Genomic DNA, 144,179 nt, shown 5'->3' on the forward strand with positions numbered 1-144,179 from the left:
TAATTAACGAAAAATACAAATAAAAAAATAAGCTTCTGAACAGTCAGTGAATGGCTTGCCAGGTCATATTTCTAAAATATTCTTATCCAGATGGGCTTGGAGTTCAGAATTCTTTAATCCACAGAGACTTCGTATTTAAAATTCTCTAACCTAAAAGGACTTTTGAGCTTTGTATTTCTTTACAGATGCTCTCTGTTCCTAGCTGGTGGCAGGCGAGTGAAGGAGTGAGTGAATGTGTGTTGCTGCTACTATATATGAAGAGTTAAAACTATTGAGTTTTGCACTTGAAGCAGTGATTCAATCTTTAACAAATATGAAAAACATATAGTAGTAGGGAACGCCCTGAAGACAGAGATGAGGAAGATTGAAAAGTGTTTGGAAATTAGATAGGGTGGGAGCACCTGGAAAAACACAGGTCAAGACTTTTTTTGTATTGCCTGAGTTGTTTCCTAAATTTCTTTTTATATTAGTGGTGGATAATACAGTGCATATTTTATGTACAGTCCTTCTTAGATACCTGGTGTATTCTGTATGCAGTTATCCTGGATACACTGAAACACTGTGGTACAACAGAGCTGCATAACTTTTTGTGAATACTTTAGCTCCTGTTGGGCTCTCATAAACACTTGCACATATCAAGCACCTTGTGACTTTATCCTTTCTAGCGCTGGCAGGGCACACATGGTTTGACCCGGCCACAGCTTGATCTAATGGAATTAAGTTTCAGTTCAGGTAGCAGAAGCTAATTGTTTAAATCAAGGGATCCCACGATCAACTCCTGCTGCTGCTGACCCTTTTCAACATTACATTTTAGTAGGAATGACAGGAAATAAAAACTCTGAATACCCAAGGCACAAATATCTTGTTACCATAATGGTCCTAACCTAAGCTGCAGGGGAATCTACTTAATCTAGTTCTTCACATAGGGGCAAGAATTCTTAAAAAAGAATTGCCTTTTTAAAAATCTGAAATACTTTTAGGAAGGTTCTTTCCAGCCAGTACAAATTACTGTCTTTCTCAACTATAGTGCTATATCCAGTAACTCTGAAATATTAAGAAAATTATCTACTAATTTTACCAAATGCCTTATGTGATATAAACCCCACGTGAAAGAGCAAGAGTAAATGAACTGCATTGTGTACAATCAACCCTGTCTACTCCAACTATAGTGGGTCCCAGGTCTCTGGGCCTAAACTACAAAGGAAAGGACTTGCTTGTCTAAGCATTATATTTATTCAGTTATTTCTACGATTTTTTTGTGCTGCTCTCTCCAAAAAGGCTCAGAATGGCTTACAATGAAACAGTATAACAAGGACAGTATTTCCGAAAGATAGACAGGCTTGGGTTCTGGTGGGGCTCAGGGTGGAGGGAGTTCCAGAGCTGATGGTAGTGAAGGAGCGTAAGCCAATCTTTCCTTGGGAAGAGAAGCTTGACTGGAACCTAGAACCATGACAGGATGAGACCTTGCTAGTATGAAGGCTTGCTCACTCATATATTCATAAATGTACTTCTCAGCCTTCAGATGCAGGAAGAACATTTCAAAATGTTCATCTGTAGTACTGGAGATATATCTGGATTTAGTCTGGCAATGGAGGGAATCAGTTCCTTGTGCCTGATATGTTTCATTGGTTGTTTTCTGTTGACTTCAAGAGAAGTTAAAATGACCCCATTTGGGTTCATCTAGGACCTGTTGGTGACTGTTAAAACCAACAGAGTGGTGTTCTACTTGAGCTTTTGCAGCCTGGCTTATTAAATCCCTGTTATGCATTTTTCTTGCTTGTGTATTGGGTTTTTGTTGCTGTTGTTTTTTTTTTGCAAAAAGATAGAATTAAGTCTGGACTCCAGGCCACTCCTGACTTCCATAATGTGATCATAAGTACTCTTTGCACTGCTGTTGGGATAAATTTTTAAATTTCCTGTCCAAAAAGCTGTGTGTAATATTGCCATTTGCTCTAATATACATCTCTTGTTTCACTACAGAGGTAGTTGCATTGTTGCTGGATACACTGAGATGTTGTCTAACTGGTAAAGCACTTTGGAATCAGATATCACTGCTGTTCTCTCCAGGGATATGTCTCGGTGCCTTCTCAAATAACATAAGGTAATATTCAGAACACACAGAGAAATTAGTGATTCTGAATAACCACTTTGGGCATGTCCTTACAAGTGGGAACATGTGTTTCCCGAGGGACAAACAGGTAAGGGACCTGATCAAACCTTCCCAAAACCTTGCTCTGGGTAGGGGAGGGGAGGCTGGGGTCAGCACCTGGACTGGCCCCAGCAGCCTTACCTGGGGTCCTGGGGACCTCTGGGAGCTGAAGCTGCAGTGATCCAGCAGCAGGGAGCCTGGCCAGCAGTTGAAGTGTGGCTCCAGCCAGCCAGGCTCTGGTTTCAGGCAGTGTGCCACCCTGCTACGTGTGCCACCCTGCTTTTTTTAGGTGTTTTTTTTTTTACACCAGGATCTCCTGGTGTCAACCTTCCTCTCCCCCTGCCCTGTCCCCTCCCCCCCCTGTGCTGCTAATTTGCAGTGTGGGGAATGCTTACATGTGTGGCGCATGTGATGTGCAACACTGCAGATGGCTCTGCGGCACTGCATCCTGCATGTTCCCACTCATTTGGACGCATCCTTTGAGGTAGTAGATGCTTTTTTTAGTACCTTCTCAGGTTATGTCAATTCCTCCCTCCCCTTCCAAGTGACGGGGCAGCTCTTCTCCAAGAGGGCTCTCCATCATTGGCCCGATACCTAAGCACTGACAGCTTGCTTTTTGAGAGCAAACACTAGCTAGAGATACCACACAGGACTATTTTCAAAGTCACAAACTGTTTTCCTACAATCCAGAGTCCTCAAGGGGTATCTACATAATAAAAACGCTGTCATAGAGTCATAGAGTAGTAGGTCTGGAAGAGACCTTCAGAGTTCTTCTAATCCAATCTGCTATCTGAGACAGGATTTTCCGTATCCAAACAGTTCCATAAAACCAAAATCTAAACTCTACATAAGACTACCATCAACCCTGACACAACATAAACCTAATACCCTAACCTGCCACAAGTAAAGCAGGGGAACCATGCAGCCAATGCCCTGCTTCTATACAGTATTATCAATCTATGCTTAAGAGGTCCTGGGTAGAGGGTCATACCTCCTGCTACAGAGAAAGGCAAAACCCTCCACAGTCCATCCCAGTCTGACCACGAGGTAAAATTCCTTCCTGACTCCAAATATGGTGATTGATCTGACCCAAAGCAGAGAGGCAGGACCTTCTAGCCAGAAACCTCTGGATTTACTCCTAGCAGGAATACTGGCACACCCAATATAGCAGAAAAGAGGAAAGGGGGGGGGGGGGGGCAACCAGCAAAGCCCAGAAGCATGGGAAAAACCCATGGTAGAAAACAGGAATAGCTACACTTAAACCATCCCAGACCAGTGGCTGTGCAACTTCTTTTTGAACACTTCCAGTGATGGAGAGTCCACAACTTCCCTAGGCAGTCTATTTCACTGCCTCACTGTTCTACAAGTGAAGAAGTTTTGTCAGATATCCAGTCTCAATTAATTTTGCTGAAACTTCAAGCCATTGGTCTACATCCTCCTCTCTGCAGTAAGAGAGAAAGGGTGCTTTCCCTCTTCTTTGTGGCAGCCTTTCAAATATTTGAAGACTGCTATTACGTTCCCTTTTAAGTGACCTTTCTGCAATCTGAACATACCTAGCTCCTTCAGCCTCTCCTTGTATGACTTGCTTTCTCATCTTGATTGCCCACCTCTAGGCCCTCTTTAACTTTTCCATGTCCTTTTTAAAATGAGGGGCCCAGAACTACACACACTACTCAGTATGAGGTCTAACCAATGCTGAGTAGAGAGGCTCTATCGCCTTCCATGTCTTGTACCTAATGCTTCTATTGATGCATCCCAAAGCTGCATTCACTTTTTGTGCAGCTACATCACACTGCAGATTCATATTGAATCTGTGATCTACCAAGGCTCCCAAGTCCTTTTCCATAGAGCTGCCATCCAGTCAGATGTTCCCTATTTTGTATTTGTGTTTTTGATTATTCCTGCTGAGGACTAGCACCTTGCATTTGTCCACATTGAACTTCATTCTCTTAGCTCTAGCCAAACCTTCCGATCTGTCAAGATCCTTCTGAATTATGCTTGCATCCTCCAACATGTTTACAATCCTTCCCAATGTTGCGTCATCCATAAATTTACTCAAGAAGCTCTCTCTGCCAGCATCCAAATAGTTAATAAGCATATTGAACAGCAGTGGGCCCAGGACAGACCTCTGTGGGACTCCACTTGAAACTCTTGCCATTCTGACATGGACCCATTAATACTTGCCCTTAGCTTGTGGCCATTGAACCAGTTATCTATTCACTTTTTAGTAGTTTTATCTAGCCCACATTTTGCCAATTTGTTTATGAGAAGGTTGTGCAAGACTTTGTCAAAAGCCTTGCTGAATTCCAGATACACAATATCCACAGCATTTGCTTCATCCACTCAAGTAGTTACTTTGTTGAAGCAGATCTGGTTTGTTTGACATGATTTCTTTTTCATAAATCCATGATGCCTGCTTGCAATCAGTCTTTCCTCCTCGTATTGCTCCAGATGTGAGATTCTGCATTCCCATATTACTTGGAAGAAAAAATTCTTAGAAGTGTGTCAGTTCTGTAATGCTATACAGTATCCTTGGACTGCTATATCAAAATGTAATTTGGATAGTTGGAAAGAGAGAACTTTAGGGTGTGGACAGTTGAATCATCCGCTTTAAAGGATAGCACTAAAACAGGGGTAGGAAACTCATCTGGCTTCATGGGCTGGATGAAGGATGTTGGGCTGGTACATGGGTTGGACTGGCCACACATGCTGTGTATGTGCTGGCTCCAGCCCCATGTACCAAATGCAGCCTGCCCCGGCCCCGGCCCCATGCAGTAGATCTGTTTAACTGGTCTGTGGGCCCAATCTGGGTCAGCCCTGGATCTAGCACACAAGACCAGTCTGGTGCAGGCACTGCATGCAGCATGCACCTCAGACTAGCTCTGTGCCCTGCATGCAGGGTGTACACTGGGTCCAGCCCCATGCATCACATGCAGTGTGTGCTAGACAGGTTTTGTGTGTCACGTGCAGCACGTAGGGCAGGGGCCAGGCTCTGCAGTTTGGATAGCTGGTTTGAGACTCCCAGGTAGCACTGTGTGCCAAATGACAGAGCTCTGCTAGCCAGATTCAGCTGTGTCTTTGACACACCTGCTTTAAAGGGTATCAGTTGCACTGCTGCAAGTAAAGCTAAATTGTTGTAATTTAACCCCTTCTTGTTCAGGAATAAGGTGCTCAGGTTTAATTGCGTGTGTGAAGAGACAAAACAGTTCTAGAAGATTCAGCTAAACCTGTGGTAAGGTCCTCCTCTTGCACCTTAAAGCAGCACAATTGTTTTGTCTGACCATTCCTTGCATAATTAAATCATCATTTCCAATTAGAACCTGTAACTTCTAATATAAAATGTTTCACTTAAGTATTGATAGAGTAAATTATCTGTTGGTAGCATTTTAATGCCATATCTGAAAGAAACTGTTCTTGAATCTGTGGGCAAAATTTTGCTTGATAAGTTTACTTGTATGAATAATCATTTATGCTTAGTTCTGGGAGGTTGTTTTGTACATTACAAAGAAAAGCTTTCTACAAATTAGGCCTCATTACTACTTTGGATATAAATACAGATGGAGAAACTGAGGCAGGCTAAGAGTAAATGATCACAGATTCTAAGGTTAGTGAGTTAAGGACAGAACTAAGAACAGGGCTAACAAATTCTGATTCTCAGCATCCTACTGTAAATACTAGATACCCCTTCAGACCACCTGCTTCCCCTTTGATATGTGCTCTACATTCTCACTAGTGCATCCTATTTCTGCTCTAAGAGTTTCATAGACATTAGGGGCTTGAAGGGATAGAGTCCAGCCCCCCTGCCATAGGCAGGAAGTCTGCTGGGCTCAAATGATCCCAACAAGATAAGCATCCAAACATTTTTGGAATGAGTCCAGAGTAGGGCCTTGCACCACCTCTGAGGGGAGTCTGTTCCAGACGCTGGACACTTGGACTGTAAAGAAGTTTTTCCTTATGTCCAGTCTAAATTGGTCTACCAAAAGTTTGTGGCCATTAGATTTTGTTATCCCTTGGGGGGCCCTGGTGAACAACTGTTTTCCCAGATCCTGGTGCACATCTCTTATATACTTATAGGCTACCACCAAGTCCCCCCTGAGCCTTCTCTTCTCCAGGCTGAAGAGTCCCATGTTCCTCAGCCTCTCCTCATAAGGCTTGCTTTCTTGGTCTTTGATCATGTGGGTGGCTCTCCTTTGGACTTTCTCAAGCTTATCCACGTTCCTCCTGAAGTGGGGGCCCAAAACTGGACACAGTACTCCAGCTGTGGCCTTACTAAGGCCAAGTAAAAGGGAGGATGACATCCCTGGTTTTGCTTGAGATGAATTGGTGGATGCATGCCAGAGTTTGGTTTGCTTTGCCAGCTACAGCTTTGCATTGGTGGTTCATGTTCATCCTGTGGTCAGTCAAGACCCCCAAGTCTCTTTAGGTCATGGTGCTAGTGAGCGTAGCTAAGCCTATAAGTATGATGCTGGTTTTTCCTCCCAAGGTGGAGCACCCTGCATGTCTCTGCATTGAATGCCATCAGGTTTAGGTCTGCTAGCTTTGTAAGCCTGTCCATGTAAGTCTGTATCCCCAGCCTGTCCTCTAGTGTGATCGCCTTTCCCCATAGTTTAGTGTCATCTGTGAACTTCACCAGTCTGCATCTGATGCCCGAGGCCAGATCATTAATGAAGATACTAAAGAGTACGGGTACAAGTACTGAGCCCTGAGGGACACCACTGGTCGCCTTGCACCTTGCTGATATGCTCCTGTCAACTAACACTCTTTGGGTCTAACCCTGGAGCCAGTTCCCAAGCCATCTGACCATGAAATGGTCAAGGCTGCAGTTCTCCAGCTTAACCATGAGGACATCATGGGAGACCAAGTCAAAAGCTTTCTTGAAATCCAGATATATGACATCAACCATGTTTCCCTTGTCCAGGCAATGCGTCACCTGGTCATAGAAGGAGACGAGGTTGGTCAGGCAATGGAGTCTGCTGCATGTTCCTGAGGCTGGAGGCATGTAGATTCTGAGTTCACAAGATAAGGTTGGTCAGTTTAGATAACTTTATATTTAATAGTTCTCACATTACGTGCGTGTGTGTGTGTGTGTGTGTGTATAAATGTATAAATAAATAAAAAAAAATTAAGAACTATTATATGTATAATTATGCTACTGAGAACATAAGCAGTTTTGTTCTCATTTTCTTTGTGTAAAACCTCGATTCAAACCTCTGTCTGTTTCATTGGCCCAAATAGAAACTCACTGAGTTCTGTTAAGCATTTCTTGCAATTCAGACGAGGCTCAGGTCCAGTCTCTGAACCATGAATTTCCTTGAAGTTTTTGCATTGGTTGTAGGTCTTTCTTCTGAATAAATGGAGGCTTGATTTAATTGATAACTTCATCTTTCTGAACAAATAGCATTCTCCTCTGTTGTCTTTTATAGTACTCCCACTTAATTTCTTTCTGTCCTGAGCAGCTGTGAAAGCCAGACACATCACTTCTGTGTCAGAAGTCTAGTTTACAGTGTACTCACCTGTTTTCCCCTGGTTGTCTTTTAAAAATAATTTTCCTTTGGTCCATTGTCATTTTGGGCGTTCTTTGTTGAAATCTCTCTTTTCTTGCCCCCAAGTACAATAGCTTGTACTTGTTATCTTTCACAGAACATTGTCTTGAATCCGAAATAGTTCAGGCACTCAGTGTCTGAGGTAAGCTCACCGTCTTTACAGTTGAGTGCCTGGGAGACAGGTTCAGTGCAAACTTTGTAGGTGGCACTGCCTTGTGCTATTATGCTCTTTGTTCTTAAGCTTTGATTTTCTTAGTGAATCCTCCAAGAATCTGATTCTTTTTTGACCTATTTCACACTTACTCCAAAGTAGTTTCTCCTCATCCGCCATGGTGTGAAAGCAAAAATAATCCCATCTTGGAAATCATGAAGGTTGTTCCTTTACCACCATCTTCAACAAATATGGAAATGAGCAATCTGATCCCTTTCCCCGTGTTTGAAGATACAAATAACAATCATAGAGAAAAGACTTTTACTGGCAGGTTTTTGCAAGAGCTGCAAAAGTTTCTGAACAACACTTGAGGTTTTCTCTTGCTATGTATTTACCCTCTGATGTGCTGTGTTTCCTTAAACACGTGTAGCATGAACTCAGAGGCTACATGCTTCCAGCCTCAGGAACATGCAGCAGACTATTGTGTCCATGGGCAAACCTAGATTCTGGGGTGGCCTCCCTTCCAACCATCACTTAGCCTTGGGTAGAGTAATGCAGAAAAGAACCATCCAGAGATTCCTGTGTGGAAAAGTAGTCAAAGCAGGAGCTGCTGGACACCCAGACAACTTTCTACAGGTTTGAGTGGACTTGCTCTGGGCTGTGCTGCTTGGCTGTTTGCTCCCACCTTCTTCCTCCTTGACGGTCTCTTTGCTTTCACCTTACCTGGTACCTCCCTCTTCTCTCCTTTTTAATTGCACCCTTATCATCGAATCATAGGGTTGGGAGAGATCTCACAAGTTACCTTGTTGAACCCCTGCCCAAATGTAGGATGTGCCATTCATAAAACATGCAAAACAAATGCTTATTTATGTTTTTCTTGAAAACCTCCAATGTCCCTCCCCCCTTCTCCTTTTCTTTCCATTTAGCTTACCTGTACATGACTAAACCCACAGAAAAAAAGGGGACAAACATGACTTTTACTTCTATAGCATTGTTCGCCCTGCTTGTATCTTCCACCTCCTTCTCCCACCCATTGTCTATTTAGACTTTACAGGACAAGGACTGAAATTTACTGCTTGTACAGGGTTAGGTATTCTTGGATGTGGTTTAGATGTTACCATGATAAATATGATTATTATGATACTGTAACAGGTAACAAGAGCTCCTGTTACTGCAGGAAGGAAGTTGAGAACAGAGGAGAACGTGCAGCCTACTGGCAGAATCATAAGTGGCCAGGGAAAGCTGGCAAGGTAGCTACATGGGAGACAACTGCAAGAGAATAGTGCAGTAGCACAGAGCTCCAGACAAACAGAAAAGGAAACTGCAGCAGATGAGGGAAGGCTGTTCATTACATAAGGGGATACACCTGTAACTAGTCAGGGGAACATCTGACCCAGAGAGGCAGTGCTATGGGAATATAAAACTGGGTTCCTGAGGCTGAGGGGACAGTCTGGAAGGAAGGAGCTTAGGAAGGAAGGGAGCTCCTAGGAGAAGCTGCAGGCCAAATAAGGTATCTTAAAGGCTGGGAGAGCACCAGTCGAGTAGAGACATGGACTTAGCAGAGGTATGGAGACCCAAGGATGGGTTTCAGTTTAAGTTAGAGACCAGTGGGTCTAGGTTTGTGTGTAAAAACCTCATTTTACTTGAGGTTTGGGTTGTAGCTGTAGGGGTGGATAAGATGCCATGCAGCAGGGTGCCTGGGATGTCCCTGTGTTTCAATCCCTGCACTGAGCAAAGGCATAATTGGGCTAAGGTGGAGAGCACTGAAGCCAAGGCAGAGGAGTTGAATCCCAGGAGGGGCTGAAGCCATGACAGGGCCAGGAGCGCAGGGCAGGAGGCTGAGGCTGAGAGCGCCAGGGCTGGCACTGAGAGGCTGGAGCCAGGCCAGAACAAGTGGACCAGAGCCAAAAGTGAGTCAAAGGAAAGGGGCCAGTCATAACTGTTGAAGCCCAAACAAAAGAGATGACGGCCTGAGGGTCCAGATTTAATAACTAACACTGGTTGTGGCTATGAGGGAGGCTGGAGACTATGCTTAATACCCCTAAGGCAAAATGGTGTGCTAGGGCATGGATAGGGCCTGTAGGCATGGATAGGGCCTGCTCTGGATAAACAGTAGGGAGCAAGTTAGGAAGACTTAGCAGACTAGGAGTCTGGCTAAGTAAATTAAGTGAGGCAAAGGTTGGTATCATCAGGATCACTCCAAGACTCAGGGGCAGCATCCCAACACAGTCTATACATCAAGACATGGCAGGAAAAATAGTGAGGGAGTTCACTGAGGAACTGGAGTGGGGCAGGATAAGTGTGGCCACTATGGGGCTCCACAGCCACCTTCAGGATCTGTCCTGTTGCAGATACATACAAGATTCCCAATTTCATGCTATTGTTATGGATTAGGCCATAGCATTTAGTTTCCTCTTTAAGGAACACAATAATGATCATTGCTAATTCTCATTTTCATACCTGAGCTAGGAGCTCCAGAACATTAATATAATAAAGCTTAATATTACAACTTACATCTATAAGGAGACCAAGCTGCTACACAGATGATATGTAGGAATTGTTTAATTTGGTGCAGAGTTGTGGTCATCTCTAGACTGAATTAACAGCAGTGCTCTAACAACATGCAACAATACATATTGGAGAGAGAATTCAGGGGAGTGCTATGTCCAATTAACTGCATGTAGAATTTTGGTCTGCTGAATTTAGTTGCAATCTAACAAGGACTAATATTTCTTACTTTTGAAAATCAGTGGAATTAGATTATTAATGTTCAGGGTCCCATTGAGTGTCTTAGTTAAAACATAGCAGTTCCAGCATGCATGTTCTCTATCTGATGTGCTTGTTTAGCTCTGACTCAAAGGACAGTAGGGTTGGAGAAAACAAACATCTCCCTAACTATACAGTTGGTCCAAAACAAGGTTATCACAAAAAAAATCCTTACCTCTCAGAGGAGAGTGCCATTTACAGAGGCTGGTGCCTCTTTCCATCCTAGGTTTCATTATGAGTTTTATAGGGCTATATTCTTAACTGGACTTAAGTGCCAAAGTGCAATTCCAACACAGTCAAGACCTTAAAAAACTATGAATGTAAATGGTGGTTGGACTTCCTTTTCCACATGGTATGTTACAATAATAGGCATACTAACAGTTTTGCAGGAGCTTGAGGAGAATGAACTGTAATCACCCTTAAACGTGTAAGTCGGCTTATATGCTACCATGGTTTGCCTTCTGCTGGCTAAGTACCTCTCTCTATATAAGTGAAATGAGATCTGACCCATAGGACACCTATACATGTGCAGGGCAGGCATTTCCAAAGGTACTATAATTTTTGCACTTTTACTTAAAGCATTTTAGGTACAGTGCCTTAAAACTTAACAGATGTTCCACAGCTTGGTGTGAGTTTTGTGTCTTGCTGTAGTTCTGTAGAGTAGGATGCAGGGGCTGCCAGATGCTGCACAATGCAGACTGAGGCTGTAGGGAAGTCTTTGAAAAGCCCCAGTTAAATACACATGCAATAAAGGCAAACTAGGTAGGCTGAGATGCACTATCACAGTTTGCCTTACATTTAGAACACATACAATGAGATTTAATTAAGACAACTTCCACCATTTAAAAAATGTTCTGAAGTCTCCCATATGTATTAAGAGCTGGCTTTAGAATGCTTTAAATAGCGAAAATTGTCATGTGTATTGGCACCCATACTGACTAGACTTGATCCCATTTAGCATGTGAGATGGTTATAATGTGAGGCGCTATGGTGGAGATGGGCACAAATCCCTATGGTTTGAGAGACTTACTTTCAAAGACAGACACCATTCAGAGCTCCATTCAGTTTCCTCTCCACCTGGGACCACACCTTCTTTTCCCATTACAGAAATGCAAACCTCCTTCTTTCTCTGACCCTGTATCATTTTCCATTGTGCTTTGTAGGTTGGAAGAAAACAAAATGCAATTTCTGTAATGAGAAGCGGCTCAGAGAAAGTCAGCCCACCCGTCAGAGAGGATGTGGTGAGTTAGGACTGAAAACAAAAAATAAACTTAGAAAATAAATATCCTTGGTGGCAGGAAAGTTGGGGGCAAGGGGGAGGGGGCGGGGTGGGGAATGGGCTTAGGACTAAAGTATCAGTGGGGCTCTGGCTTGTCCTGTCTGAACTCTTTGCTTTAAATCACATGATCTGGAGCTTGCTCAGTAGCTTATTGTAGGCTGTGGTGTACTATCACTTTGGCATCCCTATGCTTCACTGGCTCCTGGTGTGATGGCTTATATACCAGCAGCCTTTCTCCTTGCAGCTGTTAATTCCAGATGCCACTGCTGTGTGCAAATGCTGCTGGTGTGTACGAAGTGGCCAGCTGGCTTGAAAACCAAGAAGCAGATTTGAACCAAAACTTATCAAGCAGAGAGAAGGACACTAATTCAAGTGGGAGTTTAATCATAGATGCAGACTGCTGCCACCAGTGTTGGATGCCTAGACAGGTAATTGAAGACCATGCTTTGGGAATCAGGAGATCAGTGCTCTGGATAAACAGTGGTTCAAGGACTGCATATAGTGATAGATCCCTGGAAATGTGATGTCCTATTTACATAGGTTGCATAAGCCTAAGGCCACCATTGATTGCAGGTGTAATTCATTTGTATTTAAGCTTTGCAGGGTTCTTTTACTTTGAAACTCTATTCATTTGGCCTAAATCCTCTCCCACTGTCAATGAACATTAGATTCAGTGGATAATTACACTAATTTATTTTCAATAATTTTTAAATTAAAATGCCCAACTGTGGAGAAATCTGATTGAAAATCTTGCTGTTTTGTTCCTTAGTTGAAAACTTGTCTTGCAATTAGTTGAGCTGTCAGATACCAGAGAAAATATCCTTTTTTATGTTTGCAGTAAAAAAAAAAAAAAAAAAAGAAAAAAAAGGCTATTTCTGAAATTGTGTGGGAAAGCCCATGGTAATCATTTTAATGAAGAAGAGGTTTCTAAATACAGAGATCATATGCCAGCAGGATGTACCTATTGTTTTTGGCCTGATCTGTTGCCCTGTCTCATTCCAGCAGTGCTTATGCCAATCATACTCTATTTACTAGGGACCAGATCCAAAAAAGGACTTAGGTTCCTAACACTGAGTCACTGCAGTACCTAACCTTTATGCATTTTACCCCACCCCCAGTTTCGAATCCAGAACTCTGTGTTAGGTGCCTTGGCTTTTCATACAGAGATGAGCACCTCAGACTAGGCTTGAAAACAACCAGCATGCTAAGCACGGAGCTGCTGAGTCAGAACGGTCAGCATACCACTGCCTCGAGTTAACCGGTAAGAATTGCTGAGAACAGGACTGTCTCTTAAATCCAGCCTTTCATTCAGGGCTACAGAGAAGTAAGTGCCTCCATAGCCTTAGATTCACAGCTAAGAACACTGTGCTGAAGTTAGGTGCCTGCAACTTTTCCATCAGGGACCAAAGAGAGATCATCCTTTGCTCTCAAAATTGAGGCAGAAGAGTTGGTATGGGTGGTGTGAGGGAGGGTTGGTCCGCGGTGTCTACAGTGATTTTGTGGTGAGAGTGCTTTCCCTGGAAGAGCTAAATTTTCACTTTATTGTCTACTCCAGCTGAGGAGATTCAACTCCCCCTCCACAGGAGAGTAGCCTAGCTACCAAGCTATAGATGTTTCCAGGGGGGGGCATTCTGCAGCCTTCCTTTTAAAGCTGTACCACAATGCAGAAAGAAGTGCTTTGTCTTCCACAGTGAGTCCTTCATGAGAGGGAACATGCACCTACAGCCTATTGGTTAGGCACACTTTCAAGCTTCTTCCTAACAATGTCTGATACATTTTTTTCTAATAGCTGATTAATACTGATGCAGTCATGCTCCCTATAGTTTCCTTTCTCTTGGGTCCGTGAATCTTGCAGGGTTGGCTACCCTGTGACCTAACTTCAGTGAATGGTGGACAGAACCCCTCTCCCAGTAAGAGCCAATCTTTTTGGAAAGCATGCCACAGTGATTAGCCCCACACCCTCCCCAAGAGCCCAGTCTGCTGCTCTGCTTTCTACTACCTGCTCTGTGCTGTTCGCAAAAGACCAAGGAGTTAAGCTTATACAGGACAATAAAGATTGTTTATTCAGAGAGCAGTACCTTGCCTCCAGTTCTGCTGTTTCCTCCTGCAATCCCCTGGTGAATGTAACATCTTACACGTAACACTCTTAAAGGTATCCACACACCTTCCCCCTTTACATGTAACATATTCCCATATAATACTAACACTGACAGTTTAGTTCAACCCATAAAGCACAGTTGTCTATGGCTAGGGACAGAAGTTGCACATAAAGCAGTTTAAGTGATCAGAAACTGGTTTAAGCCTGTAACAGAACAAAAGCTCGGTGCACATAAACCAGTTTCAAAATGTCCAAAACTAGTTTGAGATAAACCTGGTTGAATGTAGTATCAGACTTAACTGATTGAGCTCAAACTGGTTTATGAAACTTCTGTCCTAGATCCCTTCCTGGTTTAAGTTAAACCAGAGCCCCCCCAGGATCCTAGCATGCTCTGCAGTCCTGGGTGGGGCTGTGCTTTCTGCTTCAGTGGAGCAGGGGCAGGCAGGGCTGGGGGTGTGGCCAGATGCTAGCCCCCCTAAGGTGAAGGGGGCAGGGAAGAGGTTTATTCCCTCTCCCTCCAATGTCCACCATCATGGATCCAACTGGGGTCTGACAGGTAGGGGCACAGCAGCCCCTGCCAGGCATTTTTCTGCTTGCTGCTCTAGCAGCGGGGGTTTGGCCAGCCCCAGCAGTATCCTCAAGTGAGCTGGTCAGGGAGAAGGTTTAATTCCTCCTTCCATATTCCACTCGCATGGACTTGAGCCAGGGTCTGCCTGGTGCTCCTTTCTCAATGCTGCAGGGGTGAGGGTGTGGCCAGAAGCTAGCTGGCATGGCCCCGTGAGGCAAAGGGAGCATGGAGGAGCTTTTTCCCCCTCTGCTTCATCTGCCCCTGGGGAACTGCAGCCAGGATCTGCCAGCCCTGACCACTGCCTCTGCCGATCGCTCCCTGTGCGTGACGAGCAGCGGAATAAGCTTCATCCCTACTACCTCCACCAGATGCCAGAGGGAGGGGGGAAATAATCCCTCTCCCCGCCCTCTCACATAAGGGGGTCCTGCCAGCCAGCCTCTGGCCATGCCCATGCCTCTGCTGCTGGAGCAGCGAGGAAGAAGTGATTCTTGTAGGGCAGCAGCCCCTGTCATGGAGTGCAAGCCTCCTCCTGGTAGGGGGATGTGCTGTGGGTGGGAGCAGGGTGGGTAGAGCTGCCATAGACTGTGCGGGATGAGCAGTGGCACTGGGGCTTGGAGGGATGACCGTAGGCCTCCAAACACCTCCTAGTGCTGCCACTGCCGCTTGCCCTGCACAATTTGTGGCAGATCTGCCTGGCCCGCTCCCACCGGTAGTGCAGCCCCCCCTGTTGGGAAGAGGCTTGTGTTCCTGGGAAATCATGACGGGGCTGCTGTCCCCTCACCCCTCGCCATACCAGCAGCAAGGATGGTCAGAGGCCAGGTGGCAGGGCCCCCTTAGGTGAGAGGCAGGGAGGGTGGTTATTTCTCCCCTCCCTCCGGTGTCTGGTGGATGGGGCAGGGAAGGAGCTTGTTCCGCTGCTTGCCCTGTGTAGAGAGCAACTGCTGGAGGTGGTGGTTGGGGCTGGCAGATGGTCCCCCCAGGAGCAGAAGTGGAAAAAGCCCCCCTTCCTGACCTCTTTGCTTCAGGGGGCCGTGCCAGCTGGCAGCTGGCCACACCCTTGCCCCTGCAGTAGCAAGAGGGCAACACCAGGCATACCCTGGCTTGGGTTCATGCCAGTGGGACAGGGAGGGGTGAAATTAAATCCCCTCTTTGGCCAGTTCACTTGAGGCTACTGCTGGGGCTGCAGCTTCCCTGCAGCTGAGGGCTCACTCTAGTACCCCATGACTGCTGGCCTGAGCCACTGCAGGTATGTGCCTGCATTTCCTGAGTCAAAAGTGAATATCTATTCACTTGCAAATTGGTTCAATCTAGGCAGGTTAGACTAGCCTTCAAGGACTGAATTAATTCAGGCTCTGGCTTTTTGAATGTCCATCCCTACCCTCTTAATTTTCCTGCTGGCCTTTTATCTTTAAGTGATTTTCTCAGTTTCTCTGCATGTTCAATCCTTATTGGTTCAGTTGTTTGGTTTCTTTGTTCAGATGTCTCTATTTCTGTGTCATTTTCAATCTCCTCTGTCATTTCTTGTTGCTTTGATGTTAGTTCGGTTTCTTTCGGTGAATCCTATGATGCTGCTTCTTTTCTCCTCTTTTACGAGTTGCAAGTGTTGTCTGTTCCTTCTTAACACCTGTCCTTCTGGTCTGACTACTTTATGTGATCTTGGAGTTACTTAGTGGGAAACTAGTGCTTCTTGTTTCCACATTCAGCCATCTGAAATAAACCCCATATGTTTTTTTGTGCAGCTGTGATAACTTCCTTGAACCCCTGTCCACAGTACCATTTTTGTTTGAGTTTGTTGATTTTTAAAAAAATGTTTTCGCCTCTTGCTTTTCATTTTGTTAAGCTTCATCCACAAGATTTGGCAGCCTGGTTTTGAGTTTTCTGCTAAACAGCATTTCTGCAGAGGACAAGCCATATTTCATGGGTGTTGCCTTGTAATTTAAGAGTGACAGTTAAACACTGGTGTGTGAATCTAGCTTTTTTCAACAATTTCTTCACAATTTCTACTCTATTTTCCACCAGACCACTGGATTGTGGGTGTTTAGAACTTGAAGTGCTGTGATGGAATCCATATTTGTTTGCAAACTCTTTAAAATCATAACAGTTGAATTGAGGTCTGTTGCCTATTTCCACAATTTGTGGAATCATATGTCTAGCAAAAATCAATTTGATGTGAGTTATGACATGGTTTGCTCTTGTACTTTCAAGCAATGCAATTTCAGGATAGTGAGAATAATAATCCAGCACTAATACTTAATTTCTTGCTGCATACATGAATAAGTCAAAGCCCACTTGATGCCCCAGAGCTACAGACTCCTCCATGGCCATCATGGGCTCTTTTCTTTGTGCCAATCTTTACGCACATTGTACAAGCTTTTATAGCATCTTCTATGTCATTATTTATATTGGGACAATATAGAGTACCCCTTGCTCCCCTTTTGCAGTTTTCAATGCCTAGGTGCCTCTCATGTATTCTCTTTAACGTGCCTTTCTTTAGCACTGCTAGAACAACAGGTGAGTCTTTGAACAAAAGGCCATCCAGTACTGACAGCTTTTGCTTGACCTGAGAGTAGGGGCTAGGTATATGTTTTCTAAGCCAACCAGCACAAATAACTGTTACCACTTTTTGCAATGTGGTATCCTGAGCAATAACTTCTGCAATTGGTGCCCACATTTATCTGCAACAGGAATCACTCTTTTAATGAGATTAACATGTACAATGTCTGAACCTGGAATTTTGTCATTTTCCATTGTGTCATATGCTCTGGACAATGTATTTGCAGTAAGTAGATGTTTTTCTGGCACATACTATATGTCTAGATCATACATTTGTAGTTGAAAGAAAAGTCTCTGTAATCTGGATGGCATGTCTGATAAACCTTTCTTTGCTATAGTTACCAAAGGTTTATGATCGGTTTCAACTATCACAGGCTTCCCATGGATGAATGTATGAAATTTCTTATAGTCATACAGGCAGTCCTTGGACTTATGACACAATTGGTTTCTGAAAACTGCATCTTAAGTCAAAATGTAACTTGGAACCAATTTTCCCATAGGTAACAATGTTATAAATGGGGGATGGGTTCCTGAATCAAGGCCTGATACCCTATTTTCACCAAAAATAACCCAGAATTTTGTACTCAATCAATTAGAGATAAGTAACATAGCTATAATAATGTATTTATATTGTAAATAGCAATCATATTGTTTTGGAAAAACTTCTTTGAGGTGACTTTGCTGGACTTTTTGAAGGTCTCTTGGCTGGAGTTTTCTCAGGAGTTTTGGCTGCAGGTTTTTCTGGAGTCTTGTCTGCTTTCTTAAAGAAAGTGTCCAAGGAAGTTCTCAAGGGAGATGGGCAACGCAGTGAACTTGTTCGCTGGCATGGCATGGCGTCGGATTAAGTGTTGTAAAGTTGAAACTGACATCAGAAAGTTGAAACAGGTGTCAATTTCTAAACGTTGTAACTTGAAATGTTGTAAATCAAGGATTGCCTGTATACCTGAGTTGAACTTTCTTTCTAATTTGTGCATATAGACACTCTGACTTAGAGAGATACCTATGCTACTAATCTCCAGCTATCTCTATGTTTTTGAAGCAAAGCTGCTCCAATACCTTCCTTAGAAGCATCTGTTGACTATTTAATGAGTCTTTTAGGGTCATAGTATTTTAGAACTGGAGCTTTCATTATTTTTTCCTTCAAGTTTTTAAATTCAGCTTGATGTTCATGTTTCCATATCCATTGACTATTCTTTTATAGGAGTGATCTAAGGTGTTTGGTCTGCTCTGCTAAATAAGGTAGATATTTTCCTACAAAATTCATCATTCTCAGTAATCTTTCCACTCCTTCCTTATCTGTAGGGGGTGGCATGTTTATAATGGCTTTTACTCTTGCAGGATTGATTTGCACCGCTTTCTCAGAGAACTTTTCTCCCAGATATGTTTTTTTTTTTACCCTGAATTTGCATTTTTGTTTGCTGAGTTTCAAACCTGCTCTGTGAGCTCTTTCTTTGGCCTTTCTTAGCCTCAAGTTATGTTATATTTTCCCAAACTAATACATCATCAATATACACCATAGGTCCATCAAGACTTTCAAAAAAATTGCTGCACCTTTCTGTGAAATACTTCAGATGTAGAACACAGTCCAAAAGGAAGCCTACAAAAGTAATACCTTCTGAAGGACATATTGAAGCTACATAATCTAATGCTATTCTTTTCTAGGGGAACTTGCCAAAACTCAAAAGTGGAGAAATATTTAGCTTCTGCCATGCTGCCAAAAACCTCTTCCCTGGTGGCGTCCCAGCCACCTGCGGAGGGTTCGGGATTGAGAGTATGGTCAGGGGTAGAAAGGTTAGAAAGATTTATTGACTTAACAAAAACACAATTACGCATAGTAACAAGACAAACAATGACAGACAAAAGCAATTCATGTCGGCAATTTATCAGCAGTCCCCTCTGATGCCTGATACACAGCAAGCTTCTCTTTCCACAAGGTTCAGCGAAGTCAGGCGTCCCTAAACAGCACTGTCCAAAGGGGTACCGGGAAGGACCCTGGAATGCAGTCCTTGGGCTCCTCAAGGTCCATGGGCCCACTGATCCAGGCAATAGCTAACTAATCCTTTTCACAGAGCTGTATCTTCCTTCTGAATAGTTTCCAGATATTCCAGCCAATTTAAAGCTTCTGAATGGTTCTGATAACGTACAACCACTCAGATTCCTTTTACTTCAACTGTCCTTAGACTGACCAATTAGCAGTACAAGCCTTGCATTCCTTTGATAAGGTAATTTTAACAACACCACAGGGCCTTACTACTTCAAGGCTTTGCTAAATTTACTAGGCCTTACTTTATACAAGGCCTCACTACATCTTAAACTTTAGTTAGGCTTTTAGCAACAACATATAGCTTAATATCTAAACAAATACAGAAAAACACTTGATATAATCTTCATATAGCCTTCAGCAAGCACCTTTATCACACAGACATAATTTCAGCTGTCACACTCCACCCCTTGCTTGCTGAAGCACTATGATGGCTACAATTGAGATGCTAAAGTTACATGCGCTACATTGGGAAATGGGGAGGGATCTATACATTTAACATGTATAGCATGACAGATTTACAACAACAATGATTAAAACACTATTTAGCTGTTGCCACTAGGGCAATGCAGAATACTATGATGCTCAAGACGGTTAGCCATGTAGTTGAGGTGGCACTTGGTGACACACGAATAGTACAGATTACATCATACCATTTACAAGGCTCGGGCACGTTGGCAACTAGACTGATGGTTTGCCTTCCCTCTCGAGCAAGGAGAGCCAACTGAGCGCCTTGCCGAGCCTTTGCCTCAAGGCTTATTTTTTACTTTATTCCAGTTTTTTAACCATGGCATGTCTACATCTGATACCCATGAAGTGGGTATCATAAAGTTGAGAGGTATGGTTTCAGAGGAAATTTCTGGCCATTTTAGGGCAATAGTATGGTTACTGAATTGCAGTAGAGCAATGGCTCCACTTTTAGCTCCTAAGCAACACGAATTGCATAAAGTCCAGGTGGTACTATTTTTATGCAGAAAACGACCTGGTCTTTCCCAACAATCACGTTGCCCTATTGTTACATATGACACATTAGGTAACTCGTATATGTAGGTCATGTTAGGTGGGCTGGGATTTTAACTTGTGACCTCCACCAGGGTGTGGAGTTATACATGGGTGGTGTTGGGGCCGCCCATGGGGGAACGGCCAGAGATAGTAGTGAACACCCCATTTTCTCACAGATCACATTTATCCTTTTTTCTTTGGGAGCCTGTAACCATGCTTCACTTTCCAGAGAGCGAAAGAGCTCCCACTGTTGCTCATGGGGATGATGCTGTATCTGGTTAATGTAATGGCACCGCTTTGGCAGAATCATAGCACTGATTTGCTTTAGGAACTTCACTGGTATAAAAGGATGAGGATAAGTGGTGGAGACTTGTGGATACAGCCTCCTTCTGGTTGTATTAAAGTAGGTACCATTCCATCACACCTCTGTATAGGGATGATTTACAAACCATGTAATAACTTTGTTCCAACCTATAATGTGCTCTCCCACCTGGTGGGCTTTACACCATGCTGGAGAGTGTTGTCAGCCATAGGGATGGGAGGGGGAAGATTCTCCCATAAACACAATAGCTTGAGAGGCAGAACAGATGCAGAATGCACTATTGGGGACACAAACTCAGGGGCGTTGAGCTTAACAGGGTTCCCCTCAGGAAGTATGTAACAACAAATTCTCAAACGAGCAAAACTACAACAATCACCTTCCCTCCCACAGTTAGCCATTCCAGCCTTCAGGTAGGGAATGAACTCAAGATAATAACTGGTGCCACAGGTACACTGACAGTTACCACCTTGCCAGTCAACTATCCAGTTTCTTCTACTCAGAGACCAGGACTTCACTTGCGTCAGGGTGGCGGGTTTCTTCCAGTATGGATACTGCAGCTGGACCACGTGAAGGCTATCTGAACGCATTTCTGGGGGATGCTCTTCAGGGTCAGGCCACTCCTTGAGGTCTTCAGGAGCAAGTTCATTAATATCTGGGTAATAAGAAGGATATTAGACACACCCTATCCAGGAAACACAACAAGGCGTTAATAAAAAGAGTACATTCATAACAGTCCACCACTTCATGGTGCCAGTCAATTTAGACCAGTGACAGAGCAGGACTCATCTTCAGTGGCAGGCTCAATTAGAAATGGTTATGGCTGCACTTGTGGACAGATCCAATCTGTAGAAACAAGACAACAAGTCAACAAGCTTGACTCCCGTTAGATATATCTGACTTAAATACCCACCATGTATTATGCATCCCTTTTGCTAATCGTGTCCCCTCCCATTTATTTCCTTGAGAATGCTTCACTATTACCTGATCTCCTGCCTGGAGCTTTCCCGGGTCACCACCCCTAGGTCGCTCTACTGCCGGCTTCCGGGGACCACCCAATCCAAAGGCCTGTTGCATGGGGCTACCTCCTGGATGGGGTTGCTTATTGGCCCAATTGATAGCTTGATCCAGGTGCAAGTCTCAATCTTTAAGAGCTGGGCCACTGGATACCTGCAAATTGCATTTGAGGATGCCACGGGCTCATTTTACCAATCTGTTAGACTGCGGATGGTATGGGCTGTGATATGTCCATAACATGCTATGTTTCACAGTTCAGTTATACACGAGATGGTTGCGAAAGTGAGGGCCATTATCAGTCTGTAGTTCTATGGGTGGTGGATACACATCTAGCAGAGTTTCCAGTGCTGCACGAGTGTCCTGGGCTGTAGCTTTCACTGAGGCACGGGCGAACATTATTTCTGTGACAACTTCTACAGCTACAAACACATAGCATTGCAACATGTCTTTGATAATAATGGATTTTTATCCATGCAGGCTTATAAGTCTGGATGCTTTCTGTTAAGGCTGGTAGTGATGGGATGGCAGCTGTCAAGGGGTCAGTATTAGCATTCAAAGCTTGAAAGTCAATAGTCAACTGCCACCCTCCATTTGGCTTGTGCACTGGCCACACTGGATTGTTATATGGAGAGTGGGTTTGAATAGTAGTTTCATTTTTTAACTGCTGGCTTATAATACACTGGATAGGTTGTGTGGCCTTGGGGGGAGTTGGATGCTGGGGTCTGTGTACTCCTTTCATGGGAGGCAGGGTTAGTGGGATCATGCATCATCGAGTTACAGCTGTTATAGCTGTTTCTTCTGGTTCTCAGTGAGGCACTGCACGCTCAAACTGCCAATTCTTTTGTTCAAGGGCAAACTGCTGTCCTCTTAGTACATTAAGTCCCAGTAAACTTGGTCCCCCTTTAAGTATTACTGCAGCAGCTGTTACCTTAGAGCCATTAGGTAACGCGAAGGTTGCTTGGACTAGATGTCCTGGTTGTCTGGTGCCTCCGACTCTAATTACTTGATAAGGGGTTCCTTTCTCCCCTTTCCAATCTGCGGAATCTAAAATGCAAATCTGGGCACCTGTGTTTAATAGTGTATCAATTGACTTTTCACTTTTACTTAATTGAAACTGTACAGGTGTCCGAATTAAGGGGCCAATATTAACTTTAGATACTGGTCCCTGGCCCGCTACTGCCCCCATTGTGGCTCTTTTCTTTGGGGGTTGGGCTGTCCGGACTTCCTAGGCCATATGATCAGGTGGGGTAAAAGCTGATGGCCCCACACGTGCCTGGGAAAATGTTGACAGTTTTGCTCTCAGAGCAGAGAATCTCTCCGGTGACACTGTTGGTGGCACAAAAGGCTTTGCTTTTGGTCTTGCCCGTTTGGTACTGTGTTTAGCTCTTTGCCCTTGCAAGACATTGATGGGCAGTCTATTGATTTGCACTTCATTGAAACAGGCAGCTAACAAGTGTTTCCACATTTTTGCTTGCGGAGTCTTGGGCCGGCCTCTCCTGGCTTTTCTTAACAGTTTGGAAGGGTCAGGGGGTTTACCTTTCACTGAGGCCACTGCCATGGCTTTGGCAGTTTTCATCGGCTTGGTAAGCCTTGACTTCTGCAAAATGGGTAGAAGCTGCAGTAATTGCTGGATCGCATCTCTTACCAGGTGATTCACCGCATTTGACTCCAAGGCCAACAAGGCTGAGGTGCACTCTGTTGATGGTTGCCGGCAAAACCTCCTTCACACCAGTGCTGTCACGACTTCTGTATCTGGCGTGTGAGTCCAAACCGCTGTACGAATGATTTCAGTTAGTGATAATAGATACAAGCAGCAGACAGCCTCTTTTAAATTGGCCCATGCGCAAGAGGCAGGGTTAAGCTCTTCTTCTATATTACCATAATTGGCTGCAGTGGCTTGAAGCGCAGCAGAAAACAAAGTAACATTGTCATCACTTCTTGCAAACTGATTTAACTGGAGCTCAGGGCACAGAACCATTTGGGCTGCTTCGGCTGTATTCACTGAAATTGCAAATGTCCCTTCACTATACATTTGAAATAGCCAGTCTATTACTGGTTCTCCTGGCTTGAATTCATGCTGCTTTTGAATATTTTTAATCTTTGCACAGGTAAAGGAATGCAGCTCTGTTCAGGGATTCTCTCCTTGCAGCCTTGAATGAGTTATCACCATGGGAAAAACTTGGCTGAGTTTCTCCCTCAGGGCAGGGAAGGCCTGGCTAGGTTCCTTCCTCTGGGCAGGAACATAGGGGGGTGTTTCAGCACCAGGCTCGTCTTAAATCTCCTCCTCTCCATCAATCTCTTCCCTTTGATCTTCCTAGAGCTTAACTTTTGGTTTATCTCTATACAGACACTTGTGGGAGGATCACTTCATAGCCTGCGCTAACTGCACTTCTTCTGGAGGGGAGCGGCCACGTGCGGGACCATAATTTTTCCTTTCTTCTGTTTTAATGTTTCCAAGCAGCTCTGCGTAGCTTACACAGCCTTGCATGCCACGCTGTTGGAATTTCTCACATCTTTTAACTCCTTACTCAGCCGGGTGACCTCCTCCCGGAGCTGGGCATTCTCTTCAGCCCCTAACCTCAGGCATGTTGCCAGCAGCCATGACAGGCACCCCTTCTCGGGCTTACCCCGGGCAGCAGTAGCAAACCTAGCCCAATGATCGGGTACAGTTCCCGGGTCACTCCAGGCAGGTCTCAACCTATCCTTATCCCACCCGGGATTCTCCATCCCTGTCACCTCCTTAAGCAAAGCTACTAACGGGGCCCATGCAACTCCCTCCATTCCAACCTTTCTCTCCAAACCAGAGCCTCTCAATCCTGTTCATGATGCCAATTTATGTCCCAGCCGCCTGCGGAGGGTTCGGGATTGAGAGTATGGTTGGGTGTAGAAAGGTTAGAAAGATTTGTTGACTTAACAAAAACACAGCTACGCATAGTAACAAGACAAACAATGACAGACAAAAGCAATTTGTGTTGGCAACTTATCAGCAGTCCCCTCTGATGCCTGATACACAGCAAGCTTCTCTTTCCACACGTTTCAGCGAAGTCAGGTGTCCCTAAACAGCACTGTCCAAAGGGGTACCGGGAAGGACCCTGGAATGCAGTCCTTGGGCTCCTCGAGGTCCATGGGCCCACTGATCCAGGCAATAGCTAACTAATTCTTTTCATAGAGCTGTATCTTCCTTCTGAATGGTTTCCAGATATTCCAGCCAATTTAAAGCTTCTGAATGGTTCTGATAACGTACAACCACACAGATTCCTTTTACTTCAACTCTCCTTAGACTGACCAATTAGCAGTACAAGCCTTGCATTTCTTTGATAAGGTAATTTTAACAACACCACAGGGCCTTACTACTTTAAGGCTTTGCTAAATTTACTAGGCCTTACTTTATAAAAGGCCTTACTACATCTTAAACTTTAGTTAGGCTTTTAGCAACAACATATAGCTTAATATCTAAACAAATACAGAAAAACACTTGATATAATCTTCATATAGCCTTCAGCAAGCACCTTTATCACACAAACATAATTTCAGCTGTCACAGGCGGGAATGGGAAAATGCTCCCTTTTGATGTACCTGTTCATTTGCTTAGGCTCCAGACATGATCTCAAGAATCCATCTTTTTTTTTCTATTATGACCAGTGAATGAAACTAAGCAGTTGATTGCTCTACTTTTTCTATTATGTCTATGTTAACTAATCTATCTAATTCCTTTTGCAGTTTCTCCCTTAGTATGGCGGGAGTATTTGGTTCTCTTAATTGCATCTTGTACTCAGTTGACAGTTTCCCTATGCCTTGAAACACATCATAAAGCTCTTCTTTTATGTACTTGATTTATAGTCCCAATGGCATCCATTCTCTTAATCAAACCTAGAGTTTTACATGTTTGCAACCCAGTAATTGACACTATCTTATCTGGGACTGTTACAAACTGAATTTTCACTGTATTATCCTTGTGTCTAATATACATTGCATAAACACCCTTGGTTGCAATCCTTGTCCTATTATATACTCTGAACCTCACTTTCTTATTCTTATAGTACACAGGTTTAGTTTTCATTTTTGAATAATGTTTTCTGGTACTATATTGACCTGTGCCCCTGTATCTAATTTAAAAGTTACCATTAGTTCATTGGTGTCCACAGTCCAAGGTGATTGTTCAATCCTCAGAAGAATTCATAGATTAATACATTTATAGATTCATAGATTTTAAGGCTGGAAGGGATCTCAGAATATCATCAGGTCCAGCCCCCTGCACCAAGCAGGAAAGGTGACTGGGGGTCCGATGACCCCAGCAAGGTGACTGTCTAGTCTCCTCTTGAAGATTTCCAGGGTAGGTGATTGCACCACCTCTGGAGGGAGCTTATTCCACAGCCTGGACACCCTGACTGTGAAGAAGTTTTTCCTAATGTTAAGCCTGAATCAGTCTTCCAGGAGTTTGTGGCCATTACTCCTGATTTTCCCCTTGGGTGCCCTGGTGAAGAGTTGCTCACCGATCTCTTCATGTACTCCTCTAGTGTAGCGGTAAGCTGCTACCAGGTCCCCTCTCAGCCTTCTTTTTCTCAGGCTGAAGAGTCCCAGATCCCTCAGCTTTTCCTCATATGGCTTGCCTTTTAAGACTCTGGTCATACGGATGGCTCTTCTTTGGACTCTTTCAAGCTTGTCCACATCCTTGTTAAAGTGTCATGCCTAGAACTGGACACAATACTCCAGCTACGGTCTCACCAGTGCTGAGTAGAGTAGAAGAATCACCTCCTTGCTTTTGCTGCAGATGCATTGATTGCATCGATTGCATTCCAGAGTATTATTTGCCCTACTGGCTAGAGCATTGCACTGCTGACTCATATTCATACCGTTGTCTATTATTACCTCCAGGTCCCTTTCATTTGTGGTGCTAGTGAGTTTGGTGCTGCCAAGCTTGTAGGTGTGTAGGGGGTCGCTCGTCCCGAGGTGGAGCGCTTTACATTTCTCGACATTGAACTTCATCAGATTCTGATCCACCAAATTTGCTAGCTTGCCTAAGTCCACCTGTGTCTGTAGCCTATCTTCAAGCATGCCCCCCCCTCCCCCCCCATAACTTGGTGTTGTCCACGAACTTGGTCAGTGAGCTCTTCACCCCCACATTGAAATTGTTAATAAAGATATTAAAAAGTACTGGACTGAACACTTACCCCTGCAGGACACCGCTGCCCACTTCTCACCAGGACACAGATCCACTCACTACAACTCTCTGGTTTCCGTCCTGCAGCCAGTTTCTCACCCACCTGACTGTCTTGGAGTTAAGCCCACAATCCTTCAATTTTCTCACAAGGATATTATGGGATACTAGATCAAAGGTCTTTTTGGAGGTCCAGGTATATTTGGACATTTATATTTGGTACATTTAGTATATTACAAGGTATATTCGGACATTTTGGAAGTCAATGTCAACCTGCTGTCTTGTGTCCAGGTGGCGAGTTACCTGGTCATAGAAAGAGATGAGGCTGGTAAGGCAAGACCTGTCTGCAACAAAGCCACGCTGGCTGTCATTCAGAATCTTACCTTATGCAAGCTTATCACAGAAAGACTCCTTGATTAACTTTTCTAAGATTTTCCCTAGGATGGAAGTTAGGCTGATTGGCCTATAGTTAGTTGGGTCCTCCCTCCTGCCCTTCTTGTGGATGGGCACAACATTGGCCCTCTTCCAGTCTTCAGGGACTTCTCCAGAGTGCCATGAGTTGTGGAAGAGTTTTGCCAGTGGTTCTGCAATGACTTTGGCTAGCTCCTCCAGCACTCTCGGATGAAAATCATCTGGTCCCACTGACTTGTATACATTTATTTTTTTTTAATTGGTCATACACCAACTCTACAGCAACAGTAGGAAGGCGATTATTCTTACCATGCTCATCCTCTACTTTACCTGGCATAGTTTTCTCCCTGGTCCGGGGAAAGACCAAGGCAAAGTAGTGATTCAGGAGTTCAGCTTTCTCTTGGGTACTGGTAACCAGCTCTCCTGAGTTGTTGAGCAGTGGCCCCACGCTCCCATTTGTTTTCCTTCTGTTCCCTACGTACCTAAAGAAGAACTTGTTGTCCTTGATTCCCGTTGCTAATCTAATTTTGGTTGTTGCTTTAGCCTGTCTTAGTTGTTCCCTGCAAATACTGGCTGTCATGGAATAGTCCTCCTTGGGGCCTGCTTCAAAACTATTGTCAAACTATTGTCTCACATTCTTTCTACTGTCTCATGGAAATTATACTGTTCAAAGGCTTCATTTTGTTTGGGTATACAATATTTCTTAAACTTTTTTATTACTGTGCCATAGTGTTTTTGTTGTACTTCTGACAGTTGTAGGCTGTTATAAAGAGACAGCTCCTGGGCCTACTATATTTACGAAAAATAGCCATCTTGAGTGAGTCTTCCTTCTCTATAGCTTCACTGGCCACCATATATACGGTGAAGCTCTGCTTAAATTTCTTCCAGTTTTCTGCTGTGTTGCTGGACAGCTTTAACTCCTCTGGAATTCTGAGATGCTCCATTTTTTTCTCTACCTTCACAAACCACTCCTGGTACTGAGTTTTGTTCTTAAAATACCAAGGAGTTAAGCTTATAGAACGATAAAGCTTGTTTATTGAGAAAGCAGTACCTTGCCTGCAGTTCTGCTGTGCCCTCCTGCAATCCCTAGGACAATGTAACAAATTATATGTAACACTCTTAAAGGTATCCACACACCTGCTCTATTCCCTCTGCTGCTTGTCACCTCTTCGATTTTTCATGTCCCATATGCAAAGACTGCCCATGGCAATGGTGGTACACATTGGCCACTCTTGCCTTTGCTTATCCTATTTTGACCTACAGCTTGGTGGTCAGAGCGCTCCCCTGGGAAGTAGGAGATGAGGATTTGAAACATTTCAACCTGAGGGGGGTTTAGAACCCAAGTCCTCCACTGTGTGTGTGAGGAATGTCTACTTTAGATATAATAAAAAATATAGAAAAATATCATGAGCTGTTGCTGCATTTTGTAGAGGACACACTCCTGTCACTGGGAACTGCATCCAGATTGAGCTTGGGCTTTGGGATGAGCTTGGGAATTAAACTGCAGAGCCAAGACCAAGATCTTCCTGAGCATGTGGAGAAGCAGAATTTTAAGTCTCTAGCACCTAGATGCTGAAAACTGAGGCAGCTAAGCAGGCATTTTCAGGATTTCACTTCTATATAATTTAAGCAAGTTTTTTTTTAATTCTGGTGCTAGGCTTAGGTTACCTTATATAGCTGGTCTGTGAAGAATCCTGAATAAAGCATAAGGTGAACATTTTAACAGGCACAAATAGCAGGGGGGGACAGGGAGGGGGGCACTTACTGACATTCAGTGGAAATTAGTTGCTTAGTGCCAACTAGTTCTTTAAAAAAATCTCTCCTTAAATAATGATCATTATTTATACTTGGGGAGCACCAAGAGATCTCAGTCAGGTCATAGTTTCCTTACAAGGCACAAATTACAAATCTCCATTCCAAATTACTTCTAATTTAGACAAGATGAAATGGGTAGGTGAGAGAAGTACACAGGTGAGGAGGAGGGAGGATGATAATAGGAGGATGTACTGGCATAGAATAGCTGGGGCAAGATCTCTACAAGCTGAGCCATAGCAGCTGGCAGTATAATCACAGCTTGACACCAATGTACCTGTTAAATAGACAATGTCAGTATAGCAGACTCCTGCATTGTAAATGTACGTGTGACAATGTGGCCACTCAAGAATATTTTAGAAGTAGGATGAATATGAAATGTTAGTGTTAATGCTATAAATTATTTTCCTTGAGCATACCAAACAAAGGGGGAAATGGATGTCTTCCCTGGCAAAACAATCCTCTCCGTGGGAGGACATACCTTTCCAAACCACAGAATGAATTCATTAAGGTAAATGAACACAACCATTAAGAGACAATGGTCCAATCAACCAGACAATAGCCCCAGCTGGCGCCAGGGCCATTAACTTTGATGTCTTATTTTAGAGTCTCTCAGACCTAGACAGAATTGCTTTGACATGGTGTAAGATGAGCTAGCAGGCTCTCTCTTGAGACAAAGAAAGTGTGCTGTAAAATAGAGACTTACCTGAGGGAGTAGACAGTTTGTTTTATTTATGGGTATGTACCATCATAAATGGAGACGTGGAAGCTGTCCAACCATGATACCAGGGACCCTAGTCAGGTACTAGGAAAGTGAGTGGCCTGGGATAGCCAGAGGGGAATGAGAGATGCATGCCCATTGCCCAAGCTTTCCCTTCTAGCTACAAACTAGCTAGTTTAGAGATAGATTGGGTAAATCCACATCAATCCTGTTTGCAGTTTAGACATGGACACACTAACAAATTCTGTGGAACAGGATGTAAAACTGAGAGCTGACAGGAGAAAAAATATTTTTTTGCACTTTTCTCTCTAATTTCAAATCATGTCTCTCTGCTAAGAGATCATCATAGATTTCGTTGGATATGAACTGGACCCTAGGGCCCTGTTCTCCCAGGGGGATGTCCCTTGCTGGACTGCAGAGAGACTGTTCCTCTTGCTTTCTATCATTCTCACCCACTGATTTTTATATTCCTTTCTGCCTAGTAGCCCAGTTTCAAGAGAGAGTTGGAGAATAGCCTTCCCTCCGCCTCATCTCTAGCCTGGTTTAAGAGACTCTTCTGAGAAAAGTGGGTTTGAACCCCTTGGGGTCTAAAACCCACATCTCCCAATTTTTGGGCAAGTGTTGTAAACATAAGGCTATTCTGAAAAAGTAGATCCCTTCATCATCTCCTCCTTCTGTATTTTTGGATGAAAGTGGAAGGGATTGCTGAACTCAGTTAGTGACGGTCAGCTCGGAGCACGGCAACAGATCAGGCTTTTGAGGGGATGGAGGCAAGGCAGTGCCAAATTGTGAATCCCAAATAGGCTTAGGAAGGAGCTAGGTGCCTAGACAGCAGCATTTGTGCGCATATGTAGTAGCTGGCCTTTAGAAACATATGTCAATTGTCAGTAGAAAACAGAGGTGCCTATGCATTTTATCTAATGATTGTCTCATGCAAAATGCATGCGCAAGGATTAGAAACCAGGACCTCCTCTACAAACTCAGAGAGGGCTCTCCTTAGTGAGCTACAACTTTTGCTTGTTTTCCTTTTGGGCCAGACTTTTGCATTTGTTTGAAGCTTAGTCATGGGCAGAAAGGAGTGCTAGTTATGGGGTCACAGAGAGAGAATAAGCAAGAGGCAGCATTTTTTATAAGAGTTCTGCTTCCATTATACTCCCACTTACCTTTTACTTTTATTACCTGCCATTGGTTCTCCTTTTCTACCAGAGGGTGGGTGGAATTATTGCATGCCTTCCCCACCTAGTTGGAAGCATTGACAGGGAGCTGGAAGAACTGAGCTGGATCAGCAGAATAAGGTTTTTTAAAGGCATGTATCAGTTAGTAGTAGGAATGAACAGAAGCAGAATGAAGAAAGATCAGTAAAACTGATAGTGGTAGCTAGTTTAATGAAATGAGTGACTTTGTAGGAGGGGTAGACTTTGAGGGGCTGAGCAGCAATACAGGTGAGTTCTTGGGGTTGAGAAAAGTAGCTTATGGAGTTGCATCTTGAGAAAATGTTTGCTGTCCATTATGGCTCATTTCCTTTCAGACAGTGAGTAGATTACCAGTTAAACAGTTCCACATGACTCTCTACCTGAGGATTTTTTTTTAGGTGTACAGTGACTGCCTGCAGGTTATAGCCATCCAAGCAGACACAAGCATTATATGGTGCCAAACCATTATGAGCAGAATTTTGATAAGTAGTTGCAATCAAATTGCTTTTAGAGAGTTATACACAATTAGCAGCACTTTGTGTGTTTTCAGTTTCAGATGTCTTCCACAGGGTTTTGTATTTGGCTGTAAGTACAAGCCACACTCAGATTTGGTTAAATAATTTAGGTGCATGTGCACAACTTTTTAGTGTGATTTCTTTCTGTTCCTTGATTAAAACCCACAAAAATCACTTTGCTAGTCATTAATTAAGCTTCTGTGGTTAAAGCCAGAGGTTTGCCTCTTGGCATATTTCTCCGTGAATCATACAGTTTTTCTGACTCTAACCCTACTGAAAGTGAAATATGATCTACCATTTTACAGTTTGTCATTTTCTCACTTGTTTGAAGTCTGATTCTTACTCACTCACTTAATTCCACAAATAGTCCCACATTTTTTAATGATGGAAGTACTATATAGGTGTAAGTAACAGAATTGGGCCCTTTATTTTAAAAGTAAAGTTCTGTCAGTTCAAGATCCCACTGTTACTTGCAATTGTAATTCAATATTTGAAAATTAGATAAGAGTTTCGGTTATTGCCCCATAAGAAAATAAATAGTTAATTATTATAATTAAGCAACAGCCAAATGTCTTAAGATTTAGGAATTTTATCTTGGTTCAAAAATGATGAGAGAAATCAAGATAGCTGATTGGCTCTCAGCCAAGTGGTTATCATATTATGACCACATTGGTCATAATTGTTTGCCTTTATAGATATTAAATTACTTTATAAATATTAAATTCAAAGTTTTTGATTTATTTTATGGACAATTCAATATATTAAAGGTGGAATATTCTATATTTATCGCTTCTTAAATGTGTGTTCCAAATGTATTTCGGTGTTAATTTCTTTATGTAAATTGCTAGCAAATTGCCTGTCATGAATGACTGGGGAGGGGGAGGGGGGCAGGCGGGGACAGAGTGCTGCCAACCAGTGCCCCGCGGTGCCACTGCTCCACCTCTGTCCCTGTGCACCCCTCCAACCCCTGTGCCACCCCCACCATCCCCACCTGGCCCCATGTGCCCCCCCCATTCACCCCTACTCCCTGCGTCTGGTTTTCAAGTATGGAGGGGGAGGAACCCCATGCAGGAAATTCTCATGGCATGCATATCAGGACACATCTGCAAGGAGGTTCCTCCATTTGCAGACTCATGCCCTGAATCGGGGTGTGGCACTCATGACTGTTGTCAGGATCAGAACCCTAAAACCCTGGGAGTGTCAGGGGCCTGACCTTATGGGACAATGGCCCTGGTGAGGTCTGTAGATGCTAATGAAGTGGATCAGCTGTACCAGGACACATTCTAGCATAGCTGATCCCCCTCCAAACACAATGGGCTTCTATACGTGCTCAGGGAGGCTGCTCCAATGCGCTATAATTATCACACTCTAGCAGACTCCAGCATCTTGTGTTATCAGCCTCCCCACGCTGAAAAATGGTGGCGGGGCACTTTAAACTAAAGCTTGTTTGACAAGCTTTAGTTCAAAGCACCCCGCTGCCATTTTTCAGTGCGGGGATGCTGATTCACGTGATGCTCTGGGTGCTTTTAATTTTAGCATGGCTCTCAGAGCTGCACTAATTAAAGTACCCCTGCCTCCCAGAGCATGTCTGTAAACACCTCATGTCTCTTAATAGTCAAAAAGCAGGAAGGAGGAGGAGCACCTGTTGCCTTTCTCCTAACTGTTTTTCAGGGACTTGAATAAGGTGCCACAGGATCACATTTAGGCACCATCTACTTAGATGCCTAATAGGTGAAATAGGATCCGTCCTTTAGAATATAAATCCCTTACTTTTATACAGTATCAAGTACCAATATCATGAAAAAGGTAAAATTTTAGTACATTAAAAATGAGGTATGTTGAATTAGGAGGCTGTGGTCAGAAAAATGTGGCTCCATAAACCTTTATTGCTCATTTGATGGTAAACATAAATGTAATTAATACCTATGGGAGAAAAGGGGTGTCTTTACTTGCTCTTTTTGGATCTGGGGAAAATTATTGATTCCAGGCTAGGAACTGGAGTATAAAGTTATTAAACTAATTCCCCAAAATATTTCAGTACCATGAAGATCCAAATCTTCAGACTGATTTTTTTTTTAACCTGTGCTTAAACAAATCAACAATAAAGTAAAGTGGTATTATAAGGGTAAATGGTGCATTGAACTTGCTACAATAAGCCTTCTTAATCTCATACTTACTAATTAGCCAATGCTATGTACTTAGCATGCATAAGAAATAAATATATTGTGTGGGTTTGGGCAAAAATTGAAGAAAATATAACTTACTACTAAAAAATTACTTACTGGCTTTTATCACTTCTAGTATTTTGTGGAACTAAATTAACAGTATGTTTGGGTGAGACAGATAAAACATTTTGGAGGCATCTTTATTTTTTATATTTAGGAGAGAAAATTACTGAACCAAGTAACAGAAAATGGCCAACAGAAGAGGCTTATCATAGTACTAATTTAAATCTAGCCAGGTATTTTACTAATATCTAAGAGACAAAGTTGCTTCTGCATTCAACATCTAATAGAGGGAAAGAGGGGAGAATTATCAGTCCTTACAAAATATGTGTTTTCAATAAAAAAAAAAAAAAAAGAAGCCACAAAGGAAAGGTAAGACTAGCGTGATAGTTTTCATGCTAGGTTTTCCTCCATCATGACTGTTTGGAGCACTGCAAGGAGCTTCATGGTGTGGATCCAGACCAGGGCACAAGGTGAGTTTGACACCTCAGCTCAACAGCATTTAGAAAAAAAAACATGGTAAAGGAAGTTTAGACTTTGTCGTATCAGTTTGTTAAAATGGTAAAATAAAACCTTGTCTGGTCTCAGATGAAATGTAAATTGTGATTGCTGCAGCTACCAAGGGTTCGCAGTACTATTCAGAATTTTGTTTAAAGGAATTGGGATGCATGTTAAGGTGTTACAGAAGAATATATTATAAAGGGCACATAAAGATTATTTTAAGATTTATGAAAGAAAAACAAGAGAGGGATTGCTGGAAATGTTTTAGGTTAGCCTGAAATGAATAGTGACATTGAGGAAACAATTCTGGCTTTTTACATAGGGCAAAACTATAGGCCAAATCAAACAAAAGAGCTCATGATAATGCTGGAGGAAAAACTGGCTCATTGAAACAAAGCATCCATAGATTTTTTTATGGTAATCATAAAATACTTATTCTTGACCTAGAATAGTATTCTTGGTCTTCTGAGAAAAACATTTTAGAAAACATAGGAGTTAAACAGATGACTGTGCGCCAAATCTATTTAACTAGACATGTTATATCTGATGTCATAATATTTGAAAAGGGCTATGGTTTAGTGGCTGTGAATCAGTGATATAACTAGAGGAAATTTGGGTGGGTTCCAGCGTAGGGTAGACTGTCAATGATCAAAGGTCTGAAGTTGCAATAAATCATATCTTGCAAAGTGCATTTTTATTACATATGCCTAACAATGATCACAGATCTTTGCTTTCATATAGTTTGTTTTATGAGAGGCAGGTTCCACCAAAACATTATGTATACAATAATTCTGTCTTTGGCTGAAGTCTTCAACAGATTTTTAAAAATAAGTTACTTGTCTATGAATCATGACTAAACTCCTCCCTTCTCAGTACATGATTCAAGAACAAGAACTCGTTAAAATATTTATTTAACTTTAGCATTTACAGACTTAGATAGGCCTGAGTGCTTATGGGATGGACTATAGCCCACCCAGACCCACTATGGTATGAGTTTTTAAAAAGTTTGCTATTAAGTGCAGCTCTAGACTTATTAGCTCAAGTTCCTATTATTCCTTATTGGATGCAAAATTATGTTAAATTAAGAATCATCTCAAAAAAGGCTGTAAAATCAGACTAAACTCAGTCCTAACCCAAAACCCCAAACTGTCCAGAGCAGTGAGGCAACTTAGGCAAGAAAATCCATATAGGATTTCTTTTTCTATATCTGTGTCTTGCTCTCCTCGATTAAGAACTGTGGGTTTCTTTTACTTGTTATTTTTTTAGATGTTTGTGTATTATCTATGTGTCTTCTTATAATATCATATTGTCGGCTTGTGAAGAAACGGTTATGCCCACTTAACTGGACTTCTGGGAGAGGGTGTATTTAAGCTGTGGGGGTGCCTAGGGATTGTCTACACAACAGCGAAAGCATGTCCAACAACCATGATCCAAAACCCAAAATTTGCAGGCAAGAGCATTCAGCAAAATACCTCTGAGGCTTCTTTCTCAAACCCTTGGACTTCGGCATACCTGAAAGCAGCCACTAGGGAGGAGGATTCATCAATCTTACTAGTGAACTTTTGACTTTAGAGCATGTCTGCAAGTATGGTTGGGTAGCATATGAGGCACCTGGAGTGTTACTGGCCAGGGCCTGCCACTACTGTAGTGCAGACAAGCTGTGTAAGGCCAAACATCTGGACTGTCGTGTCAGCTCTAAGAGGGAGAACTAGAAAGAGGATTCGCACTGTAAAACTGGGTATGGAGACCCAAGTTCGGCTCAGTGCCTGAACTGAAGCAGCACACGGGGTCCAGGGAATGGGTCCCTACACAGCACTTGCTAGTGTCCAAGTAGGGAGAATGTGACCATCTATGACACCAGAAAAAATGACCAACCAAAGAATTCTTATCTAGCCCACTAGATCACTTGCTCAGCTGACAACCTGTATATTTGAGAAGGGGGTTGGACTAAATGACCTCCTGAGGTCCCTTCCAACCCTAATTTTCTATGATTCTAATTCATATTTTCAATACTTCTTTGTTGCCTGCTAAAATGTAACAAGTATCTTTTTAATTTCTGTTCAAGTTTTATAATTTTTCATTTGAAATGTTTAAAATATTAAAAAAAACCCAAAACTTTATATGAAAGCATATAAAGTTGCTAAGTGACAATGTGCTTACCTACAGCATCATTTACAAGAGCTAAGCACTGAAAAGCAAGGAAATGAGTACCTAAGGATATAATAAATCTTACACTTCACAGATGATAAGAATAATGTGTTTGTTTATTAAGTGCAAAGATGTGCATATTACATTGAAAAACAGCAACCATGACCATGAATTGTGGGGTTTTTATGTATTTCTATTATCTTGATTTTGGCATCTGAATATTTTAAGTGACATTCATAAGATGCAAATTTTAGATTATATATTAATCAATTGGCAATACAAATTTTCAGTTAAGCAGTGACATTCTATGAGAATAAAATTGTGTGTGTAGCTTTTTAGGGGAAAGATCATGTTGATTTATGAAAAAAATATGTATATAGATTATTTACTGTTGAGTCTGATCATTAAGTCACAAAGGTGCACCTCTCGTATTTTGTTAACTTCATTATTTATATTCTGGGATGACTGGTATTTACCTGGGGCAGAGTTAAGGTGTCTGATTAAATGTGTTTTTTATACAACTAGAAAATCAGACCTTCAGCACATGTAGTTAGAGGTTTAGTTTTTAAAACCTGCGTGCCTAGGTTTTTTAAGGACCAGATTCTGCCAGTTTCACTCACCTTTCTGCACCAGCAGTTCCACTGAAATGGAAGAGAATAATAAAGAAAGAAGCAACTCAGTATGGTTCTGAAGGCTATCAGAAATGGATCCTTCCCAAAACTTCCCACCTTAAAATTTTTTATTTAAAACTGATTAAAAACTGAACATGATGTCAAGGTTTGGCATATAACTTTAACTTCAAGCAGACTATTGGGATAAATTCTGTTTCATCTACTAGACATCTAGGGCTAATGCTATTCCACTTACTGATTTAGGCATTCAAATGGATGAAAATCCATCAATGCATCTATTTTTGTATCAATTGCCATCTTACTTTTAACATTGAGTAACAAAACAAATGAGGAGGTGGGAGACCAAACAACTTGTACTTACAGCTTTTCAGGGACATGAGCTGTTTTCAGAATGGGAGGGGGGAAAGGGAGCAGAGGGAGTTTGGTCTGGGGTTTTTTCAGTCCCTGCTAGAGGGTGGAGCAGGTGTACTGGAGACCCCTGAGGTGGGGGGGGGGGGGCTCCAATTCACCCACTCCACCCCCCAGTGCCAGCTGAGGAACCCCTAGAATGAGCTGCCTTTCCCTCCTCCCATTGTGAAACAGAGAGAGGTTGGGAAAGAGGAGGGGCAGTTGCTAGGGGAAACCAGCTTCAGGCTCACCGTCAACAGCTAGATTCCCGTCCCCCTGGAACCAACAGTGAACTTCTGTTTGGTCTGGGGGATCATTGTAACTCAGAATGCTTCCTGCAAAGCATTCTTAGTTACAGCAGGGAACTGCACTTCTGTCTGCACCTGTATTTACCTAAGTCCACTTTTATGCCTAACAGATTGAGTAGTATAGTCATCTGCCCCTAAATGTGTAGTTGCTAGAAAAGTTCTGGCTTAAAGGCTAGGATCAGAGAAGCATTCTACTTCACCTGTGGGGATGTATAATTCTCCTATACTTTCACTAGTATATAGGTGGGACTAGTTTACCTAGTGGTCAGCTGTGTAGGAGTGTTTCTTTACCCCCTCTAGGCACATAAGTGCCCACATTATAGGAACAGAATTGCTGTCCAGAGCCCCACAGACATCTCCCTATTCTTATAATCAGGTCACATCTGTTTCCTAGTCTGTTTATGCAATTTTATTCAATAACATTTGATATTAAATGTATCAAATACTGCCATTGTAAGTCTAGGAGCTTTTCTGAATTGCAGTTTAGTATCAGGAGAAGTTGTGGCCCAATGAAATTGAATCAGTGCAAGTCAGACCATTGCACAAAGTAATCTGAAAACAAATGGATCGCTATTTCATAGTATGACCAGTCCACTCTCCTGTGTTAGCAGCACGTGTGGCAATACGTCATACTTGAAGTGTGATTTCGGGAGATTTGTGGGGAGATAGCCAATCTTGTAGTGTGGGTTGGACAAGTGACAAATTGCTGGAATACACCTGTGAGCTTTCTTGTTCTCAGCAGAAAAAGGTCTGTTGCTACTAATCCACCAGGATTTCATTTTCTCTCTTCAAACACAAATACATCAGGTGCAGCTGGTGAACTCAGACTGCTGGGGTGGGTGGAGCATCACATGGGAGCTGGGAGGGTGGGGGTTTGCAGCTGGCTGGGCACTCTGGCCAGAAGTGGGAGGCTGCAAACTGCACTGTTCCAGGCTGGCTGCAACCCCCCACCCCTGCTCCCATGTGCCGCTCCACCCACCCCACCAGTCTGAGTTCACCAGCTGTGCCTGAAATACATACTCTTTCTTGTTAGGGATCCTGGGTCATCATTCCTGTATGAAGACTAGTACATTCTGAGCATCTATTTCAGCTCCACAGTAAGGGGTTTCAAAGAAATGGAACACTATGTGAAGAAGCTTGTTCTTTAAGTTTAGTGCAATTTATATGCAGTTTTTCCAATGCCTTTAATGCAAACTTGTACACACAACATTAAAAGGAAGGGCTCACTTCCCTGCCTGCCAATACAGCATCCACTTTCTTAAAATACGTATTCAGGCTCCTCTTGTTTATTTTCTTTCTGTGACATTTTCTCCTCTTGGATTCCCCAAGGCTTGCCTTCCACAGGAGGGTGCTTTCAGTTTGGCTTGGCCTGGTAATTTAGGGCACTGTTCTGTGATGCAACCTGGACAGACCTAATCACATAGCGTGTGAATGCAGCTATGTAAGGAATTTAGGCATGTAAACATGAGTCACACCATTGTATGAAGACAAGTTGAGTGTTATTAGATGACTTGGATACCTAAAAACTGTGGAAGTATCACTCTTGTTAGCAGAAAGTAGGTCATGATGACATTATACTGGTTCAGAGTTATCATGAGCTTTTGTATGGAACAATCTACTTTGTCAGGTGCTATGAATGGACTGGCAGAAAGAAAAGATTTTGTATATAAGAGAAAGGGACACTGGTAAGAGGGGTAAGATGAGGTTTGATTTGTATCAGCTGAGATGAAGAAGGCAGTTAGCACCTGGATGAAACCTCGAGGGTACTGACAAGTGTGCAGCTCCCCAATCTAAAATATGGTGCTTTATGAAAGTGCCATGAGTTAGACTGACTTGACCGCAGACATAGTGGGGCTCACTAAAATGTGGTGGAATCCAACACAGGATTGGGCGGTGAACATTCAGGGCTACAGGCTGTACAGAAGGGATAGAACAGAGAGGAAATATGGGGGTGTGGCCCTCTATGTCAAAGAATAATTCACATCCTCAATGAGCAGAACTGGGACAGAGGGGGGCAGACTGACGTGCTCTGGGTCAGAATACAAGGGGATCGGGGTGGGGGGGAAAAGGACTTAATGGTATGGGTCTACTACAGACCACCCAACCAGGGAGAAGAGCTAGACTGTGAATTCTCAGGTCAGTTCATGAAGGCAGTTAAGTCAAAAGATGAAATCATCATGGGTGACCTAAACTATCTGGACATCTGCTGGGAAGAGCAGTCAGCCAGGCCTGACCACTCACATAGTTTCCTAGCTGTGTTACAGGATCTCCATCTAACCCAGGAGGTGCACAGTCCCACCAGGGGAAATGCCTTGTTAGACCTGGTCCTGGCCACAAGCGACAACCTGGTGAGGGGACTGCAGGTGCTCGATCACCTGGACGATAGCGATCATTGCCTACTGGAATTCACCATCCAGCGCAGGGTGGCAAAGGCCTGCAGCAAGACAGCATCCCTGGACTTCAGGAGGGCAGATTTCATTGAGCTAAGGAGACTAGTCAGGGAGGCACTGAGGTCCCAGAGGGGTGGGGAGTTGGGAATCCGAGAAGAGTGGTCGTTCCTGAAAGAGATGATCCTTCAAGCCCAAAGGGTGGCAATCCCAACACGGATCAAAGGGGGCAAGATTGCTCAAAAGCCCCCATGGCTCACCAAATGCATCCAGAAACATCTCAAAGCTAAGAAGGAAGCATACACCCAATGGAAGGGAGAGGCCATCACCAGGGAAGACTGTACCTCCGTTGCTCAGGATTGTAGGGGGGTCTGTTAGGGAGGTCAAGGTGGAGACGGATCTGAGACTAGCAACCTGGATCAAGGATAACAAGAAATCATTTTAAATACATAGGTGGTAAAAAGAAGGTTCTGGGTAACATGGGGCCTCTTCATGACATGCTTGGAAATCTGGTGGTCTCACCAGATGACAAAGCTAACCTATTTAACAATTTCTTTGCCTCCATTTTTCTGAGCAAGTTCCAGGTCATCCCCCCCACTGGGATTCCCAATGGTCCCAGGGGAGGCACAGCCAGGCCCAGGGTCAGAGAGGACCTAGTCAGGGAACTTCTGGTGGGACTGAACGTGTTCAAATCAGCAGGTCCTGATGACCTCCTCCCTAGAGTGCTGATGGAATTAGCAGAGGTCATTGCGGGACCCCTGGCACAGCTTTATGAGCACTTGTGGTGCTCTGGTGAGGTGCTAGAGGACTGGAAAAGTGCCAATGTGGTCCCCATTTCCAAAAAAGGGAGGAAGGAGGACCCAGGAAATTATAGGCCAGTTAGTCTTACCTGGGTCCTGGGGAAGCTCTTTGAGAACATTATCCAGGAGCACATCTGCGAGGGGCCAGCAGGGGAGTGTATGCTTTGGGGCAACCAACATGGGTTCATTAGAGGCAGGTCCTGTCAGACCAACCTGGTGGCCTTCTACGACCAGGTCACAAAATCCTTGGACGCAGATGTCGCAGTGGACGTAGTCTTACTGGACTTTAGGAAGGCCTTCAACACTGTCTCTCACCCCATTCTTGTTAAAAAAAAAAGAGGAGATTGTGGTGTCGATGCCTACACAGTCACCAATTGGCTGGAGGGCTGCACCCAGAGAGTGGTGGTGGATGGGTCATTTGCAACCTGGAGGGATGTGGGCAGTGGGGTCCCCCAGGGCTCGGTCCTCAGGCCTGCACTGTTCAACATCTTTATCAGTGACTTGGACGAGGGGGTGAAAAGTACCTTGTTCAAATTCGCAGTTGACACTAAGATGTGGGGAGAAGTGGGCATGCTAGAAGGGAGGGACAGGCTACAACTGGATCTGGAAGGTTACAGGGGTCAGCGGATGAGAATAAGATGGGAGCACCTAGGGAGAAAGAACCAGCAGCATACCTACAGGCTGGGGAACTCCCTTCTTGTCAGCACAGAGGCAGAAAAGGATAGACTCCAAGATGAATATGGGCTGCCAATGTGGGGATGCAGTCAGGAAGGCTAACCACACCTTGTCATGCATCCACCGATGCATCACAAGCATGTCTGAGGAGGTGATCCTCCCCCTCTATATGACATTGATCAGGCCGCAGTTGGAGTACCGTGTCCAGTTCTGGGTGCTGTACTTCAGGAGGGATGTGGCCAGCATCGAGAGGGTCCAGAGGAGGGCCACTCACATGATCAGGGGGCAGCAGGGCAGGCCCTACGAGGAGAGGCTATGAGACCTAAACCTGTTCAGCCTCCACAAGAGAAGGCTGAGAGTGGATCTGGTGGCCATCTATAAATTGGCCAAGGGAGACCAGCAGGCAATGGGAGAGTCCCTCTTCCCCCGAGCACTACCGGGAGTAACAAGGAATAATGGCCATAAGTTGACGGAGAGTAGATTCAGGCTAGATATCAGAAGGCACTACTTCACAGTCAGGGCAGCTAGGATCTGGAACCAACTTCCAAGGGAAGTGGTGCTCGCTTCTACCCTGGGGGTCTTCAAAAGGAGGCTAGATAGACACCATGCCGGGGTTGTTTGACCCCAGCATTGTTTCCTGCCATGGCAGGGGGTTGGACTTGCTGAACCTATTCAGCCTCAGCAAGAGGAGGCTGAGGGGGGACCTGGTGGCTGCCTACAAGCTCATCAGGGGAGATCAACAGCAAATAGGCAGAGCCCTTTTCTCCCCAGCACCACCTGGGGCGACAAGGAACAATGGTAATAAGCTGATGGAGAATAGGTGTAGGTTAGAGATCAGAAGGCAATATTTTACAGTTAGGATGGCCAAAATCTGGAACCAACTTCCCAGGGAAGTGGTCCTCGCCCCTACCTTGCGCAAATTCAAGAGGAGGTTGGACGATCACTTGTCTGGGGTCTTGTGAACCCAGCATTCATTCCTGCCTGTGGCAGGGGTCAGGCTAGATGATCTGTTCAGGTCCCTCCTGACCCCAGCTACTATGAAATTATGAAACTATCTCCTCAGGTCCCTTCCAACCCTACTAACTATGAAACTATGATCCAATAGACATTCACTGTTGGGTTGGGAGGAAGGGAGATTGAGCTCTGCCTTGGAGCTGATCCAGGTGAGGAGTTGTGTTTCTGCAGCTTTTCTCCCCTAGTCCTGCCACCACCCCCCAGCTCCTGTGCTGTCTGCATAACGGGAAGGTGGGAGAAGGAAGTTGTGGGGGAGCTTGGGCTGGGGTTTGCGCAGCCCGCACTGAAGTGGGAGTCGGTGGATTGGAAAGCCCCTCTGCCTTGGGATGGCTCTAATCCACCCACCCCCACTCTAGCACAGTCTGAGCAAACCCCAGCCTGAACTTCCTCCCCTCCCATCCCCTCTCCACCCACCCTCCCTTTTGTGCAGGCAGCACTGGGGACAGTGTTAATCTGAACCCTCATAAATGAGGGCTAACTTGTCATGCAACTGGGGACCTTTAAAGCTCTCTGAAGCTGTGCACTTTTGTGAAGGCACAGCTATAGAGTGCTTTCAAGCAGCTGATTATGTGACAAATCAGAATCATAGAAAATTAGGGTTGAAAGGGACCTCAAGAGGTCATCTAGTTCAACCACCTTCTAGGCCATTTCCAACTAGATCATTCCAGCCAAGGCTTTGTCTAGCTGAGTCTTAAAAACCTCCAAGGCTGGAGAATCCACAACCTCTCTGGGTAACCTGTTCCAGTGTTTTACTTCCCTCCAAGTGAGAAAATTCTTCCTGATGTCTAATCTAAACTTCCCTTGCTGCACTTGAGACAAATATATCTTTCATCTGCACCCTGAGTTAACATTTTGTCCCCACAACTGGCTTCTGACTAATATGGCTAAGCACCTTTGTGTTCATGTTAACAATGAAGTAGAATTTTATCTCTGAAACGTCATGAATATTTTTGCCTTGTTTCTGTTCCCTCTTCCTTCTGTACACAAAAACACAAGGACTTTATCAAGTTATGCAGAATCTTAGATATTATATGTTTCAAATATATGAATTGCCTCCATTAATAGGAATGGGATACTAACTTGTAAAGGAAATTAATTGGGTGTTATCAGTTACAGAAAACAAGGGGATAGTGGGCTAAATTGGTAGTTTTAAGCCTTCTGCCTAATAGAATTTTTTTTACATAGCAATTTATTAAGCTGTGGAACACAATGCTACTTGGTCATCATTTAGGCAAGAGCTTAGTTGGATTAAAAAGTGGAATAGATTTTTATATAAATAAGGAGAAAATCCACAGCTATATCACAGCCAGGACCAGAGCAGCTTGCAGCGAACCGGTACCAGCTTCTCCAGTCCGACTGGTGAACAGGTACGAGGCCCTGGCGACCCTGCAGGAGATGGAAGGGGAGGAGGAAACCCTTGGGCAAGAAGAAACACCGCGTTCTTCACACTCCAAACAGATCAAGAGATCCACGAGGACCCAGAGGAGGAGGCGGTGAGTGCTCGTCATAGGCGACTCCATCCTGAGAGGTACGGAAGGACCCATCTGTCGCCAGGACCCCTTGGCATGAGAGGTATGCTGCCTCCCTGGAGCAAAGATTCGGGATGTGACGGAGGTAATCCAGGCCAGGATCAAGCCCACCGATTACTACCCCATGGTCCTAGTCCACGTGGGTACTAATGATGCGGCCAGGAGAACCCCCGATCACCTGATGGCGGACTACAGTGCTCTGGGTGGCGAGCTGAAGGAGTTCGGTGCACAGGTGGTTTTCTCTTCCATCCTACCAGTGACCGGATGAGGAAGACGGCAGGAGAACTGCATCAGAGAGACCAACTGGCGGCTTCGGCAGTGGTGTCTCAAGGCAGGCTTCGGATTCCTGGACAATGACCTGCACATCACGACGAGGGACATGCTCAGCTGGGATGGGCTTCACCTGTCCCCCAAAGGTAAGCGTGTGTTTTCTTCTAGGTTGGCAGATCTCCTCCGGCGGGCTTTAAACTAGGCTCGTCGGGGGGAGGGGAGTACGAGGGCAGGGGAAGCTGCGGACCACCAAACCATGTGGCACCCACAAGGACAGCCCAGCCTGAAGAAGGAGAACATTGGAAACCTGAAAGCCATGGGGAGACCAGCACTACAGAACAGGTAAGGAACAAGAAGGTAAGAAACAATGGGCCCCTTGGGACTTGGAGCGGGGGGGCAGCAAAGGCACCAGTCGCAGGGCTCAAGTGCCTATATACTAATGCTAGGAGCATGGGGAACAAGCAGGATGAATTAGCGCTCCTGCTTGCACTAAACACCTATGACTTAGTGGGGCTAACAGAGACCTGGTGGGATTCATCCCATGACTGGGCGGTACATATTGAGGGCTATAGATTGTATAGAAAGGACAGGTTGGGGAAGAAGGGGGGGGGTTGCACTTTATTCAGTGAGTAATATACATCAACCCTCATCAAGACAGAATCCAAGGTTGAGGAAGTAGAAGGATTGTGGGTTAGGCTACATGGGGGGCAAGGAGAAAGGGTGGTAGGGGTCTGCTACAGACCCCCACACCAAGGGGAAGAAATAGATGTGGGGCTCCTGAGGCAACTCTCGGAGACCATAAAAGCTAAAGAGGCGGTAGTCATGGGGGACCTAAACTACCCGGACATCTGCTGGGAGATGCAGACAGCAAGGTCCCACCGCTCACGCAGGTTTCTAACCTGTATACAGGACCTCCACCTGACACAGGAGGTGCATGGTCCCACTAGGGGGAATGCCATACTGGATCTGGTATTGGCAACAGGAGATGACATGATAGGGGACCTCCAGATCGGTAGCCATTTGGGAGACAGTGATCACCTAATAATAGAATTCAACATAAGACGGCGAGTGGGTAAGGTAACTAGTAGGGTGAAAGTGCTAGACTTTAGGAAAGCTGATCTCAATGCACTCAGGCGATTAGTCAAGGAAGCACTGCAGAGTAGGAGTTTTGAAGGGATGGGAGCCCAAGAAGGGTGGCTGTGCCTAAAGGAAACGATCCTTCGGGCACAAAGCAAGACGATCCCCGAGCGAGGCAAAAAAGGGAAAGGGGCCAGGAGGCTTCCATGGCTGACCAGAGAAATCCAGGGCAGCCTAAGGGCCAAAAGGGGAGCACATAAAAAGTGGAAACAGGGTGAGATCACTAAAGATGAATATACCTCCTCTGCTCGTGCTTGTAGGGAGGCAGTTAGACAGGCCAAAGCTACCATGGAGCTGAGGATGGCAACCCAAGTAAAAAACAACAAGAAATTGTTTTTTAGATATATTGGGAGTAAAAGGAAGGCCCAGGGAGGAATAGGACCCCTGCTAAATGGGCAGAAACAATTGATGACAGATAGGGGGGACAAGGCTGAACTCCTCAACGAGTTCTTTGCCTCAGTGTTCCTAAGTGAGGGGCACGACAAGTCTCTCACTGGGGTTGTAGAGAGGCAGCAGCAAGGCGCCAGACTTCCATAAGTAATCCTGAGGTGGTGCAGAGTCATTTGGAAGAACTGGATGCCTTTAAATCAGCAGGCCCGGATGGGCTCCATCCGAGGGTGCTGAAGGCACTGGCCGACATCATTGCAGAGCCACTGGCAGGAATATTCGAACACTCGTGGAGCATGGGCCAAGTCCCGGAGGACTGGAAAAGGGCTAATGTGGTCCCCATTTTCAAAAAGGGGAGGAAGGAGGACCCAGGCAACTATAGGCCAGTCAGTCTCACCTCCATCCTTGGCAAAGTCTTTGAAAAAATTATCAAGGCTCACATTTGTGAGAGCCCGGCAGGGCAAATTATGCTGAGGGGAAACCAGCACGGGTTTGTGGTGGGCAGATCGTGCCTGACCAATCTAGTCTCTTTCTATGACCAGGTTACGAAACGCCTGGACACAGGAGGAGGGGTAGATGTCGTATACTTAGACTTCAGGAAGGCCTTCGATACGGTATCCCACCCCATACTGGTGAACAAGCAAAGAGGCTGTGACTTGGATGACTGCACAGTCCGGTGGGTGGCGAATTGGCTACAGGGTTGCACCCAAAGAGTCGTGGTGGATGGGTCGGTCTTGACCAAGAAGGGTGTGGGCAGTGGGGTCCTGCAGGGCTCGGTCCTTGGACCGATACTCTTTAATGTCTTCATCAGCGACTTGGACGAGGGAGTCAAATGTACTCTGTCCAAGTTTGCAGATGACACAAAGCTATGGGGAGAAGTGGACACGCCGGAGGGCAGGGAACAGCTGCAGGCAGACCTGGATAGGTTGGACAAGTGGGCAGAAAACAACAGGATGCAGTTCAACAAGGAGAAATGCAAAGTGCTGCACCTAGGGAGGAAAAATGTCCAGCACACCTACAGCCTAGGGAATGACCTGCTGGGTGGCACAGAGGTGGAAAGGGATCTTGGAGTCCTAGTGGACTCCAAGATGAACATGAGCCGGCAGTGTGACGAAGCCATCATAAAAGCTAATGGCACTTTATCGTGCATCAGCAGATGCATGACGAATAGGTCCAGGGAGGTGATACTTCCCTCTCTATAGGGCGCTGGCCAGACCGCAGTTGGAGTACTGCGTGCAATTCTGGGCCCACACTTCAAGAAGGATGCAGATAACCTGGAGAAGGTCCAGAGAAGGGCAACTCGTATGGTCAAGGGCCTGCATACCAAGCCCTATGAGGAGAGACTAGAGAAACTGGACCTTTTCAGCCTCTGCAAGAGAAGGTTGAGAGGCGACCTTGTGGCTGCCTATAAGTTCATCACGGGGGCACAGAAGGGAATTGGTGAGTATTTATTCACCAAGGCGCCCCCGGGGGTTACAAGAAACAATGGCCACGAGCTAGCAGAGAGCAGATTTAGATTGGACATTAGGAAGAACTTCTTCACAGTTCAAGTGGCCAAGGTCTGGAACGGGCTCCCAAGGGAGGTGGTGCTCTCCCCTACCCTGGGAGTCTTCAAGAGGAGGTTAGATGAGTATCTAGCTGGGGTCATCTAGACCCAGCACTCTTTCCTGCTTATGCAGGGGGTCGGACTCAATGATCTATTGAGGTCCCTTCCGACCCTAACATCTATGAATCTATGAATTAGATGCTGTGAAATGATAAATATTTTATTCTCTATGTATCCAATATAATTTTTCTTACAAATTCCTCTTAAGATATCGATAAATGTCAGAATCTAGAAAAGCTGGCAATAGATAGAGGCCCATACAGGAAAACTGAATGTCAACTAAGATTTTAAGAAGTAAAAGACTAAGAATAAAAGTACTAATGTACAGCTTTTCATCCAGATTGTATATGACAAAAAAGCCATTTAAAATTGTACTGTTTGCAGCCATTGAGCATAAAAACTATTTAAAGAAAATATAAACAGCTCTCTGAGGTTGAAGTTACCCATTACACTTAGCTAATATTAAACTTAAATAATAGCAAATAATATGAAGGGCACTTAAAACATGAGTGTCCATACATTAAAGCTTGTTAACTTATGCTAAGTGCCCTGTGAGCATCTCAAAATTATGCCACTTCAGGCGATGGTTAACTGGGTTGTGCTACCTAGCTTGTGTTAGAGTAACTTCAGTCTCCTTCACGGATATAAAATGAGCAATTTGCAGTCCGTCAGCATCCCAGGATGCATGGCTCCTGCCTCCCCCCCCCTCCAGAGCAGGGATAGAGCTCAGGTGTCCTGACTCCAAACCAGGCCACTGCTCGCTAACCCTCTAGTGGCAAGTCAGAGCGGTGCAGGCATGTGACTTCCCACAGCCTGTTCTAACATTATTAACACAGCTTAGTGTTCTACAGATTTGGTATCTGGGAAATGTACAAGCTGGAAAGGAAAGACTTTTTTTGGTTTAAAAAAAAAAAAAAAAAGCTTAATCAAGCCCAACAGGTAATAAAACTGACTCCAGAGGGCAACATCCTGATTTTGGAATTGAGAACCGATGATTATGTTTAGGAATTTTCTGCTTGTTGACTCATCACATGATGATTATGTAAAGGCTGATTACTTGATGAAACAGAATCATTTACTCTTTTTTAGCCCCTTTACAGTAACTAAATGAGTAATGATGCCAGAGAAAAATAAGTTTCTTTATGTCAGGCTACAGAAAACTGTGCAATATTGAATAATAGATTTTTACTATAATGATGGACTGTTCTAATAATCAGCTTTTGTTCTGTCCTTAAGAGTAACCATAACAGCAGATTAGCAGCTGCCACAGGGAAACCACCAAAGAGTGTTCGCATTTACTTGTTCTGTCACCTTGTTCTTGCAAGGTTTCGAGTGTTAAGGAGGGCTGCTGTTAAGTGACCTTAGTCTATATGTGTTCGCCTTTGTCCTCAGTCTTGACCCCTTTCACTGACATTTCAGTAATGCAACAGGAGTGGAATTATAGCATATTTTATGTTACGACCATATTTTGCATATTTTAAAAGGCAGGGCAACATGTCTCTCAGTTGGGCTCCGCACCAGAGGTAGCTGCGGTTAGAATAGCCCTGTATGTGTAGCATGTAAGCTACAAAGCATATTAGGATCCTTCAGACATAAAAGTAACTATATAAAGGTAAAATATTGAATAAAAGAGAAAAACAATTATGAATATTGAGGATCTCTTGGAGAGGACATGGTCTTTGACTCCACAGATCCATGTGCAATATATAGTACCCCATGTTTTATGTTGCTCATTTAGCCAGACAGTTTAACAACCTGCAGCTAAAATTCACAGAATTGGATTGAGATTTAGTATTCCCCTTTGGTTCCTTGAAATAATAGATTCATAGATTGTTAGGGGCTGGAAGGGACCTTGTAGATCATCAGTCTCCAGTCTCCCTGCATGAGGCAGGAAAAGACAACTGGGGTCAAGTGACCCCAGTGAGGTGAATGTCCAGTCTCTTTTTGAAGATTTCCAGGGTAGGTGACTGCACTACCACTGGAGGGAGTTTATTCAACAGTCTAGACACCCTGATTGTGAAGGAGTTTTTACTAGAATTGAGCCTGAAGTGGCCTTTCAGGAGTTTGCATTCATTGCTCCTGGTCTTCCCTGGGGATGCCCTAGTTCACCGAGTTCTTGATGTACTCTCCTGATGTAGCAGTAAGCTGCTACCAAGTCCCCTCTCAGCTTTCTCTTCTGTAGGCTGAAGAGACCCAAGTCCCTCAGCCTCTCCTCATATGGCTTATCTTGCAAGTCCCTGATCATACGGGTGGCTCTTCTCTGGATACTCTCAAGTTTTTCCATGTCCTTGTTGAAGTGCGGCGACCAGAACTGGATGCAGTACTCCAGCTGCGGTCTCACCAGTGTGGAGTACAGTGGCAGTATCACTTCCTTAGTTTTGCATGAGATGCAATGGTCAATGCATGCCAGCATGTTGTTTGCTCTGCTGGCCACACCATTGCACTGCCAGCTCACATTCATGCAAGGGTTGATTGCTACCCCTAGGTCCCTTTTGGCCATGGTGCAAGTCAAATTGTCGTCACGGAGCCCGTCGGTATGTTGGGGATTGTTTGCCCCCAGATGGGGCACCTTACACTTCTGAGTGTTGAACTTCATCTGGTTCCCGTTTGCCCAGCACTTCTGCTTGTTCAGGTCTGCCTGTATCTGCAGCCTATCTTCTGGCATGGCCACAGTCCCCCATAACTTGGTGTCGTTTGCAAACTTGGCCAGCAAGCTTTTCACCCCCACATCCAAATCCTTGATAAAGATGTTGAAAAGCACTGGTCCAAGCACAGACCCCTGAGGGACACCACTGGCCACTTCTCACCAGGATGATACAGATTCGTTCATAAAATTCTCTGGGTCCTATCGTGCATCCAATTTTTCACCCACTGAACTGCTGAGCAGTTAAGCCCATAATCTTCCAATTTTTCCACAAGGATATTGTGGGATACTGTATCAAAAGTCTTTTGGAAGTCTAGGTATATAATGTTGATCTTCTCTCCCATGTCCAGGTGGCAAGAGACCTGTTCATAGAAGGAGATGAGATTGGTAAGACAAGACCTACCCATGATGAAGCCATGCTGGCTGTCATTCAGAATCTTACCCTCAAAGACCGTATTGTACATAGATTCTTTAATGAGTTTTTCCAGGATTTTCCCTGGGATGGAGGTTAGGCTGATTGGCCTATAGTTGCCCGGGTCCTCCCTCATCCCCTTCTTGAAGATGGGCACAATGTTGGCCCTCTTCCAATCCTCTGGGATCTCCCCTGTGTGCCACAATTTCTGAAAGACTTTTGCCAGGGGTTCTGCAATGACCCCAGCCAGCTCCATCAGCACTGTTGGGTGAAGTCCATCTGGTCCTGCTGACTTATAAATGTCTAGCTTTTCTAGTTGGTTTTGCACCAGCTCAGCATCCACAGTGGGAAGGCTATCATTCCCACCATGCCCCCTGTGATCCTTATCTCGCTTGTTTTTCCCCCTGGTCCAGTGAAATGCTGAAGCAATGTGGGAATTCAGGGTTCATTTTTTTCCTGAGTGTCCATTACCAACTGTCCTGAGGTGTTAATCAGGGGCCCCATGCTTCCATTTGTTTTCCTTCTGCTCCCTACATCTAAGGAAGGACCTTTTTCAAATATATAGGGAGGATGAAGAAGGCACCGGGAAATGTGGGGCCCCTGCAAGATGCGCTGGGCAATCTGGTGGTTGTGCCAGAGGAGAAGGCAGACCTCTTTAACAAATTCTTCACCTCTGTTTTCTTGTGCAGGGACTGGGACTCCCCCACTGTGTTTCAAGATGGACTCGAGGAGAACACCTCAAGACCAGAGGTTGAGGAGGACCGGGTTAGAGTGCTTCTGGAGGGGCTGGATGTGTTCAAGTCAGCAGGTCCAGATGCTCTCCACCCCAGGGTGTTGAGGGAGCTAGCAGGGATTATTGCTGGGCCCTTGGCATGGCTTTATGAGCGCTTGTGGTGCTCGGGCCAGGTGCCAGATGATTGGAAGATAGCCAATGTGGTCCCCATCTTTAAAAAAGGGAGGAGGGAGGACCCGGGCAACTATATAGTTCCGACAGTCTTACCTCAATCCTGGGGAAACTCTTTGAGAAGATCATCAAGGAGCACGTCTGTGATGGGCCGGCATCGGGGATGATGCTCAAGGGCAACCAGCACGGTTTCATTAGAGGCAGGTCATGTCAGACCAACCTGATTGCCTTTTACGATCAGGTCACAAAAGCATTGGATGCAGGTGTTACCATGGATGTAGTCTTTCTGGACTTCAGCAAGGCCTTTGACACCGTCTCCCACCCCATCCTCATTAAAAAACTAGGCGACTGTGGCATCGATGCCTACACAGTCAGATGGATCGCTAATTGGCTGAAGGGTCATACTCAGAGGGTGGTGGTGGACGGGTCATATTTGACCTGGGGGGAAGTGGGCAGAGGAGTCCCCCAGGTCTCGGTTCTTGGGCCAGCACTGTTCAATTTCTTTATGAGTGATTTGGACGATGGGGTGAAAAGCAACTTGTTCAAATTTGCTGATGATACCAAAATTTGGGGTGAGGTGGGCACACTAGTAGGGAGGGAAGGACTGCAGAAAGACCTGGATAGGTTGCAGGGGTGGGCTAACAAAAACGATGCGTTTCAATACGGACAAGTGCAGGGTGCTGTACTTGGGCAGTAGTAACCGGCAGCACACTTATAAGATGGGAAACTCCCTTCTTGAGAGCACGGTGGCAGAAAGGGATCTTGGAGTCATCATTGACTCCAAGATGAACATGGGCTGACAATGCGAGGTCACGGTCGGCAGGGCTAACCCTACGTGCATCCACAGGTGCATCTCAAGTAGGGCCAAGGAGGTGATTCTCCCCCTCTACGCGACAGTGGTCAGGCCACAGCTGGAGTACTGTGTCCAGTTCTGGGCGTCCCACTTCAAGAGGGATATGGAGAACATTGAGAGGGTCCAGAGAAGGGCCACCCGCATGATCCGGGGACAGCAGGGCAGACCCTACAATGAGAGGCTATGGGACCTGAACCGGTTCAGCCTTCACAAGAGAAGGCTGAGGGGGGACCTTGTGGCCATCTATAAACTCACTAAGGGGGACCAGAAGGGTTTGGGGGAGACCTTGTTTCTCCTAGCGCCCCCTGGGATAACAAGGAATAATGGCCACAAGTTGTCCGTAAGAACTACTTCAGTTAGGGTGGCTAGGATCTGGAACCAACTTTCAAGGCAAGTGGTGCTGGCTCCTACCCTGGGAGTCTTTAAGATGCAGCTCGATGCCTACCTGGCTGGGGTCATTTGAGCCCAATTTTCCTCCTGCCCAGGCAGGGGTTGGACTTGAGGCTCTACAAGGTCCCTTCTGACCCTGCTTCTATGATTCTATGATTCTTATTGTCCTTGACTCCCTTGGCTAACATAAACTCAGTCACTGCCTTAGCTTTCCTAATTTTTTCCCTACAAGTGCAGACCACTGTTGTATAGTCCTCCTTGAGGACTTTCCCTCGCTTCCACTGTGTGTATACCTCTTTTTTTCTTTTTCAAGAGGACCATGATGTCCCTATTGAGCCAAAAGGGTTTGCCAGCCCTTCTGCTACCTTTCCTCTTCATGGGAATGGTTTTCTTTTATGCTTTGAGGATCGTATCCTTGAGGAATGGCCATTCTTCATGCACCCCATTCATCTTCCGTCCCTTGTCCCTCATTGCCTCCCTCATTGCCTCCCCTGAGCTTGTTGAAGTCAGCATTTTTGAAGTCCAGGACTTCAATCCTACTAGTTGATTTGTTAACCTTGCAGCAGACAGTGAACCTGATGATCTTATGGTCGCTGTTGCCCAGGCTACCCTCAATGTTCAAGCCACACACCAGATCATCTCCTTAGGCCAAGACCAAGTCTAGGAGAGCAGTACCTCTGGTTGGCCCTTGCACTTCCTGGGTCTGAAAGAGCTCCTCAATTACAGTTAAGAAGCTACATGACTAATCCAACCTAGCCAAGTGTTCCTCCCAATCTATGTCTGGGTAATTGAAGTCTCCAATGACAACCAAGTCCCTTGCATGTGCAGCCTCTGTCAGTTCTTGAAAGAACTCCAAATCAAGCTCCTCCCCTTGGTTCGGTGGCTTGTAGTAAACACCCACAGTTAGGTCTCTCTCACCTTGCCCCCCCCCTAAAGCTTGACCCAGAGGGTTTCAAGCTGCTTATCTTTGGACCATTACCTGTTCTTATTTTCTTAAATAAAGTTCTATTTTTTCAGTAGTACTTGGGACAGACTGAAATGCAACACTAACATTGCCAATTCAGTGCCAGAGGATTCCCCTTTAAATGTGTAGACAAGCCAATATAATTGAAAATCCCTTCCTTAATACAAAGCATACACACTCTGCAGAGGTGTAGAATATCAAATCTCTAAGAGTAATAAAATAATACAGTGTGGGGTAATAAAAATATAACTGCAAAAAAATGAATATTTATGTGACTTAAAGTTCAAGAACTCTTGGTTTCAAAACATTTTGGCCACTACAGATGTTGCCAATAGTTATGATGCATGTGTGTCACTGCTTCTAATTTTTCTAATGTAAATTAATCGGGGTCTAACCCTTGGGACTCTTAAAAGAAGAGAATGTGTTCGCCATGCAGCGAAGAGAGTTAAAAAAACAAACTTATAACTTGTCTGTTGCAAACTATAGACCTTACCCTCCTACCCTCAAAATAGTCTTTACACCTTCATGCTTTCAGGAGAGTTATAAACTTCTGAGGACTAGTAATCCTGCAATGTGCTTCTTACATTCAATAGGTGCTGTATGTTCTCTGACAACGTTTTTAAAGCATTCCTAATACCTACCTAGAGTCACAGTGGGCACATCTACCTGAGACACTATGGCGATGTAGCTTGTTACTATGGCAATGTAGTGTCAGTGGGCATGAGCCATGATGCTGATGCTACTGCACAGTAGGGTCAGAAACAACCAGAGCACTGCCGGGACTGCACAATAACAACTGTGCAGTTGTGTGCATGTGTAGACGTGGCTAGAGAGTACATACAAGGATTACAAAGATTAGGTGTATCTAAATGCGCAATTATACAGGTGTGCAGAAGGTTTAAATAGCCCCCAAAATGGCCTGCCTGAATGAAGTTCACTTGAGTAGGTGAACTAAATTAGGTCAAGACTAGGTGAACCCACTCTCACAAATGCTTGTACATGTTTTCAGTACAGCCCCAGGGTTGGGAATGCCCAGCCACTCACCCCGGTGCCAGGGTTGTGCTGTTTTTAGCCCTGCTTGACTGGGCTATTTTTAGCTCTCCCCCACTCCTCTACTCCTCTTCCCCCCCTCAAGCCTCTCCCCAGCCAGGCAACCTTCCCCATGGGCCCACCAGTCTCCCCTCTGTGAACTTGTGAGTGCCCCCTGTGGACCCACTAGTCCTACCCCCTAATCTTTCCCACCTCTTCCCCCCACCCAAATTACCTATACCGAACTTGTCATATGACTCCCAAGAGCAGTGAACAATTGTACACACCACCCCTGGTCTATGTACATTCACATGGCTTAAAGTAAGCCACATGAACATAGCCAGGATGCGCTGAATGACTGTACTCACCCAGAATGTTAGGATAATGAGAAGAGTATGAGTAGGCATCTGGTCCCATCCAAGAGGTGGGTCTGAAGACAGCTCCTTGGCTGACTGATATTTAGTTAGCTGGGATGGAAAGTTAAAGACGTTGTGAGTGTCAGATTGGTTATGAGGCTCATGCAGGAATGAGGAATTGGGTCAAACATCTGTACTTGCCAGCAAAACTCCAATTAGGTTTGAGGGAACTGCTTTGACAGCTGGGAGGAATATGTATGTGAGGGGGAAAGATCCCACAGCCAGAGTTTTAGCAGACTGCTTTTCCCTGAAATGGTTCTTTTTCTATTAAAATTCCCAGAACTTAGACCATGTGGGACTCAGCTGGTCTTTCTTTTGGAGACAGGAGGATTTTGCTCCACTTTTATAGAATTTGAGAGACAGACACCAAGAAATGGTTGCAGCGGATGAAAAGCACATAGCCACATAGCCTGTTTTTTATGTGCTCCTGGTTTTCCAAATGCATCTTGAGCATTAATTTCTTTCAGGCCTTTTGCGGTAGACCTGTGAAAGAACTGGCCAGCAGTGTTGCTAGCAGGATTTGGAGTTTGACAATCCTATGGCTAGAAACCATGACTATGGCCTGCTGTTTTAGGTGCACTGAATTACTGAAGGAAATCTCTCCATTACTTGCAAAACACACAAGAAAGAACTCTTTCTTTATTGCACAATCTTTTACAGAGCTTGCAGGTCCTCAATCAAATTAAATAAGGCAAGCTGCTTACCAGATCAATAGTGCTAGATATATAATAATTATTTATGTTGTGTGGCTGCATGTCAAAATCCTGTACACCAGTAGTGCAGTCTGTTAGGGAAAAAAAAAGTGGTGTTGACCTTTCTTAAGAGTGTAGGAGATTAGAGTAATAAAACAGATTTGGATGGGGATTTTGGATCTAACTCTCCTCTGTTGGTAGCAGCTGTGTGATTTGACCAATATTCTCATAGCAGTTGGTGTTTCCTTTGCAAAGTTTAGTTCTCTCTTGCAATTTCATGTCACGGGCAGATGGATTAAATTGCTAATTTAGCAGTAGTGATTTCAGGGGCTGTACAATTACCCCCTCTCCAGCAGTTCACATCGAGCTATGAAACCCGTCACTGATGTAATGAGATTTTTTTTTAAAAGAAAGGGAAACCCAAGATAATAACAATAGGAGGGAGGAGGAGGAGGATCTGCTGTGGTATGAATCTATTTTTGGGTTGTTTTGCTTGTTGTAATTCTAATAGAATAATTGTGTGTGTGTGTGTGTGTGTCTGTGTGTGTGTGTGTCTGTGCGTGTGTGCGTGCGTGCACGCATGTGTTTGTAATAGCTGCAACACTGGGACTGATATGGCTTTTTTTTAAAAGAGAATTTTCTATGCTACTCTGAAATGCAGCATGCATTTTAAAGAGTCTTCCTGAATGTTTGTGCATGGCCCATAATCCCTGCAGGATAAGTGGGTGACTATCGATAGACTGGTGAAAATGCTGTGAGAGATGGCAGGAGGGAACTCTGCCCTCAAGTTTATGGCTACCTGTCACTTCTAATGACTTCTTTTTTAGATATTTGCTGTGTGTGAGCAGAATGGCCTGCAGGGGGCCTAGTAGCTAGCTGTCTTTGAAACTGCTGTGAAGCTGCTTATGTGTGTGACCTGAATAACAGCACTTCATCTGTAGACCTTCTGCTTTACATGCAGCGCGCGTAAGCAAGAGGCACATAGCAGCCCTGCTGATATGGCTGTTGTATAGCAGTTATTGCTTCAACACATTTAGACACAGCACCTCTGTAATTTGTCTCGACGTGATATCATCTTTTGTCTCAGCAAACTGACCCTTTTATCTGTCTTAGTTCTGCTTTCTTTAGCTCTTCCAGTTCCTTGCCTGGCAGTGACAGGGGGCAATGGCATAGAAGGAAAAATAAAATATTCAGAGGGTGATATCAGAAAAAAACAACTGATTCCCAAGTTATTCACTGTTTGTGGTGGGTTTTTGTACATTTTTTACTGACATGCATGGTGAAAGAGAGAGTGCGTGTGATACTATTGTTTATAGTCAATATTTTATATCTGTTGTGGACCATGCTTGTGGAATGAGATGGAAAATACAAGCATTGTTTTACATACAAGTTTGACTTGAAAGTACTGTTTTCAGTATTATGATCAAGTTTTTTTTGTTCTAATATATAGGGAAATTTTAAATGAGGTGTGTCATAAGTGCACTGATGAATTAAGTTATTTAATTTGATTAACATAATGTCTTTGTATAATAATTACAATAGTGAAAAAGAATTAGTAAAACGTTGGAACTGTTGCTGTTTTCTAAGGGAATTTTCTTTGTTACTTTATTCATACTTTTACCCAGGTATTTTTACCCTCCTCTGCTAGAAGAGTTATTTGAGAGCAAGTCAGACTGAGTCTGTGATATGAGTGACTCTTGCAGAGAAGAACTTCACTCTTACAGAATGGAGGGTTTATTGATGCCATGACATAGTGTGAAAATGATGCAAGACAAGACAACCTCAAGTCATCTCTGTTCCAGGAAAAAAAAAGTAATGGTGGAAGGAGGGGGGAGGAAAAGGGGGAATAACTGTGAATAATAACAATAATACAGTGGATTTTCACATGGTGGAGTTTTTTTCTCTGACATACATAAATTGGAAGATTGCAAGTTGAATTTTAAAAGAGGTACTAGGGGCTTACATGGCATGTTCTTCCTCTTTTTTATTGAAGGTTTATGAGACATGGCAGAACAGTTATCAGCAGGTTACAGTGGAGTCTAGGGTATTGCTTTGAATATTTTCCCCTGGAAATTTTTTTATGCAAGCTTCCAACAAAATTGAAATGGCAAATAATATGAAAATGGTTCAAAATGAAGATAATGTTTGAAAACAATTGGAAGCTTGCTACTATGGAAAAGGGGTGTGAATATTCCATCATGTATGAAATAGTCAAGGGGAGGTTCTTTATGGGTTTGTCTGTTTCCATTATATCAGAATAATTTGTGTTTCATAGTTAGGATTGTGTAGGCCCTTTTATTTAGCCTATTTTGCAATCAGGGAATTACTTTCCAGTTACAAAGCTTGTCTCTAGGTTAAAGTATGGCAGGTCCGGGTGACTGTCACAGTCTGAACATGAATTATATGAAATTTGAATAAAATCAAATGAGGTTATACAAATGTAGGTTCTTATGCCAGGAAGTCACAGATTCATAGAAAAGCCATTGCCATTTATGAGACTTTAATTTGCTTTTACTTCATGCATGATGACTTGGGTAGATCAGGGAAACTGAGGCTGGTGAAGGAAAAACAACCCAAAAGTGTTAGCGTCAGAGTATGATTGGATAGCACATGTAAATGGTCCACTGCTGATCAGAGTTGAATAGGCTAAAGCATGTATGCCCTACTGCTTGTCTTGAACGTTCCTTAGTCAGGGTGTGTTTAGTAAGGCTTAGTGGTTAGTGCAGGAGGTTGTGTTTCAGGATTCCTGACATTTATTTGAATCCAAAACCACTGATGTTGCTCAGACTCCTGGCCATCTGTGCAGTCATTCATGGGGGCTAAATTGGGAAAAAAATGGTGGCCCCAATTTAAGTTACTTCAGTTGAGAAGGTGAATTAACTTAGATCAGGAACGGATTAACCTGAACTAACAAGTACTTCTACGCATTTGGAACAAAGCCCCAGAGGTATACTCTTCCTACCCTGGCCCTCCCCCTCTCCCCCCATCAGCCTACTTTTAGCCCCCCAACATTCCCCAATCTCAGACAGATAACACCCCCCACAGACCCACCAGCGCCCCCCACCCCTTCCTGGATGAACCCCACCCACCCCTCATCCCACCCTGAGTGGTCTACATTCATGTGGCTTAAAGTAAGACGTGTGACTGTAGACCGGGTGTGGTGAATGAATGTACCCACCTTGAGTCTATGAAAACATGATCCTTGTGTGTCCACTAAAAGCGGAAAGGGCTGAAAGGATAATGGGGTTCCAAAGTCCTGACTATAAGAGAATGGGGCAAGGGGCTAAGCTCACCTCCTTCCCCAATCTGTGGTGGTGCTAGCTTCTGCGGCTGCCTTTCTGAAAGATTCTGAGCAATTCTTTCACCCACCCTGGGCAGGGGAGAAAAGGCTCTGCCAGAGCCTCAGCTCTGTTGTGAAGAGCATATGCTACACATACAGAATATATGATGTGAAGGCTTTACTAGCATTCATTCAGGAGGATCTACCAGCTTCACTTGTGACCATGCCACAGGAGCCTTTTAGCTTAACACAATGGTTTTCAACCTTTTGTCATTTGTGGGCCCATAAAAAATGTCAAATAGAGGGGTGGACCCCTTTGGAAATTTTGAATGTAGGTGCAGACTCCTTTGAATTATAAGTGTGGGTATTCACTTACTTTTGACTGAATGGTCATAATAATTTTTCATGGACCCTTCAGACAGTCTGTGGACCCCCAGGGAGTTCCCAGGGATCTGCTGATCATGGGTTGAAAATCACTGGCTTAATGTATAAAACTACACATGCTACCATGATCTGTAGTGGTCTGTGGACTGTGCTAATGTAGACTGAAGATTGCAGTGGACTGTGCCAATGTAGATGCAACAGTAAGCAGAGTATGGATGACGTAGTCAAAGGCCTATGGTAAATGTACCTTCTCCCCTAGATACGTAGTTTTTCAGCAGAGTATCACCTTTACACAAGTGTGTGTATGTGCATGTGTATGAGGGTGTTGGTTGTAGCCTCTTCCTGAAGAAGTGTGTTTGTACCTGAAAGCTTGCAAAGAACAATTTTTTCTAAATATTTAGTTGGTCTAATAAAAGATATCACATCTACCCAAAGAACCTTGTCTGCTTATGTGCATGTATATAACATATACACAATTCAAAACTGGCCTGTTTAATTTTTCTTACAGACACATAGGCTTATAAACCAGAAGGAACCATTAGAATACCTATTCTGACCTCCTGCTTTACATAAACCATAAATTTTCATTCAGTAACTCCTGCATCAAGCCAGTAACTTCTACCTGTGATACAGCATATCTTTTAAAAAGACATCCAGTCATGATTTAAAGATTTCGGATGATAAAGAATCTACCATATCCCTAGACAACTTATTCCAAAGGGTTGGTTCACAATTTGGCTTCACAATTTCCAAGTTGAATCTTATTTCCATTTTGACATTATCCAGCTTTAAATTCTAACCATTCAATCTCATTATGTCTGCCTGCTACAGTGAAGAACTTTCCATCTCCCAACTTCTCTCACTGAAGAAAGCTAAATCATTATAACTAGTTTGTACCCACAGTATATAGCATAGTATTTCAAATATGTATTATTTTTGTTTTTAAGTTTAATTTTATAAAAGTCCTGCAAACAATTATTGTATTGTATTGCATTTATTTATTTTGTTTGTCAGGGACAGTTGCCCTCTGGCTCATGGAACTACAGATGGACCCAATCTGGTTTCTGTCCTTTTTCTATTTTTCTGCCAAATAGCAATTATTAGTGATCATTGTTCGTTACTATTTTTTATTTAATTGTTTCCTAGAATCCTTCATCAGTGATCCAGGGACCTTTACTGTAATCATCACGCACTTATAAGGGAAAATCACTTGATCCTTTCTTACTTTTCAAGTACTTTCTTCCAGCTCCATTCTTTTCACCCCTGCACCGTTGCCCTCCTAATTCACTAATAGCCCCTTTCTGTTTCACATTCTTGTGTTTCCTATGCTTCTTGCTCCTTTGAATCTTAGTGTCTGATTCTTAACACCCACCTCATCTTCTGTCAGCTCTTTCCACGTCTGTAGATGTAGCCTGGAGAAGAGAATACCACGATCTAGCAAGACCAAGTGTTTTATTCCTATTTCTGTATTCTCTCAGCCAGTGTCAACCTGCCAATCTGACTACGGCAATGTGCTATGTTGGCTTTTTGCCACACAGCACTTGGCCTTCCTGATTGACAGACTAAGCTGCATGTGGTAAAAGAGAGACTGGTGTTGGAAAGAGTGGAATGGACAGAAATGGGATTTTTGTTTTATTTTTAAAATCTTTCCCTGAGGCCAGAAGAAGGAGGTATGTGGTAGGGCACACATAAGGGAGACAAAGAGGCAAAATGGCAGTGGTCTGATCTCCTGAAGATTTTAATATGCCAGAAAGTCTACAGACTTTATTTGGTTTTGTAATAACTGAATCTCTGCATGGAGCTTCTTTTCCCTCCATATATAACTATACATAAAATAAAGAAATCTAACACTGGTGAGATACTGGGAAAGGACCTATCAAATATCAAGATGCAATTTTGGTATTTCTCTTTGTTATCCTTGTTTTAAGATTATGGGAACGAATGTAGTAGATTCGACCTATGGTTGAATACAATGATAAATACAAGATACTGGGGTGGGGGAGGTATAATCAACACTTCCACAGAAATTTCCTCCTAACTTCCATCAGTAAATGTTTGGATAATATCCTGAAGCATGATAATTTGTGTCATTTATAAGTAGTCATAACTGTGAACTAAACTTTTCATTGCAATTATGATTTTGTTTCCTGAAACTTCCCCTTTGATATGTGCTCATATCCATTCTAAACTTAACAGTTCTAATCTCTGCTTGCAAACATCTCTTTGTATGTTTCTAATAATTTTTCTCACATACCTCATAACACCTTCTATTTTCTGCTAAATCCTTCTTCAGATACAATGGCCAAATATATAAATGTTATATATATACATTTAAATACTTTACATTCAATACTTTTTAATGGTGTTCATATAATTTTAAACATTTGTATCGCATTCACTCTACATCTTATTATTTTGTTTTTTAGGGTTTTATTTTTTGTTTTTGTTATGCATTATTTTCAAGTCATCTTAAGTCTTTTCCTTAAACTGCAAAAAGAAATACATTTGATTGATTCAAATTATTGCTATTCTTTCTAGTGTCCAGTACCTTACATTGATGAGCAGTGAAATTTATCTTTCATCATGCTGTCTACACACCTGGCTTTTGGGGTTCTTTATTGGCTTCTCTGGCCTTTTGACAAACGTTAATGCTGTTAGTTAATATTGGTATTACAATAGTTCTACATCTCACTGTTCATGCTCTTTTTTCCTGATTATTTGTGGATATTTCAAGGCTGCTTATCTTAGTAGAAAATCCTTGGCAAGCTAAAAATAGACTGTTAGCTTGTTGCTCAGTTCTAATACATGACACCATTTTGCCTCTTGCCCAGTTACTATTTAGCTTCCTTACTAGTTTCTTCTGAGGGAAACTGAAAGTTTAAAAAGCCTTTGATAAGTGCATTTTATAGAGTGATCCTTCTTAGACATTATTTCATTTTTCACTTTCAAAATTTTTAGTAGATCAGAGAGTCATTATGAAATAATACTGGTCATACAGAGGTTTCTTCTCCATGGAACAAGACCTTGTAGTGGTGGAGGGGCTTATGTGTTCCAATGATCCTCAGAGCTGTGTTGCCCAGAGTCTCACACTCCTAGCAGGGTCACTGGTGGCAACCAGGCCTGAGGGGAGGGTCCAGACAAACCATGGTCTAAACCCCAAGTCCTCAACAGTGGATCAGGTGGAAGAACATATCAAGATCTCAACAGCTATAAAGACAGAAGAAGGCTTCAGAAAGATGACAGGCTTCTGTCATCTAGGGTTTTCCTTTGTCAGTGGGCTCAGATCTCCACCTTATCAAGATTGTGTGTTGCTGCTTCCATGCACTAACTTCCTCATGTTAAACCAAGTCACACTCATGACTTCCTCATGTTAAACCAAGTCACACCAGAGGAAAAAACATACTTTTCTGTACCAACCTTCAAAAGCCCTGTGGCAATGGAAACACGGTGATGGAGACAGGGCTAGTGAATCTGGCAGTCTCCAGCTACAAATCTGCATGCAGGCAGCAGCAACCTGATGACCATCTTGAACCTGGGTTAAAGACAGGTGTGCAATTCAGCAGCTGCTACCATGACTAAGTAGTCCTGTCTGCTCACCCATGGGGAAAGGGCCCTAAACCCAGGCTGTCTTATCTGCTTCTGGTTGAATAACCACCTCCAGCAGGATCACTCTTTCTGCAGTCTAAACCATCAGAAGACAATGATCTTTCCAACATGGAATGCTCACATCTTCGTGGATAGTAGGGCTATGAGAAATTTCATCAGCCATTTTATTTTGGAGGTGTTTCGAGCTGTTTCAGCGCCCAAAACACTGAATCCAAATTGAAACGGAAAGCTCAGAAACAGCTCTGAAATGAAATGAGGCATCCGAAACATTTCAGAAAATTTTGGAGTTTCAGAGCTGAACTTGCAGGGAAACAGCTCTACGCTGCTGCCCTGCTGCACGACCTGGCTCTGCAGGGAGCAGAGGTCTGTGCCATGGTCTCCTTGCCACTGCTGCACTGCCCTGCCATATGACTGGGCTCCATAGGGAGCAGCAATCTGTGCTGGGGTCTTCTTGCCACTGCTGCACTGCCCTACTGCATGACCTGGCTCCACAGGGAGCAGAGATCCATGCCAGGGTCTCCTCACTACCGCTGCCTGCCTCAGATCTCTGATCCCTGCAGAACCAGGTCACGTGGCAGGGACCAGCACTGTCCTGTTGCACAACCTGTCTTTGCAGAGAGCAGAGATCTGGGCTGGGGTCTCCTTGTCATTGTTGCCCACCTCACAGAACCCCACATGACCAGTGCAGTGAGGGATGGGCAGCAGAGGCAAAACAGATTCAGCCAAAATGAAACAGGACAGTGATTCAAAACACAAAAACAAATCACTGTCCTCTTGAATGGCCGAATCCAAAACCAAATCAAAACGCAGCCATTTCTCACAGCTCTATAGCCAAGACAATAAGCAACCAGAAAGAAAAACTGCCATCATCTCCAGGGATCTAGTAAGATATAACACTGACGGTGCAACTCTGAGCAAGACAAAATGACTGGATGAGGGTCAGCTGGGGGAAGCTGGTGGATGCTACACCTTCTGGAAGGGGAAACCAGTCCAGGACAGATGTGATCACAGTATCAGAATCACCATAACCATTAAGAATAAGGTTGCCACTCAACATATGGAGATCCCTGTGGGCATTAATGAATACCTTGTGACTCTCTATCTTAAGCTCGGCAATAACCATACCATCCTCGGAGGCAACTGGCATGATTATGTTGTCTGCCAGGTCCAAGAAAAGTGTTGGGAACAACACCAGGACCTGTATATGTCCTTCGTTGACCACGCTAAGCCCTTTTATTCCATCAATTGCAAAGCCCTGTGGAAAGTACTGTCCAGATTTAGATGTCCAAAAAAGTCCATCCTGAGGCTTTTCCATGACCAGATGACTGTGACCATTCTATGTAGCGGGTTGGAGATGGATCTGTTTGTCATATGAACTGGATTTAAGCAAGGATGTGTCATCACCCCAACTCTGTTCTCTGTTTTTTGAGTCATGTTGGTTCTCATTAAGGACTGCCTTCCTTCTGGAATTGATATTGAGTGCTGAGCGGATGGAGAGCTTTCAACCTGGGATGCTTTTGCTCAAAAAACAAAGTACTCAATACAACCTTCCTTGACCTTCAATATGCCCATTACTGCACCATCCTTGAGCATACTGAGGAATACAGCCACATCACAACGGATTTATTTGGAGAAGCCTACCAAACTTTGAGCTTCTCTCTCAACATCAAGAATACTAATCTACCAGGATGCCCTAGACCATGAATTTGACCCCCCTCCTCCCTTCCCCACCTTCTGCAGTTACCATTGCAGGAAAGACCCTGGAGGTATTGAAGCACTTCCCCTACCTTGGTAGCCACCTCTTGCAGAGAATGGACATTAATGAAGAGATCCAGCACAGGATCCAGTGCTCAAGTGCCTCTTTTGGAAACTTGCTTTGGCATGTCCTTATTCATTGTGCTCTTAGAAAAACATGAAGTTCCAGGTCTACAATGTAGTTATCATCCTCACTTTCTTTTACAGATGTGAAATGTGGGTCATCTGAAGGGTTTGGATAGGTATCACCAAACATACCTACCTGGAAATTCCTCCACATCTAATGGCAAAAATCACTGTGCAAATGTCAGCATCCTTGGTGAACCAGTGTTACAAACACTGTGTTGATGTTCAAGCACCAACTTTGCTTGACTGGATATTATGTATAGGTGCCTGACTCTTGACTTTCAAAACAAGTACTCTACTCCCAGCTTAGTAATAGTCTGAGATATTGTGTTGGCGATAGGAAATGCTACAAGGACACATTGAAGGCATATCTCAAGAAAACAGATGCTGAAGTCAAGAGCTGGGATAAGCTACTGCTGATAAATTCCAAAGATGCTGCAACCTCAACCAAGCAGCACCCCTTTTCAAGGTAGAACATCTCATTCTCAAGGCAGAGAAGAGAGTGGAGGAAGGAAAAGGAGAGAAATTCTGGCCTATGGCCTACTCTCCCCTATGGAAAACCTACAACTTCTATGGATGGGTCTGTGGCTCAAGGATTGGACTCTTAAGTCACTTCAGAACCCGTCAATGAGCCATGCAGGGCTCATCCTAGAATTGATAGCCATTTATACACATACTTTTTTTCCAGTGATGCACCAGAGATCTGACACTTTGGAGCATATTAATTGAGTCTGCTCCACACTCGAGCTGAGGTGAACTGCACTGCATTGCATGCAGTTGTATATGCAATGAAATGCACGTCAGCATGCAGAAAATGGTGGCGGTGTGCTTTTGAATTAAAGCACCTCTGAGGTGTGTTAGTTCAAAAGCGTGCTGCCACCATTTTCTCAGCACTGATGCACCTTTTGCCACTTATACAACTGAATGCATTACAGCCTTGGGCACTTTTCCAAGCACCTGGTGCTGCAATGCATACATGTGTAAAAATGCCTGATGATACCTACAACAGAGGCTTATACTGAAATAAATATTCTAGAATAACTATATTAGCCATTTTGTAAGGTGGACAAGCTCTATGTTCTGTTTTTCTGAACACTAACCCATAGTTGCTTATTCCACAATAAAAGTGGAATAAGTTACCATGTATTTGTTTTAATTTACCATGGAGTAAGAGCAAGCACATACGCAGTTCCCCCGGAGCACCTGATATGTGGTAAAATACCATTCCTCTTAGCCGCATAGTACAGTTTTCATATACCTATTCCTTTACTCTGGTTTATGTTGCTTTGGAAGTGATTTATGCTAACCTGAAAAAGGCTCTTTTATTCCAAAGGAAGTGTCTATGGGGGAAATACAGCAGGTTAATTATACTGGTGTAATCATACTGCTATAACTGGAAAAGCCTCCCGTGTGGACAAGTCCCAAGTTTCCTCGTGCTGAAAGCTACATTGGTGCACATGCCCTCTGAACTGCAGTTGGCACACAACTGCAGCTGGGGATCTAGTCCTATATTTTAAATTGGCTCTTGAAGTAATCAATAGCATACAGAGGCCAAAATCCCCTGAACATTTCAAAGAAAGCGGTTAGTTATTACAAACTAGCCATCCTGTTTGAATCAGGGTTCATGCCTGATATTGAGTTCTATCCATAGTATTTCTAAAAGTTAATGAAGGCTATTGGAACGGAGACTTCATATGTCTGTCCTCTGCCTGCATGGGTTTTTTTTTAACCCTTTCCCCCCTAAGCAATCCTTCTGACTGTTAAAGTTAGGCTATGGAAAAGTCACATGGCCTTTCTGCACTTCTATTGTCAGAGAACTTCTCTTGAATGAACCTACCATGATACCACAAAAAATATGTATCCTTCATTTGTCTGTTTTAAATTGGAGCTTGTCTCCCAAAAGACATGAATTCTAGACTTGGTGAATTAGGGCTAAGGCTATGTTTATAGCATCCAAAGCTCAGTGAAGAAATTAGCAGTGACTTGCTATGGATTTGCAAGGGATATTTCAGCATCATATATGCTGCTTTCAGATGGTGGCTACCATGGTGGGGCAATTTAGAGAGTGCCATATCATGAACACTAAATGCTATAGTACAGTGGTTCCCAAACTCTGACAGACAGAGTACCACCAATTTAAAATGATACAGCCTTAAATACCACCAGCAAATTTTTCATACACATAGGTAACTGACTGTATTAAAACAACATCAAACCTTTAGTAATCATAAAGTATTGTTTTATCATTTATGGTAGCCATATAAAACAATTGTAAATTGGAAAAAAGACAGTGTAAACCAGGGGTAGGCAACATTTTTGGCCAGAGTACTGAAAAAATGCAATGTGTACTCTGTCTGGTGCTGGAGTACCCGCACACTAGAAAAACAAAATTGGGATGGGGGTACATGGCAGGATGCACTGCATGCTCATATAGTTAATAATCATAAACATTGCTTCTTTTTTTTACAGTAAATGCCAGGTTTTCTAACAATTTTAAACCTGGTGACAATAAATAAAACTTCATATACTACTTTTGTTCTTGTGTATTCTTTTGTGTTAAGTGTGTTGTGATGGGGGTTGGAAAGAAGGGAGAGGAGAGAGAGAGGGAGGGAGAGAGAAGAGAGAGAAAGAGAAGGGAGAAAGAGGAGGGAGAGAGGCAGAGGGAGGCATTGAGAGCAGGCTGGCTCTGTTGGGCCCTTGGGAAGGTGGCAGCTGGAGAAGAGCAGGGTCCGGGTGGGGAGCAGGGGCTGCCCTGGGTCTCTGCAGACTTGAGCCACACAGGGGGTGCTCAGTGGCACTGGAGGTGGGGCCTGGCCTGGGCTGTGCAGCTCTGCAGGGATGGGGTGCAGCCATTCTGCTCACAAGGGAAAACTGCCTGGCTAGGGCAAGACACTGGGCTCAGGGGGCTCCTGGCTCAGCCTCTGTGTGTGCTGAGCACAGCGCGAGTGGGGCAGAACCTCTTGGGCCACAGCAGGGACGCCCTGGGCTCTGGGAATAGCTGCCACAGGCAGCGCTCAGAGTTGAGCTTTCTGGGAACCTGTAGCACAGTGCCTGCCCCGGCCCCAGCCCCTTGAGGGGAGCTGTGGGTGGGCAAAGCCAGGGCCCGGGCAGGCTGGGGCAGCTGCTGCAGCTGTTCCTGGGAGGTCCCATGGCCAGGCCTTTTCAGCAGGGGTGGATCCTCCCTGCTTGTGCTGTGCCCAGCACACAAGGAGGCCAAACCTGGAGCTGAAAGCCACCCCCTAAACCCAGCATCCTGCCTTGGCCAGGTGGCATCCCCTTGTGGAGCCAGCACAGAAGGATGCAGCCCCTTTTGCCATGCAGGACCTTCTTGGGGTGACCTGGGACTTACCAGGGGTGCAGGGGGGGGGTACCTGCCACAGTGCACACCCCAGGGTAGGCATGGGGGCCACCATCCCTCCAGCTTTATGTGTGGGGCAGAGGCAGCTACTGCTACACAGTGGGCTCTGCCCTGCCCCTGCTGCTGTTTTCTCAGGAAACACATGATGCCATGTGCTTTCTGCCACTGGGCAGCCAGTGCACAGAAGGCACATGATGTCACACGTGGCTCCCGAGGCAACAGCAGTCTCCCTCCACCCCATGCACAAACCCCATGGGGCAGGTACCCCCTGTGCCTACCCTGGGGTGTGCACAGTGGAGGGGCCCCCTTGTGCTCCTGGACCAGCTGCCTGGGGCTTCCATGATCCCACCGCCCCTGCCCTGGGGCCCCATTCACCCCTGCTCCTGCCTCTGCCTCTCCCCCTGCCCCTTCCTCTGCCCCAATCCCTCCCTCCCTCACTGTGGGGGCCTCAATCTGCCTCCGCCTGCCCCTCCACTCCCTCCCCCATATTCCTCCTCCCCAACACACTTACCTGCTGGGCACTGCTCCACATGTGGCTGGGCTGCATTCCTAGTTGACTGTAGCCCAGCCACTGGTGGTACACATACAAGTTTGGGAACTGCTGTTATAGTACATGACTTTTTTTGTATTTGAAAATGGTAAGTCAACAATGAAGAACAAGAATCTGTTTTGCAACAGCTTTCTATGGTTGTGAAGTTGAAAATAAACTACCTATGAATGATTCCTCTGGTGAACAGATTGCATTCAAATGCAATTCCCTGCTAAAATTAATTTTAAGATCCTTATTAAACCATGCCCAGATCTGTGTAGAATTAAACCCTCTTATTAGTTTAAAAGGAAAAGATGATATGGCACAGTACTAGCCTTGAACATACTTCCTTGTGTCACAGAGCAGCTTTACAGGCCCTCTGCTTTTGAATTTCTTTTTGATCCAATAGTAACTTATTCCAAAGTCTGTAGAGCAAGATCACATTCTCTCACACAGGTTTTTTGTTAGAGTTTCGTTATTTAGTTAACTCTTTTACAAAGTATAAAATTCTTTATAGAGCCCCAAGTGAATCCCAAGTCATGCTGGTCTCATATCCTAAATTCAGGGGCTCCACTGCATTTTTAGGGCCTATGTGCTAATGCCAGACAGACTCTAGGATCAGACCTTCAACAGCAGCCCTCCTAGTCTGTCATAGCTTGGGACTGGCTTCTCTATATGGGCAAGAGGCAGGCAAAATATGTCCTGGAGGCTGGATCTGACCCACCAGGCAATTTCCTCCAGCCCACGGGCACCCACCAATTAATTGTAACCTGCCCAGTCTGCGCACCTTGCTCCCATCATCCTGTGCAGGAGGACCCTGGTCCCGGCTAGCACACACAGCTTCCAGACCGGGCCGCTGCTTTCGCTGCTGCAACCACAACACCCCCCCCCACTTTCATATACACACACTCTGCAACATATCTTACACTCCCCACACACAAGCCACATTCCCTCACAAACTGTCCCCACACACCCCACACATAATATACAAGAGTAAGACTTCATTTTTGAACAATTATGTGATCATCTCTATGTACACTATGCAAACACAAATCATGACAAAAATATTTTTTTGCAATAAAATTAAAATATGTTACAGTAGATGTTTGAATTTTAGTATATTTTTTGGGTTTTTTTTCTGGTTCCAAGAGGGCAACTCCCTGCCCTCCTACCAGAAGTGCTTCCAGGGGCAAGGGGAGGGACTTCTGGTGGCAAAGATCAGGGGGTTATCTAGTTCACAGCTGCTATCAAGTGGAATGCCCCAGAGATTGGTCCTTGGGCTGGTTTTGTTCAATGTCTTCATCAGCGACCTGGTAGATGGCATAAAGTGCACCCTCAGCAAGTCTGCAAATGACACCATGATTGGGGGGGGGGAGTAGTAGATACATTGGGGGGTAGGGCTAGGATTCAGAGTGACCTAAACAAATTAGAGGATTGGGCCAAAAGAACTCTTATGAGGTTCAACAGGGACAAGTGCAAAGTCCTGCACTTGGGACCAAACAATTCCATGCACCAGTATAGGCGGGGGGCTGACTGGCTGGGCAGAAAAGGACATGGGGGTTACAGTTGACAATAAGCTTAATATGAGCCAGTGGTGTGCCCTCATTGCAAAGAGGGCTAATGGCATACTGGGCTTCATTGGTAGGTGTGTTGCCAGCAGGTCAAAGGAAGTGATTCTTCCCCTCTATTCAGCACTGGTGAGGCCACATCTGGAGTACTGTGTTAAGATTTGGGCCCCCCACTAAAGAAAGGATATGGGCAAATTGGAGAGAGTCCAGCGGAGGGCAACAAAAATGGTGAAGGGGCTGGGATGCATGACTTAAATTCAGTTCCATAGCCTCTCCTCATATTTAGTATGCAGAAAAGAAGGCTAGGGAGGGGGAGGGGAGTGGTTGATAGCAGCCTTCAACTACCTGAAGGGGAGTTCCAAGGAGGATGGAGCCTAGACTGTTTTCAGTGGTGGCAAATGACAGAACAAGGAACAAGTCTCAAGTTGCAGCAAGTGAAGTTTAGATGAGATACTAGGAAGAATTTTCTCACTAGGAGGGTAGTAAAGCACTGGAACAGGTTACCCAAAGAGGTTGTAGAATCTACATCCTTGGAGGTTTTTAAGACTTGGCTAGACTAAGCTTTGGCTGGGATGATCTAGTTGGGGGTGGTCCTGCTTTGAGCAGGGGGTTGGACTCACTAGATAATCTCCTGAGGTCCCTTCCAACCCTAATTTTCTATGATTCTAAAATGCTGAAGATGAAAATGTAACTTGTTGGATCATCAGGCTTAACGAATAGTCATCAATGGCTCAATGTCTAGCAGAGAGGAGTGGGGTTCTTCAAGGGGGCTGTCCTGGGTCCAGTATTTTTTAACATCTTAATTAAATATTTGGATGATATGATCAAGTGCATGCTTAGGAAATTTGTGGATGGGATTAAATTGGGAGCTATATCCTGGTAAGTAGGGTTACAATCCAGAATGTATTGGATAAAAGTGGGCCACACTTAGTCAGATGAAATTCAGTGAGGACAAATACAAAGTTGTACACTTGAGACTGAATCATTGCATTAAAAAAATACAGATTTGGGACTGTCTGGCTAGGCAGTACTGCAGAAAAAGACCTGGGAGTTGCACTGTACCATAAATGGAATGAGAGCCAACAGTATTTTCTTGACACAAAAAGGCCATAAAAATACACATTGGGTTGTATTAATACAGGGATGGGGAAAATACAGGTCATGGGCCACATCTGGCCCACAACTGTCTGACCCGTGGGGCCCCTAGAAATTTTTTTAAAATTAATATTTATTTGCCTTGGCTCCTGTCAAAAGTGACAAGAGCCAGGGGCAGTAGGAACCAGGGGAAGCCATAGCAGGCCCCTGGAAGAGCAGGGCCCATCCTGCTCCCCCCACCAGCCAGAGGGACCATGGGGCTGTTCCTGCCTGTGCCAGAATGGGAAACTCAGGTAACAGGGAGGCGGGGCTGCGTGCACTGGTCCCCGCCTGACCATGGGGCTGGGGCAGGAAGCTGGAAGTGATGGGGTGCACTGCTGGGGCCCAGAGCAGGGTGGCTCCACTCTCTCCCTGCTGGGGCAGCCCAGCCTGACTCCATAAAACCCAGCCAACTGCACCACAGGCTTCTGCCACCCTGCTCTGAGCCCGACTGGCACAGGCCCCAGGGCACTGCCTGGCTGTCACTGGCTTCCAACCCCCTGACCAGCCCTGGGGGCAGCATGTGGGGTGCCTGGGGCTGCTGGGGGCAGCACAAGCTGACAGGGATATGGACTGAGGTGTGGGGAGGCCTCAGGTAGCCCCCCACATTGCCCCCTGGGCCAGCCAAGAGCTTCCCCAGGGCTCCCAGACTCCTGGAAGCTGCAGGAGCTTCTGAAGCAGAAAAGCAGCCATGGCCCTAATCTGGCTCCTGGAACAGCATCTCTACCTGTCCTGGGGCTGGGGGGCAATCTGTCGCCAGGCTGCCAGGCCCCTGTGGGGGGAGTCAGGCCTTCCCCTTGGGGTGGTGGCAACCCCCAGGGCACCCATGGGTGGGGGGGGAGGCAGCCAGGCCTTTGCTGCTCCAAGCTTCTGGTGCATGATGCAAATTCTGTTCCACCTCCCTGGGCTTCCTGCATCCTGGGCCATGTCCCCACCAGTTGTGCTGCCCCCATTGGCTCGTGCCACCCCGAGAGGCTCAGGGAGCCTCCTGCACTGCTGCCTGAGCCTGACAGGCCCTTCCCTGGTAATCCCTGGCCTCCTGGCGGCAGCAGGAGCTGCCGGAGAGCAAACATGGCCATGAGGCTTAGGGCAGCAAGGGCCTGGCTGGCTCTCCCCTTGCAACCCTTCTTACAAACCCCACAGCCACACCCTCCTCCAGACACAATTGCACACCCCACAAATACCACACACACACACACACATCCCCACAGCTCCCCACAAACCCCACATCCACCCACACCTCCCAACACCCCTGCACACCCCACACACTATACAAGAATAAGACTGTATTTTGAGCTATTATGCAATCACTTCTACATATAAAGCACAAACACACACATATCAGGACAAAAAATATATATTTTTAATTGAATTATAATATAATATTATGGGTATTTGATTTTTAGTACATAATTTGTTTTTTTCTGGTTCTAAAATAGCAAACCCTTTTCTCCGAAGGAGTACTTTCAAGGGCAAGGGGAGGGACTTCCAGTGGCAAGGGTCAGAGGTCAGGGGTGGGACTTCTGGTCCCAAGATGGTGACCAGGGGGCAGGGCACCTGCCAAAGGTGGGGTTACCCACGTGGCCATTGACAGCTTGCTAAAACTCGCTAAGCGGCCCTCTGTCCAAAATAATTGCCTGCCCTGTCATATGCAAATGAAGGGAAGTGACTCTTCCACTCTATTTGGCACTGGTGAGACCTTACTTGAAGTACTTTGTATGATTTTGTGCCCCACACTTCAATAAGAGTGTGGACAGATTGATCAGAGTCCAAGGGAGCGCGACAAAAAATATTAGAGGCCTGAAAACATGATTTGTGAGGAAAGGCTGAAAGACCTGGATTACTAATCTGGAGAAGAGAAGAATGAGAGTGGGATTTGATAGTAGACTCCAAATATCAGAAGGGTAATTATAAAGTGGATGGAGATAGGCTTCTCTCTGTGCTGAAAGGGACAGGACTAGGAATAATAGCCTCAAATTGCAGCAGAGGACATTTAGATTGGAGACTAGGAAGAACTTCCTCATTATGAGGGAGTATAAGCATTGGAACAGGTTACTTAGTGAAGTAAATCCCTGGAAATTTTCAAGAAAAGGAGGAAAAGGATCTGTACCTGGAGGACAAAGCTTGATAAATTTATGGGAGATGCAAGCCAGGAGTGTTTTTGGAGTAATAACAGGAATACATGATGCAGTGAAATATGAGTATAACAATAGTATAACAAGTGGACTGCTACTCTGCATTCAGGCAATGGCACTTGAAAACAAACAGTGTAGCCAGTTTTAAAGGTAGTACTGTCTGGTTATATTTTTTTGTGGATGTTATGGTATTGCACAGTGGTATACAGTGGGGAAGCCAATGCACCTGTGGAGGCCTCCACTTCATGGTGGCTTAGTGAGCTGCAAAGAATCTTGAAAAATTAGTTAAGCCATCATATTTATAAAGCAGACGAGATAGGTATTTTCTACCTGCCAATACTCAATAGACCTCCAGCTGCAAACAGTGATGCTATTTGGGGACAAGCAGTCAAAACAGATTGACTCTGCTGTTATAATGCAGGATAAGGGGCACAGATAAGCTGAAACCATTAGTACAGGCAAATGTAAAATCCCTAGGTGCTTTAAAAATGTAAATAGTGACTATTTGTTTTGTGATTATCAGTCCAGTACAAAGGCTTGGATCACCACACTGCTGATTAAAGAATAAACTCCCTGTTTAATGCTAGGATGAAGAAGGGACAAATAAAAATTGCTTTACTTCCTACAGCTTGGTCCCTAAGATGTTTAAAAACATGGAAGTGGAGTTGTTTTCACTCAACTGTACCTCTGTGTTATAGACACTAAATAAAAGAATCATTCATTCTACCAAGCCAAATAATGGAGCGAGAATAATCAAAAAGATTTAGTAGGCTTGAAAATGGATGAATCTGAAAGCATCAATATTTGTCATGCTATTTAAATGGCATTGGTTGCATGGAGAAACACGAACTATCCTGTCATCATCAGTTCCTGGTGAAAAACAGGCATACCATCAGTGGCACTTCAGCAATGAGATGACAAACCCTAGCCAGAGCAAGAAAGAGAAGATTCTGATATATTAGAAATGTGGACAGAGTTTTGTGAGAAAACTTACATTCCTCCTGGAGTTAACCTACAATATTACATCAACATGGACAACGATATTCTAGCAGTGTTTGATGAAACAATTGTCTATGGTTAATGAAAATATACATGCAAAGACACAGAACAGGGAAGAGAAGGAGAAAAGCGAAGAAGCAGATCATATAGCAAAATTTACCTAATTCACTTTCTGATATTCTTTTCATAAGTAACAATACCAAGAGGTACTTTTATCACTCAAAGTTTTTCCTGACAACATCTTATAGTGCATAGGTAGACTGCAGTGTTACTTAGGAAGAGACACATGTACAGGTACCATTAGAATAAGCTTTCCCCAAACACTAATGGATCTCCTAGGACTTTCTTTTCCCAATAGCTGCTTCTGCCATGCCCTGGAGGCCCTCAGTTACCCAGAACTAGCCCATTCTATAAAGCAAGGATGGAACTGGTCTCAAGTCCTGTTACTCCATAAAAGGGGAAGATCACCACATGCGAGTGGTTTTTGTTTAGTTTATCATTTCACCAGAGAGAACTTTGATTCCCTTGCTTAGACTGGCCAGAACAAAGCTGTCCAACGGGAGGTCTTTGGGGTATACCTAGCCCACAAGGGGTTAATGTACGGCTTGCAGGCTCCTGCCTAGCTGCCATTCCCTCCCCATGCCCCTGTCTCCCCTGCTCCTGCTTCTGCAGCAGCAGTCAGGTTGTCTGGGGAAGGGCAACATGGCTAGAAGTAAGCTCTCTGCTTGTTTGGTGAGGGGGGCTTGTACTGCTCATGTGGTGGCAGTGGAGTGGGACTTGCTAACCCAGTGACAGTTGTGGAGAGGAGGGAAGGATCACAGTGGGGAGTGGGAAGGATCGGGCTGCTCCAACTGGGAAAGGGGGCTTGCCCATAGTGGGGGAGAGGTCCCTGCAGTGGTGACTGGGGGTGCAGCTGGTGCTGCTTATGCAGCAGTGGGGCTGCACATAGTGGTGGGGAGGGCCCAGGAGCACACAAAACATGCAGCCTCTGTGGCATACAGCCTCCATGGTGTGTGGTCAGGGTCCATGGCCAGTGTGGTGTGTGGCCCCTGCCCGTATTGAATTTGGATGACTTTGGCCTAGAATAATGTTGTTCTAGTTATTAGTATAATATTTTAAGGAATGACTATTTACAACAAATGGAAAAAAGGTTAAATATACTGTTGCCTATGGGCGTCTATATACGCATGTTGAGGCTGCTCTGATATGCTGTAATTACAATGTGTTGGAACAGACTCAATTAATTGAGTCTGCTGGAGTGTGATAATTACTGTGCTCCAGCAGGATCCAGCATCACATGTATCAGCATCCCTCCACTAAGAAATGGCAGCAGGGGTGCTTTAACTAAAGCTCGTTCAATGAGCTTTTGTTAAAATACCCCTGCCACCATTTTTCAGCACGGGGATGCTGATACACATGATGCTCCAGACTCTCTAGTTAGAGTGGCTCTTAGAGCCACTCTAATTAAAATGCCCCTCCCACCTCCCAGAGCACATGTACAAATGCCCATTATGCCTGTTCCTTTGAATGCCAGGTCTATAGTTTAGGGCAGGGTTCTGGCATTCTTCCTCAGATCATAGTTTTTCTTTGAAGGTAAGTTAAAGTCTGTAGTTAGAACTGATCGGGCGCATTTACATGAGACTTTTACTGTGGTGCTGACTAATTAGCTACACAATAAATGTCTTAGCTTCTACATATATGCCTCTACTAGGACACAGGAAACTAATAAATTCTACAACAGGTGAATACAAGTACTACCCTGCTATGGAGTTTTTTTGTGCATAGTAGTGCACATGTAGATGCTGACCTGGCTGGCTGGGACATGAGAGTGCTTCAGTACAGGTGCTATCTGCCAGTTAGCCCCAAACTGAAGCACCCTCATGCCACAGCCAACCCATCCACAGCACACTGAGCCTGGTCAGTGAGCTCCGGGCTGGCAGGTTGAGCCCCCAGAGCTCCTGCCAGCCAGAGCTGCTCCGATGTGGTTCAATATACTACAGTCTGGGCACACCTATAAACAGGGTGCCTGGGAACTTCCCAGGAGCAATAAAATAATTGCTGTGTATTAATGGCACATGTAGATGCACCCATTGGAAATTTTCATACATGACATTTTTGTATTGAAAAGTACTGGATTAATAAAACAGAATTTTTTTGTGACTAACATATACGTTTCATCAGTTACTACAGGAAATTATTTGATTCATTTTAAAAAAAATGGTTTGAATTTTATTTTGACTTTTGTTGTAAATACTATTATAAAAGTAAAATGATAAAGTAGAAACAAAGCATTCTGATCTTGTCAAGACAAACTATTTTAGAGTATTTAGGCACTTTTTGGTCCTTTTTTGAAATCTTGTTTTCTTGCAGACCAAAATTCTGATTTTCAGCTAGCTCTGTTTGTGGCATTTCTGTCCAAATGTGTGAGACTGAGGTGGGATGTGGCAGTGCACTACACATCTGTGTGAATCGTCTGGTGCTTTCTACTAGAAAGCATTTCAGACTGGCTGAAATATGAATTCTTTACCTTACTACTACTATGACTGAATTAGTTTAAATGCCAAAGGCTGTCTTGTGACCTTTCAAATCCATCTTCCCACTTCCACTTCCATTTCTTCTATTGTGCTATCTTTGAAACCTGAAAATCCTTTCCACCAGATCTCTCCAGCTCCTGCTTTGCTCTTTAAAAATGTAAATGCAAATGTAAATGAGTTAAGGATGCAAAATCAAACATTCTAAAGTCAAAATGTTTGAAAAGCTGAGGTTTCTCACACCACAACTCATGCAGCATCTTAACGTTTCAAAGATTTAGTCCACTCTAGAAAATAACCAAGTTATAGCATGTTTTCCTAACCAAATTCTATTTTTATCTTGCCCAAAGCAGCCCAATAAACACACAATTTACTGGAGATGAAAGAAATTATGTTAATGGCATTCTATAAAAGCACTCGGTGTCAACAAATTTCAGTCTATTCCATTTACCTAAGTGAAATAAAAAAAAGGAATAATTTCTTTAATGCTTTCTTTGAAGACATTTTCAAATACAGTGACGCTTTCAGGTACAGATGTGCGATATAGTTTTATTCAACTCATTATGACTACTTTGAAATAAGAATGATTAAAAAGCTTGTACCATTCTGTGTACTGACTAATGGCCACTCATAAATTTCAAAACCAGAAACTGTTCTGATCATCTAGTCTGACCTCCTCCATTGCACAGTTCACAAAATGTTGCCAGTTAACTTAAGCATGTAGTTTGAGTTGTATGCTTATGCCTCAGAAGAATACCCAGGTTTGATTTAAGAACTCCAAGAAAGAGGATCATTATATTCTGAGGGATATATTTAGGTGGGGATGTTTGTTGCAAAATGGGAATTTCAATGTGGCAGTTAGATGGGAAGGCAGATTTTCACTCCATGAACCACTGAGTCAGCTTCATGGATATTACCAAGGCAAATTGTCAAACTCAGGTGACTGTATGTGAGAGAAAGAGACTAACTTCATATATAGGCAGCTAAAAACAGTATCTGTACACATTGGCACCCAACTGATCCTTTCTCTTCAAGCTTTGCCCTCCCAATTATTGCCACCTTTTCTGTCAGGGAAACTCTCTCTGCTTCACCATAACTGAATGGCCCATTTATGTTATTCTTCCCTTTTACTCTTGGCAAATTTTTATCAGCATGAATTATTTTTCCCTGCTTTTCTCTTTACATGTCTAGTTCAGAAAAGAGTGCCCATTTAGCAAAATACTTGCAAATTTGCCTAAGAGTAGGTCTGTGCTAGGAATGTTATGTTAAGTGTTTCTTGTAAAACTAGACAGGGGTACTGGAAAATGTACACTTCATGCCAATATGGTAAAATCATCCCCCCCACAATGAAAACAAACAGTGCCAAACAATAGCTCACCCATATTAGGGGAAGGGGAAGATGAGGGTGGAGGAAGCCTTGGACCTTTAAACCAAGCATCACCCACAAGAACAGCCCAGCCTAGACCGACAACAAGTAGAACAAATACCTAGGTAAGCAAAAGGGGCCCAGGGAGTACTGAGATTAGGGGGCCAGTGCACACATTTTCAGGAGGCCTCAAATGCCTCTACACAAACGCTTGTAGTATGGGGAACAAGCAGGAGGAACTTACCCTCCTACTAGCTGACACCAACCCAGACATAGTGGGGCTCACAGAAACATGGTGGGACCTAACACACAACTGGGCAGTGAATATCAAGGGCTATAGGCTGTACAGGAGGGATAGGACAGGGAGGAAAGGTGGGGGTGTGGCGCTCTACGTCAAGGAGGAATACACATCCTCAACAAGTAGCACAAGGTCAGAGGAGGGGCACACCAAAGTGCTCTGGGTTAGAATACAAGGAAGTAGAGGGGAAAGGGACTTCATGGTGGGGGTCTACTACAGACCACCCAACCAAGGGGAAGAGCTAGACTGGGAATTCTTAAGTTGGCTCACCGAGGTAGTTAGGTCAAAGGATGTGGTCATCATGGGTGACCTGAACTTTCCAGACATCTGCTGGGAAGAGCAGTCAGCCAGGTTAGAATACAAGGAAGTAGAGGGGGCATCCCTCTACTTTTTAGGAGCAGCCCAGCCTAAACTGATGACAAGAGAAACAGGTAATCAGGTAAGTGACATGGGCCTGGGTACCGCTGGGATTAGGAGGGCGGTCCATTCATCCTCAGGAGGCCTCAAATGCCTCTATACTAATGCCCGCAGCATGGGGAACAAGCAGGAGGAACTAGTCCTCCTGCTAGCCAGCACCAACCCAGACATAGTGGGGCTCACTGAAATGTGGTGGGACCCAATGCATGACTGGGCAGCGAATATCAAGGGCTATAGGCTCTACAGGAAAGATAGGACAGGTAGGAAGGGTGGGGGTGTGGCGCTCTATGTCAAGGAGCAACACACATACACAATGTGTATCACTGGGTCAGAGGAGGAGCAAATGGAAGTGCTTTGGGTTAGAGTACAAGGGGGTTGGGGAGAAAGGGGCTTAATGGTGGGGGTCTACTACAGACCAACCAACCAAGGAGAAGATTAAGATCAGGAATTCTTAAGTCAGCTCACGGAGGTAGTTAGGTCCAAGGATGTGGTTGTCATGGGTGACCTAAACTTGCCAGACATCTGCTGGGAGGAGCAGACAGCTAGGTCTGACTGCTCATGCAGGTTCTTAACTGACATACAGGACCTCCATCTAATGCAGGAGGTGCACAGCCCCACCAGGGGAGACACCTTGTTGGATTTGGTCCTGGCCATGGGCGATGACCTGGTACGGGGTCTGCAGGTGCTTGACCACCTAGGCGATAGTGATCATCGTCTGCTGGAATTCACCATCCAGCGCAAGGTGGCGAAAGCCTCCAGCAAGGCAACAGCCCTTGACTTCAGAAGGGTGGACTTTAATGGGGTAAGAAGACTAGTGGGGGAAGCACTGAGGTCCCAGAGCTGGAGGGAGTTGAGTGTCCAGGAGGAGTGGTCACTCCTTAAGGAGACGATCCTCCAAGCTCAAAGGGAAGTAATCTCTACATGAATCAAAGGGGGCAAGAGGGCACAAAGGCCCCCATGGCTCACCAAAAGCATCCGGGAATGTCCCCAAACAAAAAAGGAGGCGTACACCCGTTGGAAAGGAGGGACCATCAAAAGAGAGGGCTATACCTCGGTAGCTCGGGAATGTAGGGGGGTGGTCAGGAAGGCCAAGGCAGAAATGGAACTGGGACTAGCAACCCAGATCAAGGACAACAAGAAGTCCTTTTTCAAACACATAGGGGGGCAAAAGAAGGTATCAAATAACGTGGGGCCTCTGCAGGACATGCTAGGAAACTGGTCATCTCACCTGACGGTAAAGCTGACATATTCAACAATTTTTTTGCCTCTGTATTTCTGAGGAGGGACCTGGATATCTCCCCCACTGGCCCCCCGCCCGAGGGCCCTGTGGGTGGCACATCCAGGCCTAGGGTTAATGAGGACCTTGTCAGGGAACTTCTGGAGAGACTAGATGTATTTAAATCCACAGGTCCTGATGATCTCCACCCCAGAGTGCTGAAGGAACTAGCAGGGGTCATTGCAGGACCTCTGGCACAGCTCTACGAGCACTCATGGTGCTCGGGTGACGTGCCAGAGGACTGGAAAGGGCCAATGTGGTCCCCATCTTCCAAAAAGGGAGAAAGGAGGACCCAGGAAACTATAGGCCCCTGAGTCTTAGCTAGGTCTTGGGGAAGCTTTTTGAAAGAATTATCCTGGCACATGTCCAGGAAGGGCCAGCAGGGGAGGTTATGCTCAGGGGCAACCAGCATGGGTTCATTAGGGGCAGGTCTTGTCAAACCAACCTGGTGGCCTTCTATGACCAGGTCACCAAATCCTTGGATGCAAGTGGCACAGTGGATATAGTCTTTCGGGACTTCAGGAAGACCTTCGACACAGTCTCTCACCCCATTCTCAGCAAGAAACTAGGAGACAGTGGTGTTGATGCCTACACGGTCAGATGGGTTACTAACTGGCTGGAGGGCCGCACCCAGAGGGTGGTGGTGGACGGGTCTTATTTAGCCTGGAGGGATGTAGGCAGTGGGGTTCCCCAGGGCTCAGTACTTGGGCCCGCACTATTCAACATCTTCATCAGTGACTAGATGATCTCCTCGGGTCCCTTCCAACCCTACCAGCAGCCCTGGACTTCAGGAGGGCAGACTTCAACCAGGTAAGGAGAATAGTCAGGGAGGCACTGAGGTCCCGGAGGGGAGAGGAGTTGGGTGTCCAAGAAGAGTGGTTATTCTTTAAGGAGACAACCCTCCAAGCCCAAAGGGGGGTAATCCCAACATGGATCAAAGGGGGCAGGAGGGTGCAAAAGGCCCCATGGCTCAACAAAAGCATATGGGAATGTCTCCTAACTAAGAAGGAGGCGTACACCCAATGGAGGGGAGGGGCCACCACTGAGGAGGACTATACCTCGGTTGCTTGGGGCCATAGGGGGGCGGTCAGGAAGGCCAAGGTGGAGATGGAACTGGGACTAGCTACCCAGATCAAAGACAACAAGAAGTCCTTTTTTAAATATATAGTGGGTAAAAAGAAGGTACCGGGTAACGTGGGGCCATTGCAAGATATGCTAGGAAATCTGGTCATCACACCAGGTGACAAAGCTAACCTATTCAACAATTTCTTTGCCTCCATTTTCCTGAGCAGGGATCGGGTCAACCCCCCCCACCAGGACCCCCATAGGCCCCAGGGGAGGTGCACCCAGGCCTAGGGTCAGTGAGGATCTTGTCTGGGAACTTCTGGAGGGACTGGATGTATTTAAATCAGCTGGTCCTGATGATCTCCACCCCAGAGTGCTGAGGAAATTAGCAGAGGTCATTGTGGGACCCCTGGCACGGCTTTACGAGCACTCGTGGTGCTCTGGTGTGGTGCCAGAGGACTGGAAAAGGGCCAATGTGGTTCCCATTTTCAAAAAAGGGAGGAAAGAGGGCCCAGCAAACTATAGGCCAGTTAGTCTTACCTCGATCCTGGGTAAGCTTTTTAAGAGAATTATCCTGGTGCATGTCCACGACGGGGCAGCAGGGGAGATTATGCTTAGGGGCAATCAACACGGGTTCATTAGAGGCAGGTCCTGTCAGACCACCCTGGTGGCCTTCTATTACCAGGCTACAAAATCCTTAGACGCAGGGGTAGCAGTGGACGTAGTCTTTCTGGACTTTAGGAAGGCCTTTGACACTGTCTCTCACCTCATTCTCATTAAAAAACTAGGGGACTGTGGCGTTGACACCTACACAGTCAGATGGGTCACTAACTGGCTGAAGGGCTGCACCCAGGGAGTGGTGGTGGACAGGTCTTATTCGACCTGGAGGGATGTGGGCAGTGGGGTTCCACAGGGCTCAGTCCTTGGTCCTGCACTGTTCAACATCTTCAGCAGCGACTTGGATGACGGGGTAAAAAGCACTCTTCAAATTCGCAGATGACACTAAGTTGTGAGGGGATGTGGGCACGCTAGAAGGGAGGAATAGGCTGCAATTAGACATAGACAGGTTACAGGGGTGGGCGGATGAGAACAGGATAGGTTTCAACACTGACAAGTACAAGGTACTGCACCTGGAGAGAAAGAACCAGCAGCATACCTACAGGCTGGGGAACTCCCTTTTCGTCAGTGCAGAGGCAGAAAAGGATCTTGGAGTCATTATTGATGCCAAAATGAACATGGGCTGACAGTGTGGGGACATGGTCAGGAAGGCCAACCATACCTTCTCATGCATCCACAGATGCATCTCAAGCAGGTCCAAGGAGTTGATCCTCCCCCTCTGTGCAACACTGGTCAGGCCACAGTTGGAGTACTGCGTCCAGTTCTGGGTGCTGCACTTCAGGAGGGATGTGGACAACATGGAGACTGTGCAGAGGAGTGCTACTCGTATGATCAGGGGGCAGCAGGGCAGGCCCTACGAGGAGAGGCTAAGGGACCTGAACCTGTTCAGCCTCCACAAGAGAAGGTTGGGGGGGGATCTAGTGGCTGTTTACAAGCTAGTCAGAGGGGACCAGCAGGCATTGGGGGAGTCCCTCTTCCCCCATGCACTACCAGGAGTGACTAGAAATAATGGCCACAAGCTGGCAGCGGGTAGATTCAGACTAGACATCAGGAGGTGCTACTTCATGGTCAGGGTGGCTAGGATCTGGAACCAACTTCCAAGCGAAGTTGTGCTGGCTCCTACCCTGGGGTCTTTAAGAGGAAGCTAGATGAACACCTTGCTGGGGTCCTTTTACCCCAGTACTCCTTCCTGCCATAGCAGGGGGTCAGACTTGGTGATCTCCTCGGGTCCCTTCCGACCCTACCAACTATGAAACTATGAAACTGTTAGCATAACTGCATTTAGACTAGGAGTTTAGCTCTGTTGTCTCTTCTGGCTGAAATGATCTAGTTGGGGATGGTCCTGCTTTGAGCTGGGGGTTGGGCTAGATGACCTCCTGAGGTCCCTTCCAACCTTAATTTTCTATGATTCTATGATCAGGGATCCCGCTTCTTTACCCTTCCAACCAACAGAGCTACATCAACAGAAATCTATAGTAAATCTGGTATAATTTCCATTTAATTCAATTGATCTTAAGCACGTGCTTAAAATTAAGCACCACGCCCTTTACTTCACGGAATCATAGAATCATCACATTGGAAGGGACCTCTGAAGGTCATCTAGTCCAACCTCTGTTCAAAGCAGGACCATCCCCAACTAGATAATTCCAGCCAGACATTAAAACAGGGACATAAAAACACAAATAAGTACTTTCCTGAACTGTTACCTAAATCCTTAATTGTAGATATCTCATTAATAGCTTAACAAAGTCATTTGTACATTCTCCCCATCCTTTGCCAAATTTGAGATCTGTATTTAGGAGAAAGGTGTCATCCCAAGTGCACTGATATTTGTCTTTATAGACTGAACTGTTCCAATGTAACTGCAGGCACATTTCTGACAAATACTGGAGACTGAAAGTTGCATATCTATTTTAACTCTTTTAAATTGTGACTTTACAACAATATGATGACAGTCTGTCATCACAAATGGCATTCCATTTCTGGGGGTCAGTGCTTTGTAGTCTTTATTTGAAATACCACAACAGTTACAGCTAAAGGTGGGAACATGAAAAATGACTGGATATCTTACAATCAACATCAAGGACCTCCATGAAGAAACAATGGCAGTCACAGTAAATTCACCCAGCCATGAATTTGTGTAGGATCCTACACAACGTTCATATTTCTTTACATAGCTATTTGATATTCTGTGTATTGAGCAATACCAAAACATTAATCTGTCTGATAAAATGGTAAAAGTATTAGGAGTTCCCATGTAGGAGCAGACCACAGGTCAGCACAGTTCAGTTTTCTGTCTCTGATTCTCGATGTTTCATTGAAGGTGCAAGAAACCCATTACTTGTCAATTACTGAATTAACTGCTTTAAGGCAACATTTCCCAGATTTCAAAGGGGAATCACAAAAATGAAACCAATTGTGCTCAAGACCTTGCATAACTTTTCTCAAATCACTTTGAAAAGAATGAAAAGTAAATATGTTGACATATGTTGGATTCCACCCAATAAAACAAATAGTTAATCCACAGAACTTCTCAGCAGCACTCTCAAACTCACAATAGAGCAAAGCAGACATGCCCTTCAAGGCAAAATGGGATCTAATCAACAGTCTTGTCACCTTCTTGTACACACACTATAATCGCAATATCTTTGCATCACTGTTGGATAATTATTCTCATCCTTGTTATTGTTACAGTGTCATCTACACCTCCAACTCCTTTTCACACAAATATGCTCACTTTCAAGTGCACATTCATTTTTTAGGGTGGATTTCTCCCATGGACAGACCAGTTCCTCATATTATAGTATGCCTGTTTTCCCATTGCATTTTTTCAAAAAGTCCAAATGAGCTTGCCACCTGCAGGTGACTTCTCTTTAGGAACAGGGGTCCATAGATGATGCAGCAACTAAGAACAGCTTCTTCAAAACAAGTTTTTATAAACAGGAACATACCATGGTCTAAAAGGTCTAAAATAACACCCCCCCCCCCATGCATTTGTCTTATCTAAAGCTTATCTAAGCAGGTCTAACTTCCTGCCCAGAGAGATTTTGTGGTAACTAACAATTTTTATCATGTTTTATATTTTTAAGTAAAAGTATAAATAAATGTCTATGTTTCAATTGCAAACTTGACAGAAATGAATTAAAAATCCTTCAGAGAATATTTTTCCCAGGCAACCTCACTTCTTATCCTGACCCAACTTAGAGAGAAAATATGCTTAAAAACTATAATCATTTGGCTTTAAAAACAAATCTGGATGAAAAAGTATTTCTGAGATATTTCACAAACTTTTATCTTTTAAAATTAATATACTGGAAGCTTTAAAGGAAAGCCTGTTTGATTCACATCAAGGAGACAAAAATAACTACTCAAAATGTACAAATAACTCTTCTGTCAATTATCAAGGAGTCAAACAATGCATTTACAAACATTTTTAGGTCAAATCTTTGAGACTAACCATTTCCACATTATGTCTTAGAATACCATAGAGGTATGATTCATTCTGTATCAAATTGTTAATGCATTATAGTTTGCAGATAGTAAATTTTAATTTAAAAACAATTACTTCATTTTTATCAGAGTTCAGCATTAAATATATTCTTGTAAATAATCGACTAGTATGTTGGTGGGGAAGGTTATAAAAGGACTAAGGTAAACTTTCTTGTAAAAATGTATTGATTTTTTTGCCCTCTGTTGGACATTTTTACTCCAAAATTCTTTTTTCTGTCACAGGCAAAGCACAATTTAGAAAAATATTAAGACTAGATATAATTGCTAGGTAATTTTATTATTGTCTAAGCTTTGATATGCAAGTAACAGGACAATTATCACTATTTAAAAGTTCAACAGTTCCATCATTATTCATTAAAAATTGGTCTTAATATTAGGTCAAAAAGATCTATAATGGCAAAATAAGATAGGAATCTTATTTTACCCAGGTGGTCTACCATTTAGGAATCATCCTTCCAAGGGTTCCACATGTGAGGTATTTTTAGTATAAAAATATAAACTCCAACCTTTGAAGAGGTAAGGTACAAATGATGCAGCAGATGCAAGCTTCATATACTATGTAAATTAAATTCTCTCATGTAAGAGATTCACAATGGTAGTAGTCAAAATTTGATGTCATGTTTATTAAAAATGTGTAACTGTGCAACTGCTAAGTCTTCCACCTCAAAAAAGCTACAGGGAGTAAGTGAAATGTCCACAAGGGCAAGGAATGCTCAGCAAAGAAAGCCATCTTGGAAGTAAAGTGTGGCGACAAAGTATGAATTAGCCAACTTAAACAGAGTTAGATATTAAACTGGAAATGAAAAAAAATGATAGCAGCTTATTCACTCATATGCATCCAGGTACACAGACAGACACAGCTATTATATACTCTTATATATAATGGTTATACATATCAGACCTACCTTTACCATATATGATATATAAGAAAGTGTGTGTGTGTGTAACATGAACAAGGAAAGGAGTTGACTGCTGTGAAGTAATAATGGGGTAGAAATTAAAGTTGATCTAGGTATGGCTCAAATCTTAACAAATAACTTACCTAACATTTTTCATTAAGGATGATGTTAAGTCTGAGATCAAAGCATGATGACCAATGGGAATGAGGGCATCAGAAGGGTATCACTGCATTCAAGATGTAAGCAAAACTCCAAATGTTCAATGTGTTCAAGCTGGAAGAAGTGAACTCTGGAATTCCAAAAGAACAGAAGCATGAAATTGCTGGTCCTGTAATAACTATTTTACACAGATCTAATAAACTGGGAGTAGAACTGTCAGATTAAACAATAACAAATGCCTATATTGATGAATTAGCCAATAGATCATCAAGAATGATGGGCGAGGGGGGCAGCAAGTGGGGACAAAGCCCTGCCTCCCCGAAGTCTGGGCCTGCTCCTCTTTCCCTCCTGGTGCTTATGGTCCTGGTCTGCTCCCCGCCTCCCTGCTGCAGCAGTGGGGGGAGGGAGGAGTGGGCCCAGGCCTGATGCATGGGAGGACTGGGCCCAAGAGTGGGAAGAAGACGGGCCACCATAGCAGGGGGCAGGGAGGGGCTCAGCGGGCCCAGGCTAACCCAGCGGTGGCAGGAGGATGGGAGGAGTGGGCTCGGGGCTGACACGGGGGAGGAGGGGTTGGGGAGGAGTGAGCGTGGGCCCGATGGGGGGAAGAGGCTCGCTCCTCCCCTCCCCTCGCAGCTGCCATGTTGGGCTGGGCTGGGCCCACTGTCCTCACAACTGTGGTGAGCCAGCTTTAACTCCGCTCAGGCCTGCTTTCCCCCCATTTCCCCCCCCCGCATTGGGTCCAGGTCCATTTCCCCCCCCCCCCAGGGTGGCAGAGTGGGTGGGGTGAGGCCAGCCCTGCTGGCCTTGTGCCCCTTTCCGTCCGCTCTATTGCTGCTGCCTCCAGGGAGCTCTTTTGCTGTCGCCTCCCCACTCTGTCCCCTGTGTCCCCACCATCCTGGCGGCAGGCTGCCTTTTGTCAGAATGCTTCTTTGTGCTCTGATTGGCTGTTTGTCAGCCAATAGGAATGCAAATAAAGCATTATGGACAGACAGACAGACAGACTTAGGCTTTTATAATATTAGAGTGGGAGGTTGGGGAGCAAGCCAGGAAACTGCAGGCCCATTAGTTTGAACTCCACACTATGTAAAAACTTTAGAAAAAAACTGGAATCAAACAATGATTAAAGAAATTAAGGTAAATGGAAAATAGAATGAAATGCAACATGTTTAAAAAAGTTACATTGGGATGGACCAAGCTGATAATTATGGTATGGCTGCTGATTTCTATACAAAGGGAATACAGTAGATCTTATCTATCTGGACTTCAGTTAAGCATGATACAATGCCACAGGGAATTTATTAGTTGAGCTGGGGAAGATGTGGAATAGTAGAAGAAGGTGTAAAGTTGCTAAGAAAATGGTTAAAAGGGACATGAAAACAGGTGGTGTTGAAAGGGGAAATATTGAGGCAGAGGAAGGTTACTAGTGGAATTCTTCAAGGATAGGTCATCCACTTTGGTTCAATATTTTTGTTAATGGCATTGGCATAAAAAGCTGAGTGTGCTGATGAAATTTGCTGAAGACAAAATCAGGAAGCATTACAAAGTACTGGAATATTGTACTAAAAGAATTAAATAACCCTGAGACCTGGAGAAAAAGGAATGAAATTTAATAGAGCAAACTCATGCATTTATAGAATAATAAGAATCTCTGCTGTAAGCTATGAGGTCATTGGTTGGAGGCAATGAAGGACAACAGGCATTTTGGTTATTGGTTGATGACTAGATGACTATGAGTCACCAGTAAGATGCAGCTGAGAGGGGCAAATGCCATCCTAGAATGTATCAGGCAAAGTGTTTCTAGTGGAGATATGGAAGTATTAATGATAATGTATGAGGCACTGTTAAAATCTTATCAATAGTACTCTGTACAGTATTCAAGAAAGATAAATTAAAATGGGAGGAGGTGCAGAGAAGTACTTTTAGGAGGATCAAGGGAATAGAAAACGCATTTTACAGGAAGAAACTGAAAAGCATTGGCTTAGTTAGCCTAATAAAATAAAGTCTGGTAAAAGGGTATGATTGCTTTTCTCTCCTTTCTCTCCCAATGTATTTAGAGAAGGCATTGTTTTAACTATAGGACAATATTAGCCCAAGAAGATTTCTAACCATAAAAGGAGTGTTTGTTTTGGAAAAGACATAGAATAGGAGTAAAAAAGAGAAGAAAGAAACCTAACTGGTTTTAAGTGTGGTTGGATCAGTTTATTCAAACCATTATATGATGTGGCTACCTTTGATAGCAGGGGACAGGATTTGATGACCCAGGAGATTTGTTCCAGTTCCACATTCCTAATTCCCACTATCTAAAACCCCAAAGTGCAAACAGGATAACAAAATTCTGTATAGTAATGGAGAATGAGGAAAAGTAGTTTAATGTGTTCAAGCACTTAGGCTGGCTATGCACATGCTTAGTGTTGGGGGAGGGGTGTTTTAATTAAAGTGACTTCCAGAGAGGCGTACTAATTAAAATGCCTCACTGCCACATGTATTAAGCCCCAGCATGTTTAATAATGGTTGTGGGATGCTTTATCTGTACCTCATTCTATGAGCTTTAGATAAAGCTCCTCCATGGCCATTTCTAAATGCATGGAGGCTTATACACATGATGGTGAAGCCACATTAGAGTATTCTAATTAGAATGTGGAGCAGACTTGATTGATTACCGATGTAGGGGTGGCCATGAGTGCCACAAGTGGCATAAGCAGTCTCTCTGTGGCATGCAGGACAAGCAGCATAGCAGCACATAAGACAGGAAGCAGAAAGCAAAACAGCAGATTGGGCAAAGAGCATAGTGTGATGGGCTGGCTGGTAGTGACCTAGCCCAGGGGTTTTGAAAGGGCAAAAGATGATTGGAGGATTTAGGATTACCTTTCCTCACCAATCTGGTAATGATTTGGCCCAGGGGTTTTGAAGGGGTAAAAGATGATTGGAGGACTTGGGATTCCCTTTCCTCACCAATCAGGTCCCAGAGATTCACCCTCCATGTCCCCTGATTGGCACCGTGGGTCACCTGGAGGGGGATAAAAGGGGCAGCATGGCTGACTCTAGGAAGAGACCAGTGAGGGACAATGAGGAAGGAGCTGAGCCAGCAGGGTGGAAACAGTTACCCTAGAAGAGCCTGAAGGAGTGGGACCTGCAGGCAGCAGTTGGACCCTTAGCAGCATGGTGTGTAGCCAGCAGGAAAGGCTCCCCTGCTCCAGCAAGGATCTGAGCAGTGACCTGAAATGTTCCCAGCTTGGCTTCCAGCTCCTTCAATCAGAGGCCAGGCAGCTTGATGTGAGGCCAGGGCTCTGGGAAGGTCAAGACCCCTAGCAGCTTGGAACAATGCTACCAGTAGTGTATGTATGGCAGCATTTCTGCCTACCACGTGGGAGATCTGAGTTTAAGTCCCAGTTGGGTTGACTTGGGGTGAGTGAGCTAACAAGAAGCAAATCTTCTTGCAGTGGAAAGTGCAAGCATCTGTAATAGATATTACAGTATATATAAAACCTGTAATCTTATGAGAGGCACAGTCCTGTTGGCATGATAGTGTGAAGAAATCCCCTCCCCTTCTCTCTGTTCCTCACTTGGGTCAGCACAGGTGACCCTTCTCTCTCCTTGCTTTCTTCTTGGTTCAGGCTGGTTAGTCAGATGACCTGGCCAGATACAATTCCTGGGTGGCGGAGTGCTTTTTTCCTGCTGGCAGGCATTTTGAAAACTGCAAGCAAGCATCCCAGGCAGCTGCCTGTTGATTTCTGTAAGTGGAAACCTGCCAAGAGTTAGGAATTATGTGCAGTCCAGTCACATCTTAAAAGGGTCACCATATCCAATCTCTGTAAATCTCTCAAGTTGTTTTTGTTTGGTCAAAGTGTATTCTGACTTCCTCATTCTACCCCTTCTGTTCAATAAAGGTGTTGGGTTACAACCTGTATTGTTGTGCTGCTGAGGTGGGAGGCCTTCTACCCCTTGCCTGGCCAGTGAAGTTTATTTCTTTCTATTCTTCTTTAGTTTTTCCTGATGCTTTGTCAGGGATGCTTTGGGCTGAAAGAAGCACCCAGAAATATTATTGTGGGCAAAGCACCCTGGGCTGCACAGAGCCATGCCAGAGACCAATACCTGGGTGGTGGCAGCATTACCTCAGGCTTGCAGATGTTCTGCAGGAAGCGGGACAGCTGACTGTAGGCTCCCTGAAGGAGACTCCTTAAGCAAGGTTTTGGGCCTGGTACAGTGAGATAGGTGGCTCTGTGTAGTAGCGTTCCCCACAGTTAGACATACTCAAGAGTCTGCCTACCAGATTGGCCTATCAAGTGATTTAGATGCTGTTTTGCCTAGTTTCTGGATCACACTGGGGCTGCTGTAGGACCAACTTGTGTAGCTGTTCATTCCATAATGGTTACAAACATACTCAAAATGAGTGTAGACCAAAGGGGAAAGCAGCCATTCAGTTTTAGATACTTCCAGATTTAGCTGGCCTCTTAAAAGGGCTAAATACAGAAAGTCAAAAAGCCCTAGGCTGAATCAATTCAATCGTTGCAAATTAGTCTCAGCTGCATAGATTAAATTGAAACAAAAGTGAACAGAGATTTACCTTTGATTCAGGAAATGCAGCCACATGCCTGCAGTGGCTCAAACCAGAAGCTGGGGAGGACACTAGAGCATAGATCTCTGGCTGTATGTTCATTTCCTCTTCCTGCTGCCTCTGAGGTCTCTGGGATTTGCAGTCCAGAATTACAACAGCAGGACGCTGCAGGGTGGCTGATCACTTCCTCTTCTTGCTCCCAGGTGCCCCTGGAATTTCTGGTCCACAGTCACAGCCAGCAGTAAGTTTGAGTGGGAGAAAGGGTGTTTAACTCCCCTCCCTGGCCCCAGAGCCCAGCTGGGGTTTGCCTGGGGGGCAGTTCCACTCCCCCGTAGACTGGGCTGCATCCCCAGCCTGATTTGCCACCCCGCACCCCTTGTCAGCCAGCCCTCATTGATTCAACTAGGGAACAAAGCAGTGAGGCCATCCCTGTTCTCTGAAGCAGACAACATAGCTGAACCCAGGGCTGGAAAGCATGCTGGGATACTTGGGGACTGTGATTTAACTTGAGCCAGGAAGGGGTCTGGGACAGAAGTTTCATAAAATGGTTTGATCCAAATCAGATAAGTCTAATATGACATTCAACCAGGTTTATCTTAAACCAGCTTCAGCCATTTTGAAACCAGATTATATGCACTGAGCTTCTGTTCTGTTATGGGTTTAAACCAGTTTCTAATCACTTAAACTGGTTTATGTGTAACTTCTGTCCCTAGCCAAGGAGGGTATTTCTGGATTGCAGTTTTAGATTTGGGTGCCTAATATTGTTTTAGACACCAAACACAATATCTGGCTGTAAGGGAAAAAGTACCCACTAACTTTGTCTGCCTAACTTGAAATACTCAAGACCTGTACTTAGCATTATATAGGACTTTATACCTTCGAAGCTCAACTCCCACTGACTTAAACTTCACCCAGAAAATAAGAAATATGAAGATAATGGCCACTTATTGAAAGCTAGTTTTAAGCATTGTTCAGGAGCTGTAATAGAGGTACAGACAGAATCCAAGTCCCCAGGGGACCATTCATCCATGATACTGTCCTTTCACTTCCTGTAATCCCTTACCTCATTTACTACACAGCTTCAAAATTTAGTGACAACAGGGGGCTTACAGAAAAGAGTCTTCTTTACTACATAGCTATGATTTCTTTGCAGAGCAAGCCCATCCAGTGCACTGAGAGAAGCATGGGGAGCACAGGAAAAAAATGCAATCATGTCATTAAAGAGTGCATCATAATGCACAAGCACAAGAAAGATAAATTGCACAGGCTGTCTTCATTCTGGCATTTCCTAACATTCAAGTATTTGACTTTGCCATACAAACAAAATATACATTTTAATACAGTTAAAAGCAATGCTAAACTTTGGGGGAAAAAGAATTCAGGGAATATTGATAGAATAAGGGATTGTATCCTGCAAAGCAGTGAACATGTCTACACAAGACATTTTCTACACAGTAAAGTAATTAGCTCCACAGTAAACATCTCAGTGTCTACACATGCAGGGCAATTAGGTTGGAGTCAAATAATAAACTGTACAGGAGAGTAGTAGTACTTGTAAATACAAGTGCTATCCTTCTGCAGAGTTCTTTACTCCATAGCAGCACATGTGTAGACACTGATCTAGCTGCCTGGGGTACAAGGGTGCTTCAGTGTGGGGGCTACCTGTTGGCTAGACCCACTCTGGAGAACCCTCATGCCCCATCAGTCCCTCTGCAGCACGTTGAGCCAGGTTGGAGCAGCCCTGAGGTGCTGAGACCCAGTTCAATGTGTTGCTTTTCAGGACAAACATGTAAATGTGGGATAGTGATAAACATTTGAGTGTATTGTGTCATATTAGTATGCATGTGTAGACGCACTCAGTGACTTTAAAAAGAAAAAAAAGGGTCATAGTGGTCAAGCCAGTGAATGCAAGCCACCAGTGCAATAGTATGGCAAGAGGAAGACTTATGTAATCATGTTAATATAAAGCCCTGAGAAACAAAATAAATTACCCCGTACTAAGCCCTATTGATTTGTGTCTTGTACTTTGCTATCACATTTAAAGATGTGCTCAGTGTACAGTGTAGATGTACCTCTAAAGAGCTCAATCTATTTAGTTTACCAACAAGAAGTTAGAACAGTTTTTTAATTACTGCATATAAATACTTTCATGAGAAGAAAATAATGGGTACTAAAGGGCTTAATCTACAGGAAAAGACAACAATAGGATGACAATATTATTTTTAAGGAAATCTGGGACACTGTTGTTTCCCCCCCACCCCATGCCACTCCACCTCCCTGCTGATTAGCGGCCGGGGGCGGGGGGGGGGGGGTGGGATGTGGGTCAGGAGGAACTATCCACAGGGAAATGGAGTGAGTGAGGCCAGGAAATCAGGTGCCTCTGCTGGGCAACAGATCAGGAGGAGGTGGAGGAGGGCTGAGCTGGAGGTTGCTGCTGAACAGGGAGAAAATTGACCTATTCCACAGGAAGTGTGAGTGCAGTGTGTGTGTGCATGCGTGCAGCTGCTCCAGATCCAGGCTGCTATACTGGAATGTGCATGTACTTCACCTTGAGCAGTTGCTTGACTATCATGTCAGTGAAAGCAAGTGTTCAGTTCATCATGTCAGTGTTCAGTGCAGCCTCCTCTTGCCTCTATCAGACCTCTATGCACATCCCCATCTGTTCCCCACCAGCTGCTTCCCCTTTTGGCTCCCTTCCCCCCAGCTCTCCTTGTGCTCCCCACTCACTCCTCCCTCTTCTCCCTCCTTCCGTCCTCACCACCTCTCCCCTCCCATTGCTCCCCACATTGCTTCCCTAGTCCCCAGACATCTCCCTCTTTTTGCCTCTGCAACCCTCCTCTCACTTCTCTCTCTCATCCCTCTTTCCATCTTTCTAGCTTGCCCTCCTCCTCCCCAGTGTGCAAACACACACTTGGTGGTATCAGGGGGAGTTCTGAGCTGAGCTCTGGGCTCTAGCCCCTGGCTGCCAGGCCTAGGTGGGACCAAGCTGGCCAGAGCTTTAGTCCCAGGGAAGATCCTGGAGCCCAGAGCCACCCTCCCCCCCCAAACATGAGTTCCCAGAAGCTGGGTGGACAGGAAGGGGCAGGGACTTCTGCTCCCCTCTGGGCAGGGTTCTGAGCTGCCTTGCTGCAGTGGTTACTCCCTGGTCCTGTCTCCGCTGGGCTGCAGATGGGTGAACACATGTGTAGGCAGTCTGCACTCACAGCAGTACTCTCCCTCTGTGTTGCCCTGGCCAGTACCTGTCCCAGACAGGAGGACTGGTGCCCAGCCCAGCCCAGCCCACCCCTCACTTCCCACCGCTGCTCAGGAGGAGCCAGGTAGGGTAGCACCAATCAGGGACTTTTGTTTGAACTTTCACTAACTGGCTGGGGCAGCCTACAAAATCCAGGACTGTCCTGGCCAAACTGGGACGTATGGTCACCCTAAATAACAAGAACCATTGCAAGAAGCAGAAGTCAAACAAATTCAAATTAAAAATAATGCACAGATTTTTAGCAGTGAGGTGGTTTGCCATTGGAACAAACCACCAAAGGAAATGGTGAATTCCTGATATCTGTCTTCAGATATCAGACTGGATGCATTTTTAGGAGATATGATTTAGCCAAAACACAAGTAATTGGTCCCAGTACACAGTAACAGGTGAATATTTAATAGCCTGTATTGTACAGAAGGTCAGACTTCTGTCTCTTTTGGCCTTAACCTATAAACTTAAATATTTTTTAAAAACATTTTTTATGTGCAATTGACTTTGTTTTTTTTAAAAGCAAACTGAAAATAATTCCTTAATAGGAACATCATCATGCTGATATCCATATAGAGCATCAGCAGGGCTGTAAACTTTAGATCCCCTACACAGATCTTTTTCCTTTCAGCTAATCGAGGAATTGATGGAAGTAATTAGTTTGTCATCCTCTATATGGACAACCACTGGTAGGAGTTGGGGCATGTCATTGGATTTCACAGATGTGTGCTGACAATACAGAAATGATGAGACTCAGGAATTCTGAGTCCTAACCAGTCTCTGAAAGAAAGTGTTACTCTGTTTGGGATAACTTATTTTGCTTGTTTTCCCCAAACTTGATTCTTTTCCCTCCAATGAGTCCTGTTCCAGCCCTTTCTTTCCTGTATCCCAAGCTCCTCCTTTTTTTCTTTGTTTCTGATCCTCAGACTTTCCATCCCAATATTTGCTGAACCAGTCAAGTCTTTCTATTCTGTAAACCTCAGACCCCATATTCCCCCTAATTCCTAATACCAGTCTTTTTTCCCAGACACCTGTCCTTTGAACCAGGAAATAACTGTGCTTTTAATTTTCTATCTACCTGATTGCATCCATGTATCAAGTAGACATAAAAATGCATCATTTGCATAATCAATTGTCCAGGAGTGAAAAATGATGATAACGAAAGGTAAGCTTGCCTTAAAAAATAACTTACATTGCATTTGTTTTGTTAATGTTCCTCTCACTCTTTTGCTTTTATTCTCTGTATGCATTTTTCACATTTTCTGTTCCTTGAATCACTTTTTATCTTATTATTTAAAGTAGATTATTTTTCTCTTCCTTTCTGCTTCTGTTTTCAATCTTGGTTAAATAGAGCCTTGTCTGAACTATACTTTCAACCTACCTAGTCAGGTGGATCTGAAATCTGTCAGAAGGTAACTGAAATATTTATTTGGCTTGGAACTGGTGATTACTAGGTCTGGGTTGGTGTCCCTAAGAAATTAAACTATAGGCACAGAAAGATCTTCCTTTGAAGCCTAACTATGAATTACTATTACTTAGATGCTGCTTTTGTTGACTTATCTGCTGCATAGTATACTGTTCAACACTGCATCATGATCCACAAACTATACCTCATGAATGATGACTTAGATCTAAGCCAGACCATTTGTAGCCTCTTGATTCATAGACTGTAAGGCTGGAAGTGAACTCAGAAGATCATCGGGTCCAGCCCCTTGCACTAGCCTCATCAAGGCTAGCACATGATCCTAGGAGGACCCTGGGATTCATTGAGGGGGTGGAGCATCCTCCATTTAAACCCAGGGCCTCAGAGAAAAAAGGAAGTCTGTGCTGAGCAGGCCAGGAGGCAACATCAGGCTGACCTGCTCCTGGAACATCCTGGAGGTACGGACAGGAGCTATGGGGATGGTTTGGAGCCTCCTGGTCCTGGGCAAGACCTAAAACTGCACCCTGCCAGGGATGGGTGGTCTGGTGGGGCTGTTTGTGGCCAAACAGTCCCCCAGAAATGTCAGGCCAGTTACCACCCCAGTGAAAGGCAAGGAGGGGTGCCTGAAAACCCCAGTCCCTGCCTATGGGTGGGTTACTGACAAGCGAAGAGACCTGGGCCAGGCAAGCTCAGAGGGAGACATCTGAGCCCAGTGTAGTGGGGCCAGGCATGGCAGCAGCCACCTGAGCCCCACTGGATGGAAGACCACAGTGCAGTGGGGCAGGCATGGTGGCAACTACCTGAGCCCCACAGGATGAAAGACCCCAGCAGCACAGTGAGGGGCAGGGAGAGTGAAATGGTCCAGTGAGGGGCTAAGCGAGAGGGAAGGCCCAGTGAGTGGCCGAGTGTGGCCCCAGGGAGGGGCAGGCGAGAGAGGTGGGGGTTTAGTCCAGAACAGGCAGCCGGCCGGCACTGAGACCCGGCCCTGAAAGGCCAGCCTGTTAAACCCAGCACGGTGACTGTCCAGTCTCCTCTTGACAATTTGCAGGGCAGGCAATTACACCACTTCTGGAGGGAGCTTATTCAACAGTCTGGACAATCTAACTGTGAAGAAGTTTTTCCTAATGTTAAGCCTGAAATGGTCCTCCAGGAGTTTGTGGCCATTACTCCTTGTTTTCCCCAAGGGTACCCTGAACAGTAATCACTGAGCCCTTGATGTACTCCCCTTATGTAGTGGTAACCTGTTACCAAGTCCCTTCTCAGCCTTCTCTTGTTCAGGCTGAAGAGCCCTAGGTCATTCACTCTTTTCTTGTATGGTTTGCTGTGCAAGTCTCTGATCATATGGGCGGCCCTCCTCTGGACTCTCTCAAGCTTTGCAACATCCTTGTTAAAGTGCAGTGCCCAGAACTGGACCCAGTACTCCAATTGGGGTCTCACCAATGCTGAGTAGAGTGGAAGAATCACTTCCTTGGTTTTGCTGGAAATCCACTGATTGATGCATGCCAGAGTATTAGTTGCCCTGCTGGCAATAGCATCACACTGCTGGTTGATATTCATACAGTGGTCTATTATTGCCCCCAAGTCCCTTTCATTAGTGGTGCTGGTCAGTTTGGCACTGTCAAGCCTGTAGGTGTGTAGAGGGTTGTTTGTCCCCAGGTGGAGCACTTTACATTGCTCAATATCAAACTTCATCTGGTTCTGACTCACCCAACTTGCCAGCCTGTCTAGCTCTGCCTGTATCTGTGGCCTATCTTCCAGTGCGACCACACTTCCCCATTACTTGGAGAACAGATGTGGAACTAAATGGCCAGAAAAGTAGATGGTGCTCCCAAAAGAACAGTTTATGACAAGGCAGTGTGCTCGCCCCACTTTTATTCAACATCTGGATTAACAATCAGCCACTTCCTGCTGAATATCAGCATTTCATCTATGATGACGATCTCTGTATTACTACACAGTAGAAGAATTTGAGGACACAGAGAACATCCTGGAGAGGGCACTGAAACTGATATTTTGTTATTACCTAAAGAATTATCTCAAACCCAACCCTAGGAAAACTTTCCTGGGGTGACCAGAGTTTCAAACATTAGAAACACCCATTCAACTTAGGAGTAACTCTGGAACATACACTTAGTTACATAAAGCACATTATGCACGTCTACACGTGCATTAATGTGTTTTAGTTAATGCACATTAAATCTAGTACTTTCATTGTGAGGTACTAGGAAAATGTGCATTAGCCAAGGAGATGCTCCGGCACCCAGCTAGAGTGTTTCTATGCCTGCCCACTTCACCCTAGTCATCAAAAACCTTCACCAGGACCCCCGAAAAGGAATCATGAGGCAGCCCTCAGCCCCCAGCTGCGTTCCTGCTGTCAACTGGGTTATAACCTGGTGACAGAAAGAGCGCACATGGTGGAGGCTGGGGTCTTGGCACCCCAGCGAGAGGGCCACCACCAGGGAGATAACTTTCTCCAGGGTTTGGAGCTAGGGGAGCATGACCTAATTAACGATATAGGGAGGGATGGAGCTGAGGGCCACCCTGGTCCCCAGCTCTTCTAGGGGCTCAAGGGGGACACACCCGCCCTCCACCATGAGCCCCCTATCCACTGCTTTTTTGTGTCAGTCTCCAAGGCAGCAAAAAAGACCTCCTTGCCATGAAGGTGGGAGGCCACCATGATCTTGGGAGGCCCCCTGCTACCCAAGCCAGGGCCTGCATCTAGGTCTCAAAGTGTAGGTTTTCCCACTTGGGCAGTTGGCACTTTACCCTGTGCCTGTGGGTGAGTGCCAGAAAGGGGGCCCTGCTGTCTGACCTGGAAGGGCTGGAGGTGGAGGGTCCAGGCCCCATGGCTTTGGGTTGCCCCACATAGCTGCAGTTCCTTCACTGGGTGGCCCCATTGGTGGTGCCGGGGCTAGGGCCAAGGCCAGGCTGATTGGGTGTGCTGGCTGGTGTAGTTACCTTACCCAGGTAACAGACATGGGCCTAGATAGTCCTGGGATTAGGGGGGCAGTGCATGCACCTTCAGGAGGCCTTAAATGCCTCTACACTAATGCTCATACTATGGGGAACAAGCAGGAGGAACTTGCCCTCCTGCTAGCTAACACAAACCTGGACATAGTGGGGGTCACTGAAACTTGGTGGGATCCAACGCATGACCGGGCGGTAAATATCAGGGACTATAGGCTGTACAGAAGGGATAGAACAGGGAGGAAAGGTGGGGGTGTGGTGCTCTATGTCAAAGAGCAATACATGTCCTCAACAAATAGCACTGGGTCAGAGGAGGGGCAGACTGAAATGCTTTGGATCTGTATACAAGGGGGTCGGGGGAAAAGGGACTTAATAGTAGGGGTTTACTATAGGCCACCCGACCAGGGGGAAGAGCTGGACCAGGAATTCTGAGGTCAGCTTGCGGAGGCAGTAAAGTCAAAGGATGTGGTCATCATGGGTGACCTAAACTACCCAGACATCTGCTGGGAAGAGCAGTCAGCTGGATCTGACTGCTCACGTAGGTTCCTAGCTGAGTTGCAGGGCCTCCATTTAACCCAGGAAGTGCACAGTCCCACCAGGGAAAATGCCTTGTTGGACCTGGTCCTGGCCATGGGAACTGACCTGGTGAGTGGACTGCGGGTTCTCGACCACATGGGTGATAGCGATTATTGCCTACTGGAATTCATCATCCAGTGCAGGGTGTCAAAGGCCTGCAGCAAGGCAACAGCCCTAGACTTCAGGAGGGCGGCTTTCAATGAGGTAAGGAGACTAGTTGGGGAGGCACTGAGGTCCTGGAGGTGAGGGGAGTTGGGAGTCCAGGAAAAGTGGTCATTCCTTAAGGAGACAATCCTCCAAGCCCAAAGGGTGACAATCCCCACGTGGATCAAAGGGGGAAGGAATGCTCAAAAGCCCCCATGGCTCACCAGAAGCATCCACGAACGTCTCAAAACAAAAGCAGGCACACACCCAATGGAAGGGAGGGTCCATCACCAAGGAGGATTATACCTCCATTGCTTGAGACTGTAGGGGGGCTGTTAGGAAGGCTAAGGTGGAGATGGAACTGGGACTAGAGACCCGAATCAAGGATAACAAAAAGTCCTTTTTTAAATACATAGGGGGTAAAAGGAAGGTACCAGGTAACATAGGACCTCTGCAGGATACGCTAGGAAATCTGGTGGTCACACCAGATGACAAAGCTAACCTCTTTAACAATTTCTTTGCCTCCATCTTTTTGAGCAGGGACTGGGGAATCCCCACCACTGGGTTTCCTGATGGACCCAGGGGAGGCGCTGCCAGGCCCAGGGTCAGTGAGGGCCTAGTCAGGGAACTTCTGGTGGGTCTAGATGTGTTCAAATCAGCAGGTCTTGATGATCTCCACCCCAGAGTGCTGAGGGAATTAGCAGAGGTCATCACGGGACCCCTGGCATGGCTTTATGAGCACTCGTGGTGCTCTGGTGAGGTGCCAGAGGACTGGAAAAGTGCCAATGTGGTCCCCATTTTCGAGAAAGGGAGGAAGGAACACCCAGGAAACTATAGTTCCATTAGTCTTACCTTGGTCCTGGGGAAGCTCTTTGAGAAAAATTATCCAGGAGCACATCTGCAAGGGGCTAGCAGGGGAGATCATGCTAAGGGCAATCAACATGGGTTCATTTAAGGCAGGTCCTGTGAGACCAACCTGATGGCCTTCTACAACCAGGTCACAAAATCCTTGGACGCAGGTGTCGCAGTGGACGTAGTCTTCCTGGACTTTAGGAAGGCCTTCAACACAGTCTCTCACCCCATTCTCATTAAGAAATTAGGCGACTGTGGCATTGATGCCTACACAGTCAGATGGGTCGCAAATTGGCTGGAGGGCCGCACCCAGAGAGTGGTGGTGGACGGGTCATTTTCAACCTGGAGGTATGTGGGCAGTGGGGTCCCCTAGGGCTCGGTCCTCGGGGCCGCACTGTTCAACATCTTCATCAGCGACTTGGATGAGGGGGTGAAAAGCATGTTGTTCAAATTCATGGATGACACTAAGATGTGGGGAGAAGTGGGCACGCTGGAGGAAAGGGACAGACCGCAACTAGATCTAGACAGGTTACAGGGGTGGGTGGGTGAGAACAGGATGGGATTAAATACTGACAAGTGCAAGGTACTGCACCTGGGGAGGAAGAACCAGCAGCATACCTATAGGCTGGGGAACTCCCTTCTTGTCAGCACAGAGGCAGAAAAGGATCTTGGTGTCATTATTCATCCAAAATGAACATGGGCCGCCAATGTGGGGACGCAGTCAGGAAGGCTAACTGCACCTTGTCATGCATCCAGCATCATGAGCAGGTCCAAGGAGGTAGTCCTCCCCCTCTATGTGACACTGGTCAGGCTGCAGTTGGAGTACTGCATCCAGTTCTGGGCGCCGCACTTCAGGAGGGATGTGGCCAGCATCAAGAGGGTCCAGAGGAGGGCCACTCGCGTGATCAGGGGAGAGCAAGGCAGGCCCTATGAGCATAGGCTACGGGACATGAACCTGTTCAGCCTCCACAAGAGAAGGCTGAGAGGGAATCTGGTGGCCATCTACAAACTGGCCAAGGGGGACCAGCAGGCTATGGCAGAGTCCCTGTTCCCCCGAGCACTACCAGGAGTAATGAGGAACAACGGCTGTAAGTTGACCTAGAGTAGATTCAGGCTAGATATGAGGAGGCACTGCTTCACAGTCAGGGCAGCTAGGATCTGGAACCAACTTCCAAGTGAAGTGGTGCTCTCTTTTACCCTGGTAGGTCTTCAAAAAGAGGCTAGACAATCACCTAGCCGGGGTTGTTTGACTCCAGCATTCTTTCCTGCCCAGGGCAGAGGGTCAGACTAGATAATCTATTCAGGTCCCTTTTGACCATATCTACTATGAAACTATGAAACCTGGTCCTCTTAGGCACCAGTGGTCTAGGTTTGTGTGTAGGGCCCTTGCCCTTCCCACCCACAGCTGTGGAAGAAGCTGAAGAGGAACCCTTCCCCCTGTCATTGCCCTTGGTTCCTGATGGTGGGGGAGGGGGCTTGGGAACCTCTCCAGGGGGGACTGGCCAGGGAAGAGACCCTGGCTCTGTTGGCTCCCTGCTGGAGTCCCTCCTGGCCCTGCAGTGGAGATTACAGACTTCTCTACCCCCAGAGGAGGTTGGTCAGACTCTGCCTCTGGGGTGGCAATTGCAGGAGCATGCATCCCCTTGGGGGCTTGGCTGGGATCTGCCCCCATAGTGGGGGCTGCATGAAGCTCTGTGGGGGGCATCTGCCTCTACAGAAGTTTTCTGCCCTGCCATTGCTTCACATGGTGGAGAGGAAAACAATAAAGAAAGCCAAAATATACAGTGGGGCTGGTGAATCTAATAGGGGCAGGCTGGGGTTGTGGGGGAAATGGCGGGGAGGGGGCTGAAGCTCACTGAGCTACAGCCGCACACGGAAAAAAGAACCCAGAAAGGCTATGCTTGGGGAATGCGGGGGAGGGGAAGACACACACAAGAGCCGGGGAGACTTGAGCTGGCTTACGCAGCCACAAAAACATCAGGGCAGGGGGAGTGGACCACAGGACTTAACACACAAGGGCAAAAACACACAGGGAAGGCTGCTGAGACAGATGTAAAAGAACCAGGCAGTGCAGGCTCCCTCCCCAGGCTGTCCCCCAACTGCGGCTTGGTTGTGGGCTGGGCAGCAGGCCAGAACAGGGGTGTAGAAGCTGGGGTGCAGTGCTGGGGCGCGGTGTAGTTCAGTGGGTCCCTCCATGAGGGGGACAGCAGCATGCAACAGAGGACCCCACCATGGTGAGGGGTAGCAACAGCCGCCCAAGGCAGGAAAGGGTGTGGCCAACTTACCCCCAAAAGCTCTGAGAACAAGTCAGCAGCTAGCAGTAGGCAGAGGCAGGAAGGGGCCTGGCTATCTCCTCCCCAGAAGCTCCTGACACCAAACTTACAGCATCAGCAGCAACAACATCAGGAACTGCCTGGGACAGGAAGGGGTATAGCCAACTTCCTCCCACAAGCTCCTCCCCTAGAAGCTCCTATCTATTTGTATTCAACTGATTTTTTTTTCTGTTTGGTGGGACAACTAAGGAAGAAAAGGGTAGGAGTGACATGGGGGTCAAAGGTTTAAAGAAGTTTTCCAGAGGGGGACACTGAGTAGAGCCACACCCACTGGTCCTCAAAGGCATCCAAGGAGCTGGTGGATGCTGCCCGCTGGTGCTCTGCCGAGAAACGTGCATGGACAAGTGAGAGAAAAGTGGCCTCGCAGTCTCCGGGCACCTTCCTGGCCAGAGCCTCCTTCCTGGTCAAGTACAGGGCCCACTTGGCCAGGGCCAGGAGGAGGTTGACCAGGAGGTCCCGGGACTTGGTGGGGCCGTGGATGGGGTGCCCAAAAACAAAAAGGTGGGGGGGTGAAGTTCAACCAGGAGGAGGTTCTGGAGGGTGGAGGTGGAGAGGCTGCAGCCTGGTGCACTCGAGGGTCATGTGTCTCCCTCTGCCTGCAGAAGGGGCAGAAGACTGGGGTGTCCATGAAGCTTGCTAACATACAGCTGAGGTACCCAGTAGCTCACGGTATGAGGGTGGAGTACAGACTCAGCCACTGGGGTGCCCCAGCCATGCCCTCATCGAGCAGGTCTTGCCACTTGATGTCTGGGCGGGATGCGAGGGTGGCATGAAGAAGTGGCAGTGATGGATGGTGGAGAAGCGGACTGGTTTGGTGTCCTCCAGTCAGCTCAGGTGGTGGAGTGGGGAGTGCCATGAGGCCAGGCAAGGCTAGGCCCCACGACAAACTCCAGTGGGCTGGAGGACACAGGGGAGGGGGCGGGGACCGCCACCACGCAGGACCTGGTCAACAAGGGCAAGTGCATTGGGAGGTAGGGTAGATTTCACCTCCTGGACCAGATGGCAGGTTGCACGTGTTGTGGGTAGACCCATGTGCCAGGTCAATGCAGCACGGTTCACCCACTCCCATGTATTGTAGTCCAGGAGTTCTCCAATATCATAGAATCAAAGAAGTAGGGTCAGAAGGGACCTTGTAGATCTTCAAGTCCAACCCCCTGCCTAGGCAGGAGGAAAACTGGGCTCAAGTGACCCCAGCCAGGTAGGCATCAAGCCGCTTCTTAAAGACCCCCAGGGTAGGAGCCAGCACCACTTCCCTTGGAAGTTGGTTCCAGATCCTAGGGGCCCTAACTGTGAAGTAGGTCTACGGATGTCTAATCTCCAACAACTTGTGGCCATTATTCCTTGTTATCCTGGGGGGTGCTAGGGGAAACAAGGTCTCCTCCAAACCCTTCTGGTCCCCCCTAGTGAGTTTATAGATGGTCACCAGGTCCCCCCTCAGCCTTCTCTTGTGAAGGCTGAACAGGTTCAGGTCCCATAGCCTCTCATTGTAGGGTCTGCCCTGCTGTCTCCGGATCATGCGGGTGGCCCTCCTCTGGACCCTCTCAATGTTGTCCACATGCCTTTTGAAATGGGGTGCCCAGAACTGGACAAAGCACTCCAGCTGTGGGTGACACCAGCCAGAATCAACCTCTGTTGCAACTGGGGTGCCTCTACCTTTAGCACCTCTAGCTGGGGGTTCTGGAGGAGGGGCTCGACAAGCAGGTCAGCACCCTGGGTGACTGTTACAGGGGACCTGGAGGCAGAGACCAGCCTGCAGATCTGGAGGAGGCCCTGGTAGAAATCTGCAGGTCCTGCAGGGAGAAGCCCCGCAGGCTGTGGAGCTGCCAGTAATTTCAGAGCCCCCAGAAGTGGTGTGCCCCAGGTGGCCTCATGCTGTGTGGCCCCCCAGGAGCTCCTGAGAGCAATAGCCCTGAGCTGCTCACCAGGGCAGCTTTTTATACTGCTGGGGCCAGCACAGGAGCTGGCCCCAACCTCTAGCTCCCCCTGGGTGAAGATCTGGGAGGAACTGGGAAGGGTCAATTTGCCCCAAGTGGCACAATTTGTCCCACACCAAAGTGTATGTTTAGGCATGTGTGCCAAGGCACAAATATGTGCCACTGCTATTTGAGTGGCTGCAAGGACATGTGCCTACGTGTGTGGAGGCACCCTTAATATGTATTAGCCTATTTTAATGTGCATTAACTAAATAGCATTTTTTTTAGGGCATCTATATATATATGTCCTGCAGAGGTGGGGGTGTTTTAATTAAAGCGGTTCTGAGAACCACTCTAACTAAAGCACCTGGAATATCTCATGTATCAGCATCCCTGCACGTCAAAATGTTAGTGGGGGTGCTTTATCCAAAGCTTGTCAAATGAGCTTTAGTTAAAGCACCCCCACTGACATTTTGAAGTGCAGGGATGCTGACACATGAGATATGGAGGTTACCACATTCCAGCAGTATCTAGGTTAATCAAGTCTGCTCCAACATGCTGTAACTACAATGCGTTGGAGCAGCCTCCGCGCTGCTGTATGGGTACCTTTATTGATGCTTTCATGCGCATTAAAATAGGTGAATGCACATTAAAATGCATATGAAGAGAATATCACTTAACCCAACAACCTGTAATAGAATTGGAAAACATATAACTCTATAATATCATAGTTGGCTTGATATGCTCTAAATGTTTGAACAGCAGCAACATATAATGAGAAGTATAGCCATATTCAGCACTAATTTCTACCATAAATGCAGTTGTATCTACATGTGCATTTTAATGTGCATTAAAGCGTCACTAAATAAAGTGCTATTTAGTTAGTACTTATTAAAGTAGGCTAATGCATGTGTGCATTAAGACAAGCTAATGCACATTTTCCTAGTACCTCACAATGGAAGGCATTTGTACACATACTTTTTCATCTTGCAATGCTCCAGAAATATGCCTCTTCAGAGCAGACTCAATTATTGAGTCTGCTCTGCCATGTGCACTGATGCGCACCACACTGCACCGCGTGCAGTTGTATAAGTGGCAAAATGTGCGTCAACACGCAGAAAATGGTGGCGGTGCACTTTTGAACTGAAGCACCTCCAATGTGTTTTAGTTCAAAAGTGCCATTTGCTCAGCACTGATATGTATTTTGTCCCTTTCTCAGCACTGACGTGTATTGCAACTGCATGAGTTGCAGAGCTGGATGCTTTTCAAAGCATCTGACGCTGTGGCACTGCATGTATAAAAGTGCCTGGAGGTACTAGATTTAATGCTTATTAACTAAAGCATGTTAATGCATGTGTAGACATGCCTAATATGTGCTTTTTGTAACTAAGTGTATACTCCAGAGTTACCCCTAAGTAGAGCGGGTATTCCTGCTGTTTGAGACTCTGGTCATCCCAGGTGACATTCAGGTGTCCTTCCACATCCCACTTTCTCAGATGAAAGCCAAGGTCAACATATGAAACAATATTCTGTGTAAGCTCGTAAATTCCAAGTGGGGAGCACATCCATCCACCCTAAGCACTACTGTCTTAGCACTTTATTTTTCTGTGGCTGAATATGCCTGCACCACTTGGGGACACTCAAGTCACAGTAAACATATTGACACCACCCTAAATGATGCATGCAGAATTATAATAGACTGTCTAAAACCCACCCCTGTTCCCTGTCTATATGGACTATTCAGCATAGCGCCCCCTTTCATCAGGAGAAAAGTAACAGGCAACATTGACCAGCAGGTACAAGAGTCAGAGGACTGCCACCTGCTATATGGATATGAACTAGTGCACCATCATCTGTCACTGAGAAATAGCTTTTTGTCTTCTACCATGCCATTGACTGTATCACCAGAATCAGGCTGAACTACCCTCTGGTAAAAAGAATGGGAGAAACTCGGCAGCAAAGCTGTTGAATGGAACTGGTGAGGAATTACTCCCAGGAAGGAGTTTATATCTTGCTCCAATTACAAATGACACACATGGTGGCGCCTGAACAGAGTGAGAGTACGTCTCAGCAGATGCATCTCTCTCATGAAATCGTAGGGCCTCTACACATCCAAACAATGTGTTTGTCAAGAGAAGAAAATCATGGATCATCTCCTAAGATGCCCTGTAGCACCCCATTGTATCCCACAAGATTTGGCAACACCAACACCAGAAGCAGTAGCTTGTGCAGAATATTGGGAGCAGACTATATAAAAAGGTTGGACTGGAGATACAATGAAGAAGACAACTTAGATGCAACTTAGATGTATTCCAAATTTGAAATTTGGAAGAATTATCCTATTCAGAATAATTAACTTGTTGAGAATTTTCTTTGTACGTGTTAACCAAAGCGTTGTATAGATTTCAGTGTCTAATTCTGTGTTGCAGGAGAATCTAGTTAAAAGCTTTTTGCATGCGTGGAATGAGTGGCTATGCCTTTTAGAAAGTTTTTGCTGCTCCAGGTGTGAACTGAATAAAAAGGGACACAATAAAATGTTCACAACAATCAGACCTGTTTGCTCTTTTCTAAAACACAGAGATGGGAAATTAGTTTTCAGTTGGTGGGAAATATGTTTAGTTTGTTCAGATAAATCTTAAATGACCAGGGGACAGCTTAAGATCTTATCACCTAAATTATCATGCTAGTGAAAGAGGTCACATGAGCAGCTGACTTGTATGTTTATTGAGTCCAGTTCTGGATCCCAGGGTGTTATCTCAGGAATGGAGTGCACTGGTAATTTCCCCTAGGAGAGAACAGAATTAGCCATTGGCACATCTACAAATGAATTTTTAGAGAAAATTGATAGTCCAGGCAGATCTTGATTGGTAGCAACCTTTCTGCTATTGTTATAAAGAAGCACCTGGCTCCTTTTGGGGCACTATGTTAACTTCTTTGCAACATCAAGCTAGTAGGATGCTCCATCATCCCTCCAGCACACAAAAAGGAAGTATTGCAAAATGTTGGAGGGATCTAGCATAAGAAGAAGCAAGAGGCTGTATGTACAGGACAGGACCAATTGGTAGAAGCTTCAAGGCTGCTATGTAGTGAAGGCCAGGCAACTTATGAGTTGGGACTGAGGAGCTGAGAACTGGCCTGGGAAAGGCATCAGCAGTACCTGCAACAGAATGAGAGGAGTGATCTTTGCTGGGAAATCAGCAAACAGTACTTGATTGTCTCCAGAAATGGAGCAGGTTTGAGTGAGCATCCTGACCACAAGCACAGTGGGCCCCTGATGGTTGCCTTATACCAGAGTGCACTTAAGGACTAAGTAGGAACTTCTGGTTTTGTCTTTTTTTTCCCCAAGTAACTCAAACAAATTGTTCCCAGGGTGATTTTACTGCTGATTTCTGGTGGTGCTAGTAAAGCATCCTCTGTTATTCATCATCAGACTGTGGGTACAATCAAGCGTTCATGGGACAGGGCTCAGGATTATTGGGACTACCACATCCAAGCATTTACCACTTGTCAGGAAGACATGTGGGCAGCCAGAGACAAGTTAGTCAGGGTGGGGGAGGGGGGGGAGGCTGGCAGGTCTGTGGTGGTGGGGGGGACTGGTTGGGGAATAGCCTGGTCAGGATTGGTTGTGGCAGGGCATAAAAACAGAATAACCCTGGGGCTATGGACAGTGGCTAGGCTTTCCCAGCCCTAGGGCTGTGCTGGGAACATATGCAAGTGTTTGTTAGGCCTGTTTGTTAGAACTAGCTTTAGATTGGATGCACCATTTTTAGGGTGACCTAAGCCCTAAAAATGGGAGTGGGGGAGCATGTGGCTGGTTACCTTTGAGAGCCCTGTGGCGGTTGCAGGGCACTACAGATGCTTTTATGTACAACCATTTAGAGCTCCCTAAATTCAGTTACACTATCTGAATGTAATGCTTGTACATACCCTAAGATTATTTTTTGGAACATGTCAAGGGCTAGGCCCTGAATAGCTTAGTACTTCAGCAATTGCTTCTGAGCTTATGGCACTTCCATGGGATTTGTGTCCTACAGTATTCAGTTTCTGGTCTCCAAGGGGAAAAGAACATGCTAATATTTAAACTCCAATAGCATATTTGGTGCTGCCAAAGATATACACATCTTCTCATTTGCAGATGAGAAGATGGAAAAAGGTGATAACCAGAAAAGCCTGTTTCTGGAGAGAATTTTTCTGTCTTTGTTCCTTATAGCCCTTGTTATATTGGCAATGTATTTTCCTTTCTCAGTTATATCCCTGATGTGCTAAGCACTTAGATTTTTGCCATTTTTCTAGTTAATTGATGGGCTGGTCCTTAAGAACATCCCTCCAATACCAGCACTCCACCTGCACCTACAGTCCAGGGCACAGAAATGGAAAACACATGAAGATCAGGAAAGCTGCTGGATCCTCTGGCCTGATGTGGTGGTGGTGTCTTACTTGCCTACTGCTACTCCATCTAAATTGAGAACCTACAAGGTATGTCAACACTAGCTAGGAAATCCTGTAGTGAGGTACAAAATACCTATTCTATGTGCTATAGCCCCCAAATGTGATGTAACTTGTTTTTGGCAAGTAACCAGCTCTGCACCCCTGTAGCAGAAAGCTGTGTACCAAGTCCCACTCTAATAGTACTCATGCTACATTTTTCCACATGTGGTGCATGGGGTGTGCTTAAAGTGCTCCCTAGCACAGGCAGGGGAACTATACATATATGTCTAGAGATATGATTTTTAGTGAGTTGTTTTTACTGACTATGCTCATTGCTTTAAGAAGGAGAAATACAGATGTGATTGCCACCTCTGTGTTAAAGACAGCACTATAGAATTGAAATACATCTTAAAAATAGTTTGCCTGCGATTCCCCAGTGGAGCTATATATTACCATATTTACTCATATACATTTACCTCCTCCCAAAAGAATCAGTCTTCCAAAACAAGGGTGCCTGTCTTAAGTGAGGACACTGATTTTTTCATAGAGTAGGAGCAGGTGCCCAGGGTTTATTGTTTGATTGACAAGACTAAGCTTTCTGTTGCTGTGTTGTAGCTTTGCTCTCAATCTCTTGTCTACCTCACAGAGATGCTGTACAGATAATACAGTGAATACTTTGGAGCATTCACATATTATGATAATGGAGCCTTACAAGGGCCAAAGAGGGAATTCATCACAAATCAAGTGAAAGAGTAGCCTTTATCAATCATTTGCTTTTATATACTTGTTCTAAGGCAATGACCGTTGGTGCTAGTATGCGTGGTGCCTCAACTCATTAGACATTACACTGCAGTTCCCTTTAACAATAGAAAAATAAAATCATGGTGATAGGCAAGCTCAGAGTTCATCTCAGTTAGCTAGGAAGTGTATACTTAATGAGGAGAGATGAGTACTTTAATATTCCTTCTGCATTTCATCTTAATTGGGACCAGCTTCTGACAATACTGTATTTATGTTGGAGGGGACGAAGAGTTCATTCATGTTCAATGGACTTATCATCCAGACCACTCTGTGGTAGTTGGTGTTGCTAGAAATGGATATAAAACCTTGGTTTTCTACTTGGCTAGTGTACGGACTACTGGCCCCAAAGAGCCAGCCTTAGGGGTGGGCAATTGCCAGGGGTGTCGTAGTCAGGGTGGTTGCCACAAAACACACAGAAGTGGGCGCTGCGAGCAGCAGGTAGTGGTGCTGGCCTGAGGCATTGCCCAAGGCCCTGTGTGATGCTGGGGTGGGGAGTGCCTGACAGGGCAGGGCAGGGCAGGGCAGGCTGCCTGGGATTCTGCACACAGGGGTGGAAGTGGCAGCAACACCTGCTCTCACCCCAGTGGGTCAGGGTGGAGCAGCACATGCAAGGACCCCTGGGCTGAGGCTGGTGGCCCATGGAAAGGGATGGGGAGGACTCTGGCTTAGTCTCACCTGCATTTGGCTGGTTACCTTTGAGAGCCCCATGGTGGCTGCAGGGCACTGCAGTCCCCATACCAGTACTCATTGCAGGCTCCTGCTCCCCCTGCTTTGGTTCCATTGGGGCTGCAGCCTGTAGTCCCTGACACAGGCACGTGCCCTGCCCAGCTCCCCAGCCTGTCAGATGGAGCCCTTCTGAGGCATGGCAGCAGCACCAGTGTCTGGGGAGGGGGGGCAAAATACAAGTTTGCCAAGGTATAACAGGTATCCACTCTGAGCCGACCTAAACGTGGCCCGCACACCTGTTCCTGGGGCAACTGCCCACCTACTCAGCTGCCATGCCTTGTTGTTAATTGATTAATTGGTGTTAATTAGCAGGAGGCTGCCCTTGTACTGCCCCGCTGCCAGGGGGCGCTATCTGCAGCTCCGTTTCCTCCCCTACACCGCAGTCCACACCTCACCAATGGAATAGCCATTAATAGCCCTATCAATATCTGGCCCCTCTTTGTCCTCTTTGGGCCTTCTTTCTTTTGATACGTGCCTCCTCTAGCGCTAGGGCTCTTCCCGGCCCTGTCTCACTCTGTGCCCTCTTCTCCGGGGCCTTATCAACAATGCTGCCCCCTCTCTGGGGCCTCCATGTCCACACTGGGACTTCTCAATAATGATGCCCCCTTTCCTGGGGCTCACTGTGCCCACACTGGGGCTTCTCAGTAAGGCTACCCCCTCTCCTGGGCCTCACCAGGCCTACACCGTGGCTCATGGGGTCTATGTACCCCAAATGCTGTGCCCTCACTGGTGCTGGGGTCCTCACACTCCACTGTGAGTCCCTTATGAGGCCTCCTGCAACCCCTAATAGCCTCACCCAAACCACCAGTGATAAACAGCAACACAAAATGCAAGCCCTTCGGCTATAACTTAAACAGAAGCTGCCCGGCCATAACAACACTCAAGCCTACCAGGAAATACTCCATCCCTTCCATGAGAGAGCTCCTTCCTCCATGGCTACTGGCAAGAAACTGCCTGTGGCCTCAGCTCTTTGGGTTTATAAGGGAGCCAGGCCCTGCCCCTTCTGGTCAGCTGACCTCCTCTGGTTGCCCTGGCAAGCCACAGCCGGGCTCTTTAATCCCTGCTAGGGCTCCTTCCCCGGCAGTCTCCCCTCTTTAGGAGCAGGGCACCATTTTTTCTAAGGTTGGCTCTGTGGCCACATGCCAGGTGACGCAAAACAAGTCATTGGATTCCTGTGTAACAGCTAAGCAGAAGCCTAAGGAAGACACACTGGCTCCTCAGGAAGAGGTGCTTTAAAATCCTTATTCACCAGAATTTCCCAAAGTTTGATCTTAAAAGGAAAGCTATGAAAGGCACCTTGAACATTATTACTACGCTGGCTCCTCTTTAATGGTGACATGGCGATGCTGCTTAGCGCAGGGATTACTGTCACTGAATTGTACATGATAGAAATCAGCTGCTTTGAGGAATGAGATGGATGGATAATGGAAGAGGAAGCTATCCCTGCAGTATCTTGTCCTGCCTTGTGATTTTTATTGGGCTGAACACTGTATAAAGCAGTTTCTTGCCCTTGCATACCTGTAGCAGCAAAGCAGTTTGTGGGGGGAGAGGGGGTGGAAGATTTATGGCAGTCAATTTTTAACTCAAAACAATTATGCAATTTTTGTAGTAGGTTTTAGAAGCAGAATGAGATTCAAGTGAAAGTTATACTAACCTGCATAATTATGGCATATAATGACTGAGTGATATTGGAGATGATTTGATTTTTGCTGTACTGTTAGTTGGTAAGTATATTAATGTAATTATATAGTCCTTATAATAGTCATAGTGAAGTGAACATGGGCATAGGTGAACTATGCTTCCATTTAACTGGAATGAAAATCATGAACTCCTTCAGTGTGTTTCACTGATACTTATAGTAAAGCTTCATGCAGCTTATAGTGAAATTTTATACTCTAGCAATCAGGTTTCACTACACTAATTTCTTTGGAAGGCATCAGCCATCACCTATCTAGTAGGTGTTATGTGGAATTCAAAGGTCTTAGTAGAAAGGCTTAGGCCAGGAAAAAAATCAGGAAAGGGGTGAAAGGACCTCGACACAGTAAAGAAAGAAGGATATTTTAATAAATAGACCCCAGCTTTACACAGTAAAACTCCATTGAAAATGATGGTTTATGAGGATGTATGAGCCTATGTATAGATGGCTTCTCAGTGTATATGCTATAAATGACTCAAGCCAATGGCTGCTTCAACAAAATTCTGTTAACTTTTCCAACAGAAAGTCTGGTCATCCTAGATATAATTTGTTAAAATTGCAAATTATGAAGTCAAATGGCTCAGCAACTGAATCATTTCAGATTTCTGTAGGAAATTTCTCCTAGAGAAAGCCACTTACTTTCTGTCTTTCTGGCATGGGCAATAAAGAGCAATTCAGTTTTTATCTAAGGGAAAAAGGAAGATTGCCTTCCTGGTTTATTTTTGAAGATTCAATTAGGTAACGCAAAAGCAAAATTCCATTAAAAAATTAAGATATCAGAGCCTCAAATAGTGGCAGTCATTTGAAAATATTTTGGGGAAATTTTTAATGCATATAAGAAAGAAAGCTGCTGATTAGTCTATGTGCATGTGTGGTATGTGTCCACAAACTGGTAGCTGAGGTCCCATCTATATGTTACATTTAAGATGTGATGAATGGATTAATCATATCTTAAGTTGTGACCCAGCCAAATGTTCAATCAATTAATGGCATGATAAAACAAGGAATAAACCATAAAGTTTTTCTACAAAATGGCTTGTTCTTATCATGCCATTAATTGAATGTGTGGCTGTTCCCTGTGGCTGGGAGCCCTGTCAGCTGTGGGGCTCCCTGCCATGGCAGTGGAAGGGGTTTTCCTCCAACTGAGTCCCATCAGCTGCAGGACTCCCAGCCATGGCAATGCATGGGGGCATGAGGCACTCCCCCATCAGCGAACCCTGTCAGTTGTGGGCTCCCCCTGTACTGGCAATAAGGCATGTTTGAATCTGATGCTGAATCTCACGATCATGCCTCATGCCATGCATGTGTAGCATGGCAGCAGGTATGATTGCATGAATCATGCATCTGCTTCTATTACACCTTTACCTGAATGTTTAGAGGGGCCTTGATTGAGTACTGGTTAGATGACTAATCTCTTTCTTTAATGTGATCTGAAACATATAGGTTTACCTCAGAAGCTCTGAGTTTTTAGTAAAGGGAGCTGTTAAAAAAATTCTGTCCAAAGGAGGAGTATTGGTACAAAATGTGGTCTATAGAAAAGTGAATACTTTAAATGTAATCATCTGCAGTATATTGTGTAAATCAGACATCTGGTGATTTATGCATTGATTGTTAAATGAACCTAATTTCTTTGTAAATTCATGTACTGTACATGTGTAATAATATGACCCATGAATTTTAGTTTTGTACTGGCAGTACTATTCAGTTAGGAACCTTATGATAGAAGCACTCTTTTTCATTTGGTAAGGTAATGTGAATTATGACCCTCTTGTTATTTTAGGACATGTAAGTTCAAAAACTGGGTTGCCATTTTTGTTGCAAGTGTATCTTGGAGTCAGACAACTTAAATAATAAATTAAGGGTTTGTCTAGATGTATCATAAAGAAGTGATTTTTCTTTAAATGAAAAGAAAGGATACAATTTTGGGAGGGGGGCTTAATGAGTGATTATGCATAGTTTTGTATAAAGATATGAATAACTTTAGGAATTTGACTTGAGAGATGTTGGCCATTGTTGCAAAACCAGGGAGAATTTTTTTTGCATAAGTTCTTAAACAAAACTGTTCTTATTTGTTCTTGAAAAACTGTAACACCTAAGCCCTGTGAGCATGATCAGAAAAAATCCACTTTGACCACTTTTACACTCTGTTATGATCAGATTCCATCCAGGAAGGTACATAACTCCATGTACATGCCAGAAATACTAGTCACAGAAAAACACAACTAATGGCAGAGGGAGGTGCCTGGAATTCTGATATCTTCCCCCCCCCAGTGATGTTTCTTTATTTAATAATCATTCTATAACATGGAAAGAGACATGGGGAATGAAGGAAGGGAGTCTGAACCCTGGGCCCCTTCTCTTCCCAAATCATGTCCATCTTACTAAGTCATACTCCTTTAGCCTCCCTTACCTTCTGACCCAACATATTTTTCCCCTCTTCACTATCCAGAGGGCCAGCTTTAAGAGGATGGGTGGAAATATTCTTGACCCTTCCTAGCCCATAGCCTGGTGGTTATTATATGTAAGCCTTCTGCAAGGCACTGGATGGCAGGAAAAACGGTAAGGGTTCAAATTTAGGGGTTTAACACAAACTACTTAAATCTGGCTTGAGCTCCTACCCAGAAACCTGGGAAAATAACTTTTAACTGCATGCTCTAATGTGAACAAACTTCCCAACTCACAAGCAACATTAAATGAAGACAGATTTTATTATAAGGGGGAAAAAGAACAAATACACAACCTTAAAGAAAGCCTTAACTATTAAGCATTAGTTGAAATCCCAAACAGTTATCAGTGTCAGTCACTGTCAAACCAATCCAGGGGAGCTACCACCAAGCTCACTCAGTTAGGAAGGGAGACTCACCCATGACTCTACCACCTATGGTAGCCAACAGTGGCAGGTAATGGGTAAGAAGGCCCACCCCAGAGGGCCCAGCAGCTCCTCACTCTTGGGTTTCTCCTCTGCTCTGGGAGCTCTATCACCTAAGCCAGCCAAAGTAGCAAGTTCCCTCTCTGCTGCTGGTGAGGGCTGGTAGAATAAGCTTCTGGGGATTCAGAGTTTTAGATAATTTGCCAAATTGGGCAATGCTAGTTTGTTTTTAATTAGAGGGAAGCTTTTATATGCATCTCTGATAGTTCTGCACTGAGATCTAATGTCATAGAGTCAGAGGGCATGTCTACACATGGTTGTTTAATGCAGATTAGCCCAATTTAAGCAGCATTACAGGCGCATGTCCACACGCACATGCCCTTAATGAGGCTTAAAAATAGTGATTTTAGGCTACGTGAGCCTAAATTTGATAACTGCCCAAACCAAGTATCAAATGTAAGCAGGATTAGTTAATTCAGATTAACACATGTATAGATGCAGTACTTTGCATTAACACAGGAAATTTAGCCCTGGGTCTGTCCAGCCACTAGTGGGCGAGCCAAAGTCCAGCCCCAGGGCTCCTGGCTGGGTTCCTCTCCTCCCCCAGGGCTGGGATGCTCTCTATATAGTTTGCCACTTGTAAGTGAGTTTTTTATTTTTGATGGGTGGGGAGGGTGGTGGAGAGGCACTGCTGAGGGGGGAGGGATGGGGGTGGGTGTTGTGAGGATAATAAAGTTTTTTGTTTCAACCATGTGTGTATCCTGAGAGTGATGTTGGAGGTGGGCAGGAGTTAGGGGGTGTATGAATGGTGGGGTAGGGAGGATAGAGTGCAGGAGGAAGGGGTTGGCAAGGGCCTCCTGCAGCTGATGCCCTGGCTTCTGCTGGTGGGTGCCTGGTGTCCTGGAGCCTGGGTGGGGGGTGCCTGCTGGGGCCAGCAGAGTCATCACCATGGCCAACAGGAGTGTGGGGAGCTGATTGTTGCTGGCAGGGCCCCCATGCTGAGCAGCAGTGTGCTGGGTATTGCTGGCAAGGGCAGGGGCAGGGGCAGCTCTGGTGCAGGGAAGGCAAGGAGAGAGCTTCCATGTGCTGCCCCTGTGCTGGGCATGCAGCTTCTAGGTTTGGAAGTGGCTGGCCAAGGATCAGAGGGCATATTTCTAAGATAGCTGCCAAATGCTGGCAGCTGGCTGTGGCTTCAGCATGGCTGCCAAATGCTGGCAGCCATGTGTCTGGAGGCTGGAGCCTCACCTGGTGGCCACAGGGGCACATGGCAGGGCTGAAGGTACCTGGGACTAAAGTTAGTTCCAATTCCTACCATGTGTGGACACCATGTGTAGACACCATGCTCACTTAATCCACATTAGTTTAATGTACATTAAATTTAAGCCTGTTTAAAATCATGTGCAAGCACACCCATAGACAAATAGGGCTGGAAAAGACCTCCAAAGGTCATGTAGTTCAACCCCCAGCCTGAGGCAGGATCATCCCTATCCAAACCATCCTATACAAATCCATAATCTAAAAGTTACATAAGACTTCCATCAAACCTGACACAACACAGACCTAGCACTCTAACCTGCCACAAATAAAGCAGGGAACCATGGCAGCCAATGTCCTGATTCTATGACGTTGTCAATATATGCTCAAGACAGCCTAGGTAGAGGGCCATGTCCCCTTCTCCCTCCCCCCCCCCCGGTGTCCCTCTCAACAGAGAAAGGCAAAACCCCTCATAGTCTGTACCAATCTGACCATAGGGGAAAAATCCTACCTGATGCCAAATATGGTGATTGGTCTGACCCTGAGCAGAGGGGCAAAACCCTCTAGCCAGACTTTGGAATGTATAGTACAAGGTAAGAGTTCAAATAAAGTAGTATCTTATTCATATTGCATGAGAGGCAACAGGTGGGTTGAAAAGGTCACCTGATCTATTGACCTTTTGAACCACCTTTTGCCTCTCTCAACAATGCCCCCTCTTCCTGTTATTTTCCTTTGTATTTAAATTCTGCTCTCTTTAAAATTCTTTCTTTCTCCAAGTCTATTCAGAGTATCGAAGGAAGTAGGCTGTTGCCTACAAAAGCTTATGCTTCTCTCTTAACCAGTTAATCTCTATCATACAACTCTGCTCTCCTTTCTTTCTGACTTTAGACTAACATGGCTAACATGAAAGAATTCATTTACCAATGAAGCCTGATTCTGAAAGCATTCTTCTGTATGACTACTCAGACAGGTATTTGCACAATGAGAAACATGGTTGGACATCCAGATGAGTTTCTTCGATATCAGAGTTGAAAGCCTGCCCTGCTTGTACTGCAGCATTATTTAAAACAGCTTCCTGAAAACCTTTAACTTTGATATACTTCTTTATGATGCTTTTTGACATAGAGTTGAATATGGCCTGAGCAGCAAGTCCATTCACAAAAAAATTGCACTCAGAAAATAAATCCTTTAAAACTGCTTGTGAGATTGCTTTTGCTATGGCAATAGCTACTTAATGCACTGAAGAATTGTCCAGTAAATAAAAGGTACAGTTAGAAACTGCTAATAAAGTTTAGAGAACCACCTGGTGACAAATTTCAAAACAGCAGTCTTTTGGTAGAAATGACACTACTTTAGCACAAGTAAGAAAATTATCCCAAAGGTGGAAGATGAAAGGTTCAGAAAATCTAGCTTTTCATATAGTGGCAAACACAGACCCATTACCTGCAGGTTTAAAATGAAAATTGTCATTTTAAGAATAGAGTTCTTGAACAAATGGCAGAGTTGGTTGAAAGAACTGTAGGACCTTGGATCTTGGAGAAAATAATCTGACATGAACATACTATGTATATATTGCTAGGAGTAAAGGAAAAGGGCAATAATGTAAAACATTTATCGAGAGATACATCCCAAGAACTGCACTCAGACAATGAATGTTTCTGTCCATTGTGTTAAAACCATCAAAAATCATCAGTAATTTTGCCATTAGAGCTAAGTACAGACAGCCAAAAAGTCTGAGGCTGAACCAATTCAATCTTTGCAGGTTGGTCTAAGTTGTGTAGATTGAGCCCATAAGCAAGTGAACAAACACTCACTTTTGATTCTGCAAATGCAGCCACATGAGTAGCCCAGGCCAGAAGCTGGGCAGCACAAAAGCATGTTTCCCTGCTCTGCTGGACCAGACAGCTTGGGCTGAGGCTATCCTGCCTACCCTCTTGTGCACTTGTGGAGGAGATGCAAAGCATCCTGGGATGCTGAGGGACTGTGAGTTATTTTGAATCTGGAGGGAGGGGGATCTGGAACGGAAGTTCAATAAACTGATTTAAGTTAAATCAGTGAAGTCTGATACTACATCCACCCAGTTTTATCTTAAACTGCTTGCAGCCATTTTGAAAGCAGTTTATGTGCAGTGAACTTCTGTTGTGTTACAGGTATGAACTGGTGTCTGGTCACTTATACCAGTTTATGTGTAATTTCTGTCCCTAGCTTAGAAGACACCAAAATCCAGTACAGGTTTCCCTCACCAACCGCTGTGGTTAGGTTCCTGAAAGTTCCCATGGTTGGCAAAACTGCAGTTGGCAAGACAAAAGGCTTATGGGAAAAATGGCAGGTGGCGGACTGATGTGCAGCCACAGAAAACCATGGTTATGCAAAACTGTTACTGTGGTAACCAAAATGGTATCTAGAATATTAAGTGTGGATACTCAAAACAAAGGTTGTACTGGGATGGTTGGACAAATACGAGCTTTTGTAAGGTGTGAAAAATGTACATGAAAAGAAGTCTGTTCAGCTTTGCTAGGAAGTAACAAATCTGCTACCAAGGAATTTCTTCAAACTGGACAGGCATTTCTGTGGTAGGTAATGAGAGATTTTTTAAACACTGATGCTGAGAAACTCCTAATTGCAGACATGTTCTGGGTACTTTACAACACAATGAGTTGATATCTGACCACACAAAACAGGATATCATAGAAACTGGATTAATATTGGATTAATGAAAAAGATAGACCTGAAACAACCACATCAGAAGCTGTGTGGATCGTAGACAAACAAGACTATGTACACTGTGGACATTAGTAATTTCCTTCAAAGTAATAGCTGATGGAGAAATCCCCTCTTCCAAATTCAGTAGACTTGGTAGGAAATACTGATTTATATTATCTTAATTTGATATCTAGTGGACATAAATAAAATGGCATGGAGCTACAGCATATATATTTTGCAGCAATGAAGCAGCCCGTTGTTACGCAAATAAACTTATGTAGATTTCCTGCACGGTGCTGAGGAGCACGTAACAAAACTAAAATGTCATGGACCTATCAGGATTGCAAGCTGTTCTAATAGCACACGTTTTCATCTGTGATGACAGAACTTAAGCAAGATAAACTGCAGGCCATATACACTGGTTCTTTGTAGATTTTTTTGGTCAAAAGAGGAAAAAAAAAAAAGAGAACAGTCAGGAAGAGAAATCTCAAATTATTTAGGATTATGCATGTAAAAGATTCAGATGTTGAAATGCAAACTCCTGAAGCACACTTCTGAAAAGTATTTTTTTTCTGTATTAATAAATAATAATTAATAGTTAGCTCAGGCTTTGTCATAAGTCACAGTCCTCACCAAAGGGTTGGCATGTAGTGGTGCAACTCCAGGAACAAATGAGGAATCAGATTCAGACTCAATATTATAATTTGTTTCCTAGTTTCTCTTTATGTTAAGGAGAAACCAGGAATCAGACATATACTTTCTTAGGATGCTTTGTGCTGCATGCTTCTATTGGGATGCAGATACAGCTCTGCTGGCTAGTACATGATTGAGTAAGGGGAATGGAACAGATCATATTCTAACCCTTCACATCCACTCTGTGCTCATTTGTGTGGGGAAATATATAATGGTTCTGGTTGCGCTGCTATATGTGTCATAAATCACTGGAGCAAGGGAATTTATGGGCGTATTAACCAGGCCATAATATTGTCCTTATATTTTTTAAATGTGATTATCACAAATCTGAAAAAAAGAAAAAGAAAAGCAGAAATTATTTATTTTTGTTAAGAAAAAATACAGTGACCTAGTGGCACTAAAGCTTCCTTCCATGGATCTTTCCACAGCCCTATTCAACAGTCTGTATCAATCCAGGAGAAACTAGGAACTTTTCCTCTCTTGTGTGGACTTTGTCATGCTGCATTTACAAAGGAAAAAGTGCCACCTACTGTGAATGCAATGAAGATTATTAATGTGTCTAAACTTCAACCACTTTTCAGTCTTTTAAATGATTATGGATGTTTCCTATCAAAACTGTCCAAGACACTGCAACCTTTGCATGAGCTTTTGCAAAAAGATAAACCCTGGAAGCTACTGGACTGTAAAATAGCAGCACACTATGACACCGGCAAACCTTTAAAAGATAAATCTTGGCAGCCACTGGACTGTAAAATATTAGTATACTATGACACCATAGGATCTTTAAGTATTACCTCTGATACTTCACAACAGCATGTTGGAGAAGTACTTTCTCATGTAACTAAGAACAGGGGAGATTGATTATCTACTCTTACAATCCCTATAAGCTTGTATAAATAAATAAGTATGCAATATAGACCAAATATCTGCAGTGAGTCTGTCACAGAAAGGCAACAATGGAAGTTGTTCATTGAATTCCATATTTAAACTTATTCCTACAATGTAATAGTTGAATATGAGCCTCTCTTGCCAATCTTGTTTCCAAAAAAGGCACCTGCACTATTCTTTTTACAAAGTTCTTGATTTTAACTTCTTCAGCACTGTTGTGGTTTTGTCAACCGCAGTTACTAGCCTTCAACATTGCCTTGAAAATTAGTCATCTTTGTTTTGTTTTGTTTTTCTTTTTGCTATACTTGTTTACCTTTAGGGAGATGTCCATCACCATCAATTTGTGTAACCAGCTCAGGGGCAAAATTCAGCCTCAAATACGTGTACAAAGTGTAGCCTCTCTTGCTTTGCTGATCAGAAGGAAATATACTCACTTGTTCATCTCCTGGGGAATGAGTGAAGCTCACATGTTGCAGCTTTCCAATCTTCTCTCTGTCAGACAGGACAGGCAGCAGTCCCACACACATTTTACTTGCATATTCCCAGACAATCTCCTGTTCTGTACATTCAAATGTACTCCATATCTCCTTTTGTTTGCTTTCAGAAACTCCCTCCAGCCACATTCTTCTCTGCCATGCCAGACTCCCCTGCATTCCTCCTCTGCCGCCTCCTCACATCCCTCTACAGTCTCACCACCTACCTTCCATGTTTCTCATTAGTCTCCCTCACTTTTGTGTCCAGTTCCCTTACACATTTTCCCTTCCTGCTACTCCACAGTCCCTGTGGTATGTCTACAGTCTCATGTTCCCTGACAGGCCCTTACATGGTGACTAACAGGCCATTATCCTTTCATTTACAAAGTTTAAAGGGTAGTAACGTGTGACTTAAGGACAGCTCTAGATCAGAAAACTAGATACCTTCACTAAGATGAAGCATCTATAAGATATTATAATATTTAAAAATTAGGCAGCTCGCTCAAGGATGGTGACCCAAATGGACAGGTTTAGGCACTAAGCTCCATATAGAGTTGATGGAGAAAGTTAGCCCTGGGTCATTCAAAGTTTGATTCATATGAGTCCCTAAACTCTGTACACAGCGAACAGGGGGAGATGACGCCTCTGAAGGGTGATTCAGAACATCTAGAGATGCTTAGTGTAGCTGATAGAAAGTAAGCATAGAGTTGTGCCCACAATCCTGCCCCTCTTCAGAGCTTGGGTGCCCAACTCAGGGGTGCACATGGAGTGTAGAGACACCACGACATCTGTTTACTTGGCACACAGGAACCCTAATCCCTTTTCTGAAGGTAGGCACTTAGTGCACTGGGGATGCTATTGGTAGTTGTAGTGTTGCTGCTGCCAAATTTTGCAAACTAGCCTAGGGTGCCTATGAGCATGGAGGCTGCTCTAATGCATTGGAATTCCAGCGCATTAGAGCAGACCGTGTGAATTAAGTCTGCTGGAGTGTGGCAATTGCCATACAGCTCCATATATCTTGTGTATCAACATCCCCTCAATCTTGTGTATCAACATTCCCAAGCTCATTGAATGAGCTGTAGTTCAAGCGTCCCTGCTGCCATTTTGAAACTTGGGAATGCTGCTACATGAGATGTGGTGGCACTTTAATTAGAGTGGCTCTTGGAGCGGCTCTACTTAAAGCGCCATTCTCCCACCCCCAGAGCAGGTGTAAAAGTTCCGCTACTGATTAGAGTACTCATCCAGGAACTCAACCAATGGGAGATTGAACTTGGATTACTTCAAACCTACATCTCCTACTTACCAGAAGGGGGCCCTAAATAATAGCTTAGAGAATGGGCTTGGATAGATGGGCAGCTTCCCCCTTCCTGTTGAAGAAGCTATGCTGCTTGGCGGAAAGAAATACAAAAGTTATGGTGCCAGAAATAGAACAAGCAGGAGCAAACCTGACTGTAGATTGACACTTGCCTGGGAGGAGGAAGGTCCTGGTCCCTAGAATGAAGGTCTGCCACTTTCTGGGGGAGTGCTTTGATCACTAAGCTGTTATGGGAAAGGTGAGCACCACCTTCTCCTCTGGCCAAGTTTTTGAGCCAAAGTGATTGTAGCTGCTGCATTGTGTGCTGCACTCAGTGCTGCCGGTGTGAAACGTGTGCTGTGAGGTGTGGAGCTTAGACAGCTTCCCAATTCTACTCTTTCTCTCACAATGGAGCTTAGGTGTGAGTTAGGTCCCCAGCGGCTCAAACTGGATTACATCTGAGCATGAGCAGAAGCATAAATCAAGGTGCAAAGATCTTTAGAGTTCAAAATAAAGCACCACCTGAATTTTAGGGCTGCTGGTCAAGGGTCTTTCTGGCTTTTTTGGAACTAAGCCACTAATTCTACCTGAGCCCTTCTTAGATAGCTATTGGATCAGTCTGGATTTGCCCTTAGTCCCATAACAGTAATAGGAATGGACAGTCATTTGGGGTAAGGACAAAGCTTTAGGATTGAATGCAGATATAAGAAATGAAGGAAAGCAAATTAAAAAAAAAAAAGTGACCTGGGCTGAAGTATGCAAGTTAACACCATTTCTGATGTAGGTCACTCCAAGTGCGCCGTAGAGTCAGGTTAGTATCACACCTGTGGAGATCAGAATGCGGCTTTATAAATGCTTATCTGAGATGTTTTTGTTTTCATACAGCTGTGCCTGACTGAAACCCATTCAATATTTTAGTAATTCTTTATTTAGCAGAAATATTAAATGAACTTTGCTTGCCTCACTGCTTTTACCTTTAACAGAATTTTGCCCATTCTTTGGAACATTTCCTACCCATTTTTATGACCTTCTGAAGGAAGCTGACAGTAATGGTGACATCATTATTGTAGATACTCCCCATTGTAGAAAACGAATCATGATTCACTGGACCTAAAAAAACCCAAAAACCAAACCATCACCTTCCATGACTTCTGATGTTGTATTTTATTTCTGAAGTTGCTCTAGCTTTCAGCATAGGGGTAACAACAACAGATCCCCTCAGCACAGCCTTGGAGTCTCAGGAGAGACTCTGATTTTGACATTTCTGAATAGCAGTCACTCACTCAACATGCACAGCCCCCAGTGCTCATTTCTGACTGTTAGAATGACATCTGTGCCCTCTGAAAAGGTGTATACTATGTCATTTAAGAAGGGCAGAGGTTTCACGCACAGGTGAGCTTGAATGAATTGTCTGCTTATTGTTTAATATGCTGGTCCTTTTTCTTCAGCAGGAATATGATATTGGTGCTGCCCACCTTTTAAAAACTGATCAGCCTGCTGCAATAAGATCCATATTATGGGTATCACAGCCATGTGGCTGCCAGAAACAAGAAGTTGTAATGGCGCTCACAAAACTGCCTAGGAAAGCAGAACTGATACAGTGCATGGCGCTATTCTGCCTTCCAGTGTCATTCTCTTTCCAGTCCAATTGGGGAATATGGTGTGCAGAAGCAAATGCTTAAGGCAAACCTTTCTTTATAAAAACCAAAACAGTGAATTCTGACAGTAAAATTCAGATGGGCAGAAGTGGAATCAGGCTGTCAGCATGCAGGTAAATACCTCATGAATTGTTTTAACTTGCTTATACAAATATATTTTAAATACAACTATTCTGTATACCACAGCTCTCCAAAACAGTGAGAAGATGAACTGTGTTTTATACTAGGGTTTTGTGTTTATATACTTTTGAACAGCTGCAGATATTTATGTAAATATGAAAGCACAGCTACAGGAGGTGACTTTTCCCCCCCAACTATTTTATTCCATGTTGCTCTTTCTTCCTTGTGCTATTGGATGGCTTGCATTGCTTAGCATGTATGACTCTAGAAAGGAAATTGTCATTATGCAACCAGACTCCTAAAAGGTAATACCTCACATCTTAAGGACTTTACCTGAACATGTACATTACAGTAAATAATTAATGCTGTTCATCCAACCATTTATTTAATCATTTCCTATGTTGGAAATGTGTGTTTCTGTAACATTACCTTGTAATGGCCATCTTACGCTGTAATTTTGGCTGGCTCCTGGAGCACTTAACCCTTGGATTCTCTGTATATTAACACCTGAAACTAGTTTTAAGCACTTGTTATGTGGCTCAAACTTAGGCCACTCCAGGGCAGGATTATTTGTGATTGGTGCTACCCAGCTCATGTTGTACTAACATGTAGCTACACTAGGCTACACCTTACTGTAAGCCCCCCCCCCCCCCCCCAACTCTAGCCCAGATTGGCACCACTGCCCCCCTGCCCCTCTCCCAGCACCCCAGATGCCTGCTCACTTCCCTCACATCCCCCCACCCCGACTGCTTACTGCCTGCACTGTCTGCCCTGGGACAGCAGGCAGGGAAGGGTTCCAGGCCTCACTCTGGCATAGAGTGTGACTACTCTAAACTTGAGCTAGCACTAACACCCATCAACATTTGTGCAGCTCACAATGTCAGGTGTAACAAGGTCTTAAGAATGCCTTTTCCCCTCTCTTTAATTTTGCATTTGGGGCAAACAGTGTTTCTGCGCCATGCTAAAACATTGTTGCAGCAAAATTAAGCTCAATTTAGCTGCCCAAGGTGGGGATAAAATTGATCGACTGTTTAAAGGGCTGCTTGCTGTATGCCATGGGGCTCGTATCCATGTGCGGCTTCCATGCATGCCTGCATATAGGAAATAGGTATGCGGATCATTGTGTCCTTCACCTTCCACTTGTGGATGGCACAGGCTGAGACTACAACATCCTGTGAGCTGTAGTAGAGGCTGCTGAACAGCTCCATAGCAAGACAGCAGTGTGATGCCTGTGAACTTAGCGTTGCTTTGGCAGCAAATAGTAGCAAAACAGCTGTAGACTTTAAGATTAGAAAGGACAAAGGTAAAATGCTGAAATCTGAAGGGCTGGAGCAGATGCAAGGGCCTTAGATATGAATTCCTGGATTTAAACTCACCCTAGAGCCGTGATTCTCAAACAGGGTTCTGCAGTATTCTGGGGTGCTCTGAGATCCTTTTAGGGATGCTGTGCAATAATAGCACTGTTTGGTGCACAAACACCTGTACAGGATTCACAAAATAAACCCAGGCATTTGAAATTAGAATTCATAGCATCAGAAATATTCTCACCTGCTAGGGTCTTCTGAGTTTTTTTGGAACAAAAGAATTTCTCTAGTATTTTTTCTTATTCGAAAAACAAGTGAAAGCTTCGACCTGATACTTCCTCAGGTGCTTTGAGCCTAACAAGGTGTGCCTTGAGTTTAAAAAAGCTGAGAAACACTATCCTATAGCAGAGGTCAGTAACCTGCATCCCACAGGCTGGATCCAGCCCATGAAGAGGTCTGATCCAGCCTGCAAAGGTCCAATCTGGCACAGAAAATTGGTGTCACAAAGCTGTGCCATGCCCCGCATTCCCTACACAGCACTGCCTTCTGCTGCAAAGCCTGTTTCTCTGTCATTTCTTGTTTCCTTCAGAGGGTTTGGGAATCTGCACCGAGGGTGAATGCAGGCAGCTGATTGCTCTGTGAGTAGGAGACTTCTGGCACACAGCCAAAGCCAGGCTGTAAGCTCCAGCATGTGGCACCAAAAGGTTGCAGTCCACTGTCCTGGAGTTATGGTTAGTTTCAGGAAGATCAGAATTTAGAAGAGATTCAGGGCCTTGTTACATGGTAATTTTGAGTGGCTGCTGGACCACTTAACACCTGGATTGTTCGCATATGAACACCTGAAACTGGTTTTAAGCACTTGTTATGTGGCTCAAAGTTATGTCACTCCAGTTTTAGTTTTATCTCTGATCCATGCTACCCAGCTTGTGTTGCACGAAGTTATAGCCACTCTAGGCTACACCCTAGTGTAAACATCCTCCCTACCCCCTCCCTTGCTGGCCTGGATCAGGCCCACTGCCCCACCTGACCACCCCTCATTGCCCGCTCATTCCCTCTGTTCCCCCTTACTTGTGGCTGCCCACACACTGTCTGTCCCAGTGGAGCTGGCAGGAAAGGGTTAACTTGCCTTTCTAGACACTGCCACTACTGCTGTTCTGGGCCAAAAGAGCAGCAGCCTGCCTGCTCCCTTGGGATAGACAACATGGGCAGCCACAAGTAAATAATGGTTTAGAAGCAAGGGGAGGCAAGGGACCAGGGAGAAACCAAAAATGGGAGGAGGAGAGGGGGATTCTTACCTTTCATTCCTTCATGCCCTTGTTGGCCTGAAGTGTGACTGCTCCAAACTCGAGTTAGCACTAACATCCATCAACTTTGTGAAGTTCACAGTGTAAGATGTAACAATGCCCCCATTTTCTATCTCCTGATATTTTATTTCAAAAAGCTGTTCTCATGCATGTCCCACCCAAGATGGTGGAACTCTTGTAAGAATACCTGACTGTATCACCATTCAAGATTTTAATTATAAATTCTGCAGCTTGAAAGGTGTGCAGCTGTTTATAGGTGAACAGGAGAGCACCTTGCATCTTGGTTTCCATGATTTACAGCCCAAATCTTATGAGAACAGTTAGTAATGTTCTGGCGCTGCTTAATTCTGACATTAAACACTCACTGAAACCTAATTCAGATGAGAGCACTGCCTTTCATGTATATCTTCTCTACCTTGTTGGTATTAATTGAAACTTATTGAGAGAAATAGGATTCATAATCTAGCTGACCTTCTTAATACCAATGACACCTGTTTGGAGTTCGGTGCACAGGTGGTATTCTCTTCCATCTTACCAGTGAACGGACGCGGAAGACGGCATGAGAACTGCATCAGAGAGACCAACTGGCGGCTTCGGCAGTGGTGTCTCGAGGTAGGCTTCGGCTTCCTGGACAACGACCCGCACATTACGATGAGGGACATGCTCAGTTGGGATGGGGTTCACCTGTCCCCCAAAAGTAAGCATGTGTTTTCTTCTAGGTTGGCGGATCTCCTCCGGCGGGCTTTAAACTAGGCTCATCGGGGGGAGGGGAAGATGAGGGCGGGGGAAGCTGTGGACCACCAAACCATGTGGCACCCGCAAGGACAGCCCAGCCTGAAGAAGGAGAACATTGGGAACCTGCAAGCCATGAGGCGGCCAGCACTACAGCACAGGTAAGCAATGAGAAAGTAAGAAATAAGGGGCCCCTTGGGACTTGGAGCAGGGGGGCAGCAAAGGCACCAGTCGCAGGGCTCAAGCGCCTATATACTAATGCTAGGAGCATGGGGAACAAGCAGGATGAATTAGCGCTCCTGCTTGCACAAAACACCTATGACTTAGTAGGGCTAATGGAAACCTGGTGGGATTCGTCCCACGACTGGGCGGTACATATTGAGGGTTATAGATTGTACAGAAAGGACAGGGTGGGGAAAAAAGGGGGAGGGGTTGTGCTTTATGTCAATGAGCAATATACATTGACCCTCATCAAGACGGAATCGAAGGATGAGGAAGTAGAAGGACTGTGGGTTAGGCTACATGGGGGGCAAGGAGAAAGGGATTTGGTGGTAGGGGTCTGCTACAGACCCCCACACCAAGGGGAAGAAATAGATTCGGGGTTCCTGAGGCAGCTCTCAGAGACCATAAAAACTAAAGAGGCAGTAGTTATGGGGGACCTAAACTACCCAGACATCTGCTGGGAGACGCAGACAGCAAAGTCCCACCGTTCACACAGGTTTCTAACCTGTGTACAGGACCTCCACCTGACACAGGAGGTACACAGTCCCACTAGGGAGAATGCCATACTGGATCTGGTATTGGCAACGGGGGATGACATGGTAGGGGACCTACAGATCGGTAGCCATCTGGGGGACAGTGATCACCTAATAATAGAATTCACCATAAGACGTCGAGTAGGTAAGGTAAGTAGTAGGGTGAAAGTGCTAGACTTTAGGAAAGCTGATTTCAATGAACTCAGGCGATTAGTCAAGGACGCACTGCATAGTAGGAGTTTTGAAGTGATGGGAGCCCAAGAAGGGTGGCTATGCCTTAAGGAAACGATCCTTCAGGCACAAAGCGAGATGATTCCGATGCGAGGAAATAGAGGGAAAGGGGCCAGGAGGCTTCCTTGGCTGACCAGAGAAATCCAGGACAGCCTAAGGGCCAAAAGGGGAGCACATAAAAAGTGGAAACAGGGAGAGATCACCAAAGATGAATATACCTCCTCTGCTCGCGCTTGTAGGGAGGCAGTTAGATGGCCAAAGCTACCATGGAGCTGAGGATGGCAACCCAAGTAAAAAATAACAAGAAATTGTTTTTTAGATATATAGGGAGTAAAAGGAAGGCCCTGGGAGGAATAGGACCCCTGCTAAATGGGCAGAAACAATTGGTGACGGACAGGGCGGACAAGGCTGAACTCCTCAACGAGTTCTTTGCCTCAGTGTTCCTAAGCGAGGGGCATGACAAGTCTCTCACTGGGGTTGTAGAGAGACAGCAGCAAGGCACCAAACTACCATGCGTAGACCCTGAGATGGTGCAGAGTCACTTGGAAGAACTGGATGCCTTTAAGTCGGCAGGCCCGGATGAGCTCCATCCAAGGGTGCTGAAGGCCCTGGCCGACATCATTGCAGAGCCACTGGTGGGGATATTTGAATGCTCGTGGCGCACGGGCCAAGTCCCGGAGGACTGGAAAAGGGCCAATGTGGTCCCCATCTTCAAGAAGGGGAGGAAGGAGGACCCGGGCAACTATAGGCCAGTCAGTCTCACCTCCATCCTTGGCAAAATCTTTGAAAAAATTATCAAGGCTCACATTTGCGGGAGCCCGGCAGGACAAATTATGCTGAGGGGAAACCAGCACGGGTTCGTAGCAGGCAGATCGTGCCTGACTAATCTAGTCTCTTTTTATGACCAGGTTACAAAACGCCTGGATACAGGAGGAGGGGTGGATGTCATATACTTAGACTTCAGGAAGGCCTTCGATACGGTATTGCACCCCATACTGGTGAACAAGTTAAGAGGCTGTGACTTGGATGACTACACAGTCCGGTGGGTGGCGAATTAGCTAGAGGGCCGCACCCAGAGAGTTGTGGTGGATGGGTCGGTTTCGACCTGGAAGGGTGTGGGCAGTGGGGTCCCACAGGGCTTGGTCCTTGGACCGATACTCTTTAATGTCTTCATCAGCAACTTGGACGAGGGAGTGAAATGTACTCTGTCCAAGTTTGCAGATGACACAAAGCTATGGGGAGAAGTGGACACGCCGGAGGACAGGGAACAGCTGCAAGCAGACCTGGACAGGTTAGACACGTGGGCAGAAAACAACAGAATGCAGTTCAACAAGGAGAAATGCAAAGTGCTGCACCTCATGAGGAAAAATGTCCGGCACACCTACTGCCTAGGGAATGACCTGCTGGGTGGCACGGAAGTGGAAAGGGATCTTGGAGTCCTAGTGGACTCCAAGATGAACATGAGTTGGCAGTGTGACGAAGCCATCAGAAAAGCAATGGCACTTTATCGTGCATCAGCAGATGCATGACGAATAGGTCCAGGGAGGTGATACTTCCCCTCTATCGGGCGCTGGTCAGACCGCAGTTGGAGTACTGCGTGCAATTTTGGGCACCGCACTTCAAGAGGGATGCGGACAACCTGGAGAGGGTCCAGAGAAGGGCCACTCGTATGGTTAAGGGCCTGCAGACCAAACCCTACGAGGAGAGACTGGGGCACCTGGACCTCTTCAGCCTCTGCAAGAGAAGGTTGAGAGGCGACCTTGTGGCTGCCTATAAGTTCATCACGGGGGCACAGAAGGGAATTAGTGAGGTTTTATTCACCAAGGCGCCCCCGGGTGTTACAGGAAATAATGGCCACAAGCTAGCAGAGAGCAGATTTAGATTGGACATTAGGAAGAACTTCTTCACAGTTCGAGTGGCCAAGGTCTGGAACGGGCTCCCAAGGGAGGTGGTGCTCTCCCCTACCCTGGGGGTCTTCAAGAGGAGGTTAGATAAGCATCTAGCTGGGGTCATCTAGACCCAGCACTCTTTCCTGCCTATGCAGGAGGTCGGACTCGATGATCTATTGAGGTCCTTTCTGACCCTAACATCTATGAATCTATGAAACCTACATGCAATTTGGTTTGTGAACCTGCCCCTTGCTTTGCTTTTATTTTTAATTATCTCTTTCTCCTAGGCCATCTGCTGCTACTACAACTAGGGCTCACAATGTAAGAGGCTTTGAGGAAAATCCTGTACTATGTTCACTTCACAATCTAGAGGTTTGGTGTCACTGCAACCTACAGTATTGGAACTTTGTAATATGGGAAACTGATTTCCACACACTCCTCCCAATCTTACCAGGAGATAGCTTTTTAGTAAAGCTTTTCACATAACAAACATAGTACCCTTAAAAAACCACCAATTGAATGGTGCCCTTCTCTGCAATGTAAAACACATCAAATTCAGTGTATTCAAAATATGTTTATTAATTAATACAAATGTGTAGACATCTCAAACTAATAAAAGTCAATAAATTCAGTGAAGTGTCCTGATTCTCATCCCAGACCCATCCTATACCTCAAAAATTCTGTTGAAGTCTGTATAGCTATTCCTGTTTCATACTAATTTAAATGAAAGTAAAACTTGTATTTAACTCTGCCCCTCCTCCACATTAGCATGATAAGAAATTTTCCATTACATTGTCACAGGACAATAAATGGACAAAGAATCATTTAATTTAGCAGATATGTGCAGTTTAACTCTTTGCAGATGGAGGTATAAGAATGAGATGTACTTTGGGCAAAGTTGAAGTGCTTCTGGTAAGGGATTGATGTTAACTACCTTTAAATATTGACACTTAATAACTCAACGTTCTGTAAAAAAAAAAAAAAGTCATTGTGTATTTTATAATAATGTTGAAGTGTATAAAAATTACCAACCTACATTTTTCTAGCTTGAAATCATTTCACACTATATTGGGGAGATTACTTATGTCAATACAAAGGAATAATCAGATTTATATCTGCTTGCTAATAATGAATAAAATGAAATAGTACTTCCAGTGTTTTACTCTGTGGCTTTATACAAGTTATTTATAAGTTTCTCAGATTTTAAAGCCAGAAGGGGCTGTTTAGAGTCTGGCATTCCACATGAGACAGGTCATGGAATCTCATTTAGCTACTCTGATGCTGAGCCTAAACACTTGTGTTTGACTAAAACGTATTTTTTTGTCAATCAGTTCTCAGATTCTTAACTTGGGAGATAGACCTACATGCCTAATATTTAAGTTGTGATACTACATCAGAGGGGAGCAATTATTCTGGGCAGAGGGCCGCTTAGCAAGTTTTGGCAAGCTGTCGAGGGAAGCATGGGTAACCCTGCCCCTTGACAGGTGCCCCGCCTCCTGGTCACCATCTTAGGACCAGAAGTCCCAACCCGACCTTTGCCCCTTGCCACCAGAAGTCCCTCCCCTTGCCCCTGAAAGTACTCCTTCAGAGAAGACGGTTTGCTATCTTAGAACCAGAAAAAACAAATTATGTACTAGAAATCAAATACCCATAATATTATATTTTAATTCAATTAAAAAATATATATTTTTGTCCTGATACCTGTGTGTTTGTGCTTTATATGTAGAAATGATTGCATAATAGCTCAAAATGCAGTCTGAGTCTTGTATAGTGTGTGGGGTGTGCAGGGGTGTTGGGAGGTATGGGTGGGTGGGTGGGTGGATGTGGCGTTTGTGGGGAGCTGTGGATGTATGTGTGTGTGGTATTTGTGGGATGTGGGATTGTGTTTGGAGGAGGGTGTGGCTGTGGGGTTTGCCGGAAGAGTTGCAAAGGGGGAGCCAGCTGGGCCCCCTCATGGCTGTGTTTGCACTCCAGCAGTTCCTGCTGCTGCCAAGAGGCTGGGCGCTGCTGGGGAAGGGCCTGTCAGGCTCAGGAGGGCAGTGCAGGGGGCTTCCAGAGCCAGTGGGGGTGGCATGAGCTGGTGGGGACGTGGTCTGGGACATGGGAAGCCCAGGGAGGTGGCGTGCAACTTGCATCATGTGCCAGAGGTTTAGGGTGGCAAAGGCCTGGCTGCCCAACCCCCAAGGGTGGCCTGGGGGTTGCCACCATCCCAGGGGGAAGGCCCCCCCCACCCCTCAGCAGACTGGCAGCCTGGTGTCAGCTCATCCCCTGGCCCTGGGACAGGCGGGGAGGCTGTGCCAAGAGCCGGAGCGGAGCTGCTTTTCTGCTTCAGAAGCTCCTGAAGCTTCAAGGAGGCTGGGGGCCCTGGGGAAGCTCCTGGACAGCCCTGGGGATAGTGCGGGGGGCTGCCCAAGGCTGCTGAGGGCAGCACGTGGCCCGGGACGTGGGAAGCCAAGAGATGCGGCGCAGAAGTTGCATCCTGTGCCTGAGGCTTGGGATAGCAATGGCCTGGCTGCTCTGCACCATGGGTGACCCTGGTGGATGCCACCACCCTGGGAGGAAGGCCCCCCCACCCCAGCCCACAGGGTCCTGGCAGCCTGGCAGCAGCTCACCCCCTAGCCCCAGGATGGGCAGGAGGCTGCGCCAGGAGCCAGAGCAGACCCATGGCTGCTTTTTTGCTCCAAAAGGTCCTGCGGCCTCCCCAAACTTCCTGTGCCTTGGGCCAGGACCCTGCCAGGTCATGCCACCCCCAGCAGCCTTGGGAGGTGACCCGCACTGCTCCCAGGACTGGCCAGGAGCTTCCCAGGGCCCCTGGGCTCCTCATGTCTGCAGGAGCTTCTGGAGCAGAAAAGCAGCCGTGGCTTCACTCCCGCTCTTGACGCAGCCTCCCTGCAGGCCCTGGGGCCATTGAGTGAGCTGCTGCTGGGGGCCTGTGGGGCAGGGGGGCCTGGGCCTTCCCCCCAGGGCAGCAACACCCACTGGAGCCTCCTGTGGGGGAAGCAGCTGGGCCATTGCTGCCCTAAGCTGTGACTTTCCCTGGGTCCTACTGCCCCAGGCTCCTGTCGCTTTTGACAGGAGCCAGAGGCAAATAAATATTAATTTTAAAAAAATTTCTAGGGGCCCCGTGGGCCAGGCAGAATGGCCTGGCAGGCCAGATCCAGGCTATTTTGTCCACCTCTGGACTACAGTAATGTTTCTTTGAGGCCAGGTTTTATTCTGCCTCTTAGGCATGTAAATGGACTTAGATGCCTAAGTGTGGGGTTTTGTTTTTTTTGAGACTCATAGGATGACAATTTTTTTTTTGATAGGATGAAAATTACAAAAGTAGATGTATTCATAGGTTTTGAGGGACTTGAATAGGGTGGAATAGAATTGTAACTGAGTCCCTATGTCCACTTCAGTTGCAAGTAGGTAGACTAGGATCTGGCCCTAAGTCTTTTGAGATCCTGAGATTTAATGTTCAGTAGAGGTGTGTACTGTGAATGTTCTCTATTATGATCTAAATGGGATTATTAATCAGTGTGAATCACAGAATCACTCTTGAAGGGTCACCTATCTCTCCCCACTGTACAGATGCAGGATTTGCTGTTCTTAAACCGTTCCTGACAGACGCCTATCTACCTCTTCTTAAAAACCTCCAGTGAAAGAAATTCCATATCTTCCCTTGGCAGTTTGTTTTATTGTCCTGACTTTACAGTTAGCTTGTTTTTTTCCTAAGATTTAATCTGCATCTGCTTTGCTGCAATTTAAACCTTTCTCCATGTGCACTGTCCTCTGTATCAAAGGACAGTAATATATCTCTAGCTTCTTTATAGCAGCCTTTCAAATATTTGAAAACTGGTATAAAGTGTCTACTTAATCTTTTCTCCAAGGAAGGCCTTCAGTCTTTTCTCAAACAGTTTGCTTTCCAACCCGTTTCAACTTTGCTCCTTACTTCTGGACTCTCTCCAGTTTCTCTACCACTTTCTTAAAATATGGTGCCCCAACCTGGACACAGGACTTCAGGTGAGACTTAACTAATCTTGTGTGACAAAAGCAACATCAGAACAAACTCTTCAGTAGTGTCCCTAATAGAGGGGAAATTTGCCCATTAATTATAAACTCTCTAAGTTTTAAAAGTTGATATCATGTTATAGAAAAGAGGACAAAAGTGTTAGATACATTTCTAAAATGTTAACATTTTCTACAGAAAGTAATAGTAAATATTTAATGCAATTAAATCTAATTAATGTAAAATTCTTTAAGTTTTAGATTAAAAATTCAGAGATTCTCATTACTTTTATCTGCTTTAGACTGTGTGTGTACCATAAATTATTTGTTACTCATTTTCATAAACATTTGATGATATTTACTGTATATACTTTTTGAAAAAATATTTTCCTTTAATTGTAACATATTTGGGGTAATGACTATGGTTTTGAATATACCTAAGAGTGAGTCACTCTCAAAGCATTCAGTTATGCAGTGGGTTATTGTTCATGCCATACTGGTTGTACAGGAATGTTTTGTTTGCCCTGTCTCCTTTAGCTTTGTAGCAGGAAAAGGATTGTGGTGCACAGGAAACCTTCATTTTCATTCTCTTTAATAGAAGGTCTGTACCATGTAATCTAATGTATGGTTTCCATCTCTAATTAATATGATTTTAAAGTGATTAAATAAGGCTCTCGGTATAGTAGATGCTGGGATAGTTCGTCTCAAGGCAAAAGCCCTTGAAATTGCTTTTTTTAGTTTTTATGTCTCCGTCTTTCTAATTATATCTGCTGTCCTGGTGCTCTGTAATAAACAATATTACCATTATTGTCATAATTCTGCTCTGAGTATTATTGTCTATTTAAGGAGTTTCACTTTGAGTAGATTTTTAACAGAATCTTTTACAGTAAACCTTGCAAGGCCAAGGCCAGGCTACTATTTGTATGAATTCCTATTTAGTGTATTTGAACAACAAATGCTATTCTATTTACTGAATAACCATAGCAGCTATCACAAACTTATTTTTAGAGTAGGTATGGTAAAACCTTTATGGGTGGTAGTTGTTGCATGCAGCGAATTATATGTGCAGTAAATGCTGGAAGTGATTACGCTGTGTGACTGGATACCTGCCTGCCAAGCTCAGTTTTATAAAAATTATTTGAAAGCCATTAAAAGTTTTATCCCCTATATTACTGTTATAGAAATGTTATGGGAGAACCTATAAACTTTCATAATTTGTCAGGTAGGAAAACAAACTTGACTCATGATTTGCTGATGCTTTAACATAAATATTTGGACACAAACAATTGTAACCCGGGTGCACCCAAGTATGTGTGTCTCCGCCCAATTGGAGGGGATAGGTGGCCAGGCAGGAGTGCTGAGAGAGGGGTCTGCTCTTCAGGCCAGCCACCTCTATTCTCTATAGAGTCAGGCCAGGACTCAATAGCTTAACTATTTACAGATGTATTAGTATCAGGTAACAATATGTACAGACTTATAGGAGAATAATGGTAAGTATACACAATATTCGGATCACCAAAAACTGTTATGCTGCACAATTAGAGGCCCCAAGGGTCACACCACCTCAAAGGGCATGGGTCCCTATGCAGGTAAGCAGCTGTCAGTAACAGGTAAGTATAACAAAAGTAAATGAACAACAGGTAACAACAAGTGAACCACAGGTGAACCCACAGGGAAGGTATCAACAAGGGGTGCAATAGGAAATATACATTTGAACAAGCAAGCAACAAATCACATTATGGATAACAAAATACGAGGTGCTATTTACAAAATATAAGGTGCCCATGCATCTCTCACAGTAACAGTGTCACAGTGTATACTGAATTCCCCTCTGATGACTGGGAGTCTGGGTACAGCTCCAGCAAGGAGAATAGGAAGGAATCTCAGGACCTCTCAGCCCCTTGTGGGTTTGACTGGGATCCTATCCCCACGGGGCTCCAGGCTGGTTGCCCCTCCAAGGGGCATCCTCCCCTGTGAGAACCCCTTCCCTGATAACTCACAGTTCCTTGGCCGAAGCAGGGTCTTCGCTACCCCAGCTGGCATTTCCCTCAACAGCCATGGGATCAGGCCTCTGGCTCCAGCTGACCCGGTGGCTTCCATGAAGCCCTGTGCCTCACTGCAGACACCGAGGACTCTGCTCTGCCTTCTGCTCAGGGTTGAGGCTCAGGCCGCTTCCTGTGGCTCCAAGGCCCAGGTCCCTGCTTGGGACCCGCCTGTGCACTGATGCATGCATGGGAGTCCTGGCCACATGCCAGGAACAGATGGCTCCAAGCTGCAAGCCTCTTGCTCCCAGGGTCTGGCTCTATGTACCAGGCTGGGCACTGAGAGCCCTGGCCCCATGCCAGGGGTTGCAGACCCAAGCCTCTTGCTCCCAGGGTCTGGCTCCATGCACCAGGCTGTGCACCAAGAGGCTGAAGCCCTATGCGCCGTGCTGCTCACTGACTGGGGCTGGAACCATCCATTGTTCCCCACCACTGCCAGATGGCTTCAGGAGCTCTTCAGGGGCAACTGCATTAACCCTGCTGGGCAGCTCTCCCAGCTCTTCTAAGCTCTGTTCTCTTCATTGTCCCCTGACACATTTGCCCTGTGCAGGGCACGCTATTCCTTTTTATGTATCCTCTATTTACTATTTACTTTTTACATTTACTATTTACTTTCTCGTATTTAAATGCCTAGTTTTACAAATAACGAAAGAGATAATGACAGAGACATGAGCTGGGTCTTGTTTGTTTGTTTGTTTGTTTGTTTGCTTGGAGTTTTGGGGGTTTTATATAAGTGTGTGTGCATGTAAGTAAAGGAATCACAGTCATTAATGTTTTTAGAAATCAGATGGATGGGTCATCAGATACTTAAATTATAGGAGTAGTGTTCACCAAGCTAATAAGGCCCCGTGTGGAGCCTTGCCTCTTTCATTGCACACCTGACAAGATACATATATCCCTGGGTAGCTCAGTTAGCCATGCATGCGTGCACAGCGCAGCAAGTCTTTATTCCACATGTTGGGGAAAAGTTTTAAAAATGCATAGCAAATTAAGTGTCAGCAGTCAGCCAGCAACAGCAGTTGGCAACTTGCTAACAAACTTCTGTCCCCTTCATATTGAAAAAGGGCTAGAGAACTACTGTGGTTCAGGGTTTAGATCTGCCAGGCCTGTAAACACAGCGGGAAATTTTATTCCACTTTCCCACTGTTTTAACAGGGTTTCACTTTATAAGCCAGTGTAAACAGATTTAAGAGGGCCCTCATAGGGGTTTGCATTGGTTTAATTATGCAGTTAATCCAGAAACTGCAATCAAATAGCTGACCCACTCCAGTGCATGTGGATTCTGAAGGACAGTCTTTCCACTGATAGGAAGGTTTTCCTGAGGAGTTAAGGTTGTTTCTCTTTTTTTTAATCACAATAATTCTACCTACGACCCTGTTAATGTACTAAATAATTTTTCTGCCTTCTTAATGCTTGACTTTCAATACTTGTAAACTGAACACGTGCATCTTTAGCTAGTGCTTAGCATGTAGAAACCTAGCTTCTTAATCAGTAGACAGGGGGCGTGGGGTGAATTTTGACGTCAGTGGTAGAACTGTTAGACACACTCCTTTCAGGACACTTGATAGTGTAGCAGCCTGGGCATTATAAACATCAATGCACTATACTATTCAGTTTACAATATCCACTGTGGCTTGAACATGGCATCATTTTTTTTAAAGGATGCTGCACTCATGATATGGTGCTTTTCAGAAAATTACTGAACATGTGCTTAGAACCACATCTCTTCTCAGACAAGCACAGACAATTTCTGGCATTTGTTGCTCCCTCCATATGCAGGTTTTTCACAGATATCATGGGAGGTTCAGGCACATTAACACACCAGATTATTAGAGGGTACATCTGATGTGCAGATTAGAAGCAGGCTCTTAGCTATTATTACCATGTTACTATAATATTGTATTTTCCCCATGAGCGCAATGCCATTGGCATGATATAATCATCAGATTTTTCATTGCACTTAAGATAGCATTTATAATATTAAAATATTTTCTTGAATCATATTTTTCCCCTCCAGCCAGTGACAGTGGCAGTTTCTTTCTAATGACAACAAACTTACTTAAGCATTCCTCTTATGAGCCTTATGGTGAAAATCCTTCAGGAGTGAAAACCTAGCAATGACCATTGCTTTCTTTGAAGTCCCACCACTGGATTCTGTAATTCTGATAAACAAGGACTCATAAATCCTTAGACTGATTACATATTCATGTTTGTATATTTATAGTTAATCCCTGCAGGGAACCTGTAGGAAACATGATGTTAAAAAATATCCTCCAAAATAAATAATTTAATCATCAAACTGGCAAATATTTATCACTGGTGTATTGGAAGGAGAAAAATAATGGTAAAATACCAGGATAACGTGCTTTCCTATGTTAATATTTATAGGTTTTTCTCTGAAGTCAGTGGAGTGAATGTACAGTTAGACTATACCAGTGGAACGTTTAAAAAAAATTCAGAAACTGAAAAGCAGAAAAACAAGCACAGGAGCAACAAAGATTTCTGAAGAAAAGAACCAAAAAGGCTTGCCATATTCCTTAGTGTGCTACATCCTTAACAAGAACAAACCCCCTTATATTATGATCTGGTATAAATACCAAGACACTTTATGTCATAAATAACATTTGTACTGAGACTGAGCCATATGAGACTATCTGATGTGCTGTGAATTCTTGCCTATGTTATGCCTTCTTAAGAAATTTCCCTTGTCTCTTACCTGAAAATAATTATCTGTAACAACAGTGGGACAGAGTTTTTTATATATTGCTCAAATGGGGTGCATCTACTCAAGACATTTACTGCAGAGCTGCCTAATTAGCTCCACAGTAAAGTCTCAGTGTTTACATGTGCAGCCCTATTAGGTCTCAGAAAACTAATTAACTCCGCCATACATTAGTATTTGTAAACATAAGTGCTGTCCTGTGGCAGCATTATTTACTGCACAACAATCCATGTGTAGATGCTGATGGTGCTGGTTGGGGCATAAGGGGGCTGGAGTTTATTCTATCGCATTAATTGTATGTGTAGCTGCACCCACAGAGTAGCCCTGCCAGAAACAAGCTTCTTAAAAAGGTCCTGTGGCCTTCCATGCTGTACTCTATGGACCAGTTTCAACTAGGGGAATAGAGGACCATTAATGCTTTGTGCAGAAGCTGTTGCTTGTCACAACCCAAAGTTGTGGTTTTTGTTTGTGTGTGCTTCGGCACCACTAAATTACGTTCCCGCCTAAATTGTAGCTTTCTTTGCACGATAGAGTTCTCTGCTGCGGGACAGAACTCTGGTGCAACGGGGGATTTCCCGCCAAATTACAGCTTCTTTGCATGGTGCATTTCTTTTGCATCTTAGAGATGTACTGTGCAAAGGAGTTCCCGCCATTTGTATTTAGATTCGCGCCACATTATTGGCCAGTTCTAAATGTAGGCACACGTGGCGGCTAGCTATTGGCTTGCTAGCCGTACAAAAGGCTTGAGTGGTTTCCGCCCAAGCTGGAGATCTCCAAGAATCTCAGGAGGATCCTGAGAACCCCGATTCCGAGAATTCTGGGAGAAATCCGAGAGAATTCCGGCAAGGAATCCACGATTACCTCGTGGATTTCCACGTAAATCTCGGACTGAATGGTGGTTTGATCAGCCATCAAGAGCCTCTCCCCGTCGCCGATAAATTCCTAGACGTATCCCTTCCTGTATAAACCTGATTTGTCGTAGTCCTCTAGCGAGGATTTAAGCGGAGCTGTGCCTGGAAACCTGTCCAGCCTACACCACTACCATCTTTGGGTGTAAGTAAATAATCTTTTCAATCAACCACTACGCGTTTGTGACTAATTCTAGCTTGCCACCGGTTTTCTCCGACCCCGCGTGCCCGGGCTGCTGGCCACAGCCTGCATGCGCAAAGATGGGCCGCGGATCGCCCCTCCCGACTCGCACTTGGCGTTGGGATAGGGGCCCGGTCCGCACATTGCTTAGAGATTTTTTTTTTTTTTTTAATTTGCTACCAGTTCTGCACATGCCACTGTCACAATGGATAGGTAGCAAAGCGAATGCAACCCTGTGTCCCCTTTGTCTCTGTCCTCTTTGGAGCATTAAGAGGAGGTGTCTTATAATAGCTTCAAGCTAATAGAATCTGCTCTTCCTGAGATGACACATTACCTGAGTGTGTCATTACCTGACACAGCTTGAGTATGACCATTGAGCCCATGATCAGTCCAGGATCCATAGACCTGTGTATGATGGATGCAGTTGCCCAGTCCAGGGGACTGAAGCCAAGGCTACAGAAGGCTTAGAGGATGTTCTGTCCCCAACACATTGCTTAAATTCCACTGTCACCCAGTAAGACATCACCAAGTGTCCCCCCAACAGACACTGACTTTGGATTCATGCAGTTTTGTGTTTATTAGAGGATGAGTAGAAGAGATAAATAAAATACAGCTTAACTAGTGGGTAAAATCCTGACACCCTGGTCCTTTTCAAAGAAAACATCTAGCCAATTCAACAGCACTTAACAACTTCAAATTTTTTATACATGAGTTTAATGTAAAATATATTCAGATTCTCAGCTGTGTGTAGCTCCTTTGCTGTTTTCTTTGTGTTTCCTTGATTTTTTTTTTTTTTTTATAAACAAATATGACTGTTGTTAGCCTGTAAAGTGGTTTCCCCCAGGGATATGATAGAAGTGCCACTTGCTGGAGTCATTTAAATATTGAATGGACAAAATGTTTAAGAATAAACTAGGGGGAATAATGTGTTTCTCCCTTCTGCATTGTAAGGGAGAGACACATGATAACCTAATGGGTCTTTTTTTATCTCTAACTTCCTCTGTAATTCTGCAAATATTTCAAAGCAGGTTTCCAAGTGCCAGTGAAAGAGCTTCATGTTGTGGGGTGGAGGGTAATTTTTATAACTCAGTGCATCCCAACTTCATGAAAAATATGCAAATAACCTTCATTATAAACCATATCTAGTCACAACATGCAGCAAACATAGTGCCAAAAATGAATGCATTCATGGCATCTTTTGGGTCCTAAGATCCAATTATGTCTTTTGTTGTTCTTTTTAGCCTTTCTATGTCAGCTGCATGCTCTGTAAAGTTACTGATTACTGACCTGTTGGCAACTTTACAAATCAGCTTTGAAATGCAAGCTGTCAGTAGCTCTTGAGTACCCCAGTCCCAGGTTACCAAGGCCATGAAACACTGCATTGAATTTTTAATCTGTTTTCCCTCTGCTTCTGCCTAGCTTTTCCCAGGTTAAGGTCAATTCTGAAACCAGCTGAATTCTTTAATAATCACTGTCTTTACATTCTTCACTGAGGGTTCAAAAGAAAGAACAATTTTAGTCACATTAATATTAATTCTTTTACTGTGGGGGCTTATTATGGTGGCATACTTTCAATTTAAGTATTCATAGCTAGATCACAAAGTGCATTACAGTCTAGCCACAGTATTGCCATATGAAGGCTTGAAAAAACCACTGTTATCACAAAATCTCCTTTTCTGCCCCCACTTTTAAAATCAAGTAGTGCTGTCAGCACAAGCTAATGAAAGATGGGTTGGATGAATGGACTGTAAAGTGGGTAAAAATGGCTGGATTGTCAGGCTCAGAGGGTAGTTCAATGGCTCAATGTCTAGTTGGCAACTGGTATCAAGTGACCGGTTTTGGTCGATATCTTCATCAGAATTGTGGAAGATGGGATGAAGTACACCCTCAGCAAGTTTGCAGATGACACCAAGGTGGGGGCAGAAGTAGATATGCTGGAGGGTAGGGCTAGGATTCAGAGAGACCTAGACAAATTGGAGGATTGGACCAAAAGAAATCTTATGAGGTTCAATAAGGACAAGTGCACAGTCCTGAAGTTAGAATGGAACAAACCCATGCACTGCTATAGGCTGAAGACTGACTTGCTAAGCAGCAGCTCTGCAGAAAAGGACCTGGGAGTTACAGTGGACAGGAAACTGAATATGAGATAACAGTGTGCCTTTGTTGTGAAGAAGACTAATAGCATACTGGGCTGCATTATTAGGAGTGTTGCCAGCAGACTGGGGGAAGTGCATATTCTATTCGGCACTGGTGAGTCCACATCTAGAGTACTGTGTCCAGTTTTGGGCCGCCCACTACAGAAAGAACATAGACAAATTGGAGAGAGTTCAGCAGAGGGCAACAAATATGATTAGAAGGCTGGGGCACATGACTTCTGAGAAGGGGCTGAGGGAACTGATCCTATTTATTCTGGAGCAGAAAAGACTGGGTGGCTGTGTCTACATGAGATGTTGATAGCATCTATACAAGTATTAAATGACTGTGCAGTAACCAGAGTCATCATGCTATACAACGCTACTGTGCAGTAGTAATGAGCTATTTTGCAGTCAGTATCTCAGCTCCATGTGGCCAGTGGGGATTTAATAACAGCCTTCAGCTACCTGAAGGGTGGTTCAAAAGAGGATGGAGCTAGGTTGTTCGCAGTGGTGACAGATGACAGAACAAGGAGCAATGGTCTCAAGTTGCAGCAAGAGAAGTTTAGGTTAGATATTAGGACAACCTTTCTCATCAGGAGGATAGTAAAACACTGGAACAGGTTACCCAGAGAAGGTGGTGGAATTTCTATCCTTGGAGGTGTATATGACTTGGCTAGATAAAGCCAGGGCTGGGATGATCTAGCTGGGGTGTAGCTTTGAGCAGGGGGTTGGACTAGATGATCTAAGGTTCCTTCCAACCTTCATTTTCTTTGATTCTATAATTCCGTCCACATAGTTTTCTATCTCTAACCAATCTATGAGAAGGAAAAAACTTACCATCTCCAATAAATATCTATTAGCTCACCTTTCTAAATTTGGTTTATTTCATAACTATACCAGGAAGCTTTGTTCTTCTTCTAAGCAGGCTGTCTGCCTAAGTAGGCCAGACTAGAATGTGCCTCAAATTTACTGTAAATTTGGGGTTAAATGTAAAATATTTCAGTCCTAATTCTCTTTTCAAGTTTCTTCCATTAGCATTTTTCTTTTAAAAATGTGCTTGGATTTAATGAATAGCTGCTTATTTGATTTCAGGAGCGAATAGGTAAGTTATTTTTTTTAATAGGCTACTCTAGTTTACCAAATATCATAGAAGTTGTCATTCATTTGCCAGTAATCAAGGTTTGGTGACACACAATAATAGTATGGTTATTACCTATGATTATTACCAGAGAATCTCAGACTCTCATGATATTGCCATGCTGCTCCATAGAATGAAAACATTGCCATTATTTTCCTGTATTACAGAAGAAAGCAGAAAACTCTACCCACAGCAATAAGAAGTTTTCCATTGTAAGCATCTCACATTTCGTTTTCATCTGTCAAACAAATAGGTCCCTTACCATTCAGGTTTTTGAGAGTCCTTTGTCCATGCATTGAAGTAGGACTTGGCCACTAGGCACTCCTATTTTTGGAAAAACAGAGGTGAGTTTTCATTTCTTTCCCTAAATAAATTTGTGTCACTGTTGTAATTTCACATATACATACATGTAAATTGCTTGAAACTCATTTATATGGTTAATATTATATTTATTTTAAGTAATTATTAATATTTTTTGTCATGGCATGCAGAGTAGGATAAGTACTGTACACATATGGTTTCTCCTCTGGAGATTAAAAAAATAAGGTGCAAAATATATTAACAAATAAATCAAATCTTGCTTTAGGTATGTAATGCTAGGCACTTGGCTGATTTCAGTGAG

General features: G+C 44.8%; 1 long non-coding RNA gene across 2 annotated transcripts; it reads right to left on the reverse strand.

Moving 5' to 3' along the window:
• Positions 1 to 18,878: 18,878 nt before the first annotated feature.
• On the reverse strand, positions 18,879 to 121,361 carry LOC132251185 (uncharacterized). 2 transcript variants are annotated; one of them, XR_009463068.1, is made up of 5 exons: positions 121,116 to 121,361; positions 91,184 to 91,392; positions 86,604 to 86,749; positions 54,867 to 54,965; positions 18,879 to 21,124 (listed from the first exon to the last, which is right to left on the reverse strand). It is a non-coding gene; the product is annotated as an uncharacterized LOC132251185 (long non-coding RNA). The 2 variants fall into 2 exon arrangements; XR_009463067.1 differs by lacking the exon at positions 54,867 to 54,965 and having other exon boundaries at positions 121,116 to 121,359.
• Positions 121,362 to 144,179: the final 22,818 nt, after the last annotated feature.

This window comes from Alligator mississippiensis, chromosome 1, assembly GCF_030867095.1.
Source record: "Alligator mississippiensis isolate rAllMis1 chromosome 1, rAllMis1, whole genome shotgun sequence".
NCBI classification, from domain to species: domain Eukaryota; kingdom Metazoa; phylum Chordata; order Crocodylia; family Alligatoridae; genus Alligator; species Alligator mississippiensis.